Below are 130,290 nucleotides of genomic sequence, written 5' to 3' on the forward strand. Positions count from 1 at the left end.
ACACCGTCAATACTGATAACAACCACTTGTGTGTTGCGGGAGTCTTTCGGTAATTATACGTAATCGCGTTTTTAATGTGCGCACACTTAAGTATATTCGACACAAACAGATAACGTTAGGTGAAATGTTGTTTCTGTAACGTGTTTATCGAAACAAGTCGCAGGTGAGGTATATAAAGTTGTTCATAAGTCTGACACAGTCAGAAGCGAGAAGCAATGTGGGCACTGGTGATGGCTCTCTCGGCAGTGCTGGCCGCCGGTTCAGCACAGTTCGCCACTTACAGATTCCCGGACGGTTTCTTCCTGGGTGCCGCCACGTCTGCCTATCAGATAGAAGGCGCCTGGAATGAGGACGGTGAGTCGGCAACACGTAACACAACCGATGTCTGTTCGAGACCTGCAGGAGACCACAGGCATAATACGAGGGTCATTCTAAAAGTAAGATACTTTCGTTTGTCCAAACGTTTTTATTCAGCATTTCAACCTGCCATTCCTTTCAAAACTATACCTGGATGTTCACACAAGATTATGAACACAGTTTATGCCCTGAAATAAATCCCTAGACACTTTTTTTTCGTCATCAGTCTTCTACTAGATGCGGCCGCCCCGTATACCTCTCCTGTACCAAACTCTTCATTTCAGAGTAGCACTTGCAACTATGTCCTTAATTATTTTTTACATGTATTCGAATCTCTCTTTTCCTCAACCGTATTTTCCCTTACTGCTCCCTCTAGTACCATGGAAGTTAATCGCTAATGTCTTAACATATGCTCGCCGCTGTGGCCAATCGGTTCTAGGCATTTCAGTCCGGAACTGCGCTGCTGCAACGGTGACAGGTTCGAATCCTGTCTCGGGCACGGATGAGTGTGATGTCCTTCGCTTAGTTAGGTTTAAGTACTTCTACGTCTAGGGGACTGATGACCTCAGATGTTAACTTCCATAGTCCTTAGACCCATTTGAACCATCTTAACAGATGTTCTACCATCTGTCCCTTCTTCTTGACAGTGTTTTCCATATATTCCTTTCCTCATTGATTCTGCGGAGAACTTCCTCATTCGTTACCTTATGAATCCACCTAATTTTCTACACCCTTATGTAGTACGTCTCATACGCTTCGAGTCTCTTCTTTTCCGATTTTCCCATAGTCCACGTTTCACTACCATAGAATTCTGTGGACCAAACGTTCAGAAATTTCTTCCTAAAATTAAGACCTATGATACTAGTAGACAACTTTTAGCTAGGAGTTCCCTTTTTGCTTGAGCTACTCTGTTTTTAACGTCCTCCTTGCTCCGTCCGTCATTGGTTATTTTGCTGCCTAGGTAGCACAATTCCTTAACTTCGTCTACTTCGTGATCACCAACCCTGGTGTTAAGTTTCTCATTGTTTTCATTTGTGCTACTTCTCATTACTTTTGACTTTCCTCGATTTACCCTCAGTCCATATTCTGTACTCATCAGACTGTTCATTCCATTCAGCAGATCATCTAATTCTTCTGTACTTTCACCCAGGATAGCAATGTCATTAGAGAATATTATAATTCATAAAATTTCCACTTGAATTTTAATTCCACTCTTTGTTCTTTTATTTGCGTCGTAGCTTCTCAGACATACAGATTGAACACTAGGAGCGAATGACTACATCTCTGTCTTACACCGTTTTCAATACGACCACTTCCTTCTTGATCTTCCACTGTTATTGTTCCTTCTCGGCTCTTGTACACACTGTATATGACCCGTCTTTTGCTACAGCTTACCCCTATTTTTTCAGAATTTCGAACATCTTGCTCCATTTCACATTGTCGAACTCTATTTCCAGGTCGACAAATCCTAGGAACGTGTCTTTATTTTTCTTTAGTCTTGCTTCCATTATCAACTGCAATGTCAAAACTGCTTCTCTGGTGCCTTTACCCTTCCTAAAGCGAACCGATCGTCAAATAAGAGATCCTGAATTTTCTTTCCTATTCTTCTGTATATTATTCTTGCCAGCAACTTGGATACATGTTGTGTTAAGCTGATTGTGCGATAATTCTTGCACTTGTAAGATGTTCCGATCTTCAGAATTGTGTTCTTTCGAAAGTCAGATGGTATATTGCTAGACTCACATATTCTACACACTAAAGCGAGTAGCCATCTTGTTGCCATTCCGCAATGATTACAGACATTCTGATGGAATTTTATCTATCACTTCTGCCTTATTTGGCCTTAAATCTTCCAGAGTCATTTTAAATTCTGTTTCTAATACTGGTCACGATATCTCTTCTATAGAGACACTTCACTCTTCTCCTACCACGTCATCAAATAAGTCTTCCCCCTCATTGAGACATTCAGTGTACTCTTCCCAACTATCAGTTCTCTCCCTTGCATTTAACAGTGGAATCCCTGTTACACTACTAATGTTATCACCCTAATTTTAAATTTCACCAAAGGCTGTTTTGACTTTTCTTTATACTGTGTCAGTCCTTCCGACTATTTCTTTTTTGATTTCTTCACACTTTTCATGCACCCGTTTCGTTTTAGCGTTCCTCCACTTTCTATTTATTTCATTCGCAAGTGACTTGTATTTCTGAATTCCTGAATTTTCCTGAACATTTTGATCTTTTGAAGTATTTCTTCTGTTACCCATGGTTTCCTTGCAGTTACCTTCTCTGCACCAACGTTTTTCTTTCTAAGTTCTACAATTGCCTTCTCTTCAACTGAACTGCTACGGAGATTTTCGTTATCACAGTATCTACAGCCTTAGATAACTTCAAGCATATCTCTTCATTCCTTATTAATTATGTGTCCTTCTTCTTTCCACAATAATTCTTCTCGTAAACTTCAGTCTACCATTCATCATTATTACGTTGCTATCTGAGTGTATTTCGGAATTCGGCCTCATCATGATGTAATGTAACTAAAATCTTCTTGTCTCTCCTGGCCTTTTCCAAATATATCTCCTCCTCTTGTGATTCTTGAACGGAGTATTCGCTATTACTAGCTGAAATTTATTAATGTTTATTTATTTATTGTTCCGTGGGGCCAAATTAAGGAGAAGTCTCCATGGTCATGGAACAAGTCAATACATGAAATTATAACACGATATTAGAAACAGATAAAATGAAATATAGAAAAACATATTCAGGTGACAAGTTAGTTTAAATAAAGAAAATAAACAATGTAACACTGGAAATTGCTCAATTTTTTAGATCTTCCAGGAGCTCCTCGACAGAGTAGAAGGAGTGAGCCATGAGGAAACTCTTCAGTTTAGACTTAAAAGAGTTTGGGCTACTGCTAAGATTTTTGAGTTCTTGTGGTAGCTTATTGAAAATGGATGCAGCAGAATACTGCACTCCTTTCTGCACAAGAGTCAAGGAAGTGCATTCCACATGCAGACTGGATTTCTGCCTAGTATTAACTGAGTGAAAGCTGCTAACTCTTGGAAATAGGCTAATATTGCTAACAACAAACGACATAAAGAAAATATATACTGTGAGGGCAATGTCAGAATTCCCAGACTATTGAATAGGGGTCGACAAGACGTTCTCGAACTTACACCACATATAGTTCGAACAGCCCGTTTTTGAGCCAAAAATACCCTTTTTGAATCAGAAGAATTACCCCAAAAAATAATACCATACGACATAAGCGTATGAAACTATGCGAAGTAGACTACTTTTCGTGTCGAAGTGTCACTTATTTCAGATACTGTTCTAATGGTAAATAAAGCAGCATTTAGTTTCTGAACAAGATCCTGGACATGGGCTTTCCACAACAGATTACTATCTATCCGAACGCCTAGGAACTTGAGCTGTTCCGTCTCGCTTATAATATACCCATTCTGTGTGATTAAAATATCGGTTCTTGTTGAATTGTTAGTTAGAAACTGTAAAAACTGAGTCTTACTGTGATTTAACATCAAATTATTTTCCACAAGCCACAAACTTATTTCATGAACTACATTATTTGATACTGTTTCAATATTACACACAAGATCCTTCACTACCAAGCTGGTGTCATCAGCAAACAGAAATATTTTTGAATCTCCTGTAATACTAGAAGGCATCTCATTTTTTAATTAAGAAACAGCAGTGGCCCCAGCACCGACCCTTGGGGAACGCCCCATTTAACAGTGCCCCATTGCGACTGAACATCACTACCACTCTCAATATTGCGGATAATTACCTTCTGCTTTCTGTTCTTAAAGTAAGAGGCGAACCAATTGTAAGCTACTCCCCTTACTCCATAATGGTCCAACTTCTGAAGTAATACTTTGTGGTCAACACAGTCAAAAGCCTTCGTTAAATCAAAGAAAACATCTAGCGTTCTCAACCTTTTATTTAATCCGTCTAAAACCTCACAGAGAAAATAGAATATAGCATTTTCAGTTGTTAAACCATTTCTAAAACCAAACTGAACATTTGACAGCAAATTATGTGAACTTAAATGCTCCATTAACCTTGTATATACAACCTTGTCGATAACTTTAGCAAACACCGATGGCATAAAAATAGGTCTATAATTGTCAATATTATCTCTGTCTCCCTTTTTATAAAGTGGCTTCACTGCTGAGTACTTTAATCGGTCAGGGAACCGACCACTCCTAAAGGAAAAGTTACAGATATGGCTTTATCACCTGCTATATTCAGAAAGTGATTATTAAATACTGTACATATAATCGACTTATCAGTAACACGGACATTCCCACTACGCACTGATTCAATATCCTCGACCTGTCTCTGCAGACCAGCCACTTTCTTTACGACTGACCATATGATTGTAATTTTATCCTGAGACTTAGCTATTCTATCTACATACCACATACTTTTTGCCTTCCTAATAACATTTTTAAGCACCTTACAATACTGTTTGTAATGGGCTGCTGGATTTAGATTCTGACTGTTTCTAACATATTGATATAATTGCCACTTTGTCCTACAAGATATTCTTATCCCTCTAGTCAGCCACCCAGGCTGCCTGTTTGTGCTAGTACCCTGTGTTGAACGTTCTAACGAAAAGCAGCTTTCAAAGAGCACGAGAAAAGTCTTGAGAAAAGCATTATGTTTATCGTCTACTGTATCAGCGCTATAAACATCTTGCCACCCTTGTTCCTTGATAAGGCTTACAAAGGTCTCTACAGCAACTGGATCAGCTTTCCTAAACAGCTGATGACTATATTTAACACGTGTTGCAGCACAAAAATCTTTTAGAGTTAAAATTTGTGCATCATGATCTAAAAGGCCATTCACCTTTTTGCTAACAGAATGCCCTTCTAGTAATGAGGAATGAAAAAATGTTGTCTATCGTTGTTCTACTGTTCCCTTGCACTCTCGTTGGAAAGAACACGTTTTGCATAAGATCCTACCAGCATCCTCTTCCTTGCACAATCACTTGTACAATTAATATTGAACTCACCACATAAAACTAACTTTTTGTATTTCCTATAAAGTGAACCAAGAACCTCCTCTAGCTTTAGCAAAAATGTTGTGAAATCAGAGTCTGGGTATCTATAAATAACAACTGTTAGAAGTTTAGTTCCATTAAATTTAACCACACCTGCACAACATTCAAACATCTTTTCAGTGCAGTACTTTGAAACATCAATTCACTCAAATGGGATTCCTTTTTTCACATATATGGCTACTCCCCCACACCGCAAAGAGCTTCTCGAAAAGCTGCCAGCCAACCTGTATCCTGGTAAAGGAAACCTTTGAATTATCTCCTTATTTAAGAAGTGTTCAGTACTCTATTAGTCTCTCCCCTCTCCGAGTTGTAGTATCAAGCCCATAATGTTCAATGACCCTTTCTTGTCCCTAAACCTCCGTCCGCTCCTCCGCTCTCCTTGACAAGGCCGTTGGCTGAATGAGGCTGAGTTTTTATGCCACCATTACTGATGATTTATATTCAAAATTGAAGCAATGACGTTTTTCGAACATCGGATAGAGGCTGTTTCGATTATTAATTGCAGACGATACCCCATTTTTAATTTTTTTATAATTGCATCCATGTTTTGATTTTGATCGTTATTGTTCCTGGCATTTGGTCCGGGCGGACGTCACGTGACACCTGTTCAAGTTGGTCCTCCTTTTTTTGATTACGGAGAGCAGCCAGCGCTCTGACCGAAAGCGGTGAGCTACCGTGCCGGCATCGTGAAGTTGTTTTTGTCCCTAGACCGTGGGCGCTGACACTGAATATGGTCCATTAATAACGTGATCGAACCTCGGAACAATGAGACGTGGCAAAGCTTACGCAAAGGACAGCGAGGAAAAGGGGGGAGCCGAAATTAGTCGGAATTAACATAACTGAATATTAAACCTGAACATACTACGCAACCTCGAAGTATAAGAAATCGTGCCTTAAAAGACATGATTTGTGCAAGGACAAGTGTTTTGTCGTCTGCTACCTACAGTATGTAATATCAACAAAATAGAGCTTGGGCGGTGAAAGAGATGATGAAAAATGACGTCGTCTCCGCTACCGTATCTCAAAGATCTGCAACACTATCAGCTTAATCTTGATTGCTGAAATTTCTTTCCAAAAATAAATGCAAGCGTGGGACGCATGTGCTATGTGACCTGTGCGTAAAATGCAACGCATGTGTTTGGAACACGTTTCACATGAAACCAGTGTTAAGCACTGAGACGTGGAAACAAAATACACTAGGTAGAATTGGTAGGTCGACGAGGAGGCGTAATCTAATAAATTCTCGAAGATCAAATGTATGAGAAATCCAGTTCAATATGAAAGCGGTTGAAATGTTCAAGCTAGCTATTCTGGCTGTGAACAAATATCAAGTCAGAATTTTTAACATCCCTTCAGAATATCATATCATAGAATTTTAAAAAAAAGTAAGTTTAGAAATGCCTTAGAAACAGACTCGTGAGCGAGAGAATCTCAGTTTACAAAAGTATAACGCAGAATCGGATGGCAATCACCTCATTTTCTGTAACAACTGAAAACGACAACAAAGAAAAAATTTCACGGCAAGCCCACGTGGAAAGATAACAAGAAAAGGACAGGCTTTTACCTAACTTCAATATGATAACGTTTCTCAGTCATAAGAATGCAGCTGCGGTCTCACCATTACGCCAGAGGCTTCCTGTAGAGCGCGTCTGCAACAAATACACGAGACGACTGTCTGAGTACTGCTGATACATGGCGAAGGACGAGGCGAGAGTTCCTCCGTATTTTAAATAGTATGCCTCAGAGGGAACTGACTGAGCGAAGTACACCTAGCAGTCTGATCACCTGGGCCCAGTCAGAGCTTCGGCCTCACAGTAAGAGATTCCTGTACTTCCCCTGTTTTGGCTAAATGTCGATCTCGAGGACGAAGACGACTCGTTATTGACTTCCTGTGAATCAACGATTGACTTATGCAGCTTGCGGTTCCGCGACGTACGAAAAGCGCTCGCTACGAAGCGGTTGCCTTTCAAGGAAACGAAATAAAACTTCTTTCGTAACGTATTTTGATATCCTAGCTATTCTGTTGCGTAATTGCCTTTAAGATTCACGCATTTGTCGTAGTGCTCCACAAGCTGTCCTGTGCCTTCTCCATACTCACAGGGGAAACTCCCCATCGCGCCCCTCTCAGATTCAGTGGTAAGATGGCCCTGTCCACAGCCCGTCAAAAACTTTACAAACATCAGACATGAAAACAGGAAGAAGTTGTACTGAACGGTGGAAAAAAGAAGTAAAATAGAAGCAGTGAAGCTCAAGATATGCAGCGTCGAGTGATTTGAAAGAACTGCAGCTCGTGGTTGCGCAGCTCGTGATTGAGTGGTTACGTTATTGGACTGCAAAGTGGAAGTTCCGTGTTCAAATCTCTCTCATGCCTGATATACTTTTTTTCCACAAAATTATGAACTGTCCGTCCGGTCATCGACGTGTCCGTTAGCTGTATTCAGTTTTGTGTCTGCCCGTCTGTAACCCCCGTTTCGAGCAGCGAGGTGTAAGGAAGGGACGTCCAGACGTACATACCTCCTCTTTGTTCTACACAAGTACCACATGTTACGACTCTTGCTTTCCTTTTGGGGAGATTTGACTCTTGAATTCCTTTCTTGTAGCATAGTTCACACTCGTTTATATGTTGCTTTCCTTTCTGAGAGAGGTCTATATGGCCTCTCTCCTGCTCTCACTATTCATCATATTTACTTGCGACAGTAATATACTACATGACTCATACTGTATCACCAAAAAAAATGTTCAAATGTGTGTGAAATCTTACGGGACTTAACTATTAAGGTCATCAGTCCCTAAGCTTACACACTACTTAACCTAAATTATCCTAAGGACAAACACACACACACACACCCATGTCCGAGGGAGGACTCGAACCTCCGGCAGGATCAGCTTCAGAGTCCATGACTGCAGCGCCCTGGACCGCTCGGCGAATCCCGCGTGGCGTACTATATCACCAATGTATTGTATGACAATTGCCAAGAGTAGAGAAGGAGGTCAGACACGTCAATGACCAAACAGAAAGTTCCGCAATTTTGTGAATAAAAGGGGTGCCAGTCAGATACAAATACGGATCTTCCCCTTTGCAACCCAACACCGTGACCACACAACCACGCTGCCGTGGCTATTGAGAGTTACTCGATGTTGCGCATCTTGAACTTGAACCGTTCACGGTTTTTATTTTACTTCTTTTTCCATAGTTCACTACACCTTCTTCCTGTTTTCATCTTGATCTGTGTTCAGTTTTTGATGGGGTACCATTGAGCTATTTTACCGCTACATCAGAGCGGGATGCGATGGAGAGTTTCCCTTGTCACTGGCTGCCAAGCTATAAAACCATTTAGTAAGGATGGTAATCACTAGAAGACAAGTCCTGTATATAAGGAGGATGTGCAAAAATTTCCCACGTGAGCTGCGGAAGGAAATCCTTCTTCAACGCAACAGAATGCAGACGAGCGATGTAGTGAAGAAGTACACTAATATTCATTCTTCCCCCATAAATTTTACGATGCAAGATTTTCGATCTGGAGCTTTGTTGTCATAATTCGATAAAGTTCAGTTATCCATCAGTACATCAGAAATCATCTTAAACTACGAACCTCCTACTTGGCGTGATCGTTAATTTTGAGACACATTTTGAAACTGCACAGATGAACAGTAAATGACTCTTTCTGGCAGTTGTCATCTATGATACGGTCGTGCGGGTGGAGGGAGAATTGCGCGGCTCTTCAGATCGAAAGGATCCTTGCTTTTAGAATCTCCCTCGGCCTTATACGACCACTGTTCAGTTTATTTTATACGACGCCGGACAACCTACTTTCTACAGATTTTCAGAAGTGTAATTTTTGTGTCTCTCTAGGTAAGGGAGAAAGTATCCAGGACTACTTCTTTCACAACCATCCGGAATACACATCAGGGGATACAGGAGACGTTGCTTGTGATTCTTACCATAAGTACAAGGAGGATGTGCAAATGCTGAAGGGCATAAACGTGAGTATACATCCCTAAACAAAATATGCAGTTGACGACTTTTGCTAATATATAAAATCGTGAAGTGAAATACATCTTCAGCAATCAATTATTTCCTTTCTGAATGTGTTATCATGGATTTCAAACAGTGAAAATAATAAATGATTTGTGCAATAGTGGCTCATGTAAAATTGTACCAGTGCCGCACAATGTGGTGGCCTACAGCCTTTTGACTTACAAGAGTAGTAATCGTAGCTAAATAGAATGTATTAATTTTACGTGTATAAACTGAAGTAGTTAAATATACTCAAATTTTGCTATCACTTATTCAAAAGAGTAAAAAGATGGTAGCACCACTGGAAATCGCATCTATATCGACAAATTGCCGCTCCATACTAGAAACCGGTAGGCTACAGAACAGGTGCGAATACTGCTGTCCGAAAATGCATCATCCTCTACGCTAAGAGAACTTAAGCACTGTTTCTACATCCTTTTCCACAGACCCTGTCACTGCTATGGACGAATTACTTCCACATCTCGGTAAATAAAAGAGGCTCGAGTATTTATCAATGCATATACATGTTTCTTTGGTTGCTATCTTTTGCAAACTGTCTTGTTTCGATACTTTGAAACGTTTATGAAATTCGACGGTTCTCGATGTACGGGGACAGTAATGGGCGCGTCACACATTATCGTCTGGCGGATATAACAACATATATCTCCAGAACGATATGAGAGATCGATCTGCTCTCAGTTTTAAATAAAATTTTTATGTCTTATCAACATTTCATACAGAGCAATATTTGGGCTAAAATCAATCATAAGAAAAGTTTATGCGGTGCGTTTTTATCTCTCCAAACTCTTCACAATTTTGTGCAATGCTTTACCTAATTTCATAAATCACAGTAATTTTTACGAATAACGAAAGAAATTCAATCCTTCATTAAGTGAACATGTCAAACTGTAAGATGTGTGAAAATCAAAGTTTCACCAAATAGTTTTCTTAATGTTAAATGATACGTGTTTCACAGTGGCCAGAACTCCCAGGTCGCAGCACAGATAGCACTAGGCGAGCGGTAAGTAAGAACAAAGCCGCTCTCAGTATGGAATGTAGACAGGACGTCTCTATCAATCAATTATAATTAATACACTGCTGGCCATTAAAATTGCTACACCAAGAAGAAATGCAGATGATACACGGATATTCATTGGACAAATATATTATACTAGAACTGACATGTGATTTCATTTTGACGCAATTAGGATGCATAGATACTGAGGAATCAGTACCCAGAACAACCACCTCTGGCTGTAATAATGGTCTTGATATGCCTGGGCATTGAGTCAAACAGAGCTTGGATGCATGTATTGGTACAGCTGCTCATGCAGCTTCAACATGATACCGCATTTCGTCAAGAGTAGTGGCTGGCGTACCGTGACAGCCAGTTGCTCGGCCACCATTGACCACACGTTTTCAATTGGTGAGATATCTGGAGAATGTGCTGGCCAGGGCAGCAGACGAACATTTTCTGTACCCAGAAAGGCCCGTACAGGATCTGCAACATGTGGTCGTGCATTATCTTGCTGAAATGTTGGGTTTCTCAGGGAACGAATTAAAGGTAAAGCCACGGGTCGTAACACATCTGAAATGTAACGTCCACTGTTCAAAGTGCCGTCAGTGCGAACAAGAGGTGACCGAGACGTGTAACCAATGGCACCCCATACCATCACGCCGGTTGATACGCCAGTATAGAGATGACGAATACAAGCTTCCACTGTACGTTCATCGCGATGTCGCCAAACACAGATGCGACCAGCACGATGCTGTAAACAGAACCTGGATACATCTGAAAACGTGACGTTTTGCCATTCGTGCACGCAGGATCGTCGTTGAGTACACCACCGCAGGCACTCCTGTCTGTGATGCAGCGTCAAGGGTAACCGCAGCCACGGTCTCCGAGCTGATAGTCCATGCTGCTGGAAACGTCGTCGTACTGTTCGTGCAGATGGTTGTTGTCTTGCAAACGTCCCCATCCGTTGATCCAGCGATCGAGACGTTGCTGCACGATCCGTTACAGCCATGCGGATAAGATGCCTGTCATCTCGACTGCTAGTGATACGAGGCCGTTGGGATCCAGCATGGCGTTCGATATTACCCTCCTGAACCCACCGATTCCATATTTTGCTAACAGTCATTGGATCTCGACCAACGCGAGCAGCAATGTCATGATACGATAAACCGCAATCGCGATAGGCTACAATCCGACCTTTATCAAAGTCAGAAACGTGATGGTACAAATTTTCACCAGCAACGCTGGTCAACTGCTGTTTGTGTATGAGAAATCGGTTGGAAACTTTCCTCATGTCAGCACGCTTTAGGTGTGAATGCTATGAAAAGCTATTGCATATCACAGCGTCTTCTTCCTGTCGGTTAAATTTCGCGTCTGTAGCACGTCATCTTCGTGGTGTAGCAATTTGAATGGTCAGTACTGTAGTTTAACATTCAGACGAGTAAAATGAAACCAAATAAAGTAACTGGTACCAGCAGGATTCGAACCTAGGCCAACGAATTACCGGTCTATCACTTAATCACTGAATGAGCACGGATCGCAACCCAAGGCCTGACTACCACGTTCCTTCCCTCCCCAACAACCAAGGAATGCCTAGGGAATGTAGATTAGAGGAGTAGATGTACAGAGGACATCAATGAGACAAGGTTTCTTTTTTTTACTTTTTTAAATTTTAGTTTAAACCATCGAGCGCAGCAAGAAACCAACGTCGTGAGGAGGAGGGAGTGGCAATTGGCCACAGCGTTAGAACTGTCAATGCGTAGTTTCTAGGAGAACAACATTCTGACGACTAGCGAATAATCGATACGAAGAATGGAAAATGAAAGGAGCCACTCCTAATGGCAGAATCACACAAATTGCGGATTGCGGACAACTCCATAACGTCGTTCATTAAGGATTTGCCAAAACCCGAGAGCATTTTTCTCTCCGTCAGCAAACGAAACTGCGTGATCACCAAGCCACATTACAGAGATCGTTTTCATTCGTGGGAAGCATCCCGAGTGAGCAGGTGAGGAGGTATCTGATGAGCAGTCGTAGGGGTAATTAACACCAGCATCTGTCGGACCAAGATCCGGACACCTATCAGCGATCCGCACACCAGGCGATGCTCGTCGGTGTCTAGAACATGACAGGTGACGCACTACGGCATGTCAGCAAAATGTGTCCTGTGAAGGCGTGACTGACATACTCGCTTCCCATTGACAGCAAGGTACCATGCAGACTGGACGTCAGTGGCAAGATAAGGAGCGCCTGCCTTCGTGGACATCAAGCGTGTGGGGAATATTGCACTATGGACATAGTGGAGTTAAAGGAAAAATGGTAGAAGTGAAAGAAGGGCGATGCGACGTGCGAAAGCTGGCTAGGGGCTGAGAGAGAACGTGGTGCGGGGGTGTTTGGACCTCCAGCAACAGGCTAGTATGGCACGTGGGACAACGGCGCCAAGCACCATTTGAGAGCTGACGAAACAACTCTCGCTCTGACAGGGGTACGATACAGACCTAAACCACCTGTGCAGCGTGGGAGGGTGACGGTCAGGTACCTTACCTTGAACGGCGCCAAGCACCATTTGAGAGCTGACGAAACAACTCTCGCTCTGACAGGGGTACGATACAGACCTAAACCACCTGTGCAGCGTGGGAGGGTGACGGTCAGGTACCTTACCTTGAACAGCAAGCCGCAGCAAACGTATGGACCCAAGGCGAGCCATGGATGGCGGAATGCGGAGCGTCTGTGCCACATGAGGGATAATTGATGCCAAATATACATTTACAGATAGTGTCCGTTCCAGAAGATTGAGGGCTCGTAAACGATTATCTAGAAGTGGGTCAGTAGGCGCCACCAGTTGAGGACAACTATGCGCCGCAGACCAATCGCGAAATCGAGCATCGACAGTAGCAGCTACACGCTATGGAGCAGCGCCGTCCTCAGGAAGCCCGGCACCTACTGTGTAACCATACCGCTCGATTTGCGGACGTGAAGGCATATGTGATGACCCATGCCAATGATTTCCTGACTTTAACCCCGCAACGGAGAACGAGGACGATATCGTCGGCATGAGCAGTGCAGGAAAATACATGGCCAACGAGAGACATTGCAGACAGGCGTTTGACGGAGGCCACAGAGCAACGATTCCATGGTGAAAGCGTAAGGCAGTGTAGAGAGGGGGCAGCCTTGACACACGGAACGACGGATCGAGATGAGAGGAGTGAGTACATGCGTCATCGCTTCGTGAAGGAGGCGCATTACGACGTTCTGTTCTAAATGCCAGAATATTGTTTCCTCGGGAACTTACACAGGAAGAAATGACCATAGTAATTATGTAATTCAAGGCTCGTAAGAAAAGATTTAAATGGCCCTTTTCCCGCACGATGTTAGAGTGGGACGGTAGAGAAATAGTCCGAAGGTGGTTCGATGAACCCTCTACCAGGAACGCAAGTCTGGATTGCAAAGAAATCCTGCAGATGTAGTCACGTAAATGTAACAACGAAATTGTGTTGTAATTGCGACATGTGAGTTACATTTGATTTGAACATCGAAGTTGTTTACTGTTTCTTTACTTTTTGTTCATTATTTTCAGCCATAGACACACCTAGATGCGTTAAATTCATACTGAAATAAAGTGTCATCCATGGACCAATAACAATAAATTCTTAACTACTTGTTATGGTACTGCAGTATCTACCAGGATCTTCAGAAATGGATATCGCATACGACATTCATAGTGTGTTTATAAGTGGATGTTGTAGACGAGGCGAATACAGTTTATCTTCACTAGACAGTATATATTATCATTATACATGAGGTGAAAAGGGTTTCTCCGGGTGCGGTGGCCGAGTGGTTGGGCATGAATCTGTGTGATGTCCTTAGGTTAGGTAGCTTTAAGTAGTTCTAGGTCTAGGGGACTGATGACCTAAGCAGTTTGGCCGTATATTTCTTAGTCATTTTTTGACCATTCGCGTAAATTCTCTTTACATAAACGGCCGTATCTTTAGATTGCGTTGACATAGTAGCTTACTGCATACCGCAGGAAGTGCGATATATTTCCGCTTATTATGTCTACCCGTACTCGACGTAACGGGTTTTAAGGGTTGGGTAGACAGATAGACGGTCATGAGAGTGAGACTAGTAGGGTTCCATTTTTACCGATTTAAATGACGAAATCCTAACAACGAAAATAGCTACGACAGTCATTGAAGATGAGGGCCCCTTAAATAATTCCCCCTACTCTTTATTCGAAATGTTCTAATTGCAGTCGATACATCAGCATAGAAACACTTCGGCTTATGAACGTGTTTTGGCTGTGGCGAGTCTAATGGAGAATTCGAAACATTGTAGAATACGTTTGGCAGCTATGTAGCCGTTTATTTCCTGGGGTAGTAGACAGTTATCCTACTAAATTTCCTCGCCAATAACAGTATTTTGTTATTTCGATAAACATCCCGAATGATTGTTACATAAGCGGTGACATAAAGGTAGAAAATTCATGTTTTGAATCCAGAAAGCTCTATGCAACAGAAACTGCACATCATTTTGCCATTTTCATTGCGAAATTGCCCGCTTATTCATGTCTGAGGTAATAATAGATGGCTGTTTGCCTGGGTCGTCTGCTAGCGTACTGAAAGGTGTTTGCTACTGCAAGGGAGGTTAGGTTTGTTTACGGTTCTAATGTCGATGGAGGCAGATAGACTATCAGTAGAGCAATTTTAAGAAATTCTCGCGCTACCTTTATTCTGTACCGGCACCCTGTGGCTGTAAATATGAAAATCCTGTAGAATGTCGTACGTATTATTGCCTACATTTTCCACTTCTGTCAATAATTGGACTGACTCACGTGTGGTACTGAATGATTTTTAACTGAATGTCGTTATGAATCTTTATGCATTGCTAAATTTGCACACTTTCATGGTAGGTCAACAACGGTAATCCAGTATGACCTGTCTGAACATTGACACAGACCATTTCGCGGCCGAATACTCATAATATTTTGCTAATTCGTAACGATATGGGGTACTTTTTCTTACTCAGTTATATTGTCTCGATAAGTTCTAATTCATTTTTATTAGTATAGTTCATACTAATTAGCGTTTCTTCTTTCATTTATTTCTTATATATACGTGTTATGTTTAACACACTAATCAGCATTAATATAGTCTTACACATGATTGAAAACAGTCTGACAAAGTTCGAAGAGTTTTTCAATTTCACGCCTGTGCATAGTATGTTGGTAGCACTTCGTCGCCTTGCCTGATATGCTGTGTAGCAGACTTCAAAGTTGTGCGGATCAGCATAACGAAAAGGCGAGGGGTCTCGCTCGTTTTGTCCACGACTGTACATTCAGTAGTGTATGGTATATTAAACATCTATGTTCTAGGAAATGTTAGACATGTTATCTGGTCGTAAGTGGACGAAAGTGCAGTGCACGCCTCCTCACATACCATTCTTTTATTGCACGCCAGTATATTTCGCTTTGTGGGATTCAAACCAAACGTGTACATTTTGTAACAGGGGCCATCAAACCTATATTCAGAACAGGGGAAATTAAAATTCCTGTGTTGCCTCTCCTGCTCCCACCCATAAAAAAACCCTCTCACAGTTAATACTGTGTGAGATTATTTGTACTCGGGAGAATAAGAAATGTTTAGAAAATTTGCACCTATTAGCTAATAACGTTATGTTTTGAGTGACATAAAATTAAATACAGGAAACATAAAAAGAGTAATGACAGGAGACAAGCAAGACAATACACATTTCTTCAATCCTTAGGTCCCAACATTTATTTCTCTCTAATCTTGCTACAGCTTTACACTGCGTGCTTTATTTTCTGTGAAAAAATCTATTACCTCATCAAAGTTCGTCAAACGTTTTGCTAAATAAAAAAGCAAAATGTCGTTGTTTGATACTGAAAAAGATGTTAAAACGAATAGTACGCAAGACTGGTGTGGTTTCTCGATTTGATTACATCTATTTTGTTGCTGCCTGCTAGATAAAGCGAAATAGGCCTTTCAGATATTGCAGCAATTGTTAACACCCGCCGAGTTATCGAGACTGTTTTGGCACAAATGGCCATTTCTGTCTAGCTCATATACATAAATAACACAACAGAATATAATTCACGAAGTACCAATATTAAATGCTTATTAGGCCTACCACAAGCAAAGAGTTTTATATTGGGAAATAGTTTCACATTTCCCTCACACGCTCAAGTTGCTCAAGCATGGAATCGAAAAGTAGTTGTACGAAATTTTTATATAAATTTAGAATCGTCATATTCTTCCACATAATTTTTGTGATGACGCCTTTTATTCTCCTTCCTTGTCCTAACAAACAAGGTATCTTCATTAATTCTACGGAATAATTACAAACTGTTCCTGCCATTGCCAAAACTTGTTCTCCGGTTAACTTTACTAACTCAGCCAGAATCACTAGTTTAGTTATCTCGCATTTATTTTCCCGTTAGGCGTTATTACGTTTTCGTACAACGCGTTTTCCGCGTCATTTCGAGAATAGAACTTAAGCGGCCTCTAACCGGGGACTGTTCAACTGGCGTTTGTACGCTTACCAGTTTTTTGGCCCAATTGGCTCCTCATCTCGTGACATGGTACATGAACGCAAGCATCTACACTCATGAATTGTAATTACACACAATTATAGTCTCAATTAAAATTCTCAAAGAATTGTATTCAACTCCGCGTTTGTTGAGTCAGTAACTGTCGCAGCGTGGCTGAATGAAACTTCCGAAAGGTAGCCGAAGCAATATCGACAACATGTGGACGGGCATTTTGTTGGCAGCATGTGTAGACTACGCTTCAGAAGTTTCGTGGGAAGCGATTTTGCACAGAAGTAATAAATGAAAATGTCACGCCTTGAGACTCGGGCTCCGTATCGGTATCGGAAGTGCTAAAGTTTGTAGAGTTGCGCAAAATCAGTCACAGAGAACACAGTCCAGTGAAAAGGTAATGTATGGAACTCACACTTTCAAAACTATTCCAAGCCCACTGAAATGTTATTGCATTTACTGAAATTGGTTGCTTGGTCGCACAGCCACTCGACAAAAGGACACTCACCAACACTGACCAAAAACGAAAACACAGAAGAAAAGGTAAAGATTCTATATGCCCTACAACTCACCCTTACATCATGTCTGTGACGTTAAACAGTACTGAAACCAAGTTAGATACTTACATGATGACCAACATTCAAATTTAAAGCTAATAAACAGAGAAAGTTATCTTATATGTCGATTATGTCACCTCATAACCATATAACCTGTAATATTGTAATATTGTGTTGATTATTGTCCATATGGTAAATTGCAATTTATGACGTTAAAAACTTATTTTGTGAACAACATTAATGGAAAGTGTTCATTTTCACAGTTTCTTGACCATTGTCTCCTGAACTTTAGCATTATAACCATATTACCTGTAATACTGTAATATCGTGTTGTTTAATTATGTATTGCGCTTCGTATTGTCCATTGCGTAACATGTTATTTCAAAGTTAAAAAAAAGTCTGGTGCGCAACATACTCTGCAAGAGGATTGTAGCTTTTGCTTATAATGTTTGTTTATTGAAGAACTAGTGTCTCTTCCACAACCTAGTTAGTTGTTACCTGTAGATGGCCCTATAATACGAAAACTAGTTACAAATGAACAAAAATCTGCAGGAAACGTACTAGTTATTCATCCTCAAAAAAGAGAAAATTATTGCAATAATTTTGTGAACTCTCATTAAGTGCAGTATTAAACAAGTTGTTAACGAAGATCATATAGCATTCCTACATCTCGTTTTGCAATGTGCCAAAGTTATGTAAAACTGTAAATAGGTGTGAAATAATAAAAAATGGTTGCTCATACACTCGGAATATTAGAGAATTATCTGGGAAACGCATCCTACCTTCATATTACGTGTTACTGTGGAGGATTCATAAGACTCACACATCGGCATACGAATTTTTCATTAAATTATATCTTCTCTGAAGTCAAACAGCTCATCATCTATCAACCGTTCAGTTGTTATTTGTGTCCCTTAATATTTTATATCTTAGAACCGTAAATTATCGAAAGCATTGTACGTTGTATTTCGTGTATAGTTTTAGACTAACTTGAGTAATTCACATTTTCCCCTGATTGATAGTTAAGAAAATTTGGTTACCCAAAATTGGAGGGGACAAACAAGATTTTTGGCCACACAGGACGTCACTGAAACTGAAATTTGAGCTGTGGATTATTAAATTATCGAGACACCAAACACAGAATCTAATAAAACTACAGCAGGGAAAAACAGAAATATTTTTAGTAAGCATACGATGTAGTTCGTCGTCTGGGCATTCTCCAATTTCTTTGAGTGAAGAAAAAATGTAATCTGAGTGCGTGCTTCACGAACCGTATGGCCTTTATGACGGTCTTATACAAAACACTGGATTCATCAGATCACACATACGAGAGGATCTGGTATCCACAGAGGTTAAACACAGGCAAGCCTGGTTACGTGCTCGAGTAATAGCAGCGTAAACGTCAGCCGTTGAGGCTTGCTTGCTTACTTACTTAAAGATAGTATCAAAACCACATAAGTGATCTCAATGTAAAGTCCAAGTTGTACCAACAGGAAAGATTAAAGGGTTGTGACTAATTTGCCACAAGAGATAAAGGACGTCGTTCTAACTAGCTATGCCTCTTACTTCATCAATGTCAAAAGTAAATGAATGGCTCCTTGCTCGTAGTGATTGTTGAACGTACTGTATAAAGGCGGTAAGGATATATCACATCTCTTCCGAACGAAATTCCAACAACAGATGCGAAAAATCGATTCACACAGTAATTCCAGTTGCATGCTGATACAATCTAAAATATAATAAGAAAGATGGTAGGACACTTGCCAGCGAAAGGCAAAGGTCCCGAGTTCGAGTCTCGGTCCGGCACACTGTTTGAATCTGCCAGGAAGTTTCATATCAGCGCACACTCCGCTGTAGAGTGAAAATTTCATTCTGGTTAAAATAAAATACATCGCGTGACAACAGCTGCGACACATCGTGTCTTTTATACGTACTATTGTAGTTTGTTGGCTTCTAGAATCATTACCGACTGTATATCACTTCGGAACAAGTTGCAAAATGTCTTTTCTCACTGCCGGACAGTATACGAGTCAGACGACGAAGATCATTCAGAGATCTGTACGGGCATATCATTACTCTCTTTTGGATTTATGCTAATAAATAATACAGACTATTATTGCCTAACAGGCAAGTCTTCAGGACATGAAGGAAATAAACAAACAAGAGCTTTGTATTGATGCATATATACAACCATTTGACGCTGCTGATACTTGGTCTTTACACATTTTTATCCAATAGGCGGACGTGTACCGATTCTCGATTTCATGGCCACGCATCCTACCTACTGGGGACCTCGACGTCATCAACCAGGCAGGCATCGACTACTACAACAACCTCATCAACGAGCTGCTCGCCAACGGAATCCAGCCTCTGGTGAGTCAGGGTGAACTTCAAACAGGGTGGTCTAGAGGTGCAGTCGTTTGAAGCTTATTCGTGCATGTCATTACTTCATTCTTCCATTCACACATCGTGTTCAGTAAATCCCGCAATGAAGAAGAGCCTTCAGGAATGTGGAAAGGATCAACGTACACAGTAATAGGTAAAAGCTAAAACTACTGGCTACCTCTGTAAAATATATTAACAACAAATTATGACTAGCTCTAATCTACTCCAATTGATACCTATGGTAATTAGTCACTAACTATTGCCACCTAGAATAACTCCGAAAGTATGATAGTAGCTGCAACATTTGTGAGACAGAAGTTGCACGGGACAACGGGGGCCATAATATGACTTTGTTTTTTAGTGCTAGGTGGAGTCGCTTCAGAGATATGAAGGTGATGCTATAGTTTGGTACTTATTTTCTGATAGCGGCTATCAAGACGAATCTAACGATGTGCACAATTCTCTCTCGTATATCGTGCAAATAGCAAATATTCGTCAGATACGCCGTAACCATTTGCCATTGACATGTAAACACCATTCGACGGTTTCGCCATACAACACTAATAGGAACGGTAAGACTGATATCGTTGAATAAACCGAATGTGAATGAAGTATTCCTTCGGAGAACAAGTCGATATGCTTCTCATTTACGGAGAATGCCAACAAAATTCAGTGAGAGTTTGAAACTTATCGCTGAAAGATATCATCAACGTACTCACCCTACACGTCGTACATTTAAATATGTGTATGATAAATTGAGAACAACTGGATCTTTAATGGATCGGAGACATATCCGGCAAAGGAAAGTTACTAACTAAGAAACGGATGTTGGTACTCTTACCATTGTGGTAAATCACAAGGGAATCTGACATGAGACAGAGAGTGCTGTTCGTGTTCTGCATCGCCATAAATATCATCCTTGCCATATCAGTTTCTGCCAAGAAGTAACTGGTACGGATCGTATGCGTCGCACTGAATGTTGCCGATGGGCTCAACTTCAGATTCAGCGGGATGACACATTTATTAATTTGATTTTATTTACTGACGAGGTTACATTCACGAAATGCATTATTGGGCAACTGAAAATCCATGTTGGCTGCGACAAGTTGCACGCCAAAAACCGTTGTCGGTGAATGTATGGTGTGGGATTCTGGAGGACGCTATTTCGTCGAAGGAAATCTTAATGGTAGGAAGTACACTACTTTCCTGCAAGAAACGTTAGGTCAGTTATTGGAAGCAATACCTTTAGGAAGAAGGAACAGAATGTGGCATCAACACGATGGGTGTCCGGCCCATATTTCGCTGATGGCTAAAAATGAGTTGCGGAGACAACTCCCAAATCGTTGGATTGGACGCAGAGGAGATGTGTCGTGGGCGGCTCGTTCGCCAGGCTTTACGCCCCTGAATTTTTTCTTGTGGGGATTCGTAAAACAGATTGTTTATAAAGACGTTCCCACTACAAGTGAAGTTATGCGAGAGGGAATTGTCAGGGAATCTGCTTCGATAAGTGCCGATGTGATAAGGAATACGACAGAATCCATGATAAGCAGCACTGTATTGATACCAATGGTCATCACTTCGAACACCTTCTGTAAATGGACGTCCGTGCCACCTTTTTGATCTTCGTTGATCTTCAAAGACCTTACTGTTACACATCATTGTATTGTCTCGATAACCGCTATCAGAAAATAAGTACCAAACTGTAGCATCCCATTTGAAAAAAAACAAAGTTGAGCTTCATATCTCTGAAGCGACCACAACCTAGAAACAAAAGACCAACGTCATATTATGGCCCCCGTTGTTCCATTCAACTTTTATACACTACTGGCCAGCCGGCCGTGGTGGTCTCGCGGTTCTAGGCGCAGTCCGGAACCGCGCGACTGCTACGGTCGCAGGTTCGAATCCTGCCTCCGCCATGGATGCATGATGTCCTTAGGTTAGTTATGTTTAAGTAGTTCTAAGTTCTAGGGGACTGATGACCACAGCAGTTGAGTCCTATAGTGCTCAGAGCCATTTGAACCATTTGAACACTACTGGCCAATAAAATTGCTACAACACGAAGATGACGTGCTACAGACGCGAAATTTAACCGACAGGAAGAAGATGCTGCGATATGCAAATGATTAGCTTTCCAGAGCATTCACACAAGTTTGGCGCCGGTGGCGACACGTACAACGTGCTGACATGAGGAATATTTCCAACCGATTTCTCTTACACAATCAGCAAACAGCAGTTGACCGGCGTTGTCTGGTGAAACGTTGTTGTGATGCCTCGTGTAAGGAGAATAAATGCGTACCATCACGTTTCCGACTTTGATAAAGGTCGGATTGTAGCCTATCTCGACTGCGGTTTATCGTATCACGACGTTGCTGCTCGCGTTGGTCGAGATCCAATGACTGTTAGCAAAATATGGAATCGGTGGGTTCAGGAGGGTAATATGGAACGCCATGCTGGATACCAACGGTCTCGTATCACTAGCAGTCGAGATGACAGGCATCGTATCCGCATGGCTGTAACGGATCGTGCAGCCACGTCTCGATCCCTGAGTCAACAGATGGGGACGTTTGCAAAACAACAACCATCTGCACGAACAGTACGACGACGTTTCCAGCAGCATGGACTATCAGCTCGGAGAACATGGCTACGGTTACCTTTGACGCTGCATCACAGACAGGAGCGCCTGTGATAGCGCACTCAACGACGAACGTGGGCGCACGAATGGCAAAACGTCATTTTTTCGGATGAATTCAGGTTCTGTTTACAGCATCGTGATGGACGCATCCGTGTTTGGCGACATCGCGATGAACGCACAGTGGAAGCGTGTATTCGTCATCGCCATACTGGCGTATGACCCGGTGTGATGGTATGGAATGCCATTGGTTACACGTCTCGGTCACCTCTTGTTGGCATTGACGGTACTTTGAACAGTGGACGTTACATTTCAGATGTGTTAAGACCCGTGGCTTTACCCTTCATTCGATCCCTGCGAAACCCTACATTTCAGCAGGATAATGCACGACTGCATGATGCAGCTCCTGTACGGGGCTTTCTGGATACAGAAAATGTTCGACTGCTACCCTGGTCAGCACATTTTCCATATCTCTCACCAACTGAGAACGTCTGGTCAACGGTGGGCGAGCAACTGGGTCGTCACAATACGCCAGTCACTACTCTTGATGAACTGTGGTATAGTGTTGAAGCTGCATGGGCAGATGTACCTGTATACGCCATCCTAGCTCTGTTTGAGTCAATGCCCAGGCATATCAAGGCCGTTATTACAGCCAGAGGTGGTTGTTCTGGGTACTGATTCCTCAGGATCTATGCCCCCAAATTGGTTGATAATGAAATCACATGTCAGTTCTAGTATAAAATATTTGTCCAATGAATACCCGTTTATCATCTGCATTTCTTCTTGGTATAGCAATTTTAATGGCCAGTAGTGTATATATACCGCTGCTGTTTTTAATCTAATACTTCGAACATAGAATTTATGTAAGTTTAAACAACTGCTGTCTCTATATTATATAAGTCAATATATTTAGTAGAAATATTAGAGTTACGTGGAATTTAGATTCTTTTGCCCAGGTATTTTTAAACGTTGTAAAAGGAGTTATCATGAGGCATTCTTGTACTTCGTTTTTTAAGATTCGGAGATTTTCAGTTCCCTGCCTGATGTTCATTGCCAATCGGTTACAGGTTTCTGAAACAGAATATAAAGCACCATATTTGAAACAAAGAGAAGAACTTATTTCTACACTGGCGCCCGAAACTTAAAAACGAAAGTAACTTCCGCATGATGGTCGTTTCCACGTAACATAGCTCGATGAAGCTTGGACCACACAAGACCTGCTATAGTACAGTGCAGACCAGGCGCGGCTCGTGGTTTCTATACTGGGGAAGGCTGCGACATTTATCGATCAGAGCCAACATAAACCTCGGGTTACGCTACAGATTGGTCTGACATAAACAACTAAGAATTCAGACGGAGGGGAGTGGGCAGATCACTCTCTACCCATAATTTTACGTACTGTATCTTCTATAATCAGGTATTAAATATCATTAGAAGCTAACTTCAAAATCTTTGGTTAGTGATTTTATACGTCATCATTACACTTTGCAGCAAATCATATGAAAAGACGCGTTTCGGAGAGATCTTTAATGCGATGAATGTTAACTTTGCGGCTGCTTAATATTTTTGGTTTTTTCAGTTCTAAACTTAAGGCGTTTATTGTGGTTTACCTCCAAAGCTCGAATTTACGATTTCGCATGACGATCCTGTGATGTTTCGGTGACGTCACAGGTCTTGTGCTGTGATTGGGTGGCATGAGCAATCCGTGCAACTGCCATATTAATTAACATGTTTGAGAAGCGTACAGTTCGTATTTATTATGTATTATGAAAATATGCATTTGTGTGAAATGGAAAGATGTCTCCAAAATACGTCATTTTTAGTGCGGTTTGTTGTGCTAAAAGTACACAAAATCTGACGCTGTAGCGCAACACACTGTACCAGTACCAAAAATGATTCGTTTCGGAAAATGTCATCGCGTTTATGACTGGCTAAACATGACGCTACCCTTTTTTACTCACTTCACTTAATAGGCTAAGTAGGACTTAATATAAAGAAATTACCTCTTATCAATTATGAATGCACTTTTGCTTACCTCAGTTCATTTGTTTATAGACGAAGTCAGCTCGTTTCCCCTTCTGCGCAGCAAAATGGTCTATGACCATTTCACTAAAGTTTGGCCGATTCAGTAATTCTTCTTCTAGGGAACACATTGCAAGCGCGCAAAGTCTGTCCTCATTCATAGTGTTGCGCACGAATGTTTTCACTCGCTTTAACGTAGAGTAGCAGCGTTCTGCCTCTCCGGTCGTCATAGGGAAGGTTACTATTATTTGCAGAAGTTTTACACTTTCAGGGAAAGCTTTAGACATATTGTTATACTAAAGAAAGTTCAGCAAGGTCAAACCACCTGACGCCTTCATAAAATCTTTTCGCCTGTACAACACGTTCAACTCATGACGTAGATCTGAAGACTGTAAATTGAATAAATTAACAGCTATTTTAAGCTCTTTTTCCGGAAAAATAGTTTGATGTTTTGGAAACAACGATGGATCAAACAGCTGTGCAATCGATAAGTGATCATTGAAACTGAATCGTTCTCTGAACTGAGTTTTGATGAGGTAGCAAACGTTTCGTGCACACACTATTCTTGATTCTGTGAAACGTCCCGGTTTTGCAGTTGGTTCTACCTGTTCCCAGTGATGGTCAGTTTCAAATAAGGCCCTAATTTGCTGGACAGACTCTGCAAAGTGCGATACATATTCAACAGTTTTCACTGCATCGATATTCCTCTGCTGCAGTTGGTTAAAGAGAATGTCACAATGAGGCATGACTGTGTTTAAAAAATTTAACCAGAAGAGCAAATATTCGTCTTGCAGGAAACCCTTCAGTCCCGTGGCCTTGTTTATTGTCTTGTAATCACTTCTTTCTAGGCACTCAACAATTTCCTTTGGGTATTTGTACACAGTGGTTACGCTCCGTGATTTAAAACTCCATCTGATGGACTGAGGACAGGCAGGAATACGCTTCTTCACTACTTCGTCAAGAATGGCTGTACGGCTGGAAGAGCGGGAAGAAAAGGTGGAAATTCCTTCCAAGTTGCTAAAGAAGTTGCCCGTCACACAACGTTCAACAATTAAATTTAACTGATGGGCGTAACAGTGAATAAAGCGAGCATTCCTGTACGTTTCTCTAATTCTAGTTTGAACTCCACTTTTATGGCCACTCATAATAGGAGCACCGTCGTAACACTGAGCTATCAGTTTTTCAGATGTTTCATGAACATTCATTTTTTCTAGCTCGCAGAGAACAGCTGCAGTTACATAGTCTGCACTGTGACTTTTTGGGCGTACAAAGGAAATAAATCTTTGATTTATTTGTTCCAGTAGCTCATAGCGAATTATTAGGACCAATTGTGACAAATTTGCACAGTCAGTAGTTTCATCAACTTCTATTGCGAGAAAGTTTGCCTTCGACAGTTCACTCCTGATGAGATTGAGACATAGCTCATAAATTGATTCGAGGAGTTCATCTTGAATTGTCTTCGATAGGCCTAAGAAAACACGGTTCTCTGATTTCTCAATGTGCTGCTTCAAGATGCAGTCAAGTTCTGCTATAAGACCGACTAATCCTCGAAAATTTCCTGGGTTTCTGGAATCTTCTGTTTCGTCGTGGCCCCTTAAGGCAGGCTAGCATTTGCCGTGAAATTTAATACAGTCTATCAGTTTACCCAGAATATACCGATTTTTTGATACTTTTCATTATATAACTTTATATTACGGCGGTTATCACTGTCTAATTGGCACATAATGTCGACTTTCCGTAGCACTGAAAACTCAATGAAACCATTTAAATGTTTTTCGCTGGAATTATGTTTTTCACCTTTGCGTGAAAATCCTTTAAGTCATTGATACCAATTTCAGTCCAGGCACTATCAGTAAAATTTTAAGAAGACAGAGTTGTTGTTGTCTTCAGTCCTGAGACTGGTTTGATGCAGCTCTCCATGCTACTCTATCCTGTGCAAGCTGCTTCATCTCCCAGTACCTACTGCAACCTACATCCTTCTGAATCTGCTTAGTGTACTCATCTCTAGGTCTCCCTCTACGATTTTTACCCTCCACGCTGCCCTCCAATGCTAAATTTGTGATCCCTTGATGCCTCAAAACATGTCCTACCAACCGATCCCTTCTTCTAGTCAAGTTGTGCCACAAACTTCTCTTCTCCCCAATCCTATTCAATACCTCCTCATTAGTTACGTGATCTATCCACCTTATCTTCAGTATTCTTCTGTAGCACCACATTTCGAAAGCTTCTATTCTCTTCTTGTCCAAACTAGTTATCGTCCATGTTTCACTTCCATACATGGCTACACTCCAAACAAATACTTTCAGAAACGACTTCCTGATACATAAATCTATATTCGATGTTAACAAATTTCTCTTCTTCAGAAACGCTTTCCTTGCCATTGCCAGTCTACATTTTATATCCTCTCTACTTCGACCATCATCATTTATTTTACTTCCTAAATAGCAAAACTCCTTTACTACTTTAAGTGTCTCATTTCCTAATCTAATTCCCTCAGCATCACCCGATTTAATTTGACTACATTCCATTATCCTCGTTTTGCTTTTGTTAATGTTCATCTTATATCCTCCTTTCAAGACACTGTCCATTCCGTTCAACTGCTCTTCCAAGTCCTTTGCCGTCTCTGACAGAATTACAATGTCATCGGCGAACCTCAAAGTTTTTACTTCGTCTCCATGAATTTTAATACCTACTCCAAATTTTTCTTTTGTTTCCTTTACTGCTTGCTCAATATACAGATTGAATAACATCGGGGAGAGGCTACAACCCTGTCTCACTCCTTTCCCAACCACTGCTTCCCTTTCATGCCCCTCGACTCTTATGACTGCCATCTGGTTTCTGTACAAATTATAAATAGCCTTTCGCTCCCTGTATTTTACCCCTGCCACCTTTAGAATTTGAAAAAGACTATTCCAGTCAACATTGTCAAAAGCTTTCTCTAAGTCTACAAATGCTAGAAACGTAGGTTTGCCTTTTCTTAATCTTTCTTCTAAGATAAGTCGTAAGGTCAGTATTGCCTCACGTGTTCCAACATTTCGACGGAATCCAAACTGATCCTCCCCGAGGTCTGCATCTACCAGTTTTTCCATTCGTCTATAAAGAATTCGCGTTAGTATTTTGCAGCCGTGGCTTATTAAACTGATAGTTCGGTAATTTTCACATCTGTCAGCACCTGCTTTCTTTGGGATTGGAATTATTATATTCTTCTTGAAGTCTGAGGGTATTTCGCCTGTCTCATACATCTTGCTCACCAGCTGGTAGAGTTTTCTCAGGACTGGTTGTCCCAAGGCCGTCAGTAGTTCTAATGGAATGTTGTCTACTCCGGGGGCCTTGTTTCGACTCAGGTCTTTCAGTGCTCTGTCAAACTCTTCACGCAGTATCGTATCTCCCATTTCGTCTTCATCTACATCCTCTTCCATTTCCATAATGTTGTCCTCAAGTACATCGCCCTTGTATAAACCTTCTATATACTCCTTCCACCTTTCTGCCTTCCCTTCTTTGCTTAGAACTGGGCTGCCATCTGAGCTCTTGATATTCATACACTTGGTTCTCTTCTCTCCAAAGGTCTCTTTAATTTTCCTGTAGGCAGTATCTATCTTACCCCTAGTGAGATAAGCTTCTACATCCTTACATTTGTCCTCTAGCCATCCCTGTTTAGCCATTTTGCACTTCCTGTCGATCTCATTTTTGAGACGTTTGTATTCCTTTTTGCCTGCTTCATTTACTGCATTTTTATATTTTCTCCTTTCATCAATTAAATTCAATATTTCTTCTGTTACCCAAGGATTTCTAGCAGCCCACGTCTTTGTACCTACTTTATCCTCTGCTGCCTTCACTACTACATCCCTCAGAGCTACCCATTCTTCTTCTACTGTATTTCTTTCCCCTATTCCTGTCAATTGTTCCCTTATGCACTCCCTGAAACTCTGTACAACCTCTGGTTCTTTCAGTTTATCCAGGTCCCATCTCCTTAATTTCCCACATTTTTGCAGTTTCTTCAGTTTTAATCTACAGGTCATAACCAATAGATTGTGGTCAGAGTCCACATCTGCCCCTGGAAATGTCTTACAACTTAAAACCTGGTTCCTAAATCTCTGTCTTACCATTATATAATCTATCTGATACCTTTTAGTATCTCCAGGGTTCTTCCACGTATACAACCTTCTTTCATGATTCTTAAACCAAGTGTTAGCTATGATTAAGTTGTGCTCTGTGCAAAATCCTACTAGGCGGCTTCCTCTTTCATTTCTTAGCCCCAATCCATATTCACCTACTATGTTTCCTTCTCTCCCTTTTCCTACACTCGAATTCCAGTCACCCATTACTATTAAATTTTCGTCTCCCTTCACTACCTGAATAATTTCTTTTATTTCATCGTACATTTCTTCAATTTCTTCATCATCTGCAGAGCTAGTTGGCATATAAACTTGTACTACTGTAGTAGGTGTGGGCTTCGTATCTATCTTGGCCTCAATAATGCGTTCACTATGCTGTTTGTAGTAGCTTACCCGCATTCCTATTTTCCTATTCATTATTAAACCTACTCCTGCATTACCCCTATTTGATTTTGTGTTTATAACCCTGTAGTCACCTGACCAGAAGTCTTGTTCCTCCTGCCACCGAACTTCACTAATTCCCACTATATCTAACTTTAACCTATCCATTTCCCTTTTTAAATTTTCTAACCTACCTGCCCGATTAAGGGATCTGACATTCCACGCTCCGATCCGTAGAACGCCAGTTTTCTTTCTCCTGATAACGACATCCTCCTGAGTAGTCCCCGCCCGGAGATCCGAATGGGGGACTATTTTACCTCCGGAATATTTTACCCAAGAGGATGCCATCATCATTTAATCATACCGTAAAGCTGCATGTCCTCGGGAAAAATTACGGCTGTAGTTTCCCCTTGCTTTCAGCCGTTCGCAGTACCAGCACAGCAAGGCCGTTTTGGTTAATGTTGCAAGGCCAGATCAGTCAATCATCCAGACTGTTGCCCCTGCAACTACTGAAAAGGCTGCTGCCCCTTTTCAGGAACCACACGTTTGTCTGGCCTCTCAACAGATACCCCTCCGTTGTGGTTGCACCTACAGTACGGCCATCTGTATCGCTGAGGCACGCAAGCCTCCCCACCAACGGCAAGGTCCATGGTTCATGGGGGGACAGGTGAAACAGAAAAATGCATTTTTCACTTCACAACCAACCAACCTCTCAGCTGCACCGTACATTGCTCTATTAAAACTGCGTTTGTATCGTTGCATAGATTTGCACTGTTTCTGTTCTTTATTGATCGTTAGATCGGGTCTGGGTGCACAAAACTCTTTCACTTTCATCCTTTGGCCGTGTTCCAAGTTTTTACCTATTAAATTACACACTGAATTCATATTACGCTGGTTTCACACTCGCGGTATGTCGCAGATATTCACAAGCAAGTAAAACTCACTAAAATCTTGCAAAATACACTACGAAAAAGAAACTTGCTAAAATCACACGGTATCAACAAAAGCAGTCAGCATCAGCAACAAGGAAAGTAAAGTAACGGGACAAATTTCGCGCGCTTTGTCCTCTAATCACTTATGAAACTCTCGCTAGATGGCAGTGCTGTATTGTTACTGTAGTCTAGTCCACTCTGGCGGGATATTTGCAAACTTATGCTAAATGTGGATAAAATAGCCAATGGCAGGTAACAAAACAAGTATCTAAAACATTATCAAAACAATAATACTAAAAGTCTGTTAATGACGCATCGAAGCATAGTAGAGATGTGCAGAGACAGAGATTGGATAGCGAAGTTTCGGCCACTCTACATTCCTTTATTACATAGATAGTGGAACGTGAAAAACGTGTGGTGGTTGGTATGACACTCTTATGGTGCAAGCTCTGCGCCTTCGGGTAGCCCATAAAGAGCAGTACTATGTACAAGCCACGCCCCCAAACCGCTACTACATGCAGCTTAGGGACTTTCCAAGTCACAGCCTAAACACTACTAACCGTTCGGAAAACATGTATCGATAAAAACAGTTCCAAAACTGTTGACCATCGTTATTTTAATCGGAATGGGAAATATACGAAATTCGTCCTGATAATTTAAATTATGTAATACGTTCCTGCGAAATTTACTTTAACATATATTTTGGGGCGGCTCCGTCTCAGAGCCTTTAATTACGAGCCGCGCCTGGTGCAGACACTAACTGAAGGAAATTTGCAATGAGACGAACAGAAATGACAGTTTTATTCACAGACAGTAATTACACTGAAGTCACCGTTGTTCGTGGTGGTCCGCTCGATATTGCAAAAGGCGGGCCACGGTTCTTCATAGGCTCTGAGGTCACCACAGACTACAGTGGATGCTCTGGAATGTGCTGCCGTGTTGGGCACGTCTCTGGTAAGGACTTCTCATGGGGGCGTCCCACCCCTCCAGCAGTTCAGTCGCTGGACGGTCGCCGGTGCCTGAGGGAGCGCTGCAGTACGTCTCGCCAGAGCACTTCACGCTCACTCGATGGGGTGTTAGTCGGGGCAACGGACAGGCCAGTCCATTCGCCTAATATCCTCTCGTTCTACGAATCCACGATCTGCACCCTTCCAGATCTACATCTACATGTACGTAGATAGTGGCAAGCCACCGTACGGCGTGAGGCGGAGGGTAGCCTGTACTGCTGCTAGTCATTTTATTTCCTGTTCCGCTCGCAAATAGAACGAGAGGAAAACGACTGTCTCAAAAATGATTCAAATGGGTCTGAGCACTATGGGACTTAACATCTATGGTCATCAGTCCCCTACAACGTAGAACTACTTAGACCTAACTAACCTAAGGACATCACACAATACACAGCCATCACGAGGCAGAGAAAATCCCTGACCCCGCCGGGAATCGAACCCGGGAACCCGGGCGGGAGAATCGAGAACGCTACCGCACGACCACGAGATGCGGGCGAAACGACTGACTATATGCGTCTGTATGAGCCCTAATTTCTCGTATCTTATCTTCGTGGTCCTTATACGCAACGTATGTTGGCGGCAGTAGAACCGTTCGGCTGTCAGCTATTTTCTCAATAGTGTTTCTCGAAGAGAACATCGTCTTCTCTGCAGGAATTCCCATGTGAGCTCACGAAGTATCTGCGTTAATACTTACGCGTTGTTTGAACCTACCGGTATCAAATCCAGCAGCCCATCTCTGAACTGTTTCGATGTCTTCCTTCATTCCGATCAGTTACGGATCCCAAAAAATCGAGCAGTACTCAAGAGCAGATCTCCCCAGCTTCCTATATGCGGTCTCCTTTATAGGTGAACCACTCTTTTCTAAAATTCTACCAATAAACCGAAGGCGACCATTCGTCTTTCCTAACACAGTTCTCACATGCTCGTTCCACCTGATATCGCTTTGCAACGTGTAGCGTCGCGAGTCTGTCCGCAGTAGTGTTTTAATGCAGTACAGGCTCGTAGCTTTGGAGCAGGTGGCTGTGACAGCCGCTTGTATCTCGGTGTGATTCACTCGCACTTGTCCCTAGCGCTGCCGTGGGAAGTGCTACTTCTGTCAGTTCCAGCGACAGAGTATTCAAGCCTCTAACAATCTAAATAGTATTCAATTTGATAAAACGTAATATGTAGCCTTTTGTTATTAAAAAGAAGCTGGTTGCAAAATCTCAGCTTTCTGGCTGAGGTATTTTCAAAATTACCTAAAATACCAAAAACCGACACTTAGGGAATTAAATTGAGTTTGAAACTATAACAGTTATCTTTTGGTAATATTTGAAAATATAAACAGAACTCTCAGTGTGCAAAATTAATTAATTGAGGTTTTCACATTTAAACTTTAATTTTCATTTTCGCAATATTAAATTGAGACAGAATTATTATTTGTGTCTTATGTTGTTGTGGGAGTAAATGAGAGTGAGTTGGGGGTGTGTATGTGGCACGTATGTTAAATTTCAGGATTAATTTTATGTAATGCATTACGCAATCATAGCGTGTCAAAGATGTTCGTACCCACATTGCTGATGACGTATGTCCAAGCGTACTTTTTGTAAGAAGGCAGCCAGAATAGTTATTTGTAATGTTTTCCTTAAGTTATCTCAAGATTAATTTTCATTTCGTTTCAATTAATAAACATTATAGTAATAATTTGCTTGTCGAAGCGACGCCAGTGAATCTGATGTAGTGGTTGGCTCAGAACAGTTTAGGCACGAATATGATCTTGAATGATTGATCTGATTGGCTGTTCATTTGATCAAACAATCATAGCGAAGTCTTTCCCGCGCTCTATGAAGTAGTATATGCGCTGTCAGAAACGGCATTGAGAGAGTTGTGGACTAGCTTTTCAGACGCGAAGGTGATATTAAAAGTGTCCGTCCGTAAAATGTGTAAGATGAAGAAATGGTTGGTCTTTCGCGTTCAGATGGGTTTGTAATGGTAGCCTTTGTTGCTACGAACATTTGTAAAAGTTTGAGAGTCGTGGGATATTTTGTTCGGGAGATATACCCGTGTGACTTGTTGGACTTGGAAAATTCCGGGTGGTTATGTTCTGTGTGCTACTACAGAATGTATTTGGCGAACAATCTTTGTGAAAGAAACCCACTGAATGACTTATGTAAGAAATCAACGTTATATGTAGAAAGTGACTGTATATTCGCGTGATTATTCTCGGAATGGATTTTGGAGAATTCTGGCTGATTTACGTGTGACATAAACTGGGAACTTATAATAGCAGTTTTGCATACTAAATGTGTGCTGATGACACATGTTTAAGCAAAGAAAATAAAACCTACTTTTACCAGATTTCCTAACTTTCAGTGAAGATCAGGACTCTGTTTTCCACCCGAAAATTTATTACGAATATTTACAGGAAGAATCGTAACGAGATTTACGCGGCCTCAGTAATTGTAGATACTAGGTTCTGTTTTCATCAACGCTGCTTTTTCATCACCTTGTAAGTATCTGCGTTGCAGAGTGAAAGGACATTGAGCAGACGCCGAACTGAAGCAGGGAAATATTAGTTTGCAGCTTGATCAGTGACAGTGAAGCTCAGGGACAGTTCCGTCGCAAACGTCACACCCAGATATTTAAACGATTTGGGTGTGTCATGCAGGATACTAGTAATATTATATCCGAACATTACGGATTTGTTCTTCCTACTCATCCGCGTTAACTCACATTTTTCTACATTTAGGGCTAGCTGCCATTCGTGACAAAAACTGGAAATATTGTCTAAGTTGTCTTGTGTCTTCCTATAGTCACCCAACTTCGACACTTTACCGTACACCAGCGCATTGTCAGCAAACAACAGCAGATTGCTGCCCACCCTGTCCGCAAATCACTTACCTATGTATATACACTCCTGGAAACTGAAATAAGAACACCGTGAATTCATTGTCCCAGGAAGGGGAAACTTTATTGACACATTCCTGGGGTCAGATACATCACATGATCACACTGACAGAACCACAGGCACATAGACACAGGCAACAGAGCATGCACAATGTCGGCACTAGTACAGTGTATATCCACCTTTCGCAGCAATGCAGGCTGCTATTCTCTCATGGAGACGATCGTAGAGATGCTGGATGTAGTCCTGCGGAACGGCTTGCCATGCCATTTCCACCTGGCGCCTCAGTTGGACCAGCGTTCGTGCTGGACGTGCAGACTGTGTGAGACGACGCTTCATCCAGTCCCAAACATGCTCAATGGGGGACACATCCGGAGATCTTGCTGGCCAGGGTAGTTGACTTACACCTTCTAGAGCACGTTGTGTGGCACGGGATACATGCGGACGTGCATTGTCCTGTTGGAACAGCAAGTTCCCTTGCCGGTCTAGGAATGGTAGAACGATGGGTTCGATGACGGTTTGGATGTACCGTGCACTATTCAGTGTCCCCTCGACGATCACAAGAGGTGTACGGCCAGTGTAGGAGATCGCTCCCCATACCATGATGCCGGGTGTTGGCCCTGTGTGCCTCGGTCGTATGCAGTCCTGATTGTGGCGCTCACCTGCACGGCGCCAAACACGCATACGACCATCATTGGCACCAAGGCAGAAGCGACTCTCATCGCTGAAGACGACACGTCTCCATTCGTCCCTCCATTCACGCCTGTCGCGACACCACTGGAGGCGGGCTGCACGATGTTGGGGCGTGAGCGGAAGACGGCCTAACGGTGTGCGGGACCGTAGCCCAGCTTCATGGAGACGGTCGCGAATGGTCCTCGCCGATACCCCAGGAGCAACAGTGTCCCTAATTTGCTGGTAAGTGGCGGTGCGGTCCCCTACGGCACTGCGTGGGATCCTACGGTCTTTGCGTGCATCCGTGCGTCGCTGCGGTCCGGTCCCAGGTCGACGGGCACGTGCACCTTCCGCCGACCACTGGCGACAACATCGATGTACTGTGGAGACCTCACGCCCCACGTGTTGAGCAATTCGGCGGTACGTCCACCCGGCCTCCCGCATGCCCACTATACGCCCTCGCTCAAAGTCCGTCAACTGCACATACGGTTCACGTCCACGCTGTCGCGGCATGCTACCAGTGTTAAAGACTGCGATGGAGCTCCGTATGCCACGGCAAACTGGCTGACACTGACGGCGGCGGTGCACAAATGCTGCGCAGCTAGCGCCATTAGACGGCCAACACCGCGGTTCCTAGTGTGTCGGCTGTGCCGTGCGTGTGATCATTGCTTGTACAGCCCTCTCGCAGTGTCCGGAGCAAGTATGGTGGGTCTGACACACCGGTGTCAATGTGTTCTTTTTTCCATTTCCAGGAGTGTATGTATGTTCGATGCAGTCGTCCATTGTCATCCATAAAAATAAAGTCAGGGCCAGATACACCCCTGAAAAGACTCACACAGGCAAGACGTATAGTGTCACAATAACGTTGATCAGTGACTGTAATGTGTCCAAGCATCTGAAGGTCAGTACACTCAGGCAGCATTATGCCTCCTCACCCTGTAACACCTGAATCATGAAAACGATGGCGTTCGACGATACGTCTGAGTGCGGTTCGTGCTACGAGGGTACGTCCAGAATCACTACGCAGCCGGAATCTGCTCTCATCCGAGAATGAACCACACTCCCCATTGGTACGGTACATACGCTTTTGGCACCGTCGCAAATCTTTGTATGCTGTACACCCACCAGTCGATATTATTGTGCTACCGTACGTACTCCTTCGCCATTTGCATCTTTCCAGTGCCGTATTCGGTCCTGACTTCATTTTTGTAGCTGACAACGAGAAAGCGCGACCACATCAAGGCGCGGAGACGGAGGAGCTCTTGCAACGAGAGGGTATTCGGCGAATGAACTGACCTGCCAGTTCCCTTCGAGCACGTACAACCACGTGGACACGTACTGCGGAACGTCCGCATGCACCACCCGACTATCCAGCGGTTCACAAACTGCACTCCTTGACGAATGGAACACACTGCAACAACAACTCTGTAATGAATGGAACACACTGCCACAGGAACACTATAATGAATGGAATTCATTGCCACAAGAACTCTATAATGAATGGAATACTCTGCCACAAGAACTCTATAATGGATGTATTTGTTTTGACGTTGATGGTCGTCACATCGAGCCTTACTTGTAAGTGGAGCCAGACGGCAAACAACAGGAGTCACAGAGCAAAGCGTGTTGGGTACTTTGCGTGTAGCGGGAAAAAGGTACGTTTCCGCACATGAGTTCCTATTCTAAAGCTGATCGTCATGGCTCCTCTAAAAGTCGTCAAAGTCTGTAAACGGAATTTAGTTACACCCTCAATTATTTATTACCACTACACCAGACACCGAGCGAGGTGGTGCAGTGGTTAGCACAGTGGACTCCCATTCGTGAGGACGACGTTTCAATCCCGCATCTGGTCATCCTGATTTAGGTTTTCCATGATTCCCCTAAATCTCTTCAGGCAAATGCCGGGATGGTTCCTTTGAAAAGGGCACGGCCGACTTCCTTCCCTAATACGATGAGACCGATGACCTCGCTGTTTGGTCTCCTCTCCCAAAACAACCCAACCCAACCGACTACACCAGACAAGTCGTCCATGCATAGGTATTTAATGTTACCCATTGCAAAGCAGGGCTGGGCTGCTACTTCATATGTATTTCGTTGAAGGGATAAATGTCGATCTTTTGAAACTTTTGTATGACTCTTTTCCCAAACTTTAAGTTTTAAGCACTGTAGAACTACATACTCTATAAATTTTACGTTGGTCATTAAACTTATTATTAATGGTAGCTCCGTAATTCTATTACTCGACTTCTGTTAATGACATCAGTCGCTCACAACTTCACTTCCACCGTTCAGGTGCCAAACCTCCAGGCCCACAAATAGCCATTAGGGCCGCTATGCCGACATGTGCCAGAGGCATGCAAAATTTGTATACATGGCGTATCATAATGCTAACAGCAATAACTGACATAGTTGAAAGTATATGATAACAGAAGCGTTCCTGTAAACATGGGTCCACAAAACGTACGTGTGCGATACAAATGCGAAATGTGTGGTTATGAGGAGGCGCTGACTCCAGTACGAAACATTGTCCTAATGAGTACGAATATATTTCTAAAGTTAACTTTTCAAATAAGTCCCCATCTAAATGGGCTTATGTTTCACCCATGGCTTCTCTTAACAGGAAGTACGGTAGTACTTGGCGTGTTACGTATGGTGAAAGGAGTTTTTCAGTTGTCAACTTGATGAACACATACCGCTTTCTCGAGAGAGATTGTCTCGACAGTCTACTTTAGCAACTGAAAACGATACATCGAAGTGAACAGATTGAGATTCTGTTCCGGAAGTCGACCGGTGTGGTCGAGCGGTTCTAGGCGCTTCGGTCCGGAACCGCGTTACTGCTACGGTTGCAGGTTCGAATCTTGCCTCGGGCATGGGTGTGTGTGATGTCCTTAGGTTAGTTATGTTCAAGTAGTTCTAAGTTCTAGGGGACTAATGACCTCAGATGTTAAATCCCATAGTGCTCAGAGCCATTTTGTTCCGAAAGGCTTTCCTAAGTTAAAGACTACAAACATTTCAATATCTTTTTATTCAATTGTCAGCATTATACTCAATAATTTTAGGAATGATACGCGGCTCTATTAATGAAATATTTCTCTGTCGTATTTTTACACTCCTGGAAATTGAAATAAGAACACCGTGAATTCATTGTCCCAGGAAGGGGAAACTTTATTGACACATTCCTGGGGTCAGATACATCACATGATCACACTGACAGAACCACAGGCACATAGACACAGGCAACAGAGCATGCACAATGTCGGCACTAGTACAGTGTATATCCACCTTTCGCAGCAATACAAACTGCTATTCTCCCATGGAGACGATCGTAGAGATGCTGGATGTAGTCCTGTGGAACGGCTTGCCATGCCATTATCACCTGGCGCCTCAGTTGGACCAGCGTTCGTGCTGGACGTGCAGATCACATGAGACGACGCTTCATCCAGTCCCAAACATGCTCAATGGGGGACAGATCCGGAGATCTTGCTGGCCAGGGTAGTTGACTTACACCTTCTAGAGCACGTTGGGTGGCACGGGATACATGCGGACGTGCATTGTCCTGTTGGAACAGCAAGTTCCCTTGCCGGTCTAGGAATGGTACAACGATGGGTTCGATGACGGTTTGGATGTACCGTGCACTATTCAGTGTCCCCTCGACGAACACCAGAGGTGTACGGCCAGTGTAGGAGATCGCTCCCCACACCATGATGCCGGGTGTTGGCCCTGTGTGCCTCGGTCGTATGCAGTCCTAATTGTGGCGCTCACCTGCACGGCGCCAAACACGCATACGACCATCATTGGCACCAAGGCAGAAACGACTCTCTTCGCTGAAGACGACACGTCTCCATTCGTCCCTCCATTCACGCCTGTCGCTACACCACTGGAGGCGGGCTGCACGATGTTGGGGCGTGAGCGGAAGACGGCCTAACGGTGTGCGGGACCGTAGCCCAGCTTCATGGAGACGGTTGCGAATGGTCCTCGCCGATAACCCAGGAGCAACAGTGTCCCTAATTTGCTGGGAAGTGGCGGTGCGGTCCCCTACGGCACTGTGTAGGATCCTACGGTCTTGGCGTGCATCCGTGCGTCGCTGCGGTCCGGTCCCAGGTTGACGGGCACATGCACCTTCCGCCGACCACTGGCGACAACATCGATGTACTGTGAAGACCTCACGCCCCACGTGTTGAGCAATTCGGCGGTACGTCCACCCGGCCTCCCGCATGCCCACTATACGCCCTCGCTCAAAGTCCGTCAACTGCACATACGGTTCACGTCCACGCTGTCGCGGCATGCTACCAGTGTTAAAGACTGCGATGGAGCTCCGTATGCCACGGCAAACTGGCTGACACTGACAGCGGCGGTGCACAAATGCTGCGCAGCTAGCGCCATTCGACGGCCAACACCGCGGTTCCTGGTGTGTCCGCTGTGCCGTGCGTGTGATCATTGCTTGTACAGCCCTCTCGCAGTGTCCGGAGCAAGTATGGTGTGTCTGACACACCGGTGTCAATGTGTTCTTTTTTCCATTTCCAGGAGTGTATATCCTCGTTGGCGTTGCTAGAACACAGTTTATGATCATTCACACTGCCGATGATGCAGAGAGTTGTGGAAGAAGCAAACGTTCATGTGGTCGATGACGGTGGGGTTCACGTAGTAAACGGCTAGCCACAAGCAAAGTCCAGAGCGTAGCGTAAGTCGCCATAAGCCTGCGCAGGCTGTCCAAGTAGCCATCTGAAGCGAGAAATATAGACACAGACCAAGTCGATGACCCTCCTATCTATGGGGCGTTTTGAAGGCATCAGACAAGTGCGGTTATCATCTCTTGACAAAAGTACTCATGCGCACCGTCTGTTACACCAGCCACTGCTGCCTACCGCTTCACTGGCAGCGACAGCTCGTCCTGTGCAGGTCCTCTGAACGACTCACTAGCTTGCGCTAATGCGACTAGCGTCGGGCCACTAGCTATAGATAAAAAGCTTCGGAAAGGAATGTATCGTTTCTGATGGAAGCGCATGACATACAGGACATAAAATCCCTTCTGAGGCCTGCGATCATTTTTATGTTAATAATTGGCAACCAATGCTGTACAATCGCAATAAAGTCATGGGATCTTCAATTGACTCTTTTGTTGTTGATAATTCTTCCGGGTTATATTTTGGATCTATTAGTGACGGGCACCCCCCCCCCCCCCCCCATTAACCGTGGATCTTGCTGTTGGTGGGGAGGCTTGCGTGCCCCAGCGATACAGGTAGCTGTACGGTACGTGCAACCACAACGGTTCCTGAAGAGGGGCAGCAGCCTTTTCAGTAGTTGAAAGGGCAACAGTCTGGATGATTGACTGACCTGGCCTTGTAACAATAACCAAAACGGCTCTGCTGTGCTGGTACTGCCAACGGCTGAAAGCAAAGGGAAGCTACGGCCGTAATTTTTCCCGAGGGCATGCAACTTTACTGTATGATTAAATGATGATGGCGTCCTCTTGGGTAAAATATTCCGGAGGTAAAAATAGTCCCCCATTCGGATCTCCGGGTGGGGACCACTCAAGAGGATGTCGTTATCAGGAGAAAGAAAACTGGCGTTCTACGGATCGGAGCGTGGAATGTCAGATCCCTTAATCGGGCAGGTAGGTTAGAAAATTTAAAAAGGGAAATGGATAGGTTAAAGTTAGATATAGTGGGAATTAGTGAAGTTCGGTGGCAGGAGGAACAAGACTTCTGGTCAGGTGACTACAGGGTTATAAACCCAAAATAAAATAGGGGTAATGCAGGAGTCGGTTTAATAATGAATAGGAAAATAGGAATGCGGGTAAGCTACTACAAACAGCATAGTGAACGCATTGTTGTGGCCAAGATAGATACGAAACCCACACCTACTACAGTAGTACAAGTTTATATGCCAACTAGCTCTGCAGATGATGAAGAAATTGAAGAAATGTGTGATGAAATAAAAGAAATTATTCAGATAGTGAAGGGAGACGAAAATTTAATAGTCATGGCTGACTGGAATTCGAGTGTAGGAAAAGGTAGAGAAGGAAACATAGTAGGTCAATATGGATTGGGGCTAAGAAACGAAAGAGGATGCCGCCTGGTAGAATTTTGCACAGAGCACAACTTAATCATAGCTAACATTTGGTTTAAGAATCATGAAAGAAGGTTGTATACATGGAAGAACCCTAGAGATACTAAAAGGTATCAGATAGATTATATAATGGTAAGACAGAGATTTAGGTTCAAAAATGGTTCAAATGGCTCTGAGCACTATGGGACTCAACTGCTGTGGTCATCAGTCCCCTAGAACTTAGAACTACTTAAACCTAACTAACCTAAGGACATTACACACATCCATGCCCGAGGCAGGATTTTAACCTGCGACCGTAGCAGTCGCACGGTTCCAGACTGCGCGCCTAGAACCGCGAGACCACCGCGGCCGGCAGAGATTTAGGAACCAGGGTTTCAAATGTAAGACATTTCCAGGGGCAGATGTGGACTCTGAACACAATCTATTGGTTATGACCTGTAGATTAAAACTGAAGAAACTGCAAAAATGTGGTAAATTAAGGAGATGGGACCTGAATAACCTGAAAGAACCAGAGGTTGTACAGAGTTTCAGGAAGAGCATAAGGGAACTATTGACAAGAATGGGGGAAAGAAATACAGTAGAAGAAGAATGGGTAGCTTTGAGGGATGAAGTAGTGAAGGCAGCAGGGGTTCAAGTAGGTAAAAAGACGACGGCTAGTAGAAATCCTTGGGTAACAGAAGAAATATTGAATTTAATTGATGAAAGGAGAAAATGTAAAAATGCAGTAAATGAAGCAGGCAAAAAGGAATACAAACGTCTCAAAAATGAGATCTACAGGAAGTGCAAAATGGCTAAGCAGGGATGGCTAGATGACAAATGTAAGGATGTAGAGGCTTATCTCACTTGGGGTAAGATAGATACTGCCTACGGGAAAATTAAAGAGACCTTTGGCGATAAGAGAACCAGTTGTATGATCATCAAGAGATTAGATGGAAACCCAGTTCCAAGCAAAGAAGGGAAAGCAGAAAGGTGGAAGGAGTATATAGAGGGTCTATACAAGAGCGATGCACTTGAGGACAATATTATGGAAATGGAAGATGTACATGAAGATGAAATGGGAGATATGATATTGCGTGAAGAGTTTGACAAAGCACTGAAAGACCTGAGTCTAAACAAGGCCCCCGGAGTAGACAACATTCCATTGGAACTACTGACGGCCTTGGGAGAGCCAATCCTGACAAAGCTCTACCATCTGGTGAGTAAGATGTTTGAAACAGGCTAAATACCCTCAGACTTCAAGAAGAATATAATAATTCCAATCCCAAAGAAAGCAGGTGTTGACAGATGTGAAAATCACCGAACAATCAGTTTAATAAACCACAGCTGCAAAATACTAGCACGAATTCTTTACAGACGAATGGAAAAACTAGTAGAAGCCGACCTCGGGGAAGATCAGTTTGGATTCCGTAGAAACACTGGAACACGTGAGGCAATACTGACCCTACGACTTATCTTAGAAGAAAGATTAAGGAAAGGCAAACCTAAGTTTCTAGCATTTGTAGACGATAAAGCTTTTGACAATGTTGGCTGGAATACTCTCTTTCAAATTCTAAAGGTGGGAGGGGTAAAATACAGGGAGCGAAAGGCTATTTACAATTTGTACAGAAACCAGATGGCAGTTATAAGATTCGAGGGACATGAAAGGGAAGCAGTGGTTGGAAAGGGAGTGAGACAGGGTTGTAGCCTCTCCCCGATGTTATTCAATCTGTATATGGAGCAAGCAGTAAAGGAAACAAAAGAAAAATTCGGAGTAGGTATTAAAATCCATGGAGAAGAAATAAAAATTTTGACGTTCGCCGATGACATTGTAATTCTGTCAGAGACAGCAAAGGACTTGGAAGAGCAGTTGAACAGAATGGACAATGTTCTGAAAGGAGGATATAAGGTGAACATCAACAAAAGCAAAACGAGGATAATGGAATGTAGTCGAATTAAGTCGGATGATGCTGAGGGAATTAGATTAGGAAATGAGACACGTAAAGTAGTAAAGGAGTTTTGCTATTTGGGGAGCAAAATAACTGATGATGGTCAAAGTAGAGAGGATATAAAATGTAGACTGGCAATGGCAAGGAAAGCGTTTCTGAAGAAGATAAATTTGTTAACATTGAGTATAGATTTAAGTGTCAGGAAGTCATTTATGAAAGTATTTCTATGGAGTGTAGCCATGTATGGAAGTGAAACATGGACTATAAATAGTTTGGACAAGAAGAGAATAGATTTTTTAGAAATGTGGTGCTACAGAAGAATGCTGAAGATTATATGGGTAGATCACATAACTAATGAGGAAGTATTGAATAGGATTGGGGCGAAGAGAAGTTTGTGGTACAACTTGACCAGAAGAAGGGATCGGTTGGTAGGGCAAGGGATCACCAATTTGGTATTGGAAGGCATCGTGGAGGGTAAAAATCGTAGAGGGAGACCAAGAGATGAATACACTAAGCAGATTCAGAAGGATGTAGGTTGCAGTGGGTACTGGGAGATGAAGAAACTTACACAGGATAGAGTAGGACGGAGAGCTGCCTCAAACCAGTCTCAGGACTGAAGACCGCAACAACAACAACAGTGACGGGACATTACAATAAACTTAGAAGAGACCAGACGGCTGTTATTTTAAGGAAAAATAATACGTTGATAAATTCTTCTACTTCCATTCCACACAAGGATAAAAAATTTTTGCTAAGGAGTGAAGCTAAGTGTCCCAGACTTTATGGGTTAATTTCAAGCCGTCTTTATTCCGTTGGAATAACACATACAATATAAATAAGACATAGTACATCCGGTGTTTTGTACTTCGCCAATGTCCGCCACCAGGGTGGGGTCTTACAGGGCGACACCAATAATAAATAGTATGTGGAAAAAGGAAGAAAACACAAATGAAAAGACAAAGAAAGAAAGACACAGAACAAAGACGGATATTCTTCCTGTGGATAGGCCCCAGGAGTCAAGGCAGAAGAATAGCCAGCAGCCTATCCGACGCCGGCTCGAGGCATCAGCCTTCTGGAAGCCGTCATACGCTCGTAGATTCGGTAACTTGTGCAGCAGCTCTGCAGTACTCTGGTGCTGAGTACCGCCAGTTCTCGGGGTCGAAATCCTAAAGTGGGGAGATCCTTCGCCGACGCTGGAGGCCATGCGCCCCTCCAGTTCAATGTCGCGGTGGACACAGTCACCTCCTCGACGTCTCGGTGCAGGTTGGAGATGGCATGCCGGATGGATGGCGTGTCGTAGTAGGCCACCTTCTAGGAGTGACACCAGTCGAACCGGAGATGGTCTCCGACTACCTGGGCGTCAATCACGCGGGCGGTGCCGTCTTTGACCGCCACCACGTCAGGCTTGCGGATTCCCTCAGGTGTACGGAGGTGGGGCTCCACTGAGACATTGAAGCCCCTCTGCGAGAGTCCACGAGCGACATAGCGCACAGTTGCGTCGTGTCGTTTCACTCGGGACCCGTGCGTCCTGAAGCAAGCCTGTAATACGTGGTTGGCGGTTCCACGGCCTGGCAGCCCGCGCGGCATCTGGTGTCCTCTTCTCGCCCCCGACTGCACTGTGCCCTCGTCAAATCTCCCTCTGAGACCCATTGTTAGTACGATTGATTCCCCAACTTATCAAATATCTAGGTATCTAGCTACTCTTCTGGAACCACACATTGGTAAGACTGATTCTTACGTGAGGGATTCACGTGATTTTATTGAGAAAATTGAAGGTCTAACCTTGGCCCCTGAACACATTTTGGTTAGTTTTGTTATCATATCTCTGTCTACTATGATTCCGGTCAAAGAAGTTATGGTTTACATAGCGGAAGTTTTCCCTGAAGAATGGCCGCTCTGTTTAGACACTGTCTCACGTCTAGTCAGTTTCAGTGGCTGAGGAGTTTTATGAGCAAGTGGATGGTGTTGCCATGGGTAACCCGTTGAACCCTGCGATTGCCAATTTTTACATGGAGAAATTAGAACAATTAGCGTTGAATAAAGCAAATAAGAAACCATGTTGTTGGTATCGTTATGTAGACGACACATTCGTGGTTTGGACACTCGGTAAAAAAGCCTTAGATGAATTTTTTGATTATCTCAATAACATAAACCCTAAAATTCAGTTTACCATTGAAGTGGAAAAAGACCAGGCTATTTCGTTTCTCGATGTGTTAGTCATGAGACAGACCGATGGCAGTCTAAAACATTAAGTGTTTAGGAAGAGCACACATACTGATAGATACTTACATAAGAACTCCAATCATCACCCACAACAAAAGAGAGGTCTAATCAAAAGTTTAGTGGACAGGGCAAAACGGATTTGTACGCCGGAACATCTGGATACGGAACTGAATCATCTGAAACAGGCCTTCGAAAAGAATGGGTACTCAAACAAAGAAATTAATAGAGTCTTAAGACCTAATTACAGCAGGCCAAAGGACAAGAATGGTACACGACAATGGAAGAACGCGGTGTCTTTACCTTTCATTAGTAGGGTGACAGATCGATTCGGCAAACTTTTGCTGAAACATAAATTGAAACCGGTATTCAAACCTACCAGAAAAATAGGACAAGTACTTCGTTTTGTTAAAGATAGAAGGCCACCATTATGATCTAGCGGTGTGTATAAAACTCCGTGTACCTGTGGCAAGGTCTATATTGGTACTACGAAAAGAAGTGTGAATACGAGGGTAAAGGGGCATAAGTCTTTGCCGACTGGGTAAAATAGATAAATCAGCCGTTGCGGGATATGCACTTCAGTCCGGTGACCATGTAGTTAATTTTCTGAAACTACGGGTTTAAGTGCTACCACGAACTATTATCCACGACTGTGTAGGGAGGCTATTGAAATTTATAAACATGAAGATAATTTTAATAGAAAAGAAGAGGTCTTGAAATTAAGCGAGATATGGACGGTGGCGTTACAGAATCGACAAGTGATTTTTATCTATGACGGACTATTAAATTTTATCTTTGACTAGTTTTCTCTTGATACTATGTGCAAGCTAGACCACGCCCACTTTCCTCGGTATTTAGGCCGCTCTCCGATCCTCGACTCGTCAGTCGGCAGGACTCAGCAGGACCAATCATACCTCTGAAGTTGTCCAACGTAGTATTGGACGAAACGTTAGGAATAGAAGTATTCCATGGCTAGTATAACTCGGAAGAATTATCAACAACAGTACCATCGGGTCGTGAAAGCCTTCATTGTATGAACTGACTCTTTTATTAGAACATGTTACACGTTTCGGAATTACACCTATCTTCAGACATCACGAACTTCAACTCCTTCCTAACCAACCAGTCGTCTTGAAGCAGAGCGTATACTGCTTGTGTCGCAGTCATATGTTATTCGACATTTTGAGTTGCCAAGGCTGTACGCCTGGTTGGTTAGGAAGGAGTTGAAGTTTGTGATGTCTGAAGATTGGTGTAATCCAACGCGTAACATGTTCTAAGAAAAGAGTCCATTGAACATCTCATGACTTTATTGCGACTGTAAAGCATTGGTTGCTAATTACTATTCTGATGGAAGCATCATAAGGTTGCATGCCCTGATTTCTATGCTGTGCTTTTAGGTGACGATGTATCACTGGGACATGCCTCAATCGCTGCAGTACCTTGGTGGTTGGCCCAACGAGTTGATCGTCGATTATTTTGTGGAGCACGCCAGGATACTTTTCGAAAACTTTGGGGACAGGGTGAGTCTAAATTTCACTCACTATTGTCAGTGACCTTTCCATATATTAAAAAAAAAGTTAATAGCAGCGTTTGTCTGCACAGGTGAAGTGGTGGACCACATTCAACGAGCCGGCTGTTTTCCTGAGAGGCTACGCAAGCGCCAATATTGCTCCCGGACAGAACGCTTCTGGAATAGGCGACTACCTGGCGACTCACGCAATGCTCAAGGCGCATGCGCGTGTTTGGCACCTGTACGACGAACAGTACCGGGAGGCGCAGAACGGTCAGTGATCTGTCGTAGTCCAGCGTGTCGTGTAAACCACCGACACTGATCGTCTCTTGTCTTGTCGCCAGACTTCCGTATTTCCTTACACGATCTTTATTTTCATCTGTCCAAAACTCTTCATGTCTGTCACGGTGCTACAAACCTTCAGGTATAAAATTAAACAGCAGTTGGAGGCTACTAACCCGAGTACTTTCTAATGATCTGAAATGAGTGTTTATCCTTTCGTTATTATTACAATTGTGAAATTTAAACCTTTCCTGGTGTACAGATTTCTTTTATTTTCTTACTCTCGTATCAGAGACGCACATATCATACAGAGTAACGACTATATTTCTTTTACCTAAAACATGGCCACTTCCAACGCATTTTCCTCTTTGCAAGAAGCTGGATGAAGACGGCACTGCAGTATACGATGGACAGACCGGTTTTTCCACAGTTACACTATCATCTTGATCACTGTAGCCCCATCTTGCCAAATTAACCTTTGATCTGCCAAATCCAGATCTCAGTCTATTCATTGACTACCAAGTAGTATATTTCTCACCATAGCCAGGAGGTACAGGTTCTGAACCTCTTTTTTCAGCAATGGGGAAGGTACGTCATAGCTCCCCTTACATTTCTATCTACATCTGCATGGATACCCAGCAAATCGCACTCAAGTGTCTGGCAGAGGGTTAATCGAACCACCTTTACAGTGATTCTCTATTACTCCACTTTCGAACAGCGTGAGCAAAAAACAAACACCTCTATCTTTCCGTGCTAGCTCTGATTTCCCGTATTTTTTAATGATGATTCTCTCTCCCGTTGTAGGTCGGCGTCAATAAAATATTTTCGCATTCGGAGAAGAAATTGGTGATTCAAATTTCGTGAGAAGTTTCCGCCGCAACGAGGAAAGCGTTTGTTTTAACGGTGCTCATCCCACATCCTGTATCGTGTCCGTGACACTCTCTTCCCAGTTCGGGATAATACAAACAAAGCGTGCTGCTCTTCTTTGAACTTTCTCGATGTACTCCATTAATCCTGTCTGGTAAGGATCCCAGATCGCGCAGCAGTACTCCTAGAGAGGACGAACAAGCGTATTGTAGGCAGTCTCATCGCTATGCATTCTGCCAATAAATGGCAGTCTTTGGTTCAGCTTCCCTACAACATTTTGTATGTGTTCTTTCCAATTTAAATTTGTTCCTAACTGTGATTCCTAGGTACTTAATTGAATTTACGACCTTTAGATTTGATTGATTTATCGTGTAAAAGTAGTTTAACGGATTCCTTTTAGCACTCATGTGTATGACTTCACACTTTTCATTATTTAGCGGCAGCTGCCAGTTTTCGCACCATTCAGATATATTTTCCAAATCCTTTTGCAATTTGTTTTGATCTTCTGATGAGTTTAATAGACCGAAACGACAGCATCATCTGCAGACAACCGAAGACGGCTGCTCAGATTGTCTCATAAGTCGTTCATGTAGATAAGAGCCTTGAGGCCTTGAGGAACGCAAAAAATCACTTCGGTATTATTCGATGACTCCACAGTTGCAACCTAGCTTTCTCAGCCGTGATTCTAAGTGTCGTCGACATTCCATGGAAACGCAGTCGATAACTCGGGTACATTAACACACAAGCTCAGTGCGAAGTGACATTGCAAGAGCTGGCTTTTGACATATTATTATAAATCAGTTTTGTTCCCCTCTTAAAAATATTAATGTACAAAATTGTCGCTGTAGTGGGATGAACTCAAGTTTGGATTCGTGTCGAGAACCAAGAGAAGGTAGAGTGGATGATCACAAAGAACGGCAAATAATTTACGACTGAAAAACATGAGACTGTTATGGTTATTCACAAGAAAGTGTGCCATTTATGCAACATCTCTGCCTACAAGTTACTATATTTTGACGTTGCGCTCTAATTCACTCTATAGAAATGGAATCTACTAAGAAAGTAGTGTCATTCGAGCCACCTATCCCACTACGAGCCAGGTGGTCTTAGAGCGTAAGAACGGAACACTGACAGACAGCTTGGAGGCCAACAAGCGTATATTTTATTATTTATATTTAATATTTATGTGTTAATCTACATTTCCAATTGTGCTGCTGTCGTTACTTGTACGGAGAACTTGTTAAAAGTAATTTCTATAACGTTCAATTCGCATTGTGAGACTAATCACAGATTTCAGTTACTGCTGACAGCATTGGTATACCAAGAACCAATCACAAGCGAGCCTTCAGCCGGCAGGCGTAAAACTGTTACGACAGCTCACTACTAGACTATGATATATTTCCCGGAAGGCAAAAAATGATTTAATGTATGAAGTACAAATTCGCTTGAAGATGAAATAGTTTATTAAAAATTGCCTCGGGAAACATATATGTGCGATCTCAAGTGAATTCTGAGTCCGTGTGGAGCATTTTGTTGTGACTTTTTACGATATTCGGGAAATAATAAATATACCGAAAATTCCGTGGCTCTGTGAATCGTTTTCTTGATTTTGTGATTTCATTTCTAGCAGCAGTGAGATTTTTCACTTTTGCCGTTTCATTACGCAGTGTTTACTGCATGCACGTTAACGCCCGAGGCCGGCGGAGAAGAAACCACCCAGGTCGACGACTATGTGACATTTTTATAAAAGATGAGCATGTTACCTCCATTTGTGCTGGAAGACGTGGGCGCCATTGTTACATTCAGAAATCCTTCGTGTTTGTTGCACCTGGCATAAGGTTTTGGAGGAAAGTGCAACATACCATATGAGGTTTACAATTTACATGTTTTGGGATACCCACGTTAAACGTTATTACTCTTGGCTTCCCTTGCATGGGCAAAATGCCGTTAAACAGTGGGTAGTTTTAATACGATGTACTTTTCCTTATTACTCATTATAGAAGGGACATAACGCTTCAAATACATACAAGCAATTCACAAAAGACGGTAATTTAGTCTTAATAATCTCTCATGGCATTTAATTAACTAAAAGGTTCCTTAACACACTCAGTAGAACAAGAAATAATGTACACAAGGGTACCAGCTAGTAAGAACGGCTAGGCTCATGTTCAAGACGGATGTGACATGGATGGGTCAGGACAACGACAAAGACAACATGAATTAAGGGACCTCGTTCCAAAATACTGGTTAATGTAGAGGCTGAAAATACCGCTTCAGTTGTAAGGTTCTTTTTATTTTACAATGCTTAAATCACGATCGGTTTCGGGCTCTTACATGCCAACCACTTAAAGTGTGATACTGAAGTTAAGCAGGAGAACGAAGCTAATAATTTTTACACGAAATAGTACAAATAAGGAAAGAAAGGTGGTGCAGTGTTTAGCATGCTGGAAACGCTTTCGGGAGGACGAAGGTTCAAGCCCGCGTCCGGTCATCCATATTTACGCTTTCCGTGATTTCCCTAAATCGCTTCAGGCAAATGCCGGGATTGTTCCTTTGAACGGGCACGGCTGACTTCCCATCCTTACCTCATCCAATGGGATTGATGACATGTTTGGTCCCCTACCCCAAATCAACCAATCAACCAAAAAAGATGTTCCATATAACATGTTAGAAAACAGCGGTCGAGCTAGGTGCGGCGTACTTAAGTCAATGCCAAAGCGACACCAGACAATACAGCGGACGATTGCCTGGGTAGAGAAATATGCAACGGCCCCCACGACACTTAACACTTTGTGGCGCGGTAGCGAGCGACGTGGTGTATAACCAGCGATCGCAGAGTGCGGAGTGGCGTAGACGAAGGAGCAAGTAAACTGGTAAACTAGGTTGGCTAAAGTACTGGCATCTGCTGATGGGAAGAACAACGCTGCAAGAAATAGCCCGGCCGCTCATAATTTGAACTGGTGACTTACATGAAAAAGGGGAAAAAATAATATTGCAAGAAAGTAGCACGAAAAGCGTTAAAAGTACTGTACGATACTGAACGAATGCATTCAACAGAAGCAGTACAGAATTGGAAACAATATTTTTAACTGATAGCCGACGACTTAAAGCTCATGTATAACCGTAAAGAACAGCAAAATTTTGTCTCCACTTTCCAAGAAATGACATGCAAATTTTAAAGTTAGTGGGAAAGCAAATGGCGACGTGACCCTTAATTAGGCTTAGTTACTATACGTCATATGCCTATTTCCTATTGTGAGGACTGCAAAATCCACCCAGTTTCTATTTTAAATTGCCGTAAAAGTCCTCTTTTTATAGAAGTTTCCATATTTTTAATTTTATAGCCTATAACTAAGGCGCGTTATCGTGCGTCGTTATCTGTGTGCTTATTAAATTAAGAGTTGTCTGTCATCCCACGACGTAAAATTTGTCTCACGTATTATCATACGTAAGCCTTATTGAGTTGCCAGCTTTTAGTTAGCAGCTCTTTAATTGCTTCTGCTTTTAATGTACCCTTTAGTGCTATTGCTGCTACCTATTCTTTGGTGTAGAAGATTTTGACAGTGTGTATTTTTAGGTTTAGCCACCTCCAGTTTTGTTTAGTAGCGAGACGTTTTTTAATAGGAATGGCACATGTATACGTTCTTTCAACTCACGTCTGTGGCACGTTATCGCACGTCACCATATGCTTCTCCACTAAGTTAAAAATTTGGCAGTTCCTTACTGCCTTTGTTGTGTTCCTTCAGTCACAATGTGCTTTTAACTTCCTTGCTGTTACGGCATAAAGTCAGCTCCGGCACGCCAGTCGGTAACGACAGGGAAGAGAAGGCTGTGAGAGGAGGTGAGCCAATTGTACGCTGACGGACCTCCCTTCACGACGACAACGCGACAGCAGCGGCCCGCATGTGAAGACGACGTAAGTGCCGCGCCCGAATGGTGGCAGCATCTTCAATGTCAGGCACTTCGTTAGCAGACGCACCATAGCCTCTATTGTTTGTCTATTCTGAAGAAGACTGATCATTTTGTATATCTCCCTTTGCTTGTGGTACATTTATCAAAGTTTTGTAATTGTCTCGTTGTAATAAAACTCCTTAATACGCGTTGTTTGTTTGTCTAGCGAATTGACTATGCAGGATTCCTAGAAACAACACTTGTATCTAATCAGTAATTCAAATTGTTCTTCCAGTCAACAGTAGGCAGTACTTTTGCCAATCTAGTTTACCTATTTGCTTCTTCCTGCTCCGTGGTCTACTCTCGCTAGTGGTACCCAGCGTCCTATACTCGTCCATTGCTGTGCTCGGGATCGCACCACAAAGTGTTGAGTGTCAACTCATATTTCTATACGCAGGCAGTCGTCCGTTGTATTGTCTGGTGTCGCTTTGACACTGACTTAAGTTTCACCGCACCTTGCCCGACCACTGTACAGTACTTACTTTTTCTTGTCTCAAATGTACTGCAGCGTGTAAGATTTGCTATTAGCTTTGGTCTCTTGTTTATTTTCAGTACCACACCTGATGACGGTGGGTGTGTAAGAGTCCGAAACCGATCGTGGTTTAAAAATTGGAAAATAAAAAGATCCTTACAAAATGTTTCAAATGGCTCTGAGCAGTATGGGACTTAACATCTGAGGTCATCAGTCCCCTAAAACTTAGAACTACTTAAACCTAACTAACCTGAGGACATAACAACCATTTATGCCCGAGGCAGGATTCGAACCTGCGACCGTAGCACTCGCGCGGTTCTGGACTGAAGGGCCTAGAACCGCTCGGTCACCACGGCCAGCAAATCCTTGCAGCTTCAACCTATGGTATAATGTTCAGTTGTGGATTTCCCTGCAGCAGGGTTGATACTGGTTAACGTGTTAAAAATGACAATGACTTCGAAATAATGATTCCCGTGTGCCTTGTGTACAAATATGCATATGCATTAGGAATTTAGCTTATCATGAGAGGCTAAGTGCAGTGAACCATATATTATCATGATTGCGTTTCGTAATGAACAAAGTTCTTCGTATTAAACTGGAATCTGTATGTAGAAATTAAATGAAAGAAATGAAAACTTAATCGTGAAATACTTTTTGTTGAGTGATACATCGGAAAGAAACTATCGCGCTATATGTTGAAATAACTCAAGCCTGTGCTATCTACAAGTATTATCTTTGTTATACTCACGCGCCTGGACCAAGAGTGTTTGACTATTCGCTGTTTTCAGGGGTCGCATCCTAACTGGAGCCGGAGGGCAGAACGAGCCTGTTATATAGAGTACCAACGTCTGCCTAGGGCGCTCCCTAGGGTGCTCTGGCGGAAGCGACACATCTCTGATCTCTTCTGAGATCCCTGCTATTCTCGACTGCGGAATTACTGTTACAGCAAGTGTTTACTCTCTGCTTCCCCACGGAACTTTCAAAACAAATTCTGTCACCCACCCAGTCATTCAGAAGTGAGCCCAGGAAAGAATATTGAACAGTGGGTAGAGACACGTAATAAATTAACACATTTCCCATCTCATCCTGGGCTCGCTATTAAGGCGGAATAGTAAAGTCCAGTGTGACTTGCGTGTTGTCAATGCTCTTGAAAATTGACATTTCTAGTGGTACGAGGCTCATCGTACCATTTAAAGCACTCTCATGTTACAATGACGGTCATTAGTTTACTTTTGTACACTCTTAATATGTTTTAATATATTAATAATTTGTTTGTATAAGTTCTTAACATTAGCATAGCATCCAAGAAACTGCATTCGTCCTAGCAATCTGAGAAGTACCTGAACTATGCAATTAATTTAATAATCATAACAACTAAAGACTCGTAGCTTCGGCAACGCCATATTGTACGAAACTCAAAATGCAAGTGTGCTGTAACCGTTATCAGTATTTCGCCTAGCTCTACGACTTGGAACACAGGTCCGACGAGTATGGCTACGAGAGCGTTAAAGTGACATGAATCCTATTTCTGTTTCAGCCGTTACTAGCTACGTTCGAGAAGACTGTCCCTTTTCTGTCTTCCCTTACTCAGTTTCCCGTAGCTTGTCGTTTCTACCCATGGACGTGCCAAACATGTCCAACTTGATGCTGATAGCATCCCCCGACAATCACGGAAAAGTGGATCACTGCGTGCCGAGAATGTTACTGTGAGGTCGGAAGCCTATCAACGCGAACAGAATGACAGAAAGAAACTACACTTTATCGTGTACTAAATACAGCCAGTGGCACCTCGTGAATTTAGATTTTGCCTGATCACAGATTTTTAGATTCCAATAAATTTGAGTGTGTGAAATAGCATCTGCTGTAAACAATTATGATTACGAACATATTTATATAACTGCAGCTACCACGAAAGAAAAATAATAATAATGTACAGGGTGCGTCAAAAAATGTATACACACTTTGAAGCGTCATATAAAATTTATTTCCGTTTCTACAATGTTAAATTTCTAGAAATGCAAAGCTTGAAGTCCAATGGGAAAAATAAATGTACTTTGCAAATGTGATTAATGTTCAAAGCAGTGGCCTTCAGCATCAATACATTTCTGAGTACGAGTCCCCACTGATTCCATACATCGTACCAAAGTGTCCAATGAAATTTCTGCACACGAGGCCTGAACCTCATTCCAAAGTGTGTCCAGGTTACGTTTGTACACCTCATCTTTTACTGTGCCCCATAAGAAAAAATCTAGCGGCGTGAGGTCCTATCCACTGGCCTGGCACATTGTGATCCAGGTATGCTTGTACGTCCCTATGATAGTGCGGCGGGGCGCCATCTTGTTGGAAATAAAACTCATCATTACCGTATAATGCATGAATGGCAGGGAATATGGAAGCAAGCGTTGTTAGGTACGTTTCTCCATTGACAGTACCTTCAAAGCGTAAAGGCCCAATGAGTCCCCTTGCACATTTACACCAGGCAAATTCACGGCCTTTTCAACTGTAATGTGAGGATTATCTTCAGCCCAGTACACACAATTATGGCTGTTGACAGTTCCATTGAGTTTGAATTGGGCTTCATCCGACCAAATTATGCTAACCATAAATCCCAGTTCATGTCTCACCATCTCCTGAACCCATTCACAAAATTCTAACCTTCGATCTGGATCGTCATCACTTAGCTGTTGCACCAGCCTTGGAATGTACACGCGGAACTTGCCTTTCTTCAGGATGCGTAGCACACTACTAGCACTAACATTACCCTCACGTGTCACTTGCCTTGAAGATTTTTGAGGCCAACGCTGAAACAGTTCCAAGACTGCAGTTGTGGAATCATCACTTGTAGCTGTGCAAGGTCGCCCTGATCGACCTTTATGCACATCGCACACTGTTCCGTGAATTTCGAATTTGTCTCGTAGACGTGTAATTGTTAACGTTGAAGGTGGTTCTGTACCATACTCACTTCTCCACTGTCTTCGAACCGGACTTAAACACTCAAACTTCCAGTACCACTTAATTATCTGCTTCCGCGCTTCAAACCTCAAACACACGTCCGCCATGTTGCAGTTACTTCCTTGCCACTGCTGCCACCTGTTGAAGAAACATAACATTACTTTCTCACAGATATTTAACCTTGTAGAAAGGGAAATAAGTTGACTATGACAGCTTTTTTTTGGTCGTGTGACTAGGGCCTCCCGTCAGGGTGTGTATACATTTTTTTGACAGACCCTGTATGTGTATACATAACTTGTCTGACGAAGGAAAGTATTGTTTTCGTGCAGTTGTTTTGTTTTTTACGTAACAATGTACAGTTTCGCTCAAGAACGAAGTAACGTGTAAGCTTTCGTTACTCTCAGTTCTGCATTTTTGTGTAAGTGGGAGTTTTCGTGCGTTTTTATTATGTTATTCACATGCAGAACATACCTAACACTTTTCTGACAACACGAATTAACTTCCTAACTGAAAATGGGATATTCTTACGTGGCACCTACACAACCACCTTTGCTTATTGTATACTTCTTTGTTGCCTGTTCGCTTGTAGCCACGCTTATTTGATTTCGTCACTTTCTCAATCAACGGCTCTCGTGTGGGAGGTCTTAGTTCCTTTGCGGCTAACTTGTCCTGATAATTTACTTTTCTATGAACAATTAAAGTAGTTGCAACAGAGTTTGTGTTGACACTGCACGCAAAAGCTGATACATTGTTTCGTGTTCGTGCTGTCAGATGCACAGCAAAAAAACCAACCTCAAACACAAAACGCTGTTTGTGGAAGTCATTAAATTCAGGTAGTAACGTCTACAGGTAAAAGAAACCTAATAAAGCGATGAACTCTCATGTTAGGAATACTAAACGATAAAAAGGATAAAATCCAAAACTTGGTGTACCATAACTCATGGAAAAACCAACAACATAGATTTTTCTGTCAGTACAACTATTACATACACTGACGTCCGATCCAGCTTTACTATATAGGGAATGAATTTGGGTATCTGAGGAATGTGGTACTATCTAGTAGGATCTATGCCAAGCGAATGAAGATAAACGTCTGGTGCAATGTGCTACCACCTAGTGGCAACGACGGAAATACGTAGTTGAGTGGTAAGGACTAGCTGTGCACCTTGTTCATGAAATCTGCGTGTATCTGACACATAAGGCAATTACGTATACCAGGTGCGCATGCGCAAAAGTTACTTAAAACGTGCACAATTGAAGATGGCTCACCACCCTGATGCCACGTTCCACAAAGCCTAGGGGAGTAGCAAGGTAGCATAGCACGGCAGACATAAGTGAAGTATGCTTGAAATTACCACGTCTACGTTCAAAGAAAGTAACTAATAAAACCACAAGGTGTCAAAGGTTGTTACGCAGCAGCCGCCAATGAATATAACTTATAATGTGTAGAATTCCTTGCCATTTTCGAGACTCTTATTTTTCATGAAACTTCAGGGGTGACATTCGGAAAGTCTTTGACAACCACCGACATTTCGACAGGAGCACACCTCATCATTCCCAAGGCACAACTGCAACGACAGAGGAAGGAAACTTAAAACTTCGGCATGAGAGGTATACGCAGAAAGACAAGAGACACACTGTAAATAACTAGCTCCAGCACCAGCTATAGATGACCATCGACAGTGAATATAAATAACTAAATGATGAATAAGTATCACTAACTCTGTCCCTCTGAGTATGACCGGAGAGAGAACAGGATTCCCAGAAGAATTTAAGCAAGAACTTGTGTGTCTGTTTACATGGTCACATAATTCAATGTCAACTGCTTCCTTAATAACACTATTCCAATACATTTAAGTACATGTCAGAACTTCCCTACTGCTGCATTCCATAGGATGGCCAGTGCCAAGATTATTTTGTGCAACAGCAGTTTTGTTCGTCTGTTGTAACTGTATGTGTGACTGCTCCTCAGCACATCGGTCCTCCACGCTCCTGATGATCTGATCAATGTATGACATGCCACAGCTGCAAGGGGTGCGGTAGAGACACGCTTTAAACAAACCAAGGTCACACACCATAAGACCCCTAACCTTAGGTGACGGCCAAAACACACATTTCACACCGTGTGTCCGCAAGTTACGACAAATCCTGATGGAAATGCTTTTTGTGTAAGGCAAAAAGGCCGTAGTGTTAGACGCCACCTCGGTACTTTCATCACTCAACCAATTCACAGTTGATAGAACGCGCAAAGGGCGTCTCAACTGTTTTCCACTTTAACCATTCTGATGAGAGGTGAATTCTCGGTGGGCTAATTCATCTGACAAACTGTCAGGGTCTGAGATGAGGTACGAAATACCCCTTCAAGATAAGCTGGAGGGTGACAACTATCAGCTGAACATGCAAATCAGTATGAGTAGCCTTCCTATAAACGACACATCCAAACGTACCGTCAGCCTTCCCTTGACCAACACATCAAGTAAGGGAGGGCAACCAACCTCTTACACCTTCATCGTGAAGCGAAAATTCGAACGGAGTGAATTCAAACGTTATATAAAACTATTTAAATTATCGCTTCAGTGAGACCAATGAACAAAGTAATTGTATACATACCTAAGAAAGCACTTAGGTCTCAATGCCGCCGTGTCAAGAAATTGGCGAAATGGAATCTCACGGAGAACGCTTTAGACGACAAAGTTTTATCCGTGTTACGGATAAGTTTACTCTTTGGACCGACGACCAAGCTTTTACCAACTGTTAATTTTATAAGTAATGTCGAACAGCCTCTTTCTAAACTACCTTCTAATTCTGCCGAGGAAGTTCGGACAGAGGCAATGCGTGCGTTGACTGGAGTACGCTCGCCCAAGACTAGTAGCGCAGCAGCTGAGACAAGTGGTCTGCGTTCACTGAAGGTGCACCCTCATACTGTTATCTTATCCATGGACAAGGACAATTCTAAGGTTCTATTGGATGAGACCGATTATATTCGAAAGTTTCTGTGGCTACTATCTGCTTCAGGCTAAGGCAGGCTTGGTGCTGATCCTAGAGGGAGGGTAACAACTTCCTGAAGAACTTTCCTACTGTACGTAACATCAGAACTTCGATACAGCGTTTCGCCTTGTTACTCTGTTCTTTCCGAAACAACAGACACTGTTTTCGATTCGGCGGCCGTTTGTACGCACGACACAAGAGAAAATACGTATGTAGCTTAGACGAGAAGTGTGTTCAGGTGGCTCTTACGGTTAAGGCAACAGCTCACAGAAATTGGGAAATCTGGCGTCAAGCTCTGATCCGGCACATATCTTCACTAGTCGCCATTGGACGTATGCCAGAGCCTTAGTGCGGCTGATATTATTTGTCGCAAGAGACTGTCTGGAGTGGTAAGTCTTACTGTACTGTCCCCACTCGGTAATATGGCGTTCCGAAGACCCACAGAGCCTCTTTGACCGATTGTCAGTAATATTAGTGATTAAACATACCGTGTAATGAAACACATAGCTACTGTATTGACTTACTAGTAGATAGGTGTGTACATGACTTTGAGAGTTCAGTGGATTCCTTGAGTCGATTAGATGCATTGGGTTTGAATAACTCTGCTACTTTAGTAACTTTTGATATGGTCTCTCTTCTTACGTGTTCCTCTTTCTGATTCACTGTAGTTAATTGTGGCTACGTTTGATGTTGCATTAACATACCTATTTTGATATACGTTGACTTCCACTTGCTTCCAGTTTTGTGACCAGTTATATGAGTAGACAGACGGAGTTCCGTTGGGGATCCCTTCGTCACGTATTATTACCAATCTGTTTGTGAAAGATTTCGAGGAACGTGTCCTGATGTCAAGGGAATTTAAATCTCCGTGCTTTTTTAGAAATGTATACCATATTTTTGTTGTTTGACCACATGCAAACCTAGGGTGAGCGTGTCGCAACGGTGTGCAGGCAGTGCAATGGCGGCGTGTCGAGGCGATGGTGCTGGCTGGTGGTGGTTAGGAAAAGTAAAAACCTTTATTCAGTCTTTTAATACAGTGACTGAAGTCCTGCGATGCCACGGACACGCCCCCCAGAAGGTGTGTGGTTCTCCGGCAGCTGTGAAATGCTGTTGAAGCGTGCTGGACATGTGACGTCCATTTCCTACTTTGCTGGAAGTGTTGCCGTCACTCAGCAGCACGTGCCCCATTTAGCACTGTGAGGCTGTGAGCGAGATGTGTCAGCGACGTGAACGTCTGCTCGGGTTTTCGTAGAGATCGGCTGCTACCAGAAGAGAACTCGCCCTGGAGCGGGTTGTTGACCGTGGTACCGCCCTGGTCGCGAACTGCTGCCCTCCAGGGCAGAAGTTCGCTGTTTTTCTAGAGCCTGGAGAAGGCTCATCCGTTGTATTGCTCCAGGTCCACAGGTGCCGACTTAACCCAGTGGACTGATCTGGTGGCGGTGTCTGCCCAAACCGGCGTTGGCTCGTAACTTGGTGGAGTCTTGCATGGGCCTGGAGCAGCCAGAATGCGCTTAATTGTGTCAGAATCAGACTGTAGTTATAGTGATGAAAGGCGCGATTGCTTCTTGGAGGTAAGTACAGCACAGCATCTCCGTGGCCGAATGGTGTGGAAGCGCCTCTGAGGCCGGTTCGTAGTTGCGATTTTCTACGACGTCACCAAGATCGCGCGGATAGGCCTAGCCCTTGTGGTGTGTAAACAACCTAGTTTACGAAATCGAATACCGGCGCCTCTGTGCCTGCCTGCTGTGGAGCAGATCATCTCACTATAAACCCTGAAATTAGCGACCGCGTTACAGAAGTGATAACTGAACAGATTTGAAGAACATTTGAATTCAACCCATTCAAATTTTCTCTTCACGATGGAAATTATATTCCTCCCCTCTTGGGAAAGACCTGAACATCTTTGTCTGAACGCGTGATCGGTCTGCAACAAAGACCAAAGACTTCACATACATTTACCGTTTCCCTCTTAACATTAGGTTACTTGAGCCACAAAACTCAGTTCTTAGCCCAGCGTCTCATCTATCCTTCCTTATGTTACAACATAAAATCTCAGTTCTTGTTTAAGTTAACCCATAAGCGTTAAACCCTCCAAAACATTTAACAACTATTTACATCAGTATCCACTCATCATACCCCTTTGGCGTTGTGGTGTGCGTACTGTAAGACCATCGGTACACACACAATCAGATTATTTGATTTTCGCTCTAACGAAGTAGGCGAGTGTCAGAAATATGTCTCGTGGTCTTATCGTGGCGTGTTTATCTTCTGCCGTTAGGTCAGACCACAGAAATGCCACTTGCATGCTTAGAGTAGTAGATTGACGGTGACCAACATTAAACAGAACTTGATTAATTTTCACACACATTTATTAAAATAATAAAAATCATAGACATTACGTAACTTAATTCTGGATGCTGTTTACAATTGACAATCTGAAGTTCCTTTGGTCTTGGTACGTTAATGTTATTCTCTCATATATCTGATACTTGACAAAGTGTCTATACATTTATCTTCATGGCTATGTACAGGAATATGATAATCGTATTAGGCGCAGACTGAAACTTGACTACAGACTAATGCAGACTGACTAATCGGAGGTCTGTACATTCGTTATAATACCTCGCGCGTCTAGGTATCACTGCGCGAGTGTGATCCGCGAGAAGAAAAGGTTCTGCGTAGCAGCAATCTCATTGGCTGCGAGATATATTAATACGCGGATCGGCGGAAGCAGAATTTGGTCCGTCTTTAAAGGCAGCGCCATCTCGTAGTGCGGAGACGGACGAGCACTGCGCCTGCGCTGTTGTGCTTAGTGGGGCGCGCTCTAGTGGGAAAGCTGTGTACGCGCTGACTACGCGGAACTATGTACCCAACAGGCGTATTGTAGTATAAGCAGAAATGCTTGTCCGAACATCGCTCCGTGCCCTCCGAATTACGAGAAATCGTAATATTACAATACATCCTGCCGCTGCAGCAGCCTAACAAGTCGGCGATTGCTGAACATTGCCTCTCGGATTTACACAGAATGAATTACGACCAGATCAAGGTTCTGACACAGATGTCAAAATATTAGGACGATGTTATTAAATAATCTAGCGAGATTCGAGTACAGGAATCGCTGGTCAATCGGCACAGCGGTTACATCCTTAGCAAGGCCTAGGAACCCGCTTTGAATCTGATTAAAAGGAGAAAGAAGATATCCCACCACGAACTGACTTCGAGAGCTGGCAGAGAAACTGAGAAGACGCCGCTGGAACGCGCCCCTGGGCGCAGACGGCGAACGGAACGGATGCTGGACGCTGCACGCCTGGGCGCAGACTACGTTGGGAACACCTGGAGGGATAGGGGGGGGGGGGAGGGGGGGGAGGGAGGGAGGACATAAATGCCCGGCGCCGGCGCCTCGGCGGTCAGTTCGTCAGCGCACCTGATGATGGCAACGTGGCCGCTTGCCGAAATGTGCCCGTTGGACACTGGCACTCGGCTGTTGGTGGAGGCTTGCGTGGGCCTGGTGCAACCCGATCTTTCGTCAATAATGATCTGCTTATATTCGTCCAGAAACTCCCGCCATTTGTATCTTACGTGACACAATTGCCTGGGTGATTCCCCTGGGTGACATTGATCGATTCCCAGCAGTTCCTCCCGGCGAGAGGGAATGAGGGAAGCAAGGAGCCTAAGTGTGTAACCCAACACCAAAAGTCCTTATCAGTAACGTCGACATAAGATCGTTATCCCTGTCAGAATGCTCACTATACTTGTACTAACGTTATCTAACAAATGTGGTTTATGCACTATGGTTCTTCACTTAACTTTACACGACTACTTTGTCGTTATCTCGATAAGCAGTTTCCGAAAAGGTTAATTTGTCGAGGGGGATCCACTACATGACTTACCCGATAGCCAGGTTTCAATCCATACGATTTGTTCCATTGGGAATATTTAAAATCATTGGTATATTCAACTCCTGCATCCAATGTCGATGTTCTGAGAGGCTTTATCCAAAATGGATTTAACGCGGCGCACACGAGGAGTTCTTCACAGCGTACGGCAACATATGGAACGGAAGCTCACGTGATGCATGGAACCAAAATGTGGTGACTTCGAGTAGCTTCTGTAAATGTAAATACATTTGGTAAATATATCATTTTTCTGCCACAGCTAATAAATCCTTTCAGACACGTAAATGTGTTTTGTAATTGTGTTATTTTTTCTGCTTTGGATAATAAATCCTTCCATAATACATTCGTAAGGAAGGATTTTCGGACCCATATTCATATAGACTTAGTGTAATGTTCTGATATCAAGAATAAATCCCTAAACTTTCTGATACATATTTTTATTAATCCTGAGTAAAGCACTTGTTTTCAAAACGTTGCAGGTAGCGTGGGAATCACATATAGTTTTGGCCTTGAGCCACTTACGAATTCGACGGAAGACGCAGAAGCTGCCGAGAGAGCGCGTCAGTTCGACGTAAGTACACTAGCACTGACGTACGCTAGTTAAAGGTCCTACAGTTAAGTCGGTACAGGTTGTATATCTTCTGTCTGAAATTCTAATTTCGTCTAATGACACAAGAAAATTACCATTGGTTGTCTGAAATGCCCAATAGTAAGAAATTGTGGTACTGTGAACATACATTAACGAATCAAAACATTGCTTAATGACGTGTTGTTCCGCCTTAGGAACACAATACCGCAGACATTTTATGACATTCTTCAAATGGGTCTGAGCACTATAGGACTTAACATGTGAGGTCATCAGTCCCCTAGAACTTAGAACTACTTAAACCTGACTAACCTAAGGACATCACACTCATCCATGCCCGAGGCAGGATTCGAACCTGCGACCGTAGGGGTCACGCGGTTCCAGATTATACCGCCTAGAACCGCTCGGCCACAAGGGCCGGCTTTTACGACATGGACTCGACAAGTGTTCAGTAGGTTTCTGGAAGTGTATGGCACCAGAAGTCTACGCTCAAATCACGCAATACTTGTCAAAAGCGGGTCGGCGATTTGTGAGCTCGAAGCTGATGCCTGATGGCGTCCCTTAGATGCTCAATTGTGTCCACATCAGGCGAATTTTGCGGCCCAGACACCAGTTCACAAACCACTGTAGCACGATTCGAGTCTTGTGACATGAACAGTTGTCCTGCTGGAATATGCCATCGCTATCAGCAGAAGACGTCAATGACGAAGGGTTGCACATAACCCACAGCTGTTATGGCGCTTTTGATTACTACCACACGTCTGATACAAACACAAGTGAATCTCCCACATAGTATATTATTGCACCCGGCGTCCACAGTGCATGTTTAAAAAAAAATGTGTGTGAAATCTTATGGGACTTAACTGCTAATGTCATCAGTCCCTAAGCTTACACACTGCTTAACCTAAATTATCCTAATGTCAAACACACACACCTATGCCCGAGGGAGGACTCGAACCTCCGCCGGGACCAGCCGCACAGTCCATGACTGCAGCGCCTTGGACCGTCAAAGTCACAGGCGCCGGCGCTGTAAATGTATGTATGTACAGGGTGATTTCGTGATAATGCTACCGACTTTCTAAGATGGTGGAGAAGGATAAATGTATAAATTTGAGGCAAGGATCCCTCTACCGGAAACGAACGAGTCTAAAACAATTCTGATACCTCTGACAGTGGAATACAAGTACGGGTACTGTTGTTGCTGAGATTGGAGAGTAGGCAACGCTGAGAGGTGGCATTAAGGACTAAAAAAAAGGAAAAAAGTCCAGTAAACATTGGCTATAAAATGAATACCTGAGGAGCTACGAACACCCGTTCTTCTTCGCTACTATGCAACACATCTCCTGTATTGAAGAAGTGCTCATCCTCTTAGCGTATGAATCTTAGAGCCCATATTTAACGGACAATTTTTTTCCTTTTTCTGGTCCATACTACCACTTCTGAAAGTTAGCTGCCCTGCCAACTTAGCAACAACAATACCGGTGCATGTATTCCACTTTCAGAGGTATCAGAAGGGTTTTCGCTTTAACTTTCGACTCGTTCGTTTCCGGTGGAGGGATCTTTGGCCCAAATTGATAATTTTATTCTTCTGCAACATCGTAGAAAGTTTTTAACATCATAACGGAATCACCATGTGAATACATACATTTACAAGTGCCAGTGCCTATAACATTAACGCTCCTAGCGTTCTTAGATGATGTTTTCGGACATGGATTCCTATGTAAAACTTCATCTATTAAGTCACCTATACAAGTTTGAATCATCCTATACGTATATTTTCCCTATCGCATCACGTGCTCTGAACATCACTAGGCTGCGTTCAGTCCCTCTATGGAGAGTGGCGAGAATGTTTTGATTCATCAGCTTCGTAGTTTACAGTTTTTAAGTCGACTACATAAACATCATTTTGTGCGCGACTGTTTGTTAGGCACAGATATGTAGTGCCTCCCAGAGAAAGAAACTGCTCTACTCTGTATTGCAGATGGGCATTTATGCTCACCCTATCTTCAGTGCGGAAGGTGACTACCCGGCTGTGGTGAGAGAGAGGGTGGACGCCAACAGCGCAGCAGAGGGGAGACCGCGGTCCAGGCTGCCGTCCTTCACACAGGAAGAGGTCGACTACATCAGGGGTGAGTACCTCAGCAGGTTCTACTCTAACACGAGACTCCACATGGGTTTATTGCCTTTCTATAAACTACTACACCAGCCTCTATATTTGTGTCTTTATTCACATTACAATGTTCCACATGGGTTCAAGAGCGAACCCACCGTTCGTTCCTTGAGGGAGACACTGATTTATAGAAAGGGTAGGGCTGCAGGAAACGAAGCACAGTTCCTTACAATACTATACTCAGAAATACTGAGAAGCTGTGTTCACTTGTCGCAGAACGATTTGATGTTAGCACTTTATATTTGGTAACTATTACCTACAACGTACGAGCGATAATATAATGATTTAATTATCAACTCAAAAAAAGAAATTTACGGGATTAACAGAAAATACATGAATGCAGTCCTGATACACACTGCAATCCTCTGTGGCACAGTGCTGTTCCACGGCGACAGAGCACGGTTATGGGAGACACTGGCTAGGTGGCGCACACGCTCTGAGCGTGTTTTTTAGGGAATTGACTAGTTTGAACCTGGGACCTGTTGCTGGTAAGGAGACGCCAGACACACATGACACGTAGAGTTTAGAAGAGTTCAGTGAGACTAGCGATGATATAATCAAATACTTAGTGATTTCAGCGTCAGCTCCACTGCACTCCCTGTAAAAGAATTTTCATATTAACTAAATTTAGCGGAAGGGGTTCAGGGCTTTCTTATTTTTTAGTTAGCTGGTAAAACAACGTCGAAAAAGCAGTTAAAATAACCATTCGAATTTTATTCTACTCACAAAACATTGTTTATAAACTGCGCTATTGATAAAAGGGAATATTTTAGTACAGGATGATAAAAACCAACTGCATTCAACAAAAATGTGAACGAATATTCCCTGAATGGGTTTCCAAGTTCTATAATGGATCGAAGGATGCCCTATGCCATATAACATCTATAATCTAGGTTTAAGTTAAGTTTCATAAAAGAGCAAACCATCAAAATGGGCTGGGGGGTGAACCTCCTTGCGATCGGCTGGCGATGTGGGTGTCCTATATCACAGGGCCTTCTAGCCTACACGGCTCTACTCTCGGCTTCTGTTCCTGTTTTCCTCTCGGAACTGCGTGGTCTCGCGGTTCTAGGCGCGCAGTCCGGAACCGTGCGACTGCTACGGTCGCAGGTTCGAATCCTGCCTCGGGCATGGATGTGTGTGATGTCCTTAGGTTAGTTAGGTTTAAGTAGTTCTAAGTTCTAGGGGACTAATGACCACAGCAGTTGAGTCCCATAATGCTCAGAGCAATTTGAACCATTTTGAACAAGCCGAAATGGTGTTTGTGTACGGCCAAGCAGATGGAAATGGTCGAGTGGCAGCATGGCTATACCAAAACAATTACCCTCACTGACAACAGCCATGTGAGACAACATTTCAACCTCTTTTTGGACGTTTGTGCGGTCATTGGCCCTTTCAAACAGATCAACGTACAGCTAGGTGGCAGACTACACCAAGTTTGGAGGACAGAGTTCTACGTGATATTGAGACGAATCCTAGCACGAGCTCGGGGAAAGTAGCCCGCCAACATTGTGTAAGCCATAGTACGATTGCATGTATGCTGCATGACAACCGATACCATCCGTATAACCTGCAACGGCTGCAAGGATTATCAGCAACGGATTTCCTCTACGGGAAGGATTTCGTCGATGTCTTTTGCACCAGACCATCACATTCACGGGATTTCTGTCTTCAGTCCTCTTTACTGCCGACGCAACCTTTACAACTGGCATCATCAATCTGCATAATCGTCATCTGTGGTCTATAGACAACTCTCGGGGAATGTTTGAGGCGTTTCATTAGTATCGGTTCAGCATCAGTGTTTGGGCAGGGATTCTTGGCGACAATATTCTTGGACTGGGTATTATCGCACATCTCGAAGGGGGATGTACCTGGACTTCTTGTGATATACTCTGCCTGGACTGCATGAGAATATGCCTTTGGCAACACGACAGTTATGTGGTTTCTGCATGATGGAGTACCATTCCACTTCCTAATTACATTTCGGCGACACCGCAACATCATCTTCCCTGGACATTAGATAGGATGTGAAGGCCCTCTAGCGTGGCCTGATAGATCACCGGACTTACCTCAGGGGCATCTGAAAATCGCTGTGTTTGCTGCACCAGTTTTGGATGTGCTGATCCTTCAACAGCGTATTCTCGACGCCCGTGACGCTATTCAGAGAGGGGTTGGAACGTGTGAAAGGGTATGGCAATCCATGATGCGACGCCGGCCGCTGTGCCCGAGCGGTTCTAAGCGTATCAGTCCGGAACCATGCTGCTGCTACAGTCGCAGGTTCGAATCCTGGCTCGGGCATGGATGTGTGTGGTCCTTAGGTTAGTAAGGTTTAATTAGTTCTAGGTCTAGGGGACTAATGACCTCAGATGTTAAGTCCCATAGTGCTTAGAGCCATTTTAACCATGATGCGACGTGTTAACTTGTGCATTGCATCTGGTGTCGACCACTTTGAACACCTGTTGTGGCGTGAAGGCGACGCAGCTCTGCACTGTGTTCTGGGACGATTTGTTGCTGCACGCACGCCGCCCATTTCCGGACACGTGTTCATAGGACTTTCCTTCCTGCATTTCCGGTCAGGAATCACTCACTCCAGTTTGTCGCTTTTGTTAATTTTCACACTGTATGTTTTCATAAATACAAAGAAAAGAACATAAATTTAATAAGACAAAATAATTCACGTAGCAGCCCTTTCTATCGATAAACGAGGTATTAATTGTTCGCAGCATATGGTGCATTGGAATATACAATAGATATGGTGATCAGAGTAATCCTTACTAAGTTCTTCCGTTGACCCCTTCAATTATGAAGAAACGGCAGAGACGTTTTCAGTAAAGAACAAGCAATCACAAGCGAAGTCAAGTCCCTGGTTCTCGAAGATTGGCACATCAAAATCGGAGCGGTAGTGAAAAAAAGTGAAAATCAAGCACTCGATCAATTTTCAACAACTTTTGCATATGACAAAGGTTGCCATCCGCTGGATTCCTCAACTGCCCACACCCATTCAAAAATCCGATAGCAACACCGAAATTGTTGCAGCTCTGTCAGGATAACCCGGATTACTTTAGCCTCTTAGTCACCACGGATGAGTGGTGGGTGAATCGCTACGACCCTCAGACGAAGGAGCAAAGCCAGCAGTGGGTCCACCAATGCCGAAAAAAACAGAAGAGCCGACATCATTGGCAAAGAGATACTGAGTGATTTTGGGACTGTAGCGTTGCGGTGCTAACAGATTATTTTCTTAAGGAGCAAACCGACACAGCAGCGTATTAAGCTCCCAATAAGAAATGTAGCCGGGAGCTGACCAAGGAGATGTGTCTGAACCGTGATTCATTCTGCTCAGCACACGATCACGCTTCTTACATCTTTGGTCTATCAAATTTAGTTTCACGCAATTTTATTGTCGTGACATAGCAACCCAGTGGCATCTTCGTCTCTCCTCACATCTAGAAACCACTGTGTGGCAGACATTTCCAGAATGACGCCATTAGGAATACAGCACGCATTGTGAACCATTTTACGTGTCGTTTACGTCTGCATCATGAGGATCTGGGCTTATCAGTGACATCAGTCTTGCTACTGACTGATGTCAGTCCTTTAAATCAATTACAGTGTAGCTCCATCGTGGCTATGCTCAAAAGTATCCGAACGACCTGAATTATTTATAAAAAAATACCGCACACACTTGAAATAGTACGTGAAATGTGTAAAATGACGTAAACATTGGCAACTACTTGATTCGTAAAAATTGTTTATATACTGTGTCGCCAGTGCATCAGCAAATTTCATTGGGAGCTATATCTCAGTTTCTATGGAATACCGCAATGCGTATGTAACATACCCTGCACAGACAGTTCAAAATCAACATTTACTTTTCAAATGTAATTAAAAAATTACTTTTACATAAAGGATGAAGATGAGTTATACTTTAAATATTGTTCAGCAAACCCTGAAGAATGCAGTGGACAGTGATTGCAGTGGACAGTGACTGTAAGTGAAAAGTGAGAGCGAAAGAAAGGTGACTGGTCAGTGGGCAGTGATGGTCAGTGGCTAATGATCGATTTACTTTTGTAAATACTTCTGGTCATTTGTATGCTTTTGAGCTCTTTCATTTTAATGAGTACTAAAATACTAGGCTCTGATTGGAAGAGAGGGAAGGGAGGCAGTACACTATCCAGTGTGTCTTTACATAAATATCACGAAAGTAATGCAACTTTGAGCCAGTTTTAAACATCAATTTAATATTATGCTCTGATTGGTTAGAAGGAGGAGAGGAAGAGGGGTGTGGGCTGTGGAGCACAATTGAACTATTTCCCCCCAGTTTGGATTTATTATTGGCTGTTTTGTTTTTAATACTTCGCTATGACTGATTGGAAAGAGGAGGGCGTTGGGGCATAAAGTGAAATTGAGCTATTTCTCTCATTATGGTTTTTTTGGTTGGTGTGTGGAGAGGATTTTTCAATTTCACACTGACAGAAATGGGTTACTTCCACCATCTTGAATTTTGATTGATTCTTTCATTTTTAGTATTGGACTATGATTGGTTGCAGATGGGGTGGTGGGCAGAAGAGGGAGAAAGGAGGAAATTGGGCATGGTTTCCCACGGATAAGGACTATGCTTATCGCCGATGAGGTCACCGATAAGACTGATGACATCACTGTTAAGTCTAGACCGTCATGATGCAGACGGTGTCGGTGTGAACATGGTTTAGAATGCCCGCTGTATTTTTACTGGCGCCAATATGACTTTCAAGGTGAAACGTTTCCTGAACCATCAAAATGTGGACTTCTATACCGCGGACTTGTACAATCAAGTTCTTCGGCAAGTCATCCATTCTCGAGAAAATACAGTAGAATTGAATCTTGGATATGTAGAAAGGGACCGACACTATCATCAAATGTCATTGTCGAGTCCTGCTTTTTTGCTAATGGTAATTAAACCTCTTCGATTACCCCTCATACTCAAGAGGGAGAGTATATTTCGTATTAGATTTGTTCACAGCCAATTTCTGTCAGGCTGGTAATGTTAAGACCTATGCTAATGGTTTCCATATTAGCGTTTTAGTAGTTTTTGACACTGGCTGGTAAAAAGAGAAAAGAAAATGTCGCGAATTAAAGGTAAAATGTATTGATTGTATTTTAATAACCGTTTATATTTTGTGTCGAATTATTTGTGCTCTCTGTAGATTAATACAGACGTTCTTTGCACAACAGTTTTTAGCATGGATAGGGACTGCAACTGCTGTGTTCGGATGCAGGCTGAGTTGGCATCCCTTCGCTCCCAGCTTCAGGCAGTGTTGGCTTCGGTCACACAGCTTGAGGCTGTTGCCAATGGGTATCACTGTGGGGGTTTGTCGGGGACGGCCAGCTCGTCCCACGCATCCCCCGATCGGACTACGACTGTGGTTGCCAGGGATACTGCCCACATTGAGGCTGACCCCTCACCCGTGGTAGAGTGGGAGGTCATCTCGAGGTGTGGCACGGGGCGAAAGACATTCCGGAGGGCTGAACGGAAGGCCTCTCCAGTTTGTCTGGCGAACCGGTTTCAGCCTCTGTCTCCAGCAGATACTGATATTCGGCCGGAGATGGCTGCTTGTCCTGTTCCAGAGGTTGCCCCTCAGTTTGCAAGGTCCGGGCAGTCGCAGAGGGTGGGTTTACTGGTAGTTGGCAGCTCCAACGTCAGGCGCGTAATGGGGCCCCTTAGGGACATGGCAGCAAGAGAGGGGAAGAAAACCAATGTGCACTCCGTGTGCATACCGGGGGGAGTCATTCCAGATGTGGAAAGGGTCCTTCCGGATGATATGAAGGGTACAGGGTACACCCATCTGCAGGTGGTCGCTCATGTCGGCACCAATGATGTGTGTCGCTATGGATCGGAGGAAATCCTCTTTGGCTTTCGGCGGCTGTCTGATTTGGTGAAGACTGCCAGTCTCGCTAGCGGGATGAAAGCAGAGCTCACCATCTGCAGCATCGTCGACAGGATTGACTGCGGACCTTTGGTACAGAGCCGAGTGGAGGGTCTGAATCAGAGGCTGAGACGGTTCTGCGACCATGTGGGCTGCAGATTCCTCGACTTGCGCCATAGGGTGGTGCGGTTTCGGGTTTCGCTGGTTAGGTCAGGAGTCCACTACACGCAGCAAGCGGCTACACGGGTGGCAGGGGTTTTGTGGCGTGGACTGGGCGGTTTTTTTTAGGTTAGATGGCTTCGGGCAAGTACAGAAAGGGCAACAGCCTCAAAGGGTGCGGGGCAAAGTCAGGATATGCGGGGACCAAGCAGCAATCGGTATTGTAATTGTAAACTGTCGAGGCTGCATTGCTAAAGTACCGGAACTTCAAGCGTTGATAGAAAGCACCGAAGCTGAAATCGTTATAGGTACAGAAAACTGGCTGAAGCCAGAGGTAAATTCAGCCGAAATTTTTACAAAGGCACAGACGGTGTTTAGAAAGGATAGACTGCATGCAACCGGTGGTGGCGTGTTTGTCGCTGTTAGTAGTAGTTTATCCTGTAGTGAAGTATAAGTGGATAGTTCCTGTGAAATATTATGAGCTGAGGTTACACTCAACAACTGAGCTAGGTTAATAATTGGCTCCTTTTACCGACCTCCCGACTCAGCAGCATTAGTGGCAGAACAACTGAGAGAAAATTTGGAATACATTGCACATAAATTTTCTCAGCATATTATAGTCTTAGGTGGAGATTTCAATTTACCAGATATACACTGGGACACTCAGATGATTAGGACGGGTGGTAGGGACAGAGCATCGAGTGACATTATACTGAGTGCACTATCCTAAAATTACCTCGAGCAATTAAACAAAGAACCGACTCGTGGAGGTAACATCTTGGACCTACTCATAACAAACAGACCCGAACTTTTCAACTCTGTAAGTGCAGAACAGGGAATCAGTGATCATAAGGCCGTTGCAGCATCCCTGAATATGGAAGTTAATAGGAAAATAAAAAAAGGGAGGAAGGTTTATCTGTTCAGCAAGAGTAATAGAAGGCAGATTTTAGACTACCGAATAGATCAAAACGAAAATTTCTGTTCCGACACTGACAATGTTGAGTGTTTATGGAAAAAGTTTAAGGCAATTGTAAAATGCGTTTTAGACAGGTATGTGCCGAGTAAAACGGTCAACAACAAAGTTAGGAAACTACTGCGAAAGCAAAGAGAGCTTCACTCCAAGTTTAAACGCAGCCAAACCTCTCAGACAAACAGAACCTAAACGATGTCAAAGTTAGCGTAAGGAGGGCTATGCGTGAAGCGTTCACTGAATTCGAAAGCAAAATTCTATGTACTGACTTGACAGAAAATCCCAGGAAGTTTTGGTCATACGTTAAATCAGTAAGTGGCTCGAAACAGCATATCCAGACACTTCGGGATGATGATGGCATTGAAACAGAGGATGACACGCGTAAAGCTGAAATACTAAACACCTTTTTCCAAAGCTGTTTCACAGAGGCAGACCGCACTGCAGTTCCCTCTCTAAATCCTCTCACAAACGGAAAAATGGCTGACATCGAAATAAGTGTCCAAGGAATAGAAAGGCAACTGGAATCACTCAACAGAGGAAAGTCCACTGGACCTGACGGGATACGAATTCGTTTCTACACAGAGTACGCGAAAGAACTTGCCCCCCTTCTAACAGCCGTGTACCGCAAGTCTCTAGAGAAACGGAAGGTTCCAAATGATTGGAAAAGAGCACAAATAGTCTTAGACTTCAAGAAGGGTCGTCGAGCAGATGCGCAAAACTATAGACCTATATCTCTGACGTCGATCTGTTGCAGAATTTTAGAACATGTTTTTTGGTCGAGTGTCATGTCGTTTTTGGAAACCCAGAATCTACTCTGTAGGAATCAACATGGTTTCCGGAAACAGCGATCGTGTGAGACTCAACTCGCTTTATTTGTTCATGAGACCCAGAAAATATTAGATACAGGCTCCCAGGTAGATGCTATTTTCCTTGACTTCCGGAAGGCGTTCGATACAGTTCCGCGCTGTAGCCTGATAAACAAAGTAAGAGCCTGCGGAATATCAGACCAGCTGTGTGGCTGGATTGAAGAGTTTTTAGCAAACAGAAGACAGAATGTTGTTATGAATGGAGAGACGTCTACAGACGTTAAAGTAATCTGTGGCGTGCCACAGAGGAGTGTTATGGGACCATTGCTTTTCACAATATACACTCCTGGAAATGGAAAAAAGAACACATTGACACCGGTGTGTCAGACCCACCATACTTGCTCCGGACACTGCGAGAGGGCTGTACAAGCAATGATCACACGCACGGCACAGCGGACACACCAGGAACCGCGGTGTTGGCCGTCGAATGGCGCTAGCTGCGCAGCATTTGTGCACCGCCGCCGTCAGTGTCAGCCAGTTTGCCGTGGCATACGGAGCTCCATCGCAGTCTTTAACACTGGTAGGAGGCCGCGACAGCGTGGACGTGAACCGTATGTGCAGTTGACGGACTTTGAGCGAGGGCGTATAGTGGGCATGCGGGAGGCCGGGTGGACGTACCGCCGAATTGCTCAACACGTGGGGCGTGAGGTCTTCACAGTACATCGATGTTGTCGCCAGTGGTCGGCGGAAGGTGCACGTGCCCGTCGACCTGGGACCGGACTGCAGCGACGCACGGATGCACGCCAAGACCGTGGGATCCTACGCAGTGCCGTAGGGGACCGCACCGCCACTTCCCGGCAAATTAGGGACACTGTTGCTCCTGGGTTATCGGCGAGGACCATTCGCAACCGTCTCCATGAAGCTGGGCTACGGTCCCGCACACCGTTAGGCCGTCTTCCGCACATGCCCCAACATCGTGCAGCACGCCTCCAGTGGTGTCGTGACAGGCGTGAATGGAGGGACGAATGGATACGTGTCGTCTTCAGCGATGAGAGACGCTTCTGCCTTGGTGCCAATGATGGTCGTATGCGTGTTTGGCGCCGTGCAGGTGAGCGCCACAATCAGTACTGCATACGACCGAGGCACACAGGGCCAACACCCGGCATCATGGTGTGGGGAGCGATCTCCTACACTGGCCGTACACCTCTGGTGATCGTCGAGGGGACACTGAATAGTACACGGTACATCCAAACCGTCATCGAACCCATCGTTCTACCATTCCTAGACCGGCAAGGGAACTTGCTGTTCCAACAGGACAATGCACGTCCGCATATATCCCGTGCCACCCAACGTGCTCTAGAAGGTATAAGTCAACTACCCTGGCCAGCAAGATCTCCGTATCTGTTCCCCATTGAGCATGTTTCGGACTGGATGAAGCGTCGTCTCACGCGGTCTGCACGTCCAGCACGAACGCTGGTCCAACTGAGGCGCCAGGTGGAAATGGCATAGCAAGCCGTTCCACAGGACTACATCCAGCATCTCTACGATCGTCTCCATGGGAGAATAGCAGCGTGCATTGCTGCGAAAGGTGGATATACACTGTACTAGTGCCGACATTGTGCATGCTCTGTTGCCTGTGTCTATGTGCCTGTGGTTCTGTCAGTGTGATCATGTGATGTATCTGACCCCAGGAATGTGTCAATAAAGTTTCCCCTTCCTGGGGCAATTAATTCACGGTGTTCTTATTTCAATTTCCAGGAGTGTATATAAATGACCTAGTAGATAGTGTCGGAAGTTTGATGCAGCTTATCGCGGATGAGGCTGTAGTATACAGAGAAGTTACAGCATTAGAAAATTGTAGCGAAATGCAGGAAGATCTGCAGCGGATAGCCACTTGGTGCAGGGAGTGGCAACTGATCCTTAACATGGACAAATGTAATGCATTGCGAATAATTAATTGTTGGTAAGGCGGATACGAGGTTGAGATTCATTAGGAGAGTCCTTAGAAAATGTAGTCCATCAAAAAAGGAGGTGGCTTACAAAACACTCGTTGGACCTATACTTGAGTATTGCTCGTCAGTGTGGGATCCGTACCAGATCGGGTTGACGGAGGAGATAGAGAAGATCCAAAGAAGAGCGGCGCGTTTCGTCACATGGTTATTTGGTAACCGTGATAGCGTTACGGAGATGTTTAGCAAACTCAAGTGGCAGACTCTGGAAGAGAGGCGCTCTGCATCGCGGTGTAGCTTGCTCGCCAGGTTTCGAGAGGGTGCGTTTCTGGATGAGGTATCGAATATACTGCTTCCCCCTACTTATACCTCCCGTGGAGATCACGAATGTAAAATTAGAGAGATTCGAGCGCGCACGGAGGCTTTCAGACAGTCGTTCTTCCCGCGAACCATACGCGACTGGAACAGAAAAGGGAGGTAATGACAGTGGCACGTAAAGTGCCCTCCGCCACACACCGTTGGGTGGCTTGCGGAGTATAAATGTTGAATGTAGATGTAGATGTTACAGGAAGCTCTGGAAACCGGATGCATCTGGAACTTTCATTTGCAAACAAAATAATGGTGGAGCAGGAATTAGTTTTGAAAATTCACAACAAATGGCTCTGGATACGCTTACTGCTACACTGTTTTCGTCCAAAGAAGAACACACAATATATATTTGCAAAGCAACAGAAATTTTCTAATTAATTTCCACGAATCCCACGTGAAACGGTCCTGACGGATGCGCTTTTTTCATGTAAGAGCTAATAACGAATTTGTCATAGAATATGGAAGGGTACAATACTCTGAGGTGCATACTGTAGTACTTAGACTATAGTAGATGTCAAAGAGAAAATCAGTTTGCATTTACAACGCTTATTTACGTTACTCATATTACTGAACTGTAGAGGTAGAGAAGACACATTTTCACAATACTCAGATTGTTTGATATTGTTAATGATATATACACATCAGTTGATTCTGTTAAGAAACTCGTCAATGGAGTACGAGTTGGCCGTCAATAAATTCTTTTGGGTTGTCCTTAATCTGAACTTTATTTGTGGTTACACGTTAATGGCTGCACGAAAATAATAAGAGGACCAACTGTTATATACATCACTGCAAACAGAGGTAATAACTGCCCTACATTAACATCATTGTTTAGTAGATAGTGTTACTTAGAAGTGTAATAGTTGTCGAAAGTTATTTACCGGTGACAGCTGCTCGAGATAATGCTAGCTATCTTGATAAAATTCTGACCTATATTGTTCTCTCTGTGTTATAACGTGGATTAAGTTACAGCAATTATCTTTCTTGCAGGATCGGCTGACTTTATTGGAGTGAATCACTACCAAACAGATTACGTGACGTCAGGCGTGACTGGTATATCGCCGTCCAAAACCCGCGACTCTGGCGTCATCACTTCCGTTTCTAGAGTAAGCTATTACCATTACTAGAATTATTCAATATTCATATAAAAAACCACAAATCGGTTTCTCCCCTCAGACGCAATCATGAGATACGTGAAAATTACAGTATTTAGCAACAATATCTGATGAAGGTAAGCACTGAATGTAGTAACTTACAGTCATTGTTATGGAGACGACACGCAGAAAGTTAAGAGGTACACTCGCTCAAACACAAAGTTGTGTATGTTGGATGTATAGTGATTACTATAGGGTCATTAGTGTGGCGAATAATCCAGGCACAACTGTGGGGGTCAGCACATCCGACTGCAACCATAAGAGTCATTTAAATGTGTTCAAACAACGTACTAACAATGGGGCAATTGGCACACTACACCTAAGCCGCCGTTTTTCTTCTTTTCTAAGAAACCAGTCACTTGGCCTAGCCAAATTTAATGTCCCTTATGTGAATGCCCTTGTTTTGTTTATTTATAACATCATTAATGGACTGTAACTGTGATTGTGATTACCGTAATTTATGTTTAAGACGGCTTCCGAGTATTGGACTTGTGCTCATGTTTACCCAGGAGTTAACTAGTGGTCAAATGCTTTTATCTTCAAGTGATAACTGTCGTCATAAAAGTCGTAATTTATTACCCAGGACTGCGTCTCCTTCCCGCACTGGCGCGATGTGCTGCTACTGGTCCAGTCCCCACCTCCGCAATCCTCAGAGGGGATTTGGCATTCGTAAACTGCTCCTCGCTCGAGAAAGCAGTAGCACTAAATTCAGATGATATTCGCAGACTTACGGCACGGTACTGCATCCAATCGTTTTGGCTCCTGTTTTCTCAAATTTCTGGCAGAGTATTGCAGCTAATGCTATTTTGCGCAGCATATGACGCTATTCACGATTTAGGGGTAATTTAACTGACTTTTTTTTAAGAATCTGCACGTGAATATCGGTTTCGGTGCTATTTCACCGATTTTCCTCCACCTTTCAAGAAGACACCCGTAAACATGAGTTTCGCAGCTGCTTAACTATTTTCCCTCACTTTTCAAGAAGATACGCATAAATACAAGTTTCATAACGATTTAATCAGATTTTAAGAAAACGCACGTAAATACGGGTTTTGATCTCAATGATTTTTCAAGAACACATACGTAAATACTGGTCTGTGAATTTTTAAATATTCCCACAATGCATTATTTAGTCACAAATAATATCCTGCTAAGTACCTTCTGTAAGCACACCACTGCTTTTTACGGTTTTACCGTTTTTTCCCCAGTGATGCACAAATAGCCAATATTTTCAGGACGTTATACGTAAAAGTATGGGCCAATGCATCACCGCTACGGGATAATTAAGAAAACATACGGATCTTCAGCGTTACATCAGTTTTATTTAATGACAAATATTCACCAGGCCTACGTTTCACTTTAACGAACTTATCCCACACAAATAGCGAGTAACGACATAATCAAGTCCCATAAAAGTCCCTTAGAGTTGGCAAAAATAACGTTAGGAACGGTTCTGCCCGTACGCCCGTAACATCCCGCATTTACGCTGATACCTACGGGATAAGAACACGAGAGAGAGCTATGCACTTTATTTAAGAACAAACAAAAAATAGCTCCCGTACTTCGAACAGTGTATTGTTATCGCACCGCAGGACACGCTGTTTTAATCCCGTTTTGCACGAGCAACTTTCTGGTCAGAATCGACTACTCGAAGCGCGCGCGCCTTCCGTGTTTGCTACCGACCGAGGTGGCGCAGTGGTTCGCACACTGGACTCCCATTCGAAAGGACGACGGTTCAAACCCGCGTCCGGCCATCGTCATTTAGGTTTTCTGTGATTTCCCTAAATCACTTCAGGCAAATGCCAGTATAGTCCCTCTGAAAAGGAACGGCCGACTTCCCATCCTTCCCCAATCCCATGAGACCGATTACCTCACTGTTTGGTCTCTTCGAGCAAATCAATCAACTTTGGTGTTTGCGCGTATATCAGCAATCAACCACGATGCGGGTGTGTCTGTGACGTCAGTGATCAGACTATGCAGAACATGGAGTTAAAAAATTTCTGAGTATGCTTGACGCTGCGCGTGAGCAGAGATAAGGGTCTATGGTGGCTTCTGCTAATATTGTAAGCTGTAACGTATTCTGGTCGAGTTTACTCTTACTATAATAATGGATTTTGTGCTTTCGTGGCACACTGAAAAGCTACAGAAGGTCTTCGTATTTTGTTCCTACTAGTATTCCCACACAAAGAGACGAAATATCTGAAAGAAGGGTGATGAGAAAAAACTACATTATGAATAAACAACAACGTGTTTTAGTAAAAATTATTTCAACAGTGAAAAAGTCAGAATTACTGGACGAGAAAAGTAATTTTCGTTGTTATTTAGCACCTAGGAAGAAAAAAAGATAAAAAGGATAAGAGAAAAAAGGCGCAGTTTACTGCGTTCAACATGTTGTCTAATGATCCAAGCATATGTTTTCTAGAGCACGTAAATGTATGTATTCTGAAATGTTTGGGTGACATTTTTCCTATTCTTTCAGTTCTCAGGAGTGTGAACAGTTTACCACAAGACCTTTGACAAGAACGTCCACTATGAATTCTGCTTTGATTCATTGACTTGAATTATCCAACGTTGGTACTCATCTACTTCAATTTGGAGGAAGCCACGAGAAAATACGGTTGCTTTCTGCTCAACTGAGCGGCTTCAAAATGTGTGACAAAACTGACGATCCCGCCAAGTGTGAGGTATGCAGTGTTTTCCGCTTTCTAAACGCGCAAAAATTCCGACCCATCGAAATTTGTAGACAGAGAACTGAAGTTTACGATAGTGTGAAGAATGAAGCATCAGTATGAAAGTGGTATGCCGTGTTTAATAGCCCGCATCTCGTGGTCGTGCCGTAGCGTTCTCGCTTCCCACGCCCGGGTTCCCGGGTTCGATTCCAGGCGGGGTCGGGGATTTTCTCTGCCTCGTGATGGCTGGGTGTTGTGTGATGTCCTTAGGTTAGTTAGGTTTCAGTAGTTCTAAGTTCTAAGGGACTGATGACCATAGATGTTAAGTCCCATAGTGCTGAGAGCCATTTTGAAGAGTGTTCACGACGGAGATCGCTCGGGCCTGCCCTCAGTGGTGAATGACGGACTCAGAGCAAGGAATGAAACAAAACTCCAAGAAGATAGGCCTTTCACAATTAGTGGACGGCATTCGTACATTTTGGAGATTTGCAAGAAGTGTGTTCAAGGAGACTGCTAGTGCACGTATGGGCTATAAAAAGTGTGCCAAGTGGTCTCCTCGAATTTGTCTGATGATGATGAATTTTTGGATCACATAATCACTCGTTATGAGACTTGACTATGACATTTCACACCGGAAGCATAGCACCAATCAATCGACTGGCATATTAACAATCCCCCAACGAAACCGAAAAAACAAGAAGAATTGGCTACGGTTGTTGTTGTTGTTGTTGTTGTGGTCTTCAGTCCTGAGACTGGTTTGATGCAGCTCTCCATGCTACTCTATCCTGTGCAAGCTTCTTCATCTCCCAGTACCTACTGCAACCTACATCCTTCTGAATCTACTTAGTGTATTCATCTCTTGGTCTCCCTCTACGATTTTTACCCTCCACGCTGCCCTCCAATGCTAAATTTGTGATCCCTTGATGCCTCAGAACATGTCCTACCAACCGGTCCCTTCTTTTTGTCAAGTTGTGCCACAAACACCTCTTCTCCCCAATTCTATTCAATACCTCATTAGTTACGTGATCTACCCATCTAATCTTCAGCATTCTTCTGTAGCACCACATTTCGAAAGCTTCTATTCTCTTATTGTCCAAGCTATTTATCGTCCTTGTCTCACTTCCATACATGGCTACACTCCATACAAATACTTTCAGAAACGGCTTTCTGACACTTAAATCTACACTCGATGTTAACAAATTCCTCATCTTCAGAAACGCTTTCCTTGCCATTGCCAGTCTACATTTTATATCCTCTCTACTTTGACCATCATCAGTTATTTTGCTCCCCAAACAGCAAAACTCCTTTACTACTTTAAGTGTCTCATTTCCTAATCTAATTCCCTCAGCATCACCCGACTTAATTCGACTTCATTCCATTATCATCGTTTTGCTTTTGTTGATGTTCATCTAATATGCTCCTTTCAAGACACTGTCCATTCCGTTCAACAGCTCTTCCAAGTCCTTTGCTGTCTCTGACAGAATTACAATGTCAGCGGCGAACCTCAATGTTTTTATTTCTTCTCCGTGGACTTTTATACCTACTCCGAATTTTTCTTTTGTTTCCTTTACTGCTTGCTCAACATACAGATTGAATAACATCGGGGAGAGGCTACAACCCTGTCTCACTCCCTTCCAACCACTGCTTCCTTTTCATGCCCCTCTACTGCCATCTGGTTTCTGTACAAGTTGTAAATAACCTTACGCTCCCTGTATTTTATCCCTGCCACATTTAGAATTTAAAAGAGAGTATTCTATTCAACATTATCAAAAGCTTTCTCTAAGTCTACAAATGCTAGAAACGTAAGTTTGCCTTTCCTTTGTCTATTTTCTAAGATAAGTCGTACGGTCAGTACTGCCTCACGTGTTCCAACGTTCGCCGAGGTCGGCTTCTACCAGTTTTTCCATTCGTCTGTAAAGAATTCGCCTTAGTATTTTGCAGCTGTGACTTATTAAACTGATAGTTCGGTAATTTTCACATCTGTCAACACCTGCTTTCTTTGGGATTGGAATTATTATATTCTTCTTGAAGTCTGAGGGTATGGCTACGGTATTTTCTAATATTTCGCGTGTCCTGCTCATCGACTACATGCCTAGAGGCGAGGTCACAAATGCAGCGGCCTACTGTCAGACGCTTCACCGACTTCGCAGCGCCGTTAAAACAAGCGGCACGGAATGCTAACAAGTGGAGTCGTCCTCCATCACGATAACGCACGCCCGCGTGCAACGGGAGTGACGCAGGACCTGGTTCAGCGGTTTTAGTGGAAAATGTTTCAATACACGCCATGCAGTCTTTCTTAGCCGAAAGTGATTATCACTTCTTCCCCAAATTCGACGATTTTTTGAATGGACGTGATGGAAGTGATGGCGAACTTAAAGGAAGAGTTGGTTCAACAAAAGGGCGGCAACAGAGTATGCAGAAGGCATAGTATAGGTAGTAAAACGGAACAAGTGTCTAAATTTGTGCGGTGAAAAGTAACTTCGGTATCAAATCGTATGTAAAACACAATTTCGTTTAATTATATCAAAAATTTCTGTAGAAAAGAACATTCTTTCCTTTCCAAATGAACCTCGTACGTGCTCAATTTTCTTCCATCAGAACAATCAGTCATACTCCGATAATTATCAAATAATTGTTTTTATATACTTTAAATTCAGCTTGTTTGTAGCCCTGCTTGTGTGCAGTGATGAGATTGACCAACTTGTGACACACATACACACACACACACGATGTTTACTATACTTATCGCAGTGTCACTGAACACATTTCTCACATATCCACTTACCTGCTATGTTTGGTCAGCAGCAAAACGTATCGCAACTTATAAACGTATGAATATTTCCAACAATATTTTTTGAACAATACACTATGTGTCGTCACTCAGCCCAACAGTTCAAGCGCTGTTTCATCAAACACAGCAGCTAATGAGACACTAATGTGGCTGCTGTTGGTGGTACTGGCGTTGCTGCTGCTGGAGAAAACTTCAGCATTGACTTGGTCTGCCTTGTACTTCTTGGTTAATTGGCTCTCTATGTATGACAGAGTGTTGGACAAGCGCTACCACTCAATTTGAGTCACCTAAACCCTCCTACGATGCAATAAATTCTCTGTTTCAATTTCCACCTCTAACTCAGTATCTGATGAAATGGCGACACTGACAAATTGCAAACCACACTTGGTCAAATAAAACATTCTCGTGTGAAGCAACATTGCATTGATGACTAGATGAAATAGTGGGATTATATACATGAAAGATAGATGGCGATCATTAAGATGTGCATTTACATAATAAGTCAACATTTTTGAAATTTTACGATGAGTGTGTTTCGAACCTCGGGAATTCTACGTTTCGATACTAAAATTGCGATTCTTTACTGCTGGTCACTGCTTACTTCCGAAGAAAGTGTCCAGATCATGGTGTAATCTCAGCTATCAGATCTAAGTGTGACTGATGTAGGAAGGAAAAATAGAATATATTTTAACGATTTTCCACTACAGGTATTGACAATGTGCAAAACATAAATAATAAAATAACAGCATTTTCTACAAAACCGTTATTCGTTTATCAGAAATAGATCTCTGACACACCAACATGAGGGAACAGAAGGTCCAAATTTATCGCAGACTGCAGTATGTCTGAATGAAACTAATAGCACCCTCATTTCTTCCCAAAAGAAAATTTTATCGCAGACTGCAGTATGTCTGAATGAAAGGAATAGCACCCTCATTTCTTCCCAAAAGAAAATTTTCACATGCAAGCGTTGTCAGAGGCTCTCACAGCCACACAGCATTCTGATGCTGCTTTCTGAAGACACAGTATGATGGGGGTGCATCCACTACAGTAATTTTTGCATTTATGTGCTGACAAATATTGCCCTCAAAATCTTTACCCTTCGTAAAAAAACTGCAGGAAAAACGACACAGCTTGCTGAACCTATGAATTGTGCGTTTCTTCCCAACATGTATACCCTACACCACAAGAGAAACACACTGTTTAATCTCTGTTAGCACCACAAAAGAACTCCAGCTTCATTTAGTTTGTCAAAACGTTGCTTACTAGCCAATGACCAACCACCAAACGATACCAGCCACACATCAGGTATTCTATATTTATTCTGAATTACGATGCAAAGTTCCTTTGGACATGCATGCCGAAAGGAAAAGGCACTGTGGCGACAACAGCCGGTGTGAAAGACATTAAATGTATTCGCCGTTGCGAATATGGACAACCGTCAGCTTTGGAATGGAATGACGACAGTGAAAATTTGTGCCGAACTGGGAATGGAACGCGGATTTCCCACATATCGCGAGCCGTCGCCTTACCATTTGGGTATCCGTGCACGATTCACGGCCTCACCCAAACTTCCAAATGTCGCCAACCAGGTGTCTGTACTTGTACATCCATGTATATTCCCACACAGGTGAGACATTTTACCTTAGAATCGCTTCAGAGTTCATTTGGAAACGCAAGCATAAATACGAATCATCCACCGACATCGAGCAAGCGACTTTCAAGTGAAATGTTTCACCTGTACGGAAACATACATAATGGATGTACGAGTTGAGGTTGTAGACACATCATCAACGACTTGTGGAAGTTTGGGTCATGCGGTGAGCCGGGCACGGATAGCCAAATGATAAGGCGACCGCTCATGATGAGCGGGAAATTCCGGTTGGTAAGGCGGAGTGACAGTCGTTTGGAAACTAAGCTACACACATCTGATTCCATTGCTCTCCTGAATGACTGAGTACTTTTTAAACACATATTGTAACTTTGAGACGAAACCAGTGGTTCCACCTTACTGTGTCACATTGTAGCTTGTGACAGTGATTTTATATGTCGCGTTAATCATTCTTGTAAGTGGAGTACGGTACAGTAAGCCTCTGTAAAAGGGATGTACGCCAATGTGTTCATTTATTTATTATTTCGTTACGTACCTCCTTTAGATTATCTTCATTATGTTGTTATAAATTATAGAATTGTTTTATAGTGAGTTCGTCTGCAGAAGAGCTGTAGGACAGAGATGCATGCTTTACTTAGATTTTGGTGAATGTCTAACTCCTGTGGGGAACTGGCAAAGACACACCTGTAGTTGTAGATGGTTGGTGGGGTACCCGTCTCATTACCCCTCAGGGAAGAGCGGAGTGACCGTTAAGGACTCTTCGGCATCCAGTTCCTGGTCTGGCTAGAGGGTAGGCGGAAGCTGTGATGGGTCCGTCACTTAGTTTGCAAAAGTTGATGAGGATGAGGTACCTTATTGTTAAGACTACTAATCCATTCTTTTTCAGCGAAATTATAGTCGGGTTATGTGGCGACCACCTGCTGTAGTAGTTTTACAGACACATTCAGCGGTGAGATGTTTGATATTTCATCGAGAGCACGGAGCACAATAAATCCAGTTATACAAAGGCAACCTCGAGGTGCCTTCAACACATTTGGTTTTATTTGAATTCTGTCATCAATTATATTTCCTTTAACGCTAACGTAAATTAGTTTGCCAAATATTACACGAATTATCTTTGTAGAATGGGCCTCACCCTGTGCGTTCGATAGAACTTTGTGGTCGCCTCAGTATATAGCAGAGATTATAGTACGCTGTATGGTTAGGCATTTTGAGCATGAATTGTGTGAAATACTTAAGTAAACTTGCGAGTGAAATTCTTTGCTAATTTTTTATTTCCGGTCTACTGGTCATTGTCTCTACGCTGCCACGGGAGCAGTTCTGCAATGAGACTTGACCACCAGCGTCCTAAACTAGGTTCAGACAGGAAATGCGTGTGAAGTTTATTTTTGTAATACAACCGAAAATGATCCACATGAGTGAGTAATTAAAAGAGCCGTAAATTTCCGACTACCAACTGGACTTGCGTGCAAAAATCATGCGTCTCGTGTGAATTTCTGACTATTTTCCAAGAACGATCGACTAAGGTGAGTTGCAGCATACCGCCTTGACTTCCAACGTGCTATTGGCTGCACAGTCATTGAAAAATGATCGTCCTCGTTGAAATTCATATTAGGACAAATAAGTGTATGTGAAGAATTTAGTAGGATGTAATAAATTTTATATCTACATCTACATCCATACTCCGCAAGCCACCTGACGGTGTGTGGCGGAGGGTGCCCTGAGTACCTCTATCGGTTCTCCCTCCTATTCCAGTCTCGTATTGTACGTGGAAAGAAGGATTGTCGGTATGCTTCTGTGTGGGCTCTAATCTCTTTGATTTTATCCTCATGGTCTCTTCGCGAGATATACGTAGGAGGGAGCAATATACTGCTTGACTCTTCGGTGAAGGCATGTTCTCCAAACTTCAACAAAAGCCCGCTCCGAGCTACTGAGCGTCTCTCCTGCAGAGTCTTCCACTGGAGTTTATCTATCATCTCCGTAACGCTTTCGCGATTACTAAATGATCCTGTAACGAAGCGCGCTGCTCTCCGTTGTATCTTCTCTATCTCTTCTATCAACCCTATATGGTGCGGATCCCACACTGCTGAGCAGTATTCAAGCAGTGGGAGAACAAGCGTACTGTAACCTACTTCCTTTGTTGTCGGATTGCATTTCCTTAGGATTCTTCCAATGAATCTCAGTCTGGCATCTGCTTTACCGACGATCAACTTCATATGATCATTTCATTTTAAATCACTCCTAATGAGTACTCCCAGATAATTTATGGAATTAACTGCTTCCAGTTGCTGAGCTGCTATTTTGTAGCTAAGTGATAAGGGACCTATCTTTCTATGTATTCGCATCACATTACACTTGTCTACATTGAGGTTCAATTGCCATTCCGTGCACCATGCGTCAATTCGCTGCAGATCCTCCTGCATTTCAGTACAATTTTCCATTGTTGCAACCTCTCGATACACCACAGCATCATCTGCAAAAAGCCTCAGTGAACTTCCGATGTCATCCACCATGTCATTTATGTATATTGTGAATAGCAACGGTCCTATGACACTCCCCTGCGGCACACCTGAAATCACTCTTACTTCGGAAGACTTCTCTCCATTGAAAATGACATGCTGCGTTCTGTTATCTAGGAACTCCTCAATCCAATCATACAATTGATCTGATAGTCCGTATGCTCTTACTTTGTTCATTAAATGACTGTGGGGAACTGTGTCAAACGCCTTGCGGAAGTCAAGAAACACGGCATCTACCTGTGAACTCGTGTCTAAGGCCCTCTGAGTCTCGTGGACGAATAGCGCGAGCTGGGTTTCACACGACCGTCTTTTTCGAAACCCATTCTGATTCCTACAGAGTAGATTTCTAGTCTCCAGAAAAGACATTATACTCGAACATAATACGTGTTCCAAAATTATACAACTTACAAGTTACTTAATTTGATGAACTGGTGTCAATTACAACTTTATAACGTGAGAATACAATTACAAAGGTACAGAAAACATCGTCAAAACTTCTGGGCGCCGTCTGATCGCTGATGACCGTGACAGATGAATCATTAGCATACGGCCCCTCAGGTTTGCACAATTTATACCCTGGTGACACTGAACACAGTCTTTGAGGGCGTGGTATTGGTTTCTGATAATGCAGAAAAATTTGAAAAAAGACGGGAAAGACACTACACAGATAAATAGTGTATCAGAAAATACGTTGCTGCAACGTTATACACAGTTTTGGTTCAGTCCTTCTGAACAAGAAAATTCCACTGTGCGGACTACAACTAACTTGGCTACATCCAACTGACCCGTTAGAAATTGTGCCGAAGACAAAAAAGAAGAGCTCTGGTACCGATATTATCAATGGCGAACTTCTGAAACACTCTTCGTAGTGAGTGAAAGATAGATGCTTTCATATGAGTATACTGAATACATGCGTGTGAGACATGCTGAATACGAACTGAGTGAAAAATGTCTTAATATAAGCGATGTTCCATACAAGTGAAAGTGTTCATCCTATAAGCTACAGAGGTGTAACTTTGCTGAACGTACCATAGAAAATACACGCTAAAGTTATACACAGAGTTAAAGTACTGTCGGAACATTTCCTCAGTGAGGGACACCATGGTTTCAGGAAAAAAGATTGTACACTCATAGGAAAGCCAATACTGTGAAAGGGGAGTGAGTGTAATCTGTCGAAACGCACATTGCTTATAGACAGTGTACAGAGAAGTATATTGTGGTGCATTATCAAATGGAATGAACTGCCAAACCATAAAATAAAAACAGTAAAAGATATTTATAAAATACGATACATAGTAGAAAGAAACGATAAACTATACCGCTAGACAAGGGAGCCCCATGTCTGAAGTGATGTTTTCGATCTACCGATTGTCTCTCTTAATAGTCGGCAGGCACATTTTCTCTGGTGTTTCAGCAGATATTTGCAATTTTGGTTTCGAATTATGTAGTTTGAGTAAGTCCAAACAATTATCGCTTGTCATGCCTTTCATGCAACACCAAATGTCAACGGAAAACCTCAATTTGTTTTAGTTATAAACAAAATAATTTTTAAATCAGAATTTTGCGGGATCATTGTATAGTGCGCTCCCAAACTAGTCTTGTCTGATATTCGTTTGATCGATATGTGTTAAAAAATGCACAGTAAAATATGAAGAATAAACAGTGTGTGTTTGTGTGTGTGAGTGTGTGTGTGTGTGTGTAACAGTGGGAGGGAGGGAGAGAGAGAGAGAGAGAGAGAGAGAGAACTGTTGACAGAGTGTGCCTTATGCACACTTCTCTTAAAAAAAGAGTGTTAAATGGAGAAATTATAAGTACAAGTAAGATTTTCCTTTTTATTTTCAGATAGATTCCTCGGGATTTCGAAAATCATTGAATTGGATTGCTAACGAATATCCGGGATACCCGATTATTATAACAGAGAATGGTCTGAAAGATTTTGGTGGCCGTAACGACGTTACCAGGATAAATTACTTTGCGGTATGTAACACTTATTGTACAAGGCCGCTGTATAACTCGTGTTTTTGAGTACGCAAACTCATTTTGGTTACAAGTATTTTAATTTACTATTTTCAGGATTTTCTGGGAGCCCTCCTGGAAGCGGTGAACCTAGACGGTGTTCCAGTGATCGGGTACACATTATGGTCTCTCATGGACGTCCTGGAATGGGATTCAGGATTCACGTGAGTAACCTTTAGAAACTGCTAAATAAAAAGATTTGCCCTAATTGTATGTCTGCCGACGTTTGTGGGATTAGAATGAAGGGAGAATGAAGAATAATAATTCTGAAAGCACACTGACTAGCCAAAACGTTATTACGGCTGTGATCTCTTTAGTTTTCTCGGCTTGATTAATTAACGGCTCACTTCTGGGTGTTCAGTTGAGTTTTTGATCCCATTTTATGCGGAAAATCCATGAAACTGAAACAACTCGGCTGTGCACCCGGAAGAGCGTCATTAATTTATGTCCAGATTGAATGCCATCTGACGGGGTTACGGCCACTTGACGCGGGAGAGAAAGTACTCGGGAAATTTTGTAAACAATGATCTAACGTTTTTTTGTTTACTTACACATTTTTTTGCAGTATCTCTTTACAGTCCAGTATAGTCTCCTTGTGTAGGATTCGAATGAAGGGGAGAAGAGAATGAAAGAATAACATGTTTGAAAGCACACTGACGATCCAAAACATCATTACGGCTGTGATCTATGAGTGAATCCCAACGTCTCGGAAGCTTTATTACTCCATCCAGGACACCCCTTCTGTTCATCTGTCGAATGGCTCGGGTAACGGTGGTAGAAATCTCTTCCAGAGAAAGATAACAACTTAGGGAATTTGTCCGGGTTTATAGGCAGGATGCGGTAACACTTACAATCCGTATGTTTGGGCTACTACATGCTGATGCGAGCGAGCATTTTCGTGATGAACGAGTGGCCCAGCTTTGAGCAACTAATGTCTGGTCTTGTGTATTTTTATGCTTAGGTTTTACATTAAGTTACGTTAATACACTACTGTGACACTTGCTGTACATGGGACTCTTTCTTGATGATTTCTTGGTGATCATAAGCAAAAGTCATCATTTGCTTGAGCTTCGGCCAGCCGGTGTGGCCGAACGGTTGTAGGTGCTTCAGTCTGGAACCGCGCGACCGCTACGGTCGCAGGTTCGAATCTTGCCTCCGGCATGGATGTAGGTTAGTTAGGTTTAAGTAGTTCTAAGTTCTAGGGGACTGATGATCTCAGATGTTAAGTCCCACAGTGCTCAGAGCCATTTGAACCATTTGAACCTTGAGCTCCGATTGAGCGCTTCGAAATTTTTTCGGACAATCAGAACCTGAAGCTCTCCACTCATTTGACTGTGAGTTCAACTCCGATTCAGAGTCTCTAACTCACGTTTTATCAGTAGCGACAATTGGACACAAGAATCCTTGACCTTCACCATCGAATCGTTGTTTGAGAAAGGTTACAATGACCAGGCGTTTGTGATTCTCTTCAGCAGTCAAACAGTGCGCGATCCATCTCACAGAAATTGTTCTCCTCGTCTAATCATTTGTCATAAGACGAAATACTTATGTTTGGAGAATTCCCGTAGCTTCAGAGAGTTCCTCACAAGTCGCACTGTAATCTCCTTCAAGAGCATCTGCCGCAAGTTTCACACTTTGTTCATCTGTTGAAGTTTTTAGTTTTCCGGGTCTTGGATTATCGTCTACACTCATACAACCACTACCAAAACGATTAACCCAACTTGAAACTGTACTACTATCCACAACAAGCTCGGCACAAACTTAACTTAATGTACTTTGGATTTTTATCGGGTTTTAACTCCGTAAAGATTCGATCTTGGTGTACGAGCTTTGTTGTTCAAGTCACAGTACAGAATACTGCAGGGTTCATTTCTACATCTCGCAATTTCTATGTCAGAGTAACCCCCCCCCCCCCCCAAAAAAAAAAAACATATGGTTTTTCCTGAAATTCCCAACTACAACGCGTGCTTTATTTATGAAAAGAACACATAAAACGATGGTCAAAATTTCAGGAAACACTCCTTACACATAGAGGAATAGAATGTGTATGGACGTGAGTCCAGAAACGCTTTAGTTCCATATCAGAGTTCATTTTCTATCCCTCATCATAATCACATGAATCATGGGGAAAATGACCGAGTTGAAACAATCTTAACAAACAGAAAGCAAAAAGCTGTGCTGAATATTTGAAAATACGTTGGAAGAAGAAAAAAATTTAATGACCAGGGAGAAATCACGAAGAAAGTCCCACAAGGTTCAATTTTTGGTCCACTCCTATTCCTTATTTTGGGCTGTCGAGAAACCTTGCGAAATAATGTTGAGCAATCAACAACTAAGATTTTCTGTCAACGTTTGGGCCGCCATTGTTGACTGTTTGTTATGGCCTCATTTTATTCCACCCACACTCAACGGAGGAACCTACACTGCTGTCTTAGAGAATACTCTATCTGTTCTTCTCGAACATGAGCCTTTAGGAGGGTGACACACGTACGTCGCGTACAATGGAGCTCCTCTTCATTTCAGTTTTAATGTTCGTACGCTCACACATACCACGTTTCATGACGGATGTGTAGAAGTGCACCTAAAACCACAAGACCTTTATTTGTGGGGGGCATTTGAAAGCTCTTGTGTACGGAAACCCGGTACTAGATGTACAGCGTCTTCGTGCCCGTATTGTAAAAGGCTATAAAACAATGCACAGTTCTCCACGGCTATAGCAGTGAAGGAGGGATTCAGTGAGGCCGCGGATTGATGAATCTTGTTAATTGAGGGCATTCTGAACATTTCATTTAGATTGGCGTTTCACATTATGGCGATACGCTCTTTTCCTGTGTATTCCCCATAATTAATGTGTTGGAGAATTGTAGACACCTAGCTCTAACTTAGAAATGATGTCCACACAATATATTTATTTCTTCTACGTGTCAGGAATATTTCCTGAAAGTTTGGACATACCTTTTTCTTACAGCCTATATAAGCGAAGTAGAGATCACTAGGGGAACTGAACGTATAATTATTTACATTTAACTTTATTGCTGCTCCGTTACCTAGGTAACTAAGTAGACTATTTTGTGCATCACCGTTTTTAAAAAATTGTATAAAAGACGATTTTGTTGTATCCTTGTATACAGTAATGATTTTATAATTAAATAAAAAATTAAAAATTACTTTAGATTGACATATTGAAAGAATATTTTCGATTAGGAAGGAAAAAAGAAAAATAATAAAATGTGTGTTCCCACCACCGGTGCCATTCCAAACGCGAGACCCTCGGTAGTACACTTCGATCCGCTCATCTCTGCGTGGCATACTGATTTCTGATCCTAGTGATTTACCGACTCTAAGGAAGCATCTCCGAAAGAGCGTGGAGTCGCTACCGTTAGTCTGTATTCTACACGATTCTGTTCCAAAACTGTTCTATTCTATTCCAAAACTGTTCTATTCTAATTTAATGCAAGTACTTGTATCGTTCAAATTATTGGTTGGCCTATTTCGTTTGGATACCAGTTCAAAATAGTTCAAAATGGTTCAAATGGCTCTGAGCACTATGGGAGTTAACTTCTGAGGTCATGAGTCCCCTAAAACTTAGAACTAGCTCTACACATTTAACGGGCCTATTTGGGGCATACCTTTGCACGGTTAAAGCTAGTTAGTCTACAGACGTTAGTCCTTGTATTTCCTTATTTGGCAGGTGTTAGCCGCCAGTCTGACAATATTGCTTCCACTGTAAACTCTCATTGTCAGAGTCAGTGCTTTCGTTCTGGTCCGTGTCGGTTATTTTCCACGGATAAGGTTCAAATGGCTCTGAGCACTATGCGACTTAACTTCTGAGGTCATCAGTCGCCTAGAACTTAGAACTAATTAAACCTAACTAACATTTAAACATCACACACATCCATGCCCGAGGCAGGATTCGAACCTTCGACCGTAGCCGTCGCTCGGCTCCAGACTGCAGCGTTCAGAACCGCATGGCCACTCCGGCCGGCACGGATAGGGTTTATCTCGGGTAGCTGCCTGTCCTGTTCTTCCGTACTGTGTTGTTTCTATGTATTTGGCATATAGTATACGTCATGTTGTGTCAACGGATCTGTTTGGATATTACCATTTGTCTGGGTCTCTTATGGATTCGTAGATGTTATCATGTGCAAAATTAGTTCATCGAGTCCACAGGCGTAGTGTGCAATATAAAAACAGGGTTGCCACAGGTTCTGAAAACCAGGGAATTTCAAACAAGTCCGGGAAATCAGGGAAATATCAGGGAAATTTGAAAAAACCTGGAAAGATTTCGCTTTTGTCCCAGTAGACGAAATGGTGGCATGAGGTGGCATGCACCGTCGGTGGCTGGGTGCTGCTGAGAACATGGGCCGCTTCCCTGCTCTCTCATCCCTACTGCTTCTCCGCTTCTTACCACTCCACTCAGATTGCCGCTAACCTAGTAGCTGCCGGTGAGATGCAGAGAGGCGTGAGGCGTGGTTTGTTTTGATCTGATTCTCGAAAACTGTTGCCGCAGTGGCCGGAGGTGGCGGGCATGTGTGCATGAGTTATGCCTCAGTGGTTATGTGGATGTGTGTTCTCTCATTTTCTGACAAAAGCTATGGCCGAAAATTTAGTCGTGAGAGTGTGAATGTTTTTTCTACGTTCCTACCTGCGGCCTAACAATCACCTTCATGGTGAGTTGCTACCTATTCTCGTTATTACTGCTCGCAGCGCATTTGCTAAAGTTACCTGTTGCATGGATTGATCACCGTTGTCTCATTTCATCAACATTTTGTCTGTGGGTCTTGAATTTCTGGCCACACGAGTGGGTTTCCACGACGGACCAAAACCGCAGCCCATTTCTGCGAGTACCTGTAATGGATCGGGCCTGCTGACCTGGTTCCCACTAACGCGTAGGCCCTGCCAGTCGGCTAGTCTCACCGACCTGCCCGCAGGCCGAGTCTGTCTGTGTGTGACGTAACGCAGCAGATTTTCACGGCTTGTCCTTGGACTGCAGCGATCCTCAGAACTTCAGGAATCGAGTCTGTCTCACCGCAAGTACGTTATGTAGTGCGGCATTTTATAGACATTTTATTTGTACTGGTACATTTTGGCTCTTCGAAAGTAGTTCAAATGTTAGAAAGTATGGCTGATAAGATGAAGAAAATCGTGCCAGCAGCTGGTCGTTTGCATGGTTTGTACTCATATACTTCCCGAAAGAAAAATCACACAATACCTGTAAAATAATAGCTATTACACAGTGGGTAATAACTCACAATAACAAACATTGTACAACCAACATTTTACTGGCGGTAACCTACAGTGTTGGTTTGCACAATTCTTTGCCGCCTTATACACTTTTTTCAAGGGGCCTACTTTTTTCTGAGCTTATTTCTGAACTCAGTGAAAGAATTTCAAGTCTTTCTTGCGACTCCAAGGAAATGCGTATTTTTCCCAACAAATGTATTTCGTTTTACTGAAATGAAATAATACCCTGGTCTTAATGGAATACATATTCCATTTGGCTTGCTTTCTCCGTCTACAAACAGTTCATTACAAAACATTTTGATGTTAATACTAATTTTTGCTCACATCAGGAAACGCCATCTACTTGCAATTTTTTTTAGATATTTTCTCGTCTGCACTTGTACCGCAACTACAAATACATATTGTCAACTTACGTCTTAACTCACCCTTGAGATCTCGAAATCGTCAGGGAAAAGTGCTAAAACTTGTCTGGAAATCTGGATAATAACAGGGAATTCCACTTGGGGAAACTTGTGGCAACCCTGAAAAGGCAATGTCCTGTCCCACTGACTGACTGACTGACACATCATCGCAAAGGATACAAATTTAAAATTTGAAGAAGGTTCGAAATATCTGTGCTTTATAGATCTAGAAAAGGCATATGACCGGGTTTTTTAGGAGGAAGTTATTGTCTGTTCTACGAGATTATGGAATAGGAGGCAAACTTTTGCAAGCAATTAAAGGTCTTTACGTGGATAGTCAGGCAGCAGTTAGAGTTGACGGTAAATTGAGTTCATGGTTCAGAGTAGTTTCAGGGGTAAGACAAGACTGCAACCTGTTGTTCATATTATTTATGGATCATATGTTGAAAACAGTAGACTGGCTGGGTGAGATTAAAATATATGAACACAAAATAACAGTCTTCCATATGCGGATGACTTAGTTGTGATGGTAGATTCGATTGAAAGTTTGCAAAGTAATATTTCAGAGCTAGATCAGAAATGTAAAGACTATGGTATGAAGATTAGCATCTCCAAAACGAAAGTAATGCCAGTGGGAAAGAAATATAAATGGATTGAGTGCCAAAAGGAGGAACAAAGAACAGGTGGACGGTTTCAAGTACTTAGGATGCATATTCTCACAGGATGGCAACATAGTGAAAGAACTGGAAGCAAGGTGTAGCAAAGCCAATGCAGTGAGCGCTCAGCTACGATCTACTCTCTTCTGCAAGAAGGAAGTCAGTACCAAGACTAAGTTATCTGTGAACCGTTCAATCTTTCGACCAACTTTGTTGTATGGGAGCGAAAGCTGGGTGGATTCAGGTTACCATATCAACAAGGTTGAGGTTACGGATATGAAAGTAGCTAGGATGATTGCAGGTACTAGTAGATGGGAACAATGGCAGGAGGGTGTCCACAATGAGGAAATCAAAGAAAAACTGGGAGTGAACTCTGTAGATGTAGCAGTCAGGGCGAACAGGCTTAGATGGTGGGGTCATGTTACACGCATGGGAGAAGCAAGGTTACACAAGAGACTCATGGGTTCAGCAGTAGAGGGTAGGAGGAGTCGGGGCAAACCAAGGAGAAGGTACCTGGATTCGGTTAAGAATGATTTTGAAGTAATTGCTTTAACATCAGAAGAGGCACCAAAGTTAGCTCTGAATAGGATATCATGGAGGAATTTTATAAGGGACCGATGCTCCAGACTGAACGCTGAAAGGCATAATCAGTCTTAAATGATAAATGATGATGAAGAAGGTGTGAATCTTATAGTGTAGGTATCGATTAAGAAGGGATTATCCGAAATTACACTCTTAATAACAATTTGTCCATTTTATTTGGACTGTTGAGCTCCGTGGCCGTGGATAATGATATTTCACGGAAAAAATACGGCAACCAGCCACTTTTTAATGCGTTTTTTTATTTACGCCAATATGCATTTCGGGTTTGCACCCATCTTCAGCTGGCAAATTACATGGATCTTCAATTACTACAGTAGTACAATCTCGACAGCAGTTTGGATGCTGCTGCAGGCCTGTGCAAAAGCAACGACTCCAATCATTTACTTCAATTTCGCGAGTTTAAAGTCACACACTATCAGTTGTTCATTTTACTTACATTCTCCTCTCCTTGTTTTTTTTTTTTGCTTTTCTTCTTTTTTGCAACATCACAAACACTTTTTATCGCGTATTTTGCGGACTGCGTCATCCGCCATGTTGTAGACTGACAGTTTTTGTTCACATACAAATGGTTTGTCTATGGACAGAGTTATATTTTTACGAAAGTTTTGAGGTTCTAAGATAAGCTATTGTTTTCTAAATTTGACTTGGCTGATAGAAGTATTCTAAGTACGATGTATATATTTTTTTGTAGTATTGAAGATAATAAACTAACATAACACATTTATACAAAGCAGTAATTCATACATTTACAATATAACAAAGATTGAATTAAGATTTTAGAATTAAGATTTTTATGTTTTATATTATTACATGCATTTGTTGGGTTTATAATAGATTATGTTATTTCTTGATTGTGCTTAGTAAGTGGTTTGTTAAGTACAGTGTGGAAGTTTTTTAAAAATTATCGGTTTGGCAGCTCTGTTTGGTCGTTAAGTATGTCAGAAGGGGATGCATGTTTATGTGAATAAAGTGCGATTTCTTCTAGGAGGTTCATTCTTTTTCCTTTGTTGGCTAAGTGGAGAACTTGTAGGTTATGGGATATGTCTGTTACGTGATGTTCTTCTTCTGCTACATGTTGGGCGAATGTGGATTTATTTAAGTTTTTTAAACGAAGAGCATCCATGTGTTCTCGAAACCGTATGCTGAACTTTCTCCCTGTTTGGCCTATGTATGTTTTTGGACATGAGTTGCAGTTAAGTTTGTATATTCCTGATTGATTGTACGGTTTGGTATTATTTTTAATGTTATGGATAGCTTTGTCATTTATTTTGTTATTTGTATAGTAGCTGATTTTGATATCTGTTCCTCAGTACAAGTTTGCTATTTTATATGACAGCTTTCCTACAAATGGCAAGCTTACATATTTTTCAGTTGGCTGTGTTGTGGTATTCTTTAATGTAGTTTTAATATTGTATTTGTTTATGTAGGGATTTATCTTAGAGTTTAGTTCATCTAATAATTTTGGATTGTAACCATTATTGTAAGCAATTCCTTTGATGGTGTTTAGTTCTTCTATTTTGTCAGCTGGTTCTAGTGGTATTTTGTGCATTCTGTTTAGCATTGCTCTGTATGAAGCTGTCTTATGTTTATCTGGGTGGCCGGATGACTTATTAATTGTGTTATCTGTGTATGTTGGTTTCCTGTATACTTGAAATTTGTGTTTGTTGTTGGAGCTACTTATGGAGAGATCCAGAAAATTTAAACCTACTTCTGTTTGGTGTTCTACAGTGAAGATGATGTTCTGATGCATTTTATTCATTTCTTTTGCAAGGTTATCAATTTCTTCTGCTGTTCCATCAAATAAGACTATTATATCATCAACATACCTTTTGTAATAAATTATCTTGTTTACCACCTGGGGGTTTTCTTTAAAAAATTTACATTCTAAGTTATTAATGAAAATATATGAAAGCAAACTGGCAAGGCAGCTACCCATAGCCAGACCCTCTTTCTGCTGGTACATTTTGTTATTAAAAGAAAAATAGTTGTGTGATAGTACTAGTGTTAACAGATCAATGAATTCATATATTTCTGGTAATGCCAAATTTTTATGTTTAAGTAAATTGTTTTTAATTATTTCTATTGTTTCTTTGACCGGTGTGTTTGTGTAGAGGTTTGTGATGTCAAGTGATGCAAACCTAGGAGTATCAGGAATCTGAATTACCTTTAGACAATTAATAAGTTCATGAAAGGGTTTTTGAAAGTATGTCGGTATTAAGGAATCTTTTAAACTAGAACTACGAAAATTGGTATCTGGTTTCTCAATCAGAAAATAAAAAATACTCGTTTCAGACTGTTTGGAAATCAACCACTACTGCGGTCAAGTAGTGGGTGAAAGTTTTTATGAAAATAAATAATTGCCAAAGAACTACTACAGGATTTCAAGGCTACATATATGACAACTGATAGTGGACCTCTTGGTTAGAAAATAAAAAAAAAACATATGATTTCAGTATTTCTGGAAATTCAGTCCCTAAGGAAGTGGAATAGGGTACGAAAATGTTTAAGAAAATATTTCGCTACGTTAAAACAATTTTAAAACTAAATTTATGAAAATTGGTATTTATTTCCCTTCTCGGTCAGAGATAGAGAAAAATTGGTTATGAAATGAAAGTTGCTATGGAAACACCTACAAAAGAAAGCGAAAGGCATGATTATCAATAACCTTGGAGTCTAGCCATCATACCCGTTTCTTGGTAAGAAATACACTACTGGCCATTAAAATTTCTGCACCATGAAGAAATGCAGATGATAAACGGGTATTCAATGGACAAATGTATTATACTAGAACTGACATGTGATTACATTTTCACGCAATTTGGGTGCATAGATCCTGAGAAATCAGTACGTAGAACAACCACTTCTGGCCGTAATAACGGCCTTGATACGCCTGGGCATTGAGTCAAACAGAGCTTGGATGGCGTGCATGCAGCTTCAACCCGATACCACAGTTCATCAAGAGTAGTGACTAGCGTACCGTGACAGCCAGTTGCTCGGCCACCATTCACCAGACGTTTTCAGTTGGTGAGAGATCTGGAAAATGTGCTGGCCAGGGCAGCAGTCGAACATTTTCTGTATCCAGAAAGGCCCGTACAGGACCTGCAACATGCGGTCGTGCATTACCCTGCTGAAATGTAGGGTTTTGCAGAGATCGAATGAAGGGCAGAGCCACAGGTTGTAACACATCTGAAATGTAACGTCCACTGTTCTAAGTGTCGTCAATGCGAACAAGAGGTGACCGAGACGTGTAATCAATGTCACCCCATACCATCACGCCGGGTGATACGCTAGTATGGCGATGACGAATACACGCTTCCAATGTGCGTTCACCACGATGTCGCCAAACACGGTTGCGACCATCATGAAGCTGTAAACAGAACCTGGATTCATCCAAAAACAAAACTGACGTTTTGCAATCCGTGCACCCAAGTTCTTCGTTGAGTACACCATCGCAGCAGCTCCTGTCTGTGATGCAACGTCAAGGGTAACCGCAGCCATGGACTCCGAACTGATAGTCCATGCTGCTGCAAACGTCGTCGTACTGTTCGTGCAGATGGTTGTTGTCTTGCAAACGTCCCCATCTGTTGACTCAGGGATCCAGACGTTGCTGCACGATCCGTTACATCCATGCGGATAAGATGCCTGTCATCTCGACTGCTAGTGATACGAGGCTGTTGGGATCCAGCACGGCGTTCCGTATTACCCTCCTGAACCCACCGATTCCATATTCTGCCAACAGTCATCCGATCTCGACCAACGCGAGCAGCAATGTCACGATACGATAAACCACAATCGCGATTGTCTACATTCCGACCGTTATCAAAGTCTGAAACGTGATGGTACGCATTTCTCCTCCTTACACGAGGCATCACAACAACGTTTCACCAGGCGTCGCCGGTCAACTGCTGTTTGTGTATGAGAATTCGGTTGGAAACTTTCCTCATGTTAGCACGTTGTAGGTGTCACCACCGGCGCCAATCTTTTGTGAATGCTCTGTAAAGTTAATCATTTGCATATCACAGCATCTTCTTCCTGTCGGTTAAATTTCGCGTATGTAGCACGTCATCTTCGTGGTGTAGCAATTTTAATGTCCATTAGTGTACATTCGGAAAAGATCATGCTTATTTGGCCTTAATTAGGGTGAAAAGCTTAGAAGGTGTTGCAATTTGTGAAGAACATAAAAATTCCATTAAATAAGAAAAAAAAATCTGCAGGTTACACAGCATGCGGGAGCGAGGCAGCTAGCGCTAAGCTAGTGTAAAAATGCATTTCAAGGCTGCCTGGTTCTAGATTAATGTCTGTATGGAGAATTTTCAACCAGTTCCGGATGTCGGGGAAAAAGGAATGAACGTTACACCCTTTAACACCGGTTGGCCACTCACGTTTCCTCGCATTCACTCGCCACCTTTTCAGTTGCCGTTTGCTCCTGAAATCTTCTGCCCTTCTGCAGCCAGTATGGCGCAGCTCGCTCACTGGTTGTTAGGTCTACCGGATATGTTCCGAGCACTACGCACAGTACTTCCACTGACATGGTGCTGAAAGATCCTGATAGTCTCAGCAGAACACTTCTTTGACCTCTCATACCTACACTTCTGATCGTCTGCGTGGACTGTGTTGTCGGGAGTAACACCGAGATTGTTTTCCGGGCACCACCTTCCCATATTGGGTGGTTTGTCACTGGTTTTAATCTCCCGTTCTCTTCCTGAGTTTGCTGATACCACAGCCAACAGACCATCAGCGTATGCGATAATCCTCTCATTGTGTGTTTCCCGTCCGTTTCTGTTAGGCTCTATGGAAACATCACAAAAGATGGACCAATAGACTGAACCCTACATTTCGCGTAGTTTCCGAACGTCGATGACTACCAGCTGTTATCAAATGCCCCGGAAGTGGACAGTACGTACTTGCGGCTGACATTATGCACTAATTTGAGTGCCCAATTAATGTCATCGCCAATCGCCCTATTTTCAGGGAGGGCACAGATTTTGCTGCGCTTCGTCCGAGAGTAGAACGGAAGGAAATGTTTATTCGAGGCCCAATAAGAAATACCCTCTCCAACACATAGTAGTGGTTTGTAGTCAATAGACGTAGATGCAGAGAGCATTATGTGAATTACGCAGTGTGTGTATGTCGAGTATAAAAAAAACTTGTCTTGTAATGTAACAATGTTTTGATGCAGGGCAAAGTTTGGAGTCTACGAGGTGGATTTCAGCAGTCCAAACAGAACGAGGACGCCCAAGGGTTCGGCCGCATTCATAGCGGAAGTCTACGGCAGCAGGCAGCTTCCGGAGCAGTATCGTCTATAATGACATCCTAGTCAGTGAGTCATTAAGTCCCCAACCTCCGTTCTCCCTTCCAGGGCAGAACTTTTTCCAGAATATACTTATAGACTGGTATATGGCTGAAGTGAATTATGACCAAAAAGTGTATTTAAAATTGTTGAATGTCTTTAATATTCATCACTAAAATGGCACAAATAAATAAATTAACAAAACTGAGTCGTTTATATTTATTCCTTTAGTATTCAGAGACTATGTGAGCACTACACCGTCAATCATTGCTACTCTCTTTGAAAGGGATCCATCAGACCGCTTTCATGACAATTAGTCTTAGCCTCTCCCTACTTTGCGATAGTTGTTGCCCTCCAGAAAGAAGAATGTCTGTTTCTTCATTTTATCTCTGTCTGAAGAGTATCAGTATTATTCCTGTATTTCCCAGTCCTGTGTGTGAACATGAATCAGTTATAGAATGAGTCGAATTTATTTCGTTGTCGGTGATGGGATGCACATTTTGCTAACTCAGTGTTGCCAGTGTTTGGGATACCAGTACACGGACGGGGAGAGGTAAGCTGTGCCGACATGACAGGTGTAGTGGCCAAGGAGCGCCCCGCTGTGGTGGTGAGAGTACTTCGAGCCTCTTTGGAGGAGTCGTTTCCCGCTCATTGGCTTTGTGACGATATTTAACGAAGGACGGTTCAAACTGACACACTTCCGGCGCACTCTAAGTAAGACAGAAGTGATTGTCATTCATTTTGTAATTGATACAATGAAGGAATTTGAATGTTCTTTAAGTTTCTCTAATATTATGATTAACAGTTTTCCTTGAAACATCATGATGCTACATGCAGTTGTATTCGTTGTAGTGTATTTGATTTTGTAATGAAATTAGTTCTTTTGTGTTGTGCTTCGTGCTCAGGTCAACTGGTGAATTGATTGCGATTACACAAAGTAACCGCACTTTTTCTTTAAGTTTATCACAGTAAATTCACTATCGTATTTGTTAATTGTTTCAGAGAAACTGATTGCGCTGAAAGCAAGACCGAAATCCTTGACCTTAAGTGAGTTAGGAGACTTAGGAAATTGGGATTTGTGTTGATGCCATGTCCACGTGTGAAACATTAGGATCACAATAACTGAATTTCATTCATGAATGAGTGGTTAAATTATTTATTCTGTGAATAATACTCAGATTCTTATGGAATCTTGTGTTGAAATACTTAGCCGTTTCTTTATCTCGATCAACATGTCCTTCACACACATCTACATCTACATCTACATCCATACTCCGCAAGCCACCTGACGGTGTGGCGCAGGGTACCCTGAGTACCTCTATCGGTTCTCCCTTCTATTCCAGTCTCGTATTGTTCGTGGAAAGAAGGATTGTCGGCATGCCTCTGTGTGGGCTCTTAACTCTCTGATTTTATCCTCATGGTCTCTTCGCGAGATATACGTAGGAGGGAGCAATATACGACTTGACTCCTCGGTGAAGGTATGTTGTCGAAACTTCAACAAAAGCCCGTATCGAGCTAGTGAGCGTCTCTCTCGCAGAGTCTTCCACTGGAGTTTATCTATCATCTCCGTAACGCTTTCGCGATTATTAAATGATCCTGTAACGAAGCGCGCTGCCCTCCGTTGGATCTTCTCTGTCTCTTCTAATCAACCCTATGTGGTACGGTTCCCACACCGGTGAGCAGTATTCAAGCAGTGGGAAAATAAGTGTACTGCAACCTTCTTCCTTTGTTTTCGGACTGCATTTACTTAGGATTCTTCCAATGAATCTCACATGTCAGCCTGGTATCTGCTTTACCGACGATTAATTTTATATGATCATTCCATTTTAAATCACTCCTAATACCTGCTGCCAGATAATTCACGGAATTGCTTCCAGTTGCTGACCTGCGATATTGTAGCTAAATGATGAAGGATCTTTCTTTCTATGTATTCGCAGCACATTAAACTTGTCTACATTGAGATTCAATTGCCATTCCCTGCACCATGCGTCAATTCGCTGCAGATCCTCCTGAATTTCAGAACAATTTTCCATTGTTACAACCTCTCGATACACCACAGCATCATCCGAAAAAAGCCTCAGTGAACTTCCGATGTCATCCACCAGGTCATTTATGTATACTGTGAATAGCAACGGTCCTACGACACTCTCCTGCGGCACACCTGAAATGACTCTTACTTCGGAAGACTTCTCTCTATTGAGAATGACATGCTGCGTTCTGTTATCTACTCCGTAGCCCCCATGTTATCTTTTATGAAACACAACACAACATTATAAACTTATTCATCGTCGAATTACACGGATGATTTGGTTCACTTATGAGATACTGGGACTCAGCTTGGTTTTTCGTTGTTCACTAGTGACCGATAAAGTGTTCTTCAGACACTCCGTGGGTCCCTGTGATGTTACTGAATGAACTGAACGGAACTTTCAAAGCCTTATCGGTACACGTTGTAAATTTCGCTAAAGTACGCGTTTGCTGAGTTGCTCAAATATCTTCAAGAATCATTGTATACCTATAGTCTAAAGTATAGTCGTTACCTTTGGCAGCCAGAAGATAATTTCTCTTCTTAACGTAATTAGGATGTCCCTTCCATGTTCCCCCTCCCCTTTTCTGTGTCATTTGTGAATTTATACGAAATTGATGCAAAAGAGTGAAACGGCCCTTTGGAAAAATTTATGAATTACTGTGCTATAAACCACTTACGTTATTTGATTTTCAAACTGCTGAACAATATATATATTTTTTCGCCTAACGTTACCGATGGATATATTTCGTAAACCACATCAAATACTGACGAACCGATTCCACAGACCGAACGTGAGGAGAGGGGCTAGTGTAATTGTTTAATACAAACCATACAAAAATGCACGGAAGTATGTTTTTTAACACAAACCAACGTTTTTCTAAATGGAACCACATTAGTTTTGTTAGCACATCTGAATATATAAACAAATACGTAATCAGTGCCGTTTGTTGCATTGTAAAATGTTAATTACATCCAGAGATTTTTTTTTTTTCTTTTTTTTTTTTTGGTCATCAGTCTACTGACTGGTTTGATGCGGCCCACCATGAATTCCTTTCCTGTGCTAACCTCTTCTTCTCAGAGTAGCACTTGCAACCTACGTCCTCAATTATTTGCTTGAGGTAATCCAATCTCTGTCTTCCTCTACAGTTTTTGCCCTGTATAGCTCCCTCTAGTACCATGGAAGTCATTCCCTCATGTCTTAGCAGATGTCCTATCATTCTGTCCCTTCTCCTTGTCAGTGTTTTCCACATATTCCTTTCCTCTCCGATTCTGCGTAGAACCTCCTCATTCCTTACCTTATCAGTCCACCTAATTTTCAACATTCGTCTATAGCGCCACATCTCAAATGCTTCGATTCTCTTCTGTTCCGGTTTTCCCACAGTCCATGTTTCACTACCATACAATGCTGTACTCAAGACGTACATCCTCAGAAATTTCTTTCTCAAATTAAGGCCGGTATTTGATATTAGTAGACTTCTCTTGGCCATAAATGCCTTTTCTGCCATAGCGAGTCTGCTTTTGATGTCTTCCTTGCTCCGTCCGTCATTGGTTATTTTACTGCCTAGGTAGCAGAATTCCTTAACTTCATTGACTTCGTGATCATCAATCCTGATGTTAAGTTTCTCGATGTTCTCATTTCTACTACTTCTCATTACCTTCGTCTTTCTCCCATTTACTCTCAAAACATACTGTGTACTCATTAGACTGTTCATTCCGTTCAGCAGATCATTTAATTCTTCTTCACTTTCACTCAGGATAGCAATGTCATCAGTGAATCGTATCACTGATATCCTTTCACCTTGTATTTTAATTCCACTCCTGAACCTTTCTTTTATTTCCATCATTGCTTCCTCGATGTACAGATTGAAGAGTAGGGGCGAAAGGCTACACCCTTTTCAATACGAGCACTTCGTTCTTGATCGTCCACTCTTATTATTCCCTCTTGGTTGTTGTACATATTATATATGACCCGTCTCTCCCTATAGCTTACCCCTACTTTTTTCAGTATTTCGAACAGCTTGCACCATTTTATATTGTCGAACGCTTTTTCGAGGTCGGCAAACCCTATGAACGTGTCCTGATTTTTCTTTAGCCTTGCTTCCATTATTAGCCGTAACGTCAGAATTGCCTCTCTCGTGCCCTTACTTTTCCTAAAGCCAAACTGATCGTCACCTAGCGCAGTCTCAATTTTCTTTTCCATTCTTCTGTATATTATTCTTGTAAGCAGCTTCGATGCATGAGCTGTTAAGCTGATTGTGCGATAATTCTCGCACTTGTCAGCTCTTGACGTCTTCGGAATTGTGTGGATGATGCTTTTCCGAAAGTCAGATGGTATGTCGTCAGACTTATATATTCTACACACCAACGTGAATAGTCGTTTTGTTGCCACTTCCCCTAATGATTTTCGAAATTCTGATGGAATGTTATCTATCCCTTCTGCCTTATTTGACCATAAGTCCTCCAAAGCTCTTTTAAATTCCGATTCTAATACTGGATCCCCTATCTCTTCTAAATCGACTCCTGTTTCTTCTTCTATCACATCAGACAAATCTTCACCCTCATAGAAGCTTTCAATGTATTCTTTCCACCTATCTGCTCTCTCCTCTGCATTTAACAGTGGAGATCCCGTCGCACTCTTAATGTTACCACCGTTGCTTTTAATGTCACCAAAGGTTGTTTTGACTTTCCTGTATGCTGAGTCTGTCCTTCCGACAATCATATCTTTTTCGATGTCTTCACATTTTTCCTGCAGCCATTTCGTCTTAGCTTCCCTGCACTTCCTATGTATTTCATTCCTCAGCGACTTGTATTTATGTAGTCCTGATTTTCCCGGAACATGTTTGTACTTCCTCCTTTCATCAATCAACTGAAGTATTTCTTCTGTTACCCATGGTTTCTTCGCAGCTACCTTCTTTGTACCTATGTTTTCCTTCCCAACTTCTGTGATGGCCCTTTTTAGAGATGTCCATTCCTCTTCAACTGTACTGCTTACTGCGCTATTCCTTATTGCTGTATCTATAGCGTTAGAGAACTTCAAACGTATCTCGTCATTCCTTAGAACTTCCGCATCCCACTTCTTAGCGTATTGATTCTTCCTGACTAATGTCTTGAACTTCAGCCTACTCTTCATCACTACTATATTGTGATCTGAGTCTACATCTGCTCCTGGGTACACCTTACAATCCAATATCTGATTTCGGAATCTCTGTCTAACCATGATGTAATCTAATTGAAATCTTCCCGTATCTCCCGTCTTCGGCCGCCAATGCCGATTGTTTATCAAAATTTAGGCAGTGGCAGGGATCGAACACGGGACCGAAGACGTTTTTGATTATGAATCAAAGACGCTACCTCTAGACCGGAGATATTGTAACCCAAATTGGGTGCTTGAAACCTCCGACGTTCAGTTGCGTGTTGTAACAAACACGCGCCACGGTCGGCGAGCAGCATCTGCAGGGACATGTTTACGATGACGACCGTGTTTACGAGTGTGGCTGTAGTGCACTGTTGTGGTTTGGTCTTGCTGTCGCAGTGTCCGCATGAAGCGCTTGCTGCTATTGTTATTCTGCATTCGTCTCCGCACGCACACCAACTGTAGTACACCGTGTTACCAGACGTCTGTGATAGTGTAGTGTTGCAGGAACTGTGCCCATGGTGTATTCGAACTCTGAAAAGGCGGAGATGATACTCATCTATGGCGAGTGTCGACGAAATGCAGCTGAAGCCTGCAGGGTGTATGCAGAACGGTACCCGAACAGAGAACATCCAACGTGCCGCACATTGCAAAACATCTACCGCCAACTGTATGCAACAGGTATGGCCGTAGCACGCAAACGGGTCCGTAACAGGCCCGTCACAGGAGAAGCGGGCGCAGTTGGTGTGTTAGCTGCTGTTGCCATGAACCCACACATGAGTACACGGGACATTGCGAGAGCCGGTGGACTGAGTCAAAGTAGTGTCATGCGCACACTGCATAGTCACCACCTTCACCCGTTTCATGTGCAATTACATGGTGATGACTTTAATCATCGCGTGCAATTCTCTCAATGGGCATTAACAGAGAATGTGTTGTAGTTCTACCTGTTTACCGATGAAGCGGGTTTCACAAACAACGGGGCAGTGAATCTACGGAAAATGCATTACTGGTCCGTGGACAATCCCCGCTGGCTCAGACAGGTAGGGCGACAGCGACCGTGGACTGTAAATGTATGGTGCGGAATCATTGGCGACCACCTCATTGGTCCTCACTTCATTGCAGGGGCCCAAACAGCTGCAACATACATCGCGTTTCTACAGAATGATCTGCCAACGTTGCTCGAAAATGTTCCACTGGAAACGCGTCGACGTATGTGGTATCAGCATGATGGTGCACCTGCACATTCCGCAATTAACACTAGGCTGACCCATGACAGGACGTTCGACGAGCGTTTCATAGGACGTGGAGGACGCATAAATTGGCCGGCCCGTTCTCCTGATCTTACACCTCTAGACTTCTTTCTGTGGGGTACGTTAAAGGAGAATGTGTACCGTGATGTGCCTACAACCCCAGAGGATATGAAACAACATATTGTGGCAGCCTGCGGCGACATTACACCAGATGTACAGCGGCGTTTACGACATTCATTACGCCAGAGATTGCAATTGTGTGCAGCAAATGATGGCCACCACATTGAACATCTATTGGCCTGACATGTCGGGACACACTCTATTACACTCAGTAATTGAAAACGGAAGCCACGTGTGTACGTGTACCTCACCCCTCATGGTAATGTACATGTGCGTCAGTGAAAAAGACCAATAAAAAGGTGTAAGCATATGGACGTAATGTGCTGTTCCAGTCTCTTCTGTACCTAAGGTCCATCACCGTTCCCTTTGGATCCCTACGTAATTCGGTGCTCTCCGATACACACGATCGAACAGCGGAGGAGTGGTACTCAAGCGTCAACTTTAGGTTACAATATCGCCGGATTTTATTAACATTTTACAAAGCAACAAACAGCACTGATTACGTATTTGTTTATATGTTCAGATGTGGTAACAAAAACTAACGGGGCTCCATTTAAAAAACGTAGGTTTGCGTTAAAAAACATACTTCCGTGCATTTTTTTATGGTTTGTATTAAACAATTACATAGCCCCACTCCTCACGTTCAGTCTGTGGAATAGATTCGTCAGTATTTGATGTGGTTTACGAAATATATCCAGCGACTCACCCTGTATGTATATAAATTTACTCTTTCTGATGGACACACGTCCAGATCGTCCGCTCTCAAAATTCTGCCATCTCTCTTCTCACATCCACCACTGCTGGCGGCTCATCTCCAACTGCGCAACGCTACGCGCTGTTCACATCCAGCTGCCCACCACTACAGTAGTGAATATTCCGACAATGCCAACCAGCCACAGACTGCACACAGCACAGCCAGTGATTTCATACAGAGCGCTACGTGACGTTACCAACATAAAAACCTAAACAGCCTAGTTAGAAGAGTAGTCAAACTGTCAGACGATATCTACCATGCTCCAACACACGAGGCAAGAGGTTTAATTGATTAAATTACCTTCATTTGTCTGAGACACACTGTTCCATACACTGAGGTGACAAGTCGTGGCACAGCGATATGCACGTACGCAGTTGGTGGTAATATCCCGTACACGAGGTGTAAAAGGGCAGTGCAGTGGTGGAGCTGTCATATGTACTCAGGTGACTCATGTGATAAGGTGTCCAAAGTGGGTATGGCCGCACGATGGGAATCGATAGACTTTCAGCGCGGAATGGTAGCTGGTGCTTTGACGCTTTGGAGATAAAATTTCTAAAATCGGCACGGAATTCAATATTTTGAATCCATAGTGACAAGACAGTGCCGACAATACCACATTTCAGGCATTACCTCCCACGAAGGGCGACACAGTGGCCGACGGTCCTTACTTACCGACCGAGAGCAGCGGCACTAGCGTAGAGTTGTCAGTGCTAACAGACAAGCATTGTGGCACGTAAGACGAAAGTATCCGTTACGGCAGTGCGGCGAAATCTGGCGTTCATGGGCTATGGCAGCAGACGACCGACACGACGTCGCCTGCTGCGCCTCTCCTGGCGCCCTATTCTGTATCGTTCATAGCGGTCGGTGTAGTAGGTTAGTCTCGGTAGTGACGCATTTTTCGGTTCTTATTCGAAATATCCTATTCAGTAAGCTTCTGAGACTTGTTACCGAACAGCCCTCCCACTGATTTTACGACAATTGTATGGAGAGGTTTTAGATTTCGGTCTGGCCCTGTCGATCGGTGAGCTGTGGTCTATGTGTACCTATAATTTGTTATTTTAAACATATTTAGCTGTTTTAGCTTTGGATTTAGTGATTGTGTTACTAAAGAATCACCAGAAGACGCATCCAGTTGGAAAGTGAGTTCGTACTACACTATTTTCCTATGTTAGAAATATGGTTAGGTTAGGTTGTTACTGTGAATGATAAGATAAATGTTTTCGGTCAATATTCTCTCAAAAAATGTGTTACTTTTATGCAAATAATAGTTTAAAGATCATTAAATATCAATACATCGGCTCTGCTTATGTATATTACATGAGTGTGAACTGACGTTACTAGTGTTTTTGTGTACTTTTTTCCACAAATAGGTTAGTCAGTAATTATTGAAACGTGTTTACAAGTTTCAAGTAAGAATGGAAAGCAATTATGTGAAGCCCGATATTGGAAACTTTCCAAACTATCACGCATTTGTGACTTACGCAGCACCGTTTGGCAACGAAGTCAGCCTACATTCCTATAGACAAAATGAAACGTCCCCTTTGAACAATTATACAAGACTGTGCTTAAACTGATACACAATATTTTTAGCGCAATCTGACTTTCAATGATCCCTACAAAAGAATGGCCCTGACTAACATTAACCTATACCTTTCACAAATCACTTACCTCACAAAAATCTTCGTTACTCGAACTACTGCAATATAGCGAGCGCCACTACTGCCAGCTAAATAAAAGATTCAAACTACTGAAGGCACTAACTACTGATAGGTATAGTTAGCAAATGAAAGAATTTGATAGAGAACAAACAATGTATTTACCTCAATAGTGTTCAAAAGTCATAATGTATATAGCAGTTCATGACATCCAGTCTTTCAAATTTCAAAACTCTGCCATCTCTCTCCCCACACCCACCACTGCTGGCGGCTCACCTCCAACTTCGCAACGCTACGCGCTGTTAACATTCAGCTGCCCAACACTAGAATGGCAGACAACAATGCAAACTATCCACAGACTCCACACAGCACAGCCAGTGATTTTCATACAGAGCGCTACGTGGCGTTACCAATACAAAATCCTAAACAGGCTACGTACATAGCCCCCATGCTCCACACAAGAAAATTTACAAATTGTTTTGGGCAGTGGCCAATACAGATTTAAAAAATTTCTCATAATTACAATAACAATGATACCAAATGGACACACTTATTGATACAATGTTGGCCAAAAGCTAAAATTTTCTCACAGTCCATAAAAACAGTCCTGATCGTTCATCACAGTAAAATAGCAGTGTTTTTCTCAAAGTCTGAGCAGTAAAAGAGAATGCACACGGAAGTAATGGATTTCCATGCAGTCTTGAAGAAGTAGTGTTGCCCTTCCAACGGAAAGACAGTGCTCACTCTTGACATGGAGACAGGTAATGGGCCACAACAGAGCAAACCCACCGCAGAGTCAGTCGAAGTTTTGAAGATTATTGGTAGGTAGGGCATCACAGAGAAGACCCACTGCAGTCCTGGTAGAGATTCCGCGGTACTGGTGGGCTACCAGAGGTGCAGACCCAGTGCAGTCCTTGTAGAAATAATGGTATTGGTGGGCCATCAAAGATGCAGACCCACTGTAGTCCTTGTAGAGATAATAGTATTAGTGGGCAATCAAAGATGCAGACCCATTATAGTCCTTGCAGAGACGGTCAGCAGCCATCTATTGCGACTGTGCAGGTGCACAGTCTTGCGGAGAATATAGCAAGTCCATAAGCCACCACTTGTGCACTCACAAAGTTTTTTTTTTTTTAAATTGTCCTTAGAACCAGCAATGCTGTTAAACAGTCCCTTGCTGAATTATTAACACACGTGCATACACTATCAGTTCCTACTTCTCACATATTGTCCATATACTATGACCAACAGAAACGTGTGTAGTGAAATGTAACTTACAAGTTACTTAATTCGATGAACTGGTGTCAATTACAATTTTATAAAATAAAAATACAATAGCAAAGGTACAAAATACATCATTAAAACATAATAATGCAGATAATATTTGTAGTAATAGGGGCTTTACGAAAGAATAGGAATAAACATGTACATCAGTGTTACAAGAATTATGATATAAGTAGATATATAAAATAATGAGAATAGTTTTCGCAGCATTAATTTCACACAAGAGCATTAAAACAGAACAGAATTAATAATGTCTATAAACATCTTTACAAAGAAAATAACATATTATTAATGCAAATTATATTCTAGGATAACAGTATTCCTGATCATAGTGAATGTACCTTAGTACTAGAAAAATTCTACAACACAAATCGTATTAGCTAAACACATAAAGACTGGAAAAACACAAATATACAAGAGTACACAAACACATAGTGGGATAACACAAGGAAAGGACAGGGTGTGTTTTACTGCAGTATTTTGCAAAACAAAACTTTATTTACTTCTTGGAGATCTCCCTTCGTTCTTCATTATGTCCAAAAAGTCCTATCTATACCTGCTTTCTGTACTTTTTTCGTATAACTTCCCAATGCATTTCTTCCAATTCATCGCAACTCATTCTCTTATATAATCTACCCCTCTTAAGCTAACTTAAATCTATTGAGCTCACATGCTAAGCTAAGGGACGAGGCAATGCAGCAGCACAAAACAATTAACACAAACAGCAATGACAAAAAAATGCAAAGTGGCAAAGCAAGCTACAGTAAATCTAAATTACCAAGCAAATGCAACATTACAACTAATATGAGCCAATGTGCAGCAACAACAAAAATAAACCAGTGGTAAAACTGGCTTAAAAGAGTAATACAAAGTGAAATTTAGTAGCACTATGCCTGGCAAGCAGCAGCAGCAAATGCAATAACTTATATCTAAACATGACAAAGCTCAAGCAGAAAAAATAGTACACTAAAGACGACCATGCAGATAAGGGAAATGTCTATTCACATCTTAATGTCTATATAATTAAAGTGGTGCACCACAACTTATTCTAGAAAAGAAATTACCAAGTACTTGAAAAGAAAATTTTGTATGCAATTCCTGTGAAGGGAAATGTCTTTTTGTGCTCCCTCGTGTTTTTGAAGTAGATTATAAAGTTATTATTTACTGGATCTGTAGGCATAAAATATTTAAATTAATACATCTATAAAATTTTATTTTAACCAGTGCAGCAGTGCAGCTAGAAACTAGATATTAAAGAAAATGAGCAATCTCTAAACTTCAAAGAAAATAGATGTAAAATGCTTCTCATCATTTCATTAGGCATTTTAGTAAGTATCATAAATTAAGAGCTCCACAGTGTAATCATATGTTTTCAAGTTTGAGCGTGTCGTATTTGTGATGCTTTCGACAAAGAAATGTCAGTAGCGAGAATAATGGCCTCTTTTTTGCTCCACCTAATGGCTTTCTCTCAGCTGGGCGCCCAAAACGCATTGCGTCAAGGTCACTTACCTTTCTTGCTGAAATATTTACGACAGCAGTTTCCGCTACAGTGATAGTCTCATATAAAAATATTTTCACAGGTTGAGAATTTGCGTTACAAATGTGTAGAAAATAAAATCCTATAAATATAACAGTGTCCAAAAAAATTTCGACAGCGTTGTAATACATTCACACATGTACACACATTTCATAATTCTTAAAGTACGATTCTTGGTTTCCAACATCGTTTTTCACAAGTCATAGTCTCTAACCACTACTTATTATTCCTTACCTTATTACACATATACATATTCGTCGACACTTCTTCAAATTTCATCGTAGAATAATCAAATTCCTCATATAACATCAGCTTATTGATCATAGACATACCTCAACAGCATAATACACATCGTCGTAGCTACCTCCAATAATTTCAAAACCTAAAGAAAATTCTCTGCTCATTTCAATAGTGTCATCTATCTCAAACGTACTTTAAAAATCATGATCCCATACCAAACACATCATTCAAAGCTCTCATAGTATCACAATGGTTCAAAAAAATATATGAACAGTTCACAAAGGACAGACAAAATACAGTTTCATAAGTGTGAAGTTATCCAACTGTGTAATTGTGTAAACATGTGTCACTGATGTAGTAAAAAATGTTTGTCTCTCCCAGTTAATGATCAGATAGCCGTGTAATTTATGTGTTAGAGAAATATGGTGTCGATGTCTAAAGTTGTATAAGGAAATACCATATTAGCTAGGGCTCCTTGTACTTGCCACACACATGGTACACAAAGTAAGCGTGTACCCCCCTGAGGATTAATGTAATTATACCCTCAGGTGTTACAGATTACACCAATGGAATGAAATGTATCACGGAAAACTTTCTTTGTAATTCAAAAATCTTGAAAAATAAATGGTTTAAGTACAAAATTAATCACTCAAATGCGTGCCCTGTAGTGCTAAATGTGCGTCTTGCTGTAAGATAATTCTGTGGAAGTGTCGTAGTTATCCTCCTCTGTAAGCAAAGTTCTGCAGAAGTCAATGTACTTTCCTCATGATAAACAAAAGTGAAATGCTTTGCGTACAGATATCTTAGTTATTACGCTTATTGCCGTGATGAAGAAAGTACTGTGCTGTAACATGTTGTTGTGCTACGGAAAAGGCTGTTTTAATTTCCAGAATAATACATAAAACTGTGCAGACATAAAACAGAAACACCGCAAAAGCAACATTGTAAATTGTCACTCATTAGTAGCGTCGTGGTATAATCGTGTAGATGTCACATAAACTAACCACTGTGTCATCTGATATCTCTCAGAAAGTACTTTAAATCCAGAACGTATTTTCAAGTAAACCAAAATGTGGCATTAAAATCTCATTAGCAGTACCGGTACATGTTCTACGTATGTAAGTCTTATAGTCGTTATGTAATCGTGCAACTAACATGCAGGAATGTACACATACAATAACACTGTGTCGTCTGTTCACAATAACAATGCATTCGTAATTTCTGTTTAAATAAGTTCTCTTGGTTCTTGATTGGATATTTAACTTCAAGCATTGTTGCATGTTAACAGATTCTAAGTCTGAGAAAGCATACTAGTAATGTAAAGTGAAAAGTTATATGGTAAAGACAAAGTTAAAAATCAGATTATCTTTCAATAAAAGGCTTTACATGCGAAATGTGGTGTAAACCTTTACTCTTCCTAGTACGCAGAGTTTACACTTCAACACAATTATCATGTGGTATATGGTACATCGGTAAAGAATACTGGAATTTTTCTCAAGGTTAGCGCCTATGTTATTTTTCTCTGAGGCAGCCGGCGCACGCGGCTGCCTGAGGTGCGAGTCACTGTCTGTCTCTTCGTTGGCGCGTGTCGTTATTGGGATTAGTAGACCTAACTTCTACAAATTCACCTTGACGAGAAGGCCCTGCCCTCTTTGAAGCTCGCCAGTTCTGATGCAATTCAGGTCTGTCGTTACGATCATATCGTCTGTCGTGATCTTGGTAGATTCTAGAGTTTCTTTCTTGTCGGTTACGTGGTGGAGAATTTCTCCCTGAATTGTAACTGCGCGCTGGACCGTTGCGTCTAAAGTTATTATGTCTCCCTTGATAATAATTGTTTTGGTTCCCATATTGTCTGTTTCTATGGTTATCTCTGTCGTATTCATTACTACGTTAATGCGATCTTTCTCTGTAACTATTACTCTGCAGTGTTTGTCATATGGGTGGTGTCTGTTTTGTTCACGATTTTTGTTGTGAGAATAGCCTTGACATGTATTATTTCTGTCATCGCGGAATTGTGACGGATATGACCTGTAATTGTTGTATTTCTGTTTTCGCGTTCCGCAATTGTCAGTGTCAATTTCTAGTTCTTGTAAGAGTCCCTGAAAAGCTTCAATGTTGTCTTTGCAACGTCGTGCCTAAATAATATTAAGCAAATGCGGATGAGTTCTGAGGGGCTGTATGGGTTTGACAGGTACCGATTCTTGTGCAACATGTCTTCGAAATATTTCACAAGACTGGAAAAATCAAATTGTTCGTAATGTTTCATCATTATGATGCCATGTTTTACTCGGTTTTGTGTAGCTTGAGACCAATATGCTGAGAGGAAGGCATGATAAAATTCTCCTTCACTGTGGCAATCGTGAATGACCGATGGCATTCTTACAGACGGTTCATTCTCTAAATAGCCACACATAAATTCTAACCTGTGCTCTAATGACCAGTTGGGAGGAAAACAATGAGAGAATTGATGAAGCCACCCTTGTGGATGAATGTCGTTGCCGGAATTCTTAAATGTTTTGAATTTACGTGTAGTAATGAACAGCTTATAGTCAAAATCATCATGTCGGCGAGTTTCATGTCGGTCATTGTTACGTCATTTCGGCGGTTCCATCTCAAAATTCGGTGTACTTTGCCAATTTCTTTCATAATCTCCAAAGTGCAGTGGCAGTTCCGTATTTTTATGTCCCTCTTCCCGTACTGGAGCGCGAGTGTCCTCTGAAATATGTAATTCTTGTATTACCTGTGTCAACTGATCTTGTACTTCCCGGATTTCTCTTTGGAGTTGCGCATTAGTTTGATTCTGATTTTGTTTGAATTTCCTAATTTGTTCGCACTCTTCTGTGTCATTAAAGACTACCGGTTTTGTGTCATTCAGACTATCATCTATCTTCGTAGATAAATTATTTAGCTGATCCGAAAGTTCAACTACTTTCTCTGATAATGATTTAATTTCCTCCATGTGTTTTTCTGAACCAATTTTCAGAGTATCTACTGTGTCCTTTAAGTTTTCCTGAGTTTTTGCAAGATGCGACTGAGTCAATTTTAGCTTACAAGGTCTCATGATTTTCATGAACAATAGTTTGCAGTTCTTTTATGGCTGCTTCGTGATTCTGTAATGCATTTTCATGACGCGAAAAAAATAGCTTGGAAATGCTCACAAATTTGTGTTTTTACGTCATTACAGACTTTTTGACATTTCGATTCGATTTTATGTAACTCAGTAGTCAAATCTTCACGTGTTTGATCAAGTGTGGTGTCTAACTTTTGAAGATTTTGTTCCATTGTGTCTAACTTTTGAAGCTTTTGCTGTGTTTGTCTCTGATTTTGTTCCATTGTGTCTAACTTTTGAAGCTTTTGCTGTGTTTGTCTCTGATTTTGTTCCACTGTGTCTAACTTTTGAAGCTTTTGCTGTGTTGGTCTCTGCTTTTGTTCCATTGTGTCTAATTTTTGAAGCTTTTGCTGTGTTTGTCTCTGATTTTGTTCCATTTGTTGCATTAATTGGAATAATAATGTATTAGTGTCTGGAATCTGCTTCTCTATGCTTTTTGGCAGTGCATTTTCACCGGCAACATTCACATTTTGACAAGGAGAAAATGTGTCTTGACTCATTTGAGAAAACGGTGAGGACGCACAACCTGAATCTACAATATTTGCAAGATTGTGTCCTGTCATTTCGGAATCCTGAGGCGAGCTGTTTCCGTCCAATCTATCGATAATGCTTACCTGTTCACTATTTGTTTCACTGTCTACACCATTATTTGCCGATCGCTCCATTTCCCTATGCAAAATTACCAAATTACTACTTCGAATGTCTGTTAATTCATTACACAGTGGTGCTGATAGGCTACACTCGTCGTCACTACCAGTTTAATTTGGAGCCTAGTGTTACGTTTCTCACACGCCATTATTGTCACAATATTTCACACGACAACACAGAAAAGCTCAATTTGAAGAGCAAAAATAAGAGAACACATTAACATAGCACCGAAAATAATATCTAGTTAATTGCAAGCACAGCTGCGAAATACCTGGTGCAAATCTACATGCATGCCACAACTGTTTTACAGTACAACGATGAAAGACTGCAACTACAAAAGAGATTCTCTCTACAATTACGCGCTAGCAATAAACAAAATCTACTCTAATTACATAAACTACAAGAAAAAATCAGAAGATTCCAGTGAGGTATCTTCGCCTGAGGGTCGACATATGAAACGTCCCCTTTGAACAATTATACATGACTGTGCTTAAACTGACACACAATATTTTTGGGCGCAACGCAATCTGACTTTCAATAATCCCTACAAAAGAATGGCCCTGACTAACATTAACCTATATCTTTCACAAATCACTTACCTCACAAAAACCTTCATTACTCGAACTACTGCAATACAGCGAGCGCCACTACTGCCAGCTAAATAAAAGAGTCAAACTACTGAAGGCACTAACTACTGATAGGCATAGTTAGCAAATGAAAGATTTTGATGGAGAACAAACAATGTATTTACCTCAATAGTGTTCAAACGTCATGAGGTATATAGCAGTTCATGACATCCAGTCTTACAAATTTCAAAACTCTGCCATCTCTTTCCCCACATCCACCACTGCTGGCGGCTCACCTCCGACTGCACAACGCTACTCGCTGTTAACATCCAGCTGCCCAACACTACAATGGCAGACAACAATGCAAACTAGCCACAGACTGCACACAGCACAGCCAGTGATTTTCATACAGAGCGCTACTTGGGTTACCAATATAAAAACCTAAACAGCCTACTTACAAATACTACAACAAATGAGCACTGTCTGTTGTTTGGCGTGACCAAGTGGTTAGCGCGCGGGAATGCGATACCGAATTCCTGCGTGGGTAGATGCAAATTTTTTTTCCATCTTCATATATGCAACACGTTCTGAGACATTGTTATTCGTTTAAGTTAAGGTTTTTCTGCAATATTCGTCATTCCTTACATGTAAGAGTGCACTTTCATTTTTTCCAAATATGTAGCGATTTCGGAGTATGCGGTTAGACAGGAATCTAATAGTACAACGTAAAATTGCTGGGAATGTAACTAGCAGCAGTCATTTCCATAATCTTGCTTGTCACAAGTATTTATCTGAGATAGAATCCTCAACCACAGTAGACAGAGATGAAAGCTCTCTGCCATCATATTTTTAGACTGTATCACCATATTCGAAACATTTTCATTCATGAGATGCATGTTATAAACTTCGACGAACTGCAGGAGCTCCCGAAAATGCGTTTATTTTATCAATTTTTATTTTTAAGACCCAAATCGTTGACGCATCATATAGGAAAGTGAGCTACTTAATCATTAGGATCTCTAGGAGCGTGTTATAACCACATTCTGTTTATCTTCTTATTCCTTGAAACTCTCAGAATCAATTTTTCAGGTGTATTTATAGATGTATTAGTTAGTACAATGTGGTACTACACACTATTCCTAACTCATTTTCCGAAACGTAAAATCCTAAGCACGATGTAAGTGTGAATGAGAATAAGATGACATAATGCGGCATTTATGACAATCTGCAGAATACAGTCAAATACGCTATCGTTATTATGCACGCAAGGAACACATGGGGTCAGAGAAACTATAAAAATTTTTATGCATTTCAGCTGAGAATCATGGAAATGGATATAATGCGCTTGATACTGTTAGGGAGAAGGCAAACACGATGAAGGCCGTCAGCTCGATGGAATTCGTTACAGCAACGTAATCGCAATTTTCGGTACTTGGAACAATAGCGCACCTGTGTCGTCTGCAAGCCGCTTTGTGTTCGGGGCGCCGTGCACGCTGCAGTGCGCATGCGCAGAACTGGGACTGCTTGCTTTTGATTGGCTCGTGCGACACGAACCGACAACAGCGCTTCGGTTCTGTAGACCCGAATGGTATGTCTACCGAAATGCATACTGAATAAAGCAGAGACTCTAATTCGAGTGCCCGCATCTCGTGGTCGTGCGGTAGCGTTCTCGTTTCCCACGCACGGGTTCCCAGGTTCGATTCCCGGCGGGGTCAGGGATTTTCTCTCTGCCTCGTGATAGCTGGGTGTTGTGTCATGTCCTTAGGTTAGTTAGGTTAACGTAGTTATGTTCTAGTGGACTGATGACCATAGATGTTAAGTCCCACAGTTCTCACAGCCATTTTTGAGTCTAATTCGAGTACTAAACCATTCGGTGCTATTGAGTACCGAAACGATCGGCACAATGGCGGAAAGATAAAGAATAGGCACCCTGGGCTCATCACTGTATGGATTGGCGACAGGGAAACCATGGCTTCGTCAGATGAGTCCCGATTTCAGTTCGTAAGAGCTGATGGTAGGGTTCAAGTGTGACGAAGACCCCACGAAGCCATGGACCCAAGTTGCCAACAAGGCTCTGTGCAAACTGATGGCGGCCCCACAATGTTGTGGGCTGTGTTAGTGGGCCTAATCCACTTGCCATCCTGCAATTCCCTATGATGCTACAATGGAAGTAGTTCAGTTGAGCTAAGTAGTAGTTGTTAAGGTCTTCAGTCCTGAGACTGGTTTGATGCAGCTCTCCATGCTACTCTATCCTGTGCAAGCTTCATCTCCCAGTACCTACTGCAGCCTACATCCTTCTGAATCTGCTTAGTGTATTCATCTCTTGGTCCCCCTCTACGATTTTTATCCTCCACACTGCCCTCCAATACTAAAGTGGTGATCCCATGATGATGCCTCAGAACATTTCCTACCAACTGATCCCTTCTTCTAGTCAAGTTGTGCCACAACTCCTCTTCTCCCCAATTCTATTCAATACCTCCTCATTAGTTATGTGATCTAACTATGTAAGTAGGATGTTTAGGTTTTTTTATTGGTAACGCCGCCGCCACGTATGGCCCTGTATGAAAATCACTGGCTGTGCCGTGTGCAGTCTGTGGCTGGTTTGCATAGTTGTCTGCCATTGTAGTGTTGGGCAGCGGCAACTGGATGCTAACAGCTCGTAGCGTTGCGCAGTTGGAGGTGAGCCGCCAGCAGTGGTGGACGTGGGGAGAGAGATGGCGGAGTTTTGAAATTTGTAAGAATTGATCTCATGAACTGATATAAATATATATTATGACTATGAGGGTAAATACATTGTTTGTTCTCTATTAAAATCTTTCCTTTTGCTAACTATACCTATCAGTAGTTAGTGTCTTCCGTAGTTTGAATCTTTTATTTAGCTGGCAGTAGTGGTGCTCGCTGTATTGCAGTAGTTCGAGTAACCAAGATTTTTGTGAGGTTAGTCATTTGTGAAACGTATAGGTTAATGTTAGTCAGGGCCATTCTTTTGTAGGGATTTTTGTAAGTCAGATTGCGTTGCGCTAAAAATATTGTGTGTCAGTTTAAACACAATCTTGCACAATTTTTCAAAGCGGACGTTTCAACCTTCTAATCTTCATCTTTCTTCTGTAGCACCACATTTCGAAAGCTTCTATTCTCTTCTTGTCCAAACTACTTATCGTCCATGTTTCACTTCCATACATGGCTACACTCCATACAAACACTTTCAGAAAAGACTTCCTGACTCTTAAATCTATACTTGATGTTAACAAATTTCTCTTCTTCAGAAACGCTTTCCTTGCCATTGCCAGTGTACATCTTATATCCTCTATACTTCGACTATCATCTAATTCCCTCATCATCACCCGAGTTAACTCGACTACATTCCATTATCCTAAAATGATGATCCAATACTTTGGACTTTGCCCACTCGGCTGACCTTTATGCAGGCTGCATGGTGGACAGTCCAAGATGATGGAACTGAGGGTAATGGCACAGTCTGCATGGTTCTATGTTTAGAATCCAAGATGGCGATTCAGACCATAGCGTGATCTGCATAGTTATCATATTTCCCAGGACATCACTTGTGATGACAGATTCCACAATGATGTGCCAAGATGGGAGGTCTGGTGATACGGCACAACTTTCAACACTGTCAGCCTAAAATCGCAGTTCCAATTTTTGTGACACTACAGTTGTCTAGACGTGATTCTCGTCCACAGCACCCATGCTTAGTAGCTATCAGATGGACTCGGAACTCATCCTCTGTACACCTCTGTGGATGGTTATCATTATAAAGTGTCATCGGAAATCTGTATCTGCTACATACAGACAGAGGAAAATGGAGCCACGTAGTTGATTGCAGATATTAACCCATCCTCTCTCTCTCAAGGTTTATTTATTTATAGTGTATGTATATGTTTTTCATGGGTTTTTCTTATTTCTCCCAAGTATGACAGCTTCGTTATATATACTATGCAGTGACATATATATTTGAGCTGCAGCAGAAATCAAGTCAGCATGCAAACATATTCCCTGATGTAGCTTTTGATCATCGGAGTGAAAATCAACTCATCACACAGAATTGTTTCCAGACAGTGAATTTCAGCTATTTCAATGCCTACAGCACGTCAAGTTCTTCCACACCGTGGCTGTTCAACACTACTTATGAAATGACTGCTAATGGATCCAAATGTGTTAAGGTCGATATAGCACCTATCATAGGCTCTGAAGTTACAGTAGAATCAGAGAGTGTCCAGTGGAAATAACTGTGCAGTTCTGTGATATGGCATGGAATCAACTCTCCAGCAACGTGTAATACATCAAAGCAACACATTCCGTTGAGACATTGTATCTCCTGAAGCAGCAGCAGTGCATCGATCGCCAACATCTTTGTAGGTGATACGTTGAGTTTAACATCTGAAGACCAAGCATCGTGAACCAGTATGGCTTGTTCACTGCAATGTGGATCACTGAGGAGAGACAGTCTATGGTGAGCATATATTACAGCACTTCTCGATAATGTTGCTGGGTGTGTGCTCGAACGTTAAGTTCATGAGGAGGAAGAGGAGCTAGACTAGAGTATAACGGCATATCGTTTGTTATACCTAAGTCTGTTAGTATCACTCCATTAATCAGAGATTCCATTCAAATAGAGTCTACAAAAGCCATACCTAAGCCTATTAGTGCTCCATTTTGGTTTGAACATAAAACAAGCTCAATTAAAAATATATTAAAAATAGTTAGTTGAAAAATATTGCGGAAAGGTCAGTGGGGCTGATGTAGAGAAAGAAAGTATGAGAATGTTTAAAGAATAACATTTATTTTTTTCAGTGCAAAAATGCACATTAACAATGTATGAGTGTTATATCAAATACATATTATAGTAAATAATATTTGTTGTAACGAGTGTGTCAGAACTCTCCATTACGTTGAAAACAACATAGCCAACTTAACGCTATTCTTTGCATTGTGTAAGATTGGAAATAAATAAGCACCCAGATAACGATAGCAACTATCTGAGGGCGAAACAGGGAAGCGTGCTTCTAAGTAGTGTCGGTCGAGAGCTCGGATACAGAAGACCTGTCACGCTGCCCTCATGTCCGTGATCTTACCACACTCAAGGCCTGATTTCATTTATATGGCCAGGAGAGACTTAGACGGCTTAGATGTGTTTGAAGATGTAATTCAAGGTAAAATTCGCAAGCATAGCGTAAAGTGCAATTTCAGGGTTAGGCTCGTGACTACTAGTCCGAGTTTGCAATAATCCCATGTTTTGCCTCTCACTTAAGGAAGCCTCCTTATCTTCCAGATAAATATGCTGTGGTTATTAAATGTTAATGTAGCCTTGAAATTGAAATAATGTTTTAATCTGGCACTCAGCCATTACTAATACTTATGTCAGGCATATCACCATAATTAATAATTGTCAAACTATTATTGATCATGATGACTTCTGAAGTTTTAAACAGACTTATTTTATTAAATTCTGTTGCTAGACGACACTACTGGAAATTATAAAAATACAATCATTTCACCATTACACACACAGTGGTTGCAGCTGCGCTGCCTTGTTACTAATTATGTATCTACTATCTTTTTCAGTAATAATTGTGTATTATTGTACGTCTATGTTAGTTATAAGAATCGAGCGTGTCATTTTTCACGACACATTGTCGAGGACTAAGAGTTAGGAACATCATTTTTGCGAGTGACAATACTAATGCTAAGTGGCAGGCAATTTATCTTGCATTAGCAGAACTCATTATCTGTGTTTCGTAAGTGATTTTGCAACAAGATAGATTCATTGGTAAGAAATAATTTCCTGTTATATATTTCTCATTATTAATAACTATGGCTCACAACCTCCCCCCATGAACCATGGACCTTGTCGTTGGTGGGGAGGCTTGGGTGCCTCAGTGATACAGATAGCCGTACCGTAGGTGCAACCACAACAGAGGGGTATCTGTTGAGAGGCCAGACAAACGTGTGGTTCCTGACGAGGGGCAGCAGCCTTTTCAGTAGTTGCAGGGGCAACAGTCTGGATGATTGACTGATCTCGTCTTGTAACAATAACCAAAACGGCCTTGCTGTGCTGGTACTGCGAACGGCTGAAAGCAAGGGGAAACTATGGCCGTAATTTTTTCCGAGGGCATGCAGTTTTACTGTAATAAAAATAGCAAAAAAAAAAACAACAGCAAAGGACTTGGAAGAGCAGTTGAATGGAATGGATAGTGTCTTGAAAGGAGGATATAAGATGAACATCAACAAAAGCAAAACGAGGATAATGGAATGTAGTCGAATTAAGTCGGGTGATGCTGAGGGAATTAGATTAGGAAATGAGACACTTAAAGTAGTAAAGGAGTTTTGCTATTTGGGGAGCAAAATAACTGATGATGGTCGAAGTAGACAGGATATAAAATGTACACTCCTGGAAATGGAAAAAAGAACACATTGACACCGGTGTGTCAGACCCACCATACTTGCTCCGGACACTTCGAGAGGGCTGTACAAGCAATGATCACACGCACGGCACAGCGGACACACCAGGAACCGCGGTGTTGGCCGTCGAATGGCGCTAGCTGCGCAGCATTTGTGCACCGCCGCCGTCAGTGTCAGCCAGTTTGCCGTGGCATACGGAGCTCCATCGCAGTCTTTAACACTGGTAGCATGCCGCGACAGCGTGGACGTGAACCGTATGTGCAGCTGACGGACTTTGAGCGAGGGCGTATAGTGGGCATGCGGGAGGGCGGGTGGACGTACCGCCGAATTGCTCAACACGTGGGGCGTGATGTCTCCACAGTACATCGATGTTGTCGCCAGTGGTCGGCGGAAGGTGCACGTGCCCGTCGACCTGGGACCGGACCGCAGCGACGCACGGATGCACGCCAACACCGTAGGATCCTACGCAGTGCCGTAGGGGACCACACCGCCACTTCCCAGCAAATTAAGGACACTGTTGCTCCTGGGGTATCGGCGAGGACCATTCTCAACCGTCTCCATGAAGCTTGGCTACGGTCCCGCACACCGTTAGGCCGTCTTCCGCTCACGCCCCAACATCGTGCAGCCCGCCTCCAGTGGTGTCGCGACAGGCGTGAATGGAGGGACGAATGGAGACGTGTCGTCTTCAGCGATGAGAGTCGCTTCTGCCTTGGTGCCAATGATGGTCGTATACGTGTTTGGCGCCGTGCAGGTGAGCGCCACAATCAGGACTGCATACGACCGAGGCACACAGGGCCAACACCCGGCATCATGGTGTGGGGAGCGATCTCCTACACTGGCCGTACACCTCTGGTGATCGTCGAGGGGACACTGAATAGTGCACGGTACATCCAAACCGTCATCGAACCCATCGTTCTACCATTCCTAGACCGGCAAGGGAACTTGCTGTTCCAACAGGACAATGCACGTCCGCATGTATCCCGTGCCACCCAACGTGCTCTAGAAGGTGTAAGTCAACTACCCTGGCCAGCAAGATCTCCGGATCTGTCCCCCATTGAGCATGTTTGGGACTGGATGAAGCGTCGTCTCACGCGGTCTGCACGTCCAGCACGAACGCTGGTCCAACTGAGGCGCCAGGTGGAAATGGCATGGCAAGCCGTTCCACAGGACTACATCCAGCATCTCTACGATCGTCTCCATGGGAGAATAGCAGCCTGCATTGCTGCGAAAGGTGGATATACACTGTACTAGTGCCGACATTGTGCATGCTCTGTTGCCTGTGTCTATGTGCCTGTGGTTCTGTCAGTGTGATCATGTGATGTATCTGACCCCAGTAATGTGTCAATAAAGTTTCCCCTTCCAGGGACAATGAATTCACGGTGTTCTTATTTCAATTTCCAGGAGTGTAGATTGGCAATGGCAAGGAAAGCGTTTCTGAAGAAGAGAAATTTGTTAACATCGAGTATAGATTTAAGTGTCAGGAAGTCATTTCTGAAAGTATTTGTATGGAGTGTAGCCATGTATGGAAGTGAAACATGGACGATAACTAGTTTGGACAAGAAGAGAATAGAAGCTTTCGAAATGTGGTGCTACAGAAGAATGCTGAAGATTAGATGGGTAGATCACATAACTAATGAGGAAGTATTCAATAGGATTGGGGAGAAGAGAAGTTTGTGGCACAACTTGACCAGAAGAAGGGATCGGTTGGTAGGACATGTTTTGAGGCATCAAGGGATCACCAATTTAGTATTGGAGGGCAGCGTGGAGGGTAGAAATCGTAGAGGGAGACCAAGAGATGAATACACTAAACAGATTCAGAAGGATGTAGGTTGCAGTAGGTACTGGGAGATGAAGAAGCTTGCACAGGATAGAGTAGCATGGAGAGCTGCATCAAACCAGTCTCAGGACTGAAGACCACAACAACAACAACATGGCTCACAACACGAGATCCGCTAGTCGCATTATGTATCCCAGGGAACTTCCAAATACAGACACCATTAATGACGAAATTATCTCTCCAGAACATTCCTAGCCTTCAGACACTGAAGCGGAAAACGTTCGCACATATATTGAGACACAATTTTCTACTGCCTCATTACAAGGGTCAAACAATGTAACAGATGAACTCAGCAGCAATGCAGATAGCACTGCCGAATTAACAGATAATGAGGTATCAAAGCACAGTGACACATCACGACAAATATTTTCCGAGACAGTAAATTCAGGTTCTGTAAGTCATTCTGAGGTACAAGCGTTACGTCAGATGGCTTTACATAACAGTAATGTTCAATTTGGTACTAATGACTCTTGCAAACACTGTTAGAAACCATGTTTAACAAGTCTACACAGGACATATAAACAGTGATAGAGGGCTTCCAAACTCAACTCACGACATCGCAAACAGACTTGCACACTCAAATCACGATGTCGCAAACAAAAAATAAAACAATTTTGAATGAACTGCCCAAAACACTCATGAACAATTGTTCCCTAAAATGCAGACTTTAGAAACTAAAATTAACACTGCTGAGACTGTGCAAACTCAACAAACATAAAGAATCTCAAAGATTGAGACAGATTTCCAAAAGCACAATTTAGAAATAAAACGTGTACAGGAAGGGCAAATGTTCATCAACACGAAAGTAAAAGATAGATTACATTCCTTATAACGAAAAATTCTTAACGCGAAAAAATACCAGCGCCTACTCGAGCTCAAACAGATAGCAAAATACGCAATAATCGGGTTGCCTCAGATGTCAAATACCTGTCGACCGTATAGGCGACAATATTAGAGGACAGTCTCATTCAGAACGCATTTGCACTAGCGTCCATCATCCAGAACATTACGACAGGCAACAACCACACCAATCGATGAGATTCTATCCCTACAATTTTGAACTAAGAAGGGATGACAGAATCGACTGCAAATACTTTCTTCAGGTATGAAAATTTAAAACATTTCGTAGTGCTAGTGGAGAAATACACTCAAGGACCTGGCTTGATCAATTCGATTATTCTTTACCCCTGAATGGGGTAAATTCATGTGCTCTTTTTTGGAAAATGAGGCGGCTTCTAGAATGCGTTCAATAGCGCAACAGTGCCGATCATTGGCAGAATTTCAGCACGCTTTTTTGACCGCATACTAATCACACACAACGCAGTCACGCGTAAAATCCAGCATATTAAACCAGAAACCGCTCGAAAGATCGGAATCTACAACACCAACACTGTACTTTGAAATGGTGCGTAGAAACCAGTATTTAGATAATCCGCACAGTCCAGCAGAACTTAACGGTATTATCATAACAAAACTGCCCACTTATATAAAACATGTCATTGCAGCTAGTAAATTTACAGGTCTTTTGCAAGAACTGGAAGATGACATCACCTCAATAGGCAGGGTTCTAATAATAACAAAAGTAGAAATAATAGGCAAATGCAAGCTGCTGTGAACCAGTACGGAAAGAATGGCCACTCAAATGCCCATTATAATTACGAAAATCATGCATACCAACATGACTATTCGCATCAATTTTCACAGAACCCCCAGTTTGTTCAGAACAATCCACCTATGCAAGGTTTTAACAGTAGTCCTAACAAATACCACAATTACGACCAACAAAACCATCAGCAAACACATTATGATGAAGGTAGTGTGCCCAGTCAACAATTCAATGGCGAATCTGGTAATTTCCAAAGAAATAGATGCAATGGAAATTTCCAGAATGGACACTTTAACTGTAAGAAAAATTTTAGAAACAAGGATAACAAAAGAAACAATGATTATAAGAGTCACAGTTCCCAGGGAAACAATGCTCCCCACAACATGCATTATAATAATATAAATCAGCGTAGTTTTGACGATGGTGGTAACCATCCACCAGATAGCTACAACAATTAATGCGATTTGCCATCTAATGGTCATGGCAACGCAAATCAAGGTTGGGCAATTTCTACTCAGAGTAACAGTCCTAAACATTCTCCTCTCAATGTTCGAATTAGACAACCGCAACCGTCAGCTCAAGATTGGCAACCCAATGGTGATATAAAGCAGCAAAATCAGCTTGAATTTGTTGAAATAAGGTCACCAGATCTTCGAAACCATTCCCGTGAAATAGCACTGCGACTAGCACAGCCAGTAGCAAAAGCACATTTAGTAGAAACAACAATGACACTACACTATTAAATATTGCACACTAATACACGATGCTACAATAAGCTTTCGAGAGACAGAGATGAGAGAGTGAAGCATTTTATTTTTTCGCTTTAGCGTGACGCATCTAGCCACAAGGTAGGTCAAGGCCAAAAGCATTAGCGGAAGTTCGTCGGCCAGCAAAGGACGCTGTTACCAGTTCACCTGTTTTTTGTGTACCTCCGGCGGACAGCAGGTAAAAATACTTCACAGCCCTCACTGAAGCGTTCCTTTTAAGAAAAAAAAACCAGATTTACTACGTTGCGAAAGGAAATGCTCGCCGTTGTCTCCACGGAAAATAATACCACTGTCCTTTCACTTTTAAATAATAAACGATACCACTGTTTTATCATTCGCTTAATACAAGAATCCGGCGCTTTCTAAGTGATGAAATGCTTACTTTTCGCAGATTACGACGAGACATGTTACGTAGAGAAACTTCCACTTGCTAAAGCATAATGTTAGTTTTCAGAACACTCCAGAAGTTGATGCATAACAGCACTTATCATTTCTACATCTACATCTACATCTACATGACTACTCTGCAATTCACATTTAAGTGCTTGGCAGAGGGTTCATCGAACCACAATCATACTATCTCTCTACTATTCCACTCCCGAACAGCGAGCGTGAAAAACGAACACCTAAACCTTCCTGTTCGAGCTCTGATTTCTCTTATTTTATTTTGATGATCATTCCTACCTATGTAGGTTGGGCTCAACAAAATATTTTCGCATTCGGAAGAGAAAGTTGGTGACTGAAATTTCGTAAAAAGGTCTCGCCGCGAGGAAAAACGTCTATGCTGTAATGACTTCCATCCCAACTCGTGTATCATATCTGCCACACTCTCTCCCCTATAACGCGATAATACAAAACAAGCTGCCCTTTTTTGCACCCTTTCGATGTCCTCCGTCAATCCCACCTGGTAAGGATCCCACACCGCGCAGCAATATTCTAACAGAGGACGAACGAGTGTAGTGTCTGTCTCTTTAGTGGACTTGTTGCATCTTCTAAGTGTCCTGCCAATGAGACGCAACCTTTGACTCGCCTTCCCGACAATATTATCTATGTGGTCCTTCCAACTGAAGTTGTTGTGTCAGCTGCCAGTAGGAACAGATGCGGAAAGCACAATTAAAATAACAAGATGACACCAGTCTCAGAAAAGGATTACTGTTAAGTAGTACAAGAGGATTCAAAGGAATTCCACCATTTTAAAGTAAGTAAATGAAGGTGAAATGCCTTGAGGGACCATTGTAGTCGCCTCCAATACTGAATATTTTCTAAGAATGTGTGTGGAAGAACACTTAGATTATTATATTATTAATAAATCGTCATTGTTACGATTATTCCAGGTTAAGCAAACTTTTCTAAGGAGTCAAAGGATAGTCTCACAGAAAATAGTTCAGGGCATAACTCGAAAAAAAGGCAGGAATGCTAACAATGCAGATTATGGAGAAAGGAAATACTAAAACCGTGGAACAAGGTAACTTTCAGATTTGTCTCACATAATTTTTCACTGTAACAAGTAAACATAGACAAATACAGTACTGTAGAATTTATAATGTATATATGTGTGCCACTAATGAAATCTTTTCGGATAAAAATAGAAATCAAATAGGAAAGGAAAGAACCAGGAATGGAGGTAAATCATAATAAAATGAAAGCAAGCGAACCACAAAGTGTTAATTAAAAGACATAATAATATTTCCTGTACTAATAATATTTTTGCAGGTGTCAGAGGAAACTGAACTTGGCAGCCACTCCAGAAAGAAGAAAACTTATTACTCGTTAACTTACACACTAACGAATTTCTTCCTTTAGAAACCAAAATGACAATAATAAACGTTCCAGCATGAATGTGAAAATAAGAATTAATAACAATTTTCCAAATAACAGGAGCTGATGATCTCCATGATATGAAAGAGTTTTATGTAACATTTGTACTACTGTTAGCATAAATACTAAACAATTTTTTTCAGATAAAAAGACAAGAGAGAACATATATTGAACAGAATCCCATAGTGAATACATCAATGAGAAAGCTAACTATACCATTCCCATTTACTACAGTCAATATCCTGCAGAAAGACGCATCCAATTTATGTGTAGTATAGATTCCTGTGTGTTTTGTAGTACCAGTAGTTAGGATGATGGTAGGATACTATATCCATTCCCCAACAAAATTGCACTTCTGATCATACAAATAACTGCTAGAACAGTACGATATTATTCAATGTATGATTATTAAGATATTAAGGTTACTTAAATGAAACACTGATATATATGCCATTCTTAATCAATATGCACCAAATGCTGCCTGTCCAGAGCAATATCTTTTTAGCATTCTTGCATGTAGCTGCATCAAGCAGCATATCCTATGTCAATATATACAAAGCACTTGTTATGCAATGTAATATTTTTGGTATCATTTTGTATATGACGCTGAAATATGCAAAGCATTTCTTAGGCAATATAATTATTTTGGGTCTTTCATGTGTAAAACTGTACAATGCAGCACACTTTGTTTGAAGTTTCTATTATAATCAGACATTGCCTGTGCAGAATTACTAAATACTCTATTTATACTTCATATGTTTACCTTAAGCTTCATAAGCAGATATCTCAATTAGTAACGAAACAGTTCTCATAATGCCACATGTATGAGTTTTATGTACAATAATTTTAGATTCATGTTAATATATCTGTGTCTCACATGTACAATTTACAAACTTTCACTCAAATAAACTACATGTGCAGTTACTTAACTATTTTCACTTATGTTTACAGGAATATGTAAAACACTTTGAAAACTTGTTAGAAGAAATATTTTCTGTCTTTAGAGTACCAAGTAACAGGATTCTGCCAGGAAATAAACAGATTACTAAATGTACATGCTACAATAATGGTGTCACTTCCAATGATGGCAGCAACCAAGGAGGTCTGTCATAATGAAGGATGTCTGCAATAGCTACCTGTGCTTGAGTGGCAACCACCAACCAATGTTGCGCTTTGCCTTCGAGAGCCACAATCACACAGTGCTGTCTCAATGAAAGAACACTGAGAATTCCAGCCACTGTGTCAAAAAAAATTGCAGTTTCTCCAAGCAAAGGAGTCAGTGAGATGGACACTGTACACACCGCTGCATCATTCTACTGCACTCTACGTTGAGGTTTTAGTGATATAGACAGTAAACACAGCTCCACACACAGTATGCAACATTGCTTCTCCTCTCATACTTCTACAATTGTGGGAAGAGCAAAATAATACCAAACTCCTTGTGCAGTGAACATTCCCTTTTTACAATACAATAACACTCTACTTGTTTGTCTTGTTATTTTTCTAAACTTTACAGGTTGAAATTGTTCATGTATTAAAATGTGCCTAATTACTTATTTTAAAAGGCCCCCAAAACTGTCTCAAGATAACTGAGCTAATAACGAACAATCCTTATAACATTTATAGAACTTCTACATCTTTATGTATTTTGTTTAAATATTAGAACATTTTTAGTAAGCAAGAAATGCTTCACGATATTCTTTGTAAAAACAATATTTACTGGCTAACCTATATGTTTAATATGTTTCATAATTAAGAATTTTTAGTTGCTTTTGTGCTATCTGTACGTAAGTCCCGTTCAAATTCATAAAAAAAGCAACGGGGAGGCTATGTAAGGAGTGTGTCAGGATTCTCCATTACAATGAAAATAACGTATCCAACTTAACGCTGTTCTTTGCATTGTGTAAT

General features: G+C 42.3%; 1 protein-coding gene across 1 annotated transcript; it reads left to right on the forward strand.

Moving 5' to 3' along the window:
* The first annotated feature begins 203 nt into the window (after positions 1 to 203).
* Positions 204 to 99,810, forward strand: LOC126281558 (myrosinase 1-like). Its single transcript, XM_049980629.1, has 11 exons — positions 204 to 354; positions 9,291 to 9,421; positions 19,822 to 19,956; positions 46,222 to 46,344; positions 46,427 to 46,607; positions 62,222 to 62,313; positions 64,310 to 64,457; positions 75,642 to 75,757; positions 87,239 to 87,373; positions 87,470 to 87,576; positions 99,496 to 99,810. The coding sequence occupies exons 1-11, from the start codon at positions 216 to 218 to the stop codon at positions 99,620 to 99,622; spliced, it is 1,434 nt and encodes a 477-aa protein (XP_049836586.1). The 5' UTR covers positions 204 to 215; the 3' UTR covers positions 99,623 to 99,810.
* Positions 99,811 to 130,290: the final 30,480 nt, after the last annotated feature.

The sequence above is a fragment of the Schistocerca gregaria genome, chromosome 7 (assembly GCF_023897955.1).
Source record: "Schistocerca gregaria isolate iqSchGreg1 chromosome 7, iqSchGreg1.2, whole genome shotgun sequence".
NCBI classification, from domain to species: domain Eukaryota; kingdom Metazoa; phylum Arthropoda; class Insecta; order Orthoptera; family Acrididae; genus Schistocerca; species Schistocerca gregaria.

What these genes read in the sequence shown, in the direction of transcription:
- LOC126281558 (XM_049980629.1), top strand. Translation starts at nt 216, where the DNA reads ATGTGGGCACTGGTGATGGCTCTCTCGGCAGTGCTGGCCGCCGGTTCA. An exon ending in AGAGAGCGCGTCAGTTCGAC is followed by an intron (nt 62,314 to 64,309) that starts GTAAGTACACTA and finishes TCTGTATTGCAG; the next exon opens with ATGGGCATTTATGCTCACCC. An exon ending in GAATGGGATTCAGGATTCAC is followed by an intron (nt 87,577 to 99,495) that starts GTGAGTAACCTT and finishes GTTTTGATGCAG; the next exon opens with GGCAAAGTTTGGAGTCTACG.